This window comes from Leptodactylus fuscus, chromosome 1 (genome assembly GCF_031893055.1).
Source record: "Leptodactylus fuscus isolate aLepFus1 chromosome 1, aLepFus1.hap2, whole genome shotgun sequence".
NCBI lineage: Eukaryota > Metazoa > Chordata > Amphibia > Anura > Leptodactylidae > Leptodactylus > Leptodactylus fuscus.
Genome location: NC_134265.1, coordinates 2,388,004 through 2,532,182, shown reverse-complemented (window position 1 = coordinate 2,532,182; position 144,179 = coordinate 2,388,004). Strand labels below are relative to the sequence as shown.

Here is a 144,179-nt window from a genome sequence, read left to right as displayed (position 1 = left end):
ACTGTCAATATCCCATGTCTATAATGTGCCTATACTGTCTATACACCATGTCTATAATGTGTCTATACTGTCTATACACCATGTCTATAATGTGTCTATACTGTCTATATACCATGTCAATAATGTGCCTATACACCATGTCTATGTGCCTATACTGTCAATATCCCATGTCTATAATGTGCCTATACTGTCTATACACCATGTCTATAATGTGTCTATACTGTCTATATACCATGTCTATAATGTGCCTATACTGTCTATATACCATGTCTATAATGTGTCAATACTGTCTATATACCATGTCTATAATGTGTCTATACTGTCTATATACCATGTCTATGTGTCTATACTGTCTATACACCATGTCTATAATGTGTTTATACTGTCTATACACCATGTCTATAATGTGTCTATACTATCTATATACCATGTTTATGTGCATATACTGTCTATATACCATGTCTATGTGCCTATACTGTCTATATACCATGTCTATAATGTGTTTATACTGTCTATACACCATGTCTATAATGTGTCTATACTGTCTATACACCATGTCTATAATGTGTATATACTGTCTACATACCATGTCTATGTGTCTATACTGTCTATACACCATGTCTATAATGTGTCTATACAGTCTATATACCATGTCTATAATGTGTCTATACTGTCTATATACCATGTTTATGTGCCTATACTGTCTATATACCATGTCTATAATGTCTCTATACTGTCTATATACCATGTCTATAATGTGCCTATACTGTCCATATACCATGTCTATAATGTGTCTATACTGTCTATATACCATGTCTATAATGTGTCTATACTGTCTATATACCATGTCTATAATGTGTCTATACTGTCTATATACCATGTCTATAATGTGTCTATACTGTCTATGCACCATGTCTATGTGTCTATAATGTGTCTATATACCATGTCTATAATGTGTCTATACTGTCTATATACCATGTCTATAATGTGTCTATACTGCCTATATACCATCTCTATAATGTGTCTATACTGTCTATATACCATGTCTATAATGTGTCTATACTGTCTATACACCATGTCTATAATGTGTCTATACTGTCTATATACCATGTCTATAATGTGCCTATACTGTCTATATACCATGTCTATAATGTGTCTATACTGTCTATACACCATGTCTATAATGTGTCTATACTGTCTATATACCATGTCTATAATGTGTCTATACTGTCTATATACCATGTCTATGTGCCTATACTGTCTATATACTATGTCTATGTGCCTATACTGTCTATATACCATGTCTATAATGTGCCTATACTGTCTATATACCAGGTCTATAATGTGTCTATACTGTCTATACACCATGTCTATAATGTGTCTATACTGTCTATATACCATGTCTATAATGTGTCTATACTATCTATATACCATGTCTATAATGTGTCTATACTGTCTATATACCATGTCTATAATGTGTCTATACTATCTATATACCATGTCTATAATGTGTCTATACTGTCTATATACCATGTCTATAATGTGTCTATACTATCTATATACCATGTCTATAATGTGTCTATACTGTCTATATACCATGTCTATAATGTGTCTATACTGTCTATATACCATGTCTATAATGTGTCTATACTATCTATATACCATGTCTATAATGTGTCTATACTGTCTATATACCATGTCTATAATGTGTCTATACTATCTATACACCATGTCTATAATGTGTCTATACTGTCTATATACCATGTCTATAATGTGTCTATACTGTCTATACACCATGTCTATAATGTGTCTATACTGTCTATACACCATGTCTATAATGTGTCTATACTGTCTATATACCATGTCTATAATGTGTCTATACTGTCTATATACCATGTCTATGTGCCTATACTGTCTATATACCATGTCTATAATGTGTCTATACTGTCTATATACCATGTTTACAATGTGCCTATACTGCCTATATACCATGTCTATAATGTGTCTATACTGTCTATATACCATGTCTATAATGTGTCTATACTGTCTATATACCATGTCTATAATGTGCCTATACTGTCTATATACCATGACTATAATGTGTCTATACTGTCTATACACCATGTCTATAATGTGCCTATACTGTCTATACACCATGTCTATAATGTGTCTATACTGTCTATATACCATGTCTATAATGTATCTATACTGTCTATATACCATGTCTATAATGTGTCTATACTGTCTATATACCATGTCTATGTGCCTATACTGTCTATATACCATGTCTATAATGTGTCTATACTGTCTATACACCATGTTTATAATGTGTCTATACTGTCTATATACTATGTCTATGTGCCTATACTGTCTATATACCATGTCTATAATGTGTCTATACTGTCTATATACCATGTCTATAATGTGCCTATACTGTCTATATACCAGGTCTATAATGTGTCTATACTGTCTATACACCATGTCTATAATGTGTCTATACTGTCTATATACCATGTCTATAATGTGTCTATACTATCTATATACCATGTCTATAATGTGTCTATACTGTCTATATACCATGTCTATAATGTGTCTATACTATCTATATACCATGTCTATAATGTGTCTATACTGTCTATATACCATGTCTATAATGTGTCTATACTATCTATATACCATGTCTATAATGTGTCTATACTGTCTATATACCATGTCTATAATGTGTCTATACTGTCTATATACCATGTCTATAATGTGTCTATACTATCTATATACCATGTCTATAATGTGTCTATACTGTCTATATACCATGTCTATAATGTGTCTATACTATCTATACACCATGTCTATAATGTGTCTATACTGTCTATATACCATGTCTATAATGTGTCTATACTATCTATACACCATGTCTATAATGTGTCTATACTGTCTATATACCATGTCTATAATGTGTCTATACTGTCTATATACCATGTCTATAATGTGTCTATACTATCTATATACCATGTCTATAATGTGCCTATACTGTCTATATACCATGTCTATAATGTGTCTATACTGTCTATACACCATGTCTATAATGTGCCTATACTGTCTATATACCATGTCTATAATGTGTCTATACTGTCTATATACCATGTCTATGTGCCTATACTGTCTATATACCATGTCTATGTGTCTATACTGTCTATACACCATGTCTATAATGTGTTTATACTGTCTATATACCATGTCTATAATGTGCCTATACTGTCTATACACCATGTTTATAATGTGTCTATACTGTCTATATACCATGTCTATAATGTGTATACACTGTCTATATACCATGTCTATAATGTGTCTATACTGTCTATACACCATGTCTATAATGTGTCTATACTGTCTATATACCATGTCTATAATGTGTCTATACTGCCTATATACCATGTTTATAATGTGTCTATACTGTCTATATATCATGTCTATAATGTGTATACACTGTCTATATACCATGTCTATAATGTGTCTATACTGTCTATATACCATGTCTATAATGTGTCTATACTGTCTATATACCATGTCTATAATGTGTCTATACTATCTATACACCATGTCTATAATGTGTCTATACTGTCTATACACCATGTCTATAATGTGTCTATACTGTCTATATACCATGTCTATAATGTGTCTATACTATCTATACACCATGTCTATAATGTGTCTATACTGTCTATATACCATGTCTATAATGTGTCTATACTGTCTATATACCATGTCTATAATGTGTCTATACTATCTATATACCATGTCTATAATGTGCCTATACTGTCTATATACCATGTCTATAATGTGTCTATACTGTCTATACACCATGTCTATAATGTGCCTATACTGTCTATATACCATGTCTATAATGTGTCTATACTGTCTATATACCATGTCTATGTGCCTATACTGTCTATATACCATGTCTATGTGTCTATACTGTCTATACACCATGTCTATAATGTGTTTATACTGTCTATATACCATGTCTATAATGTGCCTATACTGTCTATACACCATGTTTATAATGTGTCTATACTGTCTATATACCATGTCTATAATGTGTATACACTGTCTATATACCATGTCTATAATGTGTCTATACTGTCTATACACCATGTCTATAATGTGTCTATACTGTCTATATACCATGTCTATAATGTGTCTATACTGCCTATATACCATGTTTATAATGTGTCTATACTGTCTATATATCATGTCTATAATGTGTATACACTGTCTATATACCATGTCTATAATGTGTCTATACTGTCTATATACCATGTCTATAATGTGTCTATACTGTCTATATACCATGTCTATAATGTGTCTATACTGTCTATACACCATGTCTATAATGTGTCTATACTGTCTATATACCATGTCTATGTGCCTATACTGTCTATATACCATGTCTATAATGTGTCTATACTGTCTATATACCATGTCTATAATGTGCCTATACTGTCTATATACCATGTCTATAATGTGTCTATACTGTCTATACACCATGTCTATAATGTGTCTATACTGTCTATACACCATGTCTATAATGTGCCTATACTGTCTATATACCATGTCTATAATGTGTCTATACTGTCTATACACCATGTCTATAATGTGTCTATACTGTCTATATACCATGTCTATAATGTGTCTATACTGTCTATACACCATGTCTATAATGTGCCTATACTGTCTATATACCATGTCTATAATGTGTCTATACTGTCTATACACCATGTCTATAATGTGTCTATACTGTCTATATACCATGTCTATGTGCCTATACTGTCTATATACCATGTCTATAATGTGTCTATACTGTCTATATACTATGTCTATAATGTGTCTATACTGTCTATACACCATGTCTATAATGTGTCAATACTGTCTATATACCATGTCTATAATGTGTCTATACTGTCTATACACCATGTCTATAATGTGTCTATACTGTCTATATACCATGTTTATGTGCCTATACTGTCTATATACCATGTCTATGTGCCTATACTGTCTATATACCATGTCTATAATGTGTCTATACTGTATATACCATGTCTATAATGTGCCTATACTGTCTATACACCATGTCTATAATGTGTCTATACTGTCTATATACTATGTCTATAATGTGTCTATACTGTCTATACACCATGTCTATAATGTGTCAATACTGTCTATATACCATGTCTATAATGTGTCTATACTGTCTATATACCATGTCTATGTGCCTATACTGTCTATATACCATGTCTATAATGTGTCTATACTGTCTATATACTATGTCTATAATGTGTCTATACTGTCTATACACCATGTCTATAATGTGTCAATACTGTCTATATACCATGTCTATAATGTGTCTATACTGTCTATACACCATGTCTATAATGTGTCTATACTGTCTATATACCATGTTTATGTGCCTATACTGTCTATATACCATGTCTATGTGCCTATACTGTCTATATACCATGTCTATAATGTGTCTATACTGTATATACCATGTCTATAATGTGCCTATACTGTCTATACACCATGTCTATAATGTGTCTATACTGTCTATATACTATGTCTATAATGTGTCTATACTGTCTATACACCATGTCTATAATGTGTCAATACTGTCTATATACCATGTCTATAATGTGTCTATACTGTCTATACACCATGTCTATAATGTGTCTATACTGTCTATATACCATGTTTATGTGCCTATACTGTCTATATACCATGTCTATGTGCCTATACTGTCTATATACCATGTCTATAATGTGTCTATACTGTATATACCATGTCTATAATGTGCCTATACTGTCTATACACCATGTCTATAATGTGTCTATACTGTCTATACACCATGTCTACAATGTGCCTATACTGTCTATATACCATGTCTATAATGTGTCTATACTGTCTATATACCATGTCTATGTGCCTATACTGTCTATATACCATGTCTATAATGTGTCTATACTGTCTATATACTATGTCTATAATGTGTCTATACTGTCTATACACCATGTCTATAATGTGTCAATACTGTCTATATACCATGTCTATAATGTGTCTATACTGTCTATATACCATGTCTATGTGTCTATACTGTCTATACACCATGTCTATAATGTGTTTATACTGTCTATACACCATGTCTATAATGTGTCTATACTATCTATATACCATGTTTATGTACATATACTGTCTATATACCATGTCTATGTGTCTATACTGTCTATACACCATGTCTATAATGTGTATATACTGTCTATATACCATGTGTATGTGTCTATACTGTCTATACACCATGTCTATAATGTGTTTATACTGTCTATACACCATGTCTATAATGTGTCTATACTGTCTATATACCATGTTTATGTGCCTATACTGTCTATATACCATGTCTATAATGTTTCTATACTGTCTATATACCATGTTTATGTGCCTATACTGTCTATATACCATGTCTATAATGTCTCTATAAAGTCTATATACCATGTCTATAATGTGCCTATACTGTCCATATACCATGTCTATAATGTGTCTATACTGTCTATATACCATGTCTATAATGTGTCTATACTGTCTATACACCATGTCTATAATGTGTCTATACTGTCTATATACCATGTCTATAATGTGTCTATACTGTATATATACCATGTCTATAATGTGTCTATACTGTCTATGCACCATGTCTATTTGTCTATAATGTGTCTATATACCATGTCTATAATGTGCCCATACTGTCTATATACCATGTCTATAATGTGTCTATACTGTCTATATACTATGTCTATAATGTGTCTATACTGTATATATACCATGTCTATAATGTGTCTATACTGTCTATGCACCATGTCTATGTGTCTATAATGTGTCTATATACCATGTCTATAATGTGCCTATACTGTCTATATACCATGTCTATAATGTGTCTATACTGCCTATATACCATCTCTATAATGTGTCTATACTGTCTATATACCATGTCTATAATGTGTCTATACCGTCTATACACCATGTCTATAATGTGTCTATACTGTCTATATACCATGTCTATAATGTGTCTATACTGTCTATACACCATGTCTATAATGTGTCTATACTGTCTATACACCATGTCTATAATGTGTCTATACTGTCTATACACCATGTCTATAATGTGTCTATACTGTCTATACACCATGTCTATAATGTGTCTATACTGTCTATATACCATGTCTATGTGCCTATACTGTCTATATACCATGTCTAAAATGTGTTTATACTGTCTATATACCATGTCTATAATGTGTCTATACTGTCTATATACCATGTCTATAATGTGTCTATACTGTCTATATACCATGTCTATAATGTGTCTATACTGTCTATATACCATGTCTATAATGTGCCTATACTGTCTATATACCATGTCTATAATGTGTCTATACTGTCTATACACCATGTCTATAATGTGTCTATACTGTCTATATACCATGTCTATAATGTGTCTATACTATCTATATACCATGTCTATAATGTGTCTATACTGTTTATATACCATGTCTATGTGCCTATACTATCTATATACCATGTCTATAATGTGTCTATACTGTTTATATACCATGTCTATGTGCCTATACTGTCTATATACCATGTCTATAATGTGTCTATACTGTCTATACACCATGTCTATAATGTGTCTATACTATCTATATACCATGTCTATAATGTGTCTATACTGTTTATATACCATGTCTATGTGCCTATACTGTCTATATACCATGTCTATAATGTGTCTATACTGTCTATACACCATGTCTATAATGTGTCTATACTGTCTATATACCATGTCTATAATGTGTCTATACTGTCTATACACCATGTCTATAATGTGTCTATACTGCCTATATACCATGTCTATAATGTGTCTATACTGTCTATATACCATGTCTATAATGTGTCTATACTGTCTATACACCATGTCTATAATGTGTCTATACTGTCTATATACCATGTCTATAATGTGTCTATACTGTCTATACACCATATCTATAATGTGTCTATACTGTCTATACACCATGTCTATAATGTGTCTATACTGTCTATATACCATGTCTATAATGTGTCTATACTGTCTATACACCATGTCTATAATGTGTCTATACTGTCTATACACCATGTCTATAATGTGTCTATACTGTCTATACACTATGTCTTTAATGTGTCTATACTGTCTATATACCATGTCTATGTGCCTATACTGTCTATATACCATGTCTATAATGTGTTTATACTGTCTATATACCATGTCTATAATGTGCCTATACTGTCTATACACCATGTTTATAATGTGTCTATACTGCCTATATACCATGTCTATAATGTGTCTATACTGTCTATATATCATGTCTATGTGTCTATACTGTCTATACACCATGTCTATAATGTGTTTATACTGTCTATATACCATGTCTATAATGTGTCTATACTGTCTATATACCATGTCTATGTGTCTATACTGTCTATACACGATGTCTATAATGTGTCTATACTGCCTATATACCATGTCTATAATGTGTCTATACTGTCTATATACCATGTCTATAATGTGTCTATACTGTCTATATACCATGTCTATAATGTGTCTATACTGTCTATATACCATGTCTATAATGTGCCTATACTGTCTATACACCATGTCTATAATGTGCCTATACTGTCTATATACCATGTCTATAATGTATCTATACTGTCTATATACCATGTCTATAATGTGTCTATACTGTCTATATACCATGTCTATGTGCCTATACTGTCTATATACCATGTCTATAATGTGTCTATACTGTCTATATACCACGTCTATAATGTGTCAACACTGTCTATATACAATGTCTATGTGCCTATACTGTCTATATACCATGTCTATAATGTGTCTATACTGTCTATATACCATGTCTATAATGTGTCTATACTGTCTATATACCATGTCTATAATGTGTCTATACTGTCTATATACCATGTCTATGTGCCTATACTGTCTATATACCATGTCTATAATGTGTCTATACTGTCTATATACCATGTCTATAATGTGTCTATACTGTCTATATACCATGTCTATAATGTGCCTATACTGTCTATACACCATGTCTATAATGTGTCTATACTGTCTATATACCATGTCTATGTGCCTATACTGTCTATATACCATGTCTATAATGTGTTTATACTGTCTATATACCATGTCTATAATGTGCCTATACTGTCTATACACCATGTTTATAATGTGTCTATACTGCCTATATACCATGTCTATAATGTGTCTATACTGTCTATATATCATGTCTATAATGTGTATACACTGTCTATATACCATGTCTATAATGTGTCTATACTGTCTATATACCATGTCTATAATGTGTCTATACTGTCTATACACCATGTAAATAATGTGTCTATACTGTCTATGTACCATGTCTATGTGCCTATACTGTCTATATACCATGTCTATAATGTGTCTATACTGTCTATATACCATGTCTATAATGTGCCTATACTGTCTATATACCATGTCTATAATGTGTCTATACTGTCTATACACCATGTCTATAATGTGTCTATACTGTCTATATACCATGTCAATAATGTGTCTATACACCATGTCTATGTGCCTATACTGTCAATATCCCATGTCTATAATGTGCCTATACTGTCTATACACCATGTCTATAATGTGTCTATACTGTCTATACACCATGTCTATAATGTGTCTATACTGTCTATATACCATGTCAATAATGTGTCTATACACCATGTCTATGTGCCTATACTGTCAATATCCCATGTCTATAATGTGCCTATACTGTCTATACACCATGTCTATAATGTGTCTATACTGTCTATATACCATGTCTATAATGTGCCTATACTGTCTATATACCATGTCTATAATGTGTCAATACTGTCTATATACCATGTCTATAATGTGTCTATACTGTCTATATACCATGTCTATGTGTCTATACTGTCTATACACCATGTCTATAATGTGTTTATACTGTCTATACACCATGTCTATAATGTGTCTATACTATCTATATACCATGTTTATGTGCATATACTGTCTATATACCATGTCTATAATGTGTCTATACTGTCTATACACCATGTCTATAATGTGTATATACTGTCTATATACCATGTCTATGTGTCTATACTGTCTATACACCATGTCTATAATGTGTTTATACTGTCTATACACCATGTCTATAATGTGTCTATACTGTCTATATACCATGTTTATGTGCCTATACTGTCTATATGCCATGTCTATAATGTGTCTATACTGTCTATATACCATGTTTATGTGCCTATACTGTCTATATACCATGTCTATAATGTCTCTATACTGTCTATATACCATGTCTATAATGTATCTATACTGTCTATATACCATGTCTATGTGCCTATACTGTCCATATACCATGTCTATAATGTGTCTATACTGTCTATATACCATGTCTATAATGTGTCTATACTGTCTATATACCATGTCTATAATGTGTCTATACTGTCTATATACCATGTCTATAATGTGTCTATACTGTCTATGCACCATGTCTATGTGTCTATAATGTGTCTATATACCATGTCTATAATGTGTCTATACTGTCTATATACCATGTCTATAATGTGTCTATACTGCCTATATACCATCTCTATAATGTGTCTATACTGTCTATATACCATGTCTATGTGCCTATACTGTCTATATACCATGTCTAAAATGTGTTTATACTGTCTATATACCATGTCTATAATGTGTCTATACTGTCTATATACCATGTCTATAATGTGTCTATACTGTCTATATACCATGTCTATAATGTGTCTATACTGTCTATATACCATGTCTATAATGTGCCTATACTGTCTATATACCATGTCTATAATGTGTCTATACTGTCTATACACCATGTCTATAATGTGTCTATACTGTCTATATACCATGTCTATAATGTGTCTATACTGTCTATATACCATGTCTATAATGTGTCTATACTGTCTATATACCATGTCTATAATGTGTCTATACTGTTTATATACCATGTCTATGTGCCTATACTGTCTATATGCCATGTCTATAATGTGTCTATACTGTCTATATACCATGTCTATGTGTCTATACTGTCTATACACCATGTCTATAATGTGTCTATACTGTCTATATACCATGTCTATAATGTGTCTGTACTGTCTATACACCATGTCTATAATGTGTCTATACTGTCTATACACCATGTCTATAATGTGTCTATACTGTCTATACACCATGTCTTTAATGTGTCTATACTGTCTATATACCATGTCTATGTGCCTATACTGTCTATATACCATGTCTATAATGTGTTTATACTGTCTATATACCATGTCTATAATGTGCCTATACTGTCTATACACCATGTTTATAATGTGTCTATACTGCCTATATACCATGTCTATAATGTGTCTATACTGTCTATATATCATGTCTATGTGTCTATACTGTCTATACACCATGTCTATAATGTGTTTATACTGTCTATATACCATGTCTATAATGTGTCTATACTGTCTATATACCATGTCTATGTGTCTATACTGTCTATACACCATGTCTATAATGTGTCTATACTGCCTATATACCATGTCTATAATGTGTCTATACTGTCTATATATCATGTCTATAATGTGTATACACTGTCTATATACCATGTCTATAATGTGTCTATACTGTCTATATACCATGTCTATAATGTGTCTATACTGTCTATATACCATGTCTATAATGTGCCTATACTGTCTATACACCATGTCTATAATGTGCCTATACTGTCTATATACCATGTCTATAATGTATCTATACTGTCTATATACCATGTCTATAATGTGTCTATACTGTCTATATACCATGTCTATGTGCCTATACTGTCTATATACCATGTCTATAATGTGTCTATACTGTCTATATACCATGTCTATAATGTGTCTATACTGTCTATATACCATGTCTATAATGTGTCTATACTGTCTATATACCATGTCTATAATGTGTGTATACTGTCTATATACCATGTCTATGTGCCTATACTGTCTATATACCATGTCTATAATGTGTCTATACTGTCTATATACCATATCTATAATGTGTCTATACTGTCTATATACCATGTCTATAATGTGCCTATACTGTCTATACACCATGTCTATAATGTGTCTATACTGTCTATATACCATGTCTATGTGCCTATACTGTCTATATACCATGTCTATAATGTGTTTATACTGTCTATATACCATGTCTATAATGTGCCTATACTGTCTATACACCATGTTTATAATGTGTCTATACTGCCTATATACCATGTCTATAATGTGTCTATACTGTCTATATATCATGTCTATAATGTGTATACACTGTCTATATACCATGTCTATAATGTGTCTATACTGTCTATATACCATGTCTATAATGTGTCTATACTGTCTATACACCATGTAAATAATGTGTCTATACTGTCTATGTACCATGTCTATGTGCCTATACTGTCTATATACCATGTCTATAATGTGTCTATACTGTCTATACACCATGTTTATAATGTGTCTATACTGTCTATATACCATGTCTATAATGTGTCTATACTGTCTATACACCATGTAAATAATGTGTCTATACTGTCTATGTACCATGTCTATGTGCCTATACTGTCTATATACCATGTCTATAATGTGTCTATACTGTCTATACACCATGTTTATAATGTGTCTATACTGTCTATATACCATGTCTATAATGTGTCGTATACTGTCTATATACCATGTCTATGTGCCTATACTGTCTATATACCATGTCTATAATGTGTCTATACTGTTTATATACCATGTCTATGTGCCTATACTGTCTATATACCATGTCTATAATGTGTCTATACTGTCTATATACCATGTCTATAATGTGTCTATACTGTCTATATACCATGTCTATAATGTGTCTATACTGTCTATACACCATGTCTATAATGTGTCTATACTGTCTATATACCATGTCTATAATGTGTCTATATACCATGTCTATAATGTGTCTATACTGCCTATATACCATGTCTATAATGTGTCTATACTGTCTATATACCATGTCTATAATGTGTCTATACTGTCTATACACCATGTCTATAATGTGTCTATACTGTCTATATACCATGTCTATAATGTGTCTATACTGTCTATATACCATGTCTATAATGTGTCTATACTGTCTATACACCATGTCTATAATGTGTCTATACTGTCTATATACCATGTCTATAATGTGTCTATACTGTCTATATACCATGTCTATAATGTGTCTATACTGTCTATATACCATGTCTATAATGTGTCTATACTGTCTATACACCATGTCTGTAATGTGTCTATACTTTCTATATACCATGTCTATGTGCCTATACTGTCTATATACCATGTCTATAATGTGTTTATACTGTCTATATACCATGTCTATAATGTGTCTATACTGTCTATATACCATGTCTATAATGTGCCTATACTGTCTATACACCATGTTTATAATGTGTCTATACTGTCTATATACCATGTCTATAATGTGTCTATACTGCCTATATACCATGTCTATAATGTGCCTATACTGCCTATATACCATGTCTATAATGTGTCTATACTGTCTATACACCATGTCTGTAATGTGTCTATACTTTCTATATACCATGTCTATGTGCCTATACTGTCTATATACCATGTCTATAATGTGTCTATACTGTCTATATACCATGTCTATAATGTGTCTATACTGTCTATACACCATGTCTATAATGTGTCTATACTGTCTATATACCATGTCTATAATGTGTCTATATACCATGTCTATAATGTGTCTATACTGCCTATATACCATGTCTATAATGTGTCTATACTGTCTATATACCATGTCTATAATGTGTCTATACTGTCTATACACCATGTCTATAATGTGTCTATACTGTCTATATACCATGTCTATAATGTGTCTGTACTGTCTATACACCATGTCTATAATGTGTCTATACTGTCTATATACCATGTCTATAATGTGTCTATACTGTCTATACACCATGTCTATAATGTGTCTATACTGTCTATATACCATGTCTATAATGTGTCTATACTGTCTATATACCATGTCTATAATGTGTCTATACTGTCTATATACCATGTCTATAATGTGTCTATACTGTCTATATACCATGTCTATAATGTGTCTATACTGTCTATATACCATGTCCATAATGTGTCTATACTGTCTATATACCATGTCCATAATGTGCCTATACTGTCTATATACCATGTCTATAATGTGTCTATACTGCCTATATACCATGTCTATAATGTGTCTATATACCATGTCCATAATGTGTCTATACTGTCTATTACACCATGTCTATAATGTGTCTAAGCTTAAACTTTGCACCTTTTTAAAAAATATATGTAAATAAAACAAATAAAACTCATCCGGTCACATCATTGTTTACATCAAAGCCGTAATTCTGTTTGGAGGATCAGGGTTTGACCCCTATACATGGTCACTGCCCTATACACGGCGCTCTCCTATACATGGCCGTACCCCTCTACATGGCCGCTCCCCTATACATGGTGCTCCCCTATACATGGACACTCCCCTATACATGGTCACTGCCCTATACATGGTCACTGCCCTATACATGGCGCTCCCCTATACATGGCCGCTCTCCTATACATGGTGCTCCCCTATACATGGCCACTCCCCTATACATGGCCGTACCCCTCTACATGGCCGCTCCCCTATACATTGCCTCTCTCCTGTACATGGAAGCTCCCCTATACATGGCACTCCTCTATGCATGGACACTCTCCTATACATGGACGCTCCCCTATACATGGACGCTCCCTTATACATGGCCGTACCCCTCTACATGGCCGCTCCCCTATACATGGCGCTCCCCTATACATGGCCACTCCCCTATACATGGCCCTCCCCTATACATGGCTGCTCCCCTATAAATGGTCACTCCCCTATACATGGCTGCTCCTCTATACATGACGCTCCCTTATACATGGCTGCTCCCCTATACATGGATGCTCCCCTATATATGGACACTCCCCTACACATGACCGTCCCCCTATACATGGCTGCTCTCCTATACATGGATGCTCCCCTATACATGGCCATTCCCCTGTACATGGATGCTCCCCTATACATGGCGCTCTCCTATACATGGCGCTCACCTATACATTGCCGCTCTCCTATACATGGAAGCTCCCCTATACATGGCTGTTCCCCTATACATGGTGCTCCCCTATGCATGGACACTCTCCTATACATGGCGCTCCCCTATATATGGCCCTTCCTCTATACATGGCTGCTCTCTTATATTGGTGCTCCCCTATACATGGCACTCTCCTATACATGGCTACTCCTCTATACATGGCCATTCCCCTATACATGGCCACTCTCCTATACATGGCTACTCCCCTATACATGGCTGCTCCCCTATAAATGGACACTCCCCTATACATGGCTGCTCCTCTATACATGGCGCTCCCTTATACATGGCCGCTCCCCTATACATGGACACTCCCATATGCTTGGCTAATCCCCTATACATGGACACTCCCCTATGCATGGCTAATCCCCTATACATGGACACTCCCCTACACATGGCCGCTCTCCTATAAATGGACGCTCCCCTATACATGGCCGTTCCCCTATACATGGATGTTCCCCTATACATGGACACTCCCCTATATATGGCCGCTCTCCTGTACATGGCGCTCCCCTATACATGGACACTCCCCTATACATGGTGCTCCCCTATACATTGAAGCTTCCCAATACATGGCTGTTCCCCTATACATGGCGCTCCCCTATACATGGTGCTCCCCTATACATGGACACTCTCCTATACATGGACGCTCCCCTATACATGGCGCTCTCCTATACATGGCTCTCCCCTATATATGGCCATTCCTCTATACATGGCTGCTCTCCTATATTGGTGCTCCCCTATACATGGCACTCCCCTATACATGGCACTCCCCTATACATGGCCATTCCCCTATACATGGCCACTCCCCTATACATGGCTACTCCCCTATACATGGCCACTCCCCTATACATGGCTACTCGCCTATACATGGCCATTCCCCTATACATGGCCACTCTCCTATACATGGCTGCTCCCCTATACATAGCCGATCCCCTATACATGGCCACTCCCCTATACATGGCTGCTCCCCTATACATGGCCAATCTCCTATACATGGCCACTCCCCTATACATGGCTACTCCCCTATACATGGCCACTCTCCTATACATGGCTGCTCCCCTATATATGGCCATTCCCCTATACATGGCCACTCTCCTATACATGGCCATTCCCCTATACAAGGCCAATCTCCTATACATGGCCACTCCCCTATATATGGCCATTCCCCTATACATGGCCACTCTCCTATACATGGCTGCTCCCCTATATATGGCCATTCCCCTATACATGGCCACTCTCCTATACATGGCTGCTCCCCTATACATGGCTGCTCTTCTATACATGGCCACTCCCCTATACATGGCCATTCCCCTATACATGGCCGCTCCCCTATACATGGCCACTCTCCTATACATGGCTACTCCCCTATACATGGCCATTCCCCTATACATGGCCACTCTCCTATACATGGCCACTCCCCTATACATGGCCATTCCCCTATACATGGCCACTCCCCTGTACATGACCACTCCCCTATACATGGCCACTCCCCTATACATGGCCGCTCCCCTATACATGGCTACTCTCCTATACATGGCTGCTCCCCTATACATGGCCGCTCCCCTATACATGGCCACTCTCCTATACATGGCTACTCCCCTATACACGGCCATTCCCCTATACATGGCCGCTCCCCTATACATGGCCGCTCCCCTATACATGGCTACTCTCCTATACATGGCTGCTCCCCTATACATGGCTGCTCTCCTATACATGGACACTCCCCTATACATGGCCACTCCCCTATACATGGCTGCTCCCCTATACATAGCTACTCTCCTATACATGGCTGCTCCCCTATACATAGCTACTCTCCTATACATGGCTGCTCCCCTATACATGGCTGCTCTCCTATACATGGACACTCCCCTATACATGGCCACTCCCCTATACATGGCTGCTCCCCTATACATAGCTACTCTCCTATACATGGCTGCTCCCCTATACATAGCTACTCTCCTATACATGGCTGCTCCCCTATACATGGACGCTCCCCTATACCATAGGGCCTTGGCTATGACTAAGAGACAACAGTATCGAAACGCGTCAGTTCTTCCACCATGTGAACGTGGACTTGGTTTGTTTTTCTTTTCACAGTCATGCTTGTTTTTGTCCATCCGCTTTTGCAGATTTATGGCTATATGACAAATTAGAAGACAGTATATAGTATATGGTTTTGTGTACCGTGTGTCTTCTGGAATGCTTTTACATTTTTTTATTTAATTAAAAGCTATGTTTAGCGCATTACATCATATGATGCTGGACTACAATCTCTATTTTCTTGTCAGTATATGCTATACTGATGTGTGATATCTGGCGGTATATGTTATACTGATGTGTGATATCTGGCGGTATATGCTATAGACTGATGGGTGATATCTGGCGGTATATGCTATAGACTGATGGGTGATATCTGGCGGTATATGTTATACTGATGGGTGATATCTGGCGGTATATGTTATACTGATGTGTGATATCTGGCGGTATATGTTATACTGATGGGTGATATCTGGCGGTATATGTTATACTGATGTGTGATATCTGGCGGTATATGTTATACTGATGTGTGATATCTGGCGGTATATGTTATACTGATGTGTGATATCTGGCGGTATATGTTATACTGATGGGTGATATCTGGCGGTATATGTTATACTGATGGGTATTATCTGGCGGTATATGTTATACTGATGGGTGATATCTGCCGGTATATGTTATACTGATGTGTGATATCTGGCGGTATATGTTATACTGATGTGTGATATCTGGCGGTATATGTTATACTGATGTGTGATATCTGGCGGTATATGTTATACTGATGGGTGATATCTGGCGGTATATGTTATACTGATGTGTGATATCTGGCGGTATATGTTATACTGATGGGTGATATCTGGCGGTATATGTTATACTGATGGGTATTATCTGGCGGTATATGTTATACTGATGGGTATTATCTGGCGGTATATGTTATACTGATGTGTGATATCTGGCGGTATATGTTATACTGATGTGTGATATCTGGCGGTATATGTTATACTGATGGGTATTATCTGGCGGTATATGTTATACTGATGGGTGATATCTGCCGGTATATGTTATACTGATGTGTGATATCTGGCGGTATATGCTATAGACTGATGGGTGATATCTGGCGGTATATGTTATACTGATGGGTGATATCTGGCGGTATATGTTATACTGATGGGTGATATCTGGCGGTATATGTTATACTGATGGGTATTATCTGGCGGTATATGTTATACTGATGGGTGATATCGGGCGGTATATGTTATACTGATGTGTGATATCTGGCGGTATATGCTATAGCCTGATGTGTGATATCTGGCGGTATATGTTATAGACTGATGTGTGATATCTGGCGGTATATGCTATAGCCTGATGGGTGATATCTGGCGGTATATGCTATAGCCTGATGTGTGATATCTGGCGGTATATGTTATAGACGGATGGGTGATATCTGGCGATATACTCTACAGACTGATAGGTGATATCTGGCGGTATATGCTATAGCCTGATGGGTGATATCTGGCGGTATATGCTATAGCCTGATGTGTGATATCTGGCGGTATATGCTATAGCCTGATGGGTGATATCTGGCGGTATATGCTATAGCCTGATGTGTGATATCTGGCGGTATATGTTATAGACTGATGTGTGATATCTGGCGGTATATGCTATAGACTGATGTGTGATATCTGGCGGTATATGTTATAGACTGATGTGTGATATCTGGCGGTATATGTTATAGACTGATGTGTGATATCTGGCGATATACTCTACAGACTGATGGGTGATATCTGGCGGTATATGCTATAGCCTGATGTGTGATATCTGGCGGTATATGTTATACTGATGTGTGATATCTGGCGGTATGTTATACTGATGGGTGATATCTGGCGGTATATGCTATAGCCTGATGTGTGATATCTGGCGGTATATGTTATACTGATGAGTGATATCTGGCGGTATATGTTATAGACTGATGTGTGATATCTGGCGATATACTCTATAGACTGATGGGTGATCTCTGGCGGTATATGCTATAGCCTGATGTCGATATCAGGCACCAGCTATATCAGACTATGGCAGCCCATATCAGGCACCAGCTATATAAGACTATGGCAGCCGATATCAGGCGCCAGCTATATAAGACTATGGCAGCCGATATCAGGCACCAGCTATATAAGACTATGGCAGCCGATATCAGGCACCAGCTATATCAGACTATGGCAGCCCATATCAGGCGCCAGCTATATAAGACTATGGGAGCCGATATCAGGCGACAGCTATATCAGACTATGGCAGCCGATATCAGGCACCAGCTATATAAGACTATGGCAGCCGATATCAGGCGCCAGCTATATAAGACTATGGCAGCCCATATCAGGCACCAGCTATATCAGACTATGGCAGCCCATATCAGGCACCAGCTATATAAGACTATGGCAGCCAATATCAGGCACCAGCTATATCAGACTATGGCAGCCCATATCAGGCACCAGCTATATCAGACTATGGCAGCCCATATCAGGCACCAGCTATATCAGACTATGGCAGCCGATATCAGGCACCAGCTATATAAGACTATGGCAGCCGATATCAGGCACCAGCTATATCAGACTATGGGAGCCGATATCAGGCGACAGCTATATTAGACTATGGCAGCCGATATCAGGCACCAGCTATATAAGACTATGGCAGCCGATATCAGGCGCCAGCTATATAAGACTATGGCAGCCCATATCAGGCGCCAGCTATATCAGACTATGGCAGCCGATATCAGGCACCAGCTATATAAGACTATGGCAGCCGATATCAGGCACCAGCTATATAAGACTATGGCAGCCCATATCAGGCGCCAGCTATATCAGACTATGGCAGCCGATATCAGGCACCAGCTATATCAGACTATGGCAGCCGATATCAGGCACCAGCTATATAAGACTATGGCAGCCGATATCAGGCACCAGCTATATCAGACTATGGCAGCCAATATCAGGCACCAGCTATATCAGACTATGGCAGCCCATATCAGGCACCAGCTATATCAGACTATGGCAGCCGATATCAGGCACCAGCTATATCAGACTATGGCAGCCCATATCAGGGACCAGCTATATAAGACTATGGCAGCCCATATCAGGCGCCAGCTATATAAGACTATGGCAGCCCATATCAGGCGCCAGCTATATCAGACTATGGCAGCCCATATCAGGCACCAGCTATATCAGACTATGGCAGCCGATATCAGGCACCAGCTATATAAGACTATGGCAGCCGATATCAGGCACCAGCTATATCAGACTATGGCAGCCAATATCAGGCACCAGCTATATCAGACTATGGCAGCCCATATCAGGCACCAGCTATATCAGACTATGGCAGCCGATATCAGGCACCAGCTATATCAGACTATGGCAGCCCATATCAGGCACCAGCTATATAAGACTATGGCAGCCCATATCAGGCACCAGCTATATCAGACTACGGCAGCCGATATCAGGCACCAGCTATATAAGACTACGGCAGCCGATGTCAGGCACCAGCTATATTAGACTACGGCAGCCGATATCAGGCACCAGCTATATAAGACTATGGCAGCCCATATCAGGCGCCAGCTATATCAGACTATGGCAGCCCATATCAGGCACCAGCTATATAAAGACTATGGCAGCCCATATCAGGCACCAGCTATATAAGACTATGGCAGCCCATATCAGGCGCCAGCTATATAAGACTATGGCAGCCCATATCAGGCGCCAGCTATATCAGACTATGGCAGCCCATATCAGGCACCAGCTATATCAGACTATGGCAGCCGATATCAGGCACCAGCTATATAAGACTATGGCAGCCGATATCAGGCACCAGCTATATCAGACTATGGCAGCCGATATCAGGCACCAGCTATATCAGACTATGGCAGCCCATATCAGGCACCAGCTATATAAGACTATGGCAGCCGATATCAGGCACCAGCTATATCAGACTATGGCAGCCCATATCAGGCACCAGCTATATAAGACTATGGCAGCCGATGTCAGGCACCAGCTATATCAGACTATGGCAGCCGATATCAGGCACCAGCTATATCAGACTATGGCAGCCGATATCAGGCACCAGCTATATAAGACTATGGCAGCCCATATCAGGCGCCAGCTATATAAAGACTATGGCAGCCCATATCAGGCACCAGCTATATAAAGACTATGGCAGCCCATATCAGGCACCAGCTATATCAGACTATGGCAGCCCATATCAGGCACCAGCTATATAAGACTATGGCAGCCCATATCAGGCACCAGCTATATAAGACTATGGCAGCCGATATCAGGCACCAGCTATATCAGACTATGGCAGCCGATATCAGGCACCAGCTATATAAGACTATGGCAGCCGATATCAGGCACCAGCTATATCAGACTATGGCAGCCCATATCAGGCACCAACTATATAAGACTATGGCAGCCCATATCAGGCACCAGCTATATAAGACTATGGCAGCCGATGTCAGGCACCAGCTATATAAGACTATGGCAGCCCATATCAGGCACCAACTATATAAGACTATGGCAGCCGATATCAGGCGCCAGCTATATAAGACTATGGCAGCCGATATCAGGCACCAGCTATATAAGACTATGGCAGCCCATATCAGGCACCAGCTATATAAGACTATGGCAGCCGATATCAGGCACCAGCTATATCAGACTATGGCAGCCCATGTCAGGCACCAGCTATATAAAGACTATGGCAGCCGATATCAGGCACCAGCTATATCAGACTATGGCAGCCGATATCAGGCGCCAGCTATATAAGACTATGGCAGCCCATATCAGGCACCAGCTATATAAGACTATGGCAGCCGATGTCAGGCACCAGCTATATCAGACTATGGCAGCCGATATCAGGCGCCAGCTATATAAGACTATGGCAGCCCATATCAGGCACCAGCTATATCAGACTATGGCAGCCGATATCAGGCACCAGCTATATAAGACTATGGCAGCCGATATCAGGCACCAGCTATATCAGACTATGGCAGCCGATATCAGGCACCAGCTATATAAGACTATGGCAGCCGATGTCAGGCACCAGCTATATAAGACTATGGCAGCCCATATCAGGCACCAACTATATAAGACTATGGCAGCCGATATCAGGCGCCAGCTATATCAGACTATGGCAGCCGATATCAGGCACCAGCTATATCAGACTATGGCAGCCCATATCAGGCACCAGCTATATCAGACTATGGCAGCCCATATCGGGCACCAGCTATATCAGACTATGGCAGCCCATATCGGGCACCAGCTATATAAGACTATGGCAGCCCATATCAGGCACCAGCTATATAAGACTATGGCAGCCGATATCAGGCACCAGCTATATCAGACTATGGCAGCCGATATCAGGCACCAGCTATATAAGACTATGGCAGCCGATATCAGGCACCAGCTATATCAGACTATGGCAGCCGATATCAGGCACCAGCTATATCAGACTATGGCAGCCCATATCAGGCACCAGCTATAAAAGACTATGGCAGCCGATGTCAGGCGCCAGCTATATCAGACTATGGCAGCCGATATCAGGCACCAGCTATATAAGACTATGGCAGCCGATATCAGGCGCCAGCTATATAAGACTATGGCAGCCCATATCAGGCGCCAGCTATATCAGACTATGGCAGCCCATATCAGGCGCCAGCTATATAAGACTATGGCAGCCGATATCAGGCGCCAGCTATATCAGACTATGGCAGCCGATATCAGGCGCCAGCTATATCAGACTATGGCAGCCGATATCAGGCGCCAGCTATATAAGACTATGGCAGCCGATATCAGGCGCCAGCTATATAAGACTATGGCAGCCCATATCAGGCACCAGCTTTATAAGACTATGGCAGCCCATATCAGGCGTCAGCTATATAAGACTATGGCAGCCCATATCAGGCGCCAGCTATATCAGACTATGGCAGCCGATATCAGGCGCCAGCTATATCAGACTATGGCAGCCGATATCAGGCGCCAGCTATATAAGACTATGGCAGCCGATATCAGGCGCCAGCTATATAAGACTATGGCAGCCCATATCAGGCGCCAGCTATATAAGACTATGGCAGCCCATATCAGGCGCCAGCTATATAAGACTATGGCAGCCGATATCAGGCACCAGCTATATAAGACTATGGCAGCCGATATCAGGCACCAGCTATATCAGACTATGGCAGCCGATATCAGGCACCAGCTATATCAGACTATGGCAGCCGATATCAGGCACCAGCTATATCAGACTATGGCAGCCGATATCAGGCACCAGCTATATCAGACTATGGCAGCCCATATCAGGCACCAGCTATATCAGACTACGGCAGCCGATATCAGGCACCAGCTATATCAGACTACGGCAGCCCATATCAGGCACCAGCTATATCAGACTACGGCAGCCGATATCAGGCACCAGCTATATCAGACTACGGCAGCCCATATCAGGCACCAGCTATATCAGACTATGGCAGCCCATATCAGGCACCAGCTATATCAGACTATGGCAGCCCATATCAGGCACCAGCTATATCAGACTATGGCAGCCGATATCAGGCACCAGCTATATCAGACTATGGCAGCCGATATCAGGCACCAGCTATATAAGACTATGGCAGCCGATATCAGGCACCAGCTATATCAGACTATGGCAGCCGATATCAGGCACCAGCTATATAAGACTATGGCAGCCGATATCAGGCACCAGCTATATCAGACTATGGCAGCCGATATCAGGCACCAGCTATATAAGACTATGGCAGCCAATATCAGGCACCAGCTATATCAGACTATGGCAGCCGATATCAGGCACCAGCTATATCAGACTATGGCAACCGATATCAGGCACCGGCTATATAAGACTATGGCAGCCCATATCAGGCACCAGCTATATAAGACTATGGCAGCCCATATCAGGCACCAGCTATATAAGACTATGGCAGCCCATATCAGGCACCAGCTATATCAGACTATGGCAGCCCATATCAGGCACCAGCTATATCAGACTATGGCAGCCGATATCAGGCACCAGCTATATAAGACTATGGCAGCCGATATCAGGCACCAACTATATAAGACTATGGCTGCCCATATCAGGCGCCAGCTACCATGGATCCGTATTCTCTCACTTGACACCAGTTATCTCGTCTGATTCTCAGGACTTGGCACCCGTCCTATCTGCGCCCACATACACAGTGACTAGACACGAGGCCAGACATTATAAACCCGGCACTTTTATTAATACTCCATCGATCGATACGACATAGACAGATATTTAAAGGCACGTCACACAATAACATGGAATGGGAAATTCCCTTTAAGAATAAAACCCCTCCGTTAATACTCGGATCGGCGGAGAGTTCGTTGTGCGTCTGTAATATACATTCTAGGTTTTCATGAGATGTAGATCTGTAAACACGTCATAGAAATCCACAGACCGGGGCGGAGAGCGCCGCGCGCCGTGTACACGAGACGAAATCCAGGAGACGATACAGGAGTTAATGGGTTAAAAAAATAGCAGTAGAAAAATGTCCGTAGCTTATTACATTCACGAGGATCGGCCTTTGGTCATTCACATTTATTATGGATTCCAGAGAAAAAAAAAAACAAAAACAAAAAAAAAAAAAAAACCCCGCCTTCCCGCTCCCCAACCAGCTCGTTCCCCATTCCCCACAGGGTAGGTGACAGTAGCCGTAGTATTAGATAGGCCGCAGCCTTAGGGGGACGCCTTTAATGCTAAAGCTCCAGACCGGGGAGACCATTAAGGGGGTCACCGGCTGCCGAATAAACGTCCTGCAGGAAGTAATAGCAAATATTACTACACGTGCCCCGTGAGCGGCCTGTTTGTCTACTACACGTGCCCCGTGAGCGGCCTGTCTGTCTATTACACGTGCCCCGTGAGCGGCCTGTCTGTCTACTACACGTGCCCCGTGAGCGGCCTGTCTGTCTACTACACGTGCCCCGTGAGCGGCCTGTCTGTCTACTACACGTGCCCCGTGAGCGGCCTGTCTGTCTACTACACGTGCCCCGTGAGCGGCCTGTCTGTCTACTACACGTGCCCCGTGAGCGGCCTGTCTGTCTACTACACGTGCCCCGTGAGCCGCCTGTCTGTCTACTACACGTGCCCCGTGAGCCGCCTGTCTGTGTACTACACGTGCCCCGTGAGCCGCCTGTCTGTGTACTACACGTGCCCCGTGAGCGGCCTGTCTGTGTACTACACGTGCCCCGTGAGCGGCCTGTCTACTACACGTGCCCCGTGAGCGGCCTGTCTGTCTACTACACGTGCCCCGTGAGCGGCCTGTCTGTCTACTACACGTGCCCCGTGAGCGGCCTGTCTGTGTACTACACGTGCCCCGTGACCTGCCTGTCTGTGTACTACACGTGCCCCGTGAGCGGCCTGTCTGTCTATTACACGTGCCCCGTGAGCGGCCTGTCTGTCTACTACACGTGCCCCGTGAGCGGCCTGTCTGTCTACTACACGTGCCCCGTGAGCGGCCTGTCTGTCTACTACACGTGCCCCGTGAGCGGCCTGTCTGTCTACTACACGTGCCCCGTGAGCGGCCTGTCTGTCTACTACACGTGCCCCGTGAGCGGCCTGTCTGTCTACTACACGTGCCCCGTGAGCCGCCTGTCTGTCTACTACACGTGCCCCGTGAGCCGCCTGTCTGTGTACTACACGTGCCCCGTGAGCCGCCTGTCTGTGTACTACACGTGCCCCGTGAGCGGCCTGTCTGTGTACTACACGTGCCCCGTGAGCGGCCTGTCTACTACACGTGCCCCGTGAGCGGCCTGTCTGTCTACTACACGTGCCCCGTGAGCGGCCTGTCTGTCTACTACACGTGCCCCGTGAGCGGCCTGTCTGTGTACTACACGTGCCCCGTGACCTGCCTGTCTGTGTACTACACGTGCCCCGTGAGCGGCCTGTCTGTGTACTACACGTGCCCCGTGAGCGGCCTGTCTGTGTACTACACGTGCCCCGTGAGCGGCCTGTCTGTGTACTGCATGTGCCCCGTGACCGGCCTGTCTGTGTACTGCATGTGCCCCATGATCGGCCTGTCTGTGTACTACATGGGCCGCCATCAATCTAGAGCTTCACCCCAATCATTTGTCAGGAACTTCCCCATAAAACCTGTTTGCCGAGTCTTAAAGGCGACAACTCTCCCCGCTGTGACAACCCCTTTAAGGCCACGCTGTGTCCAAGTCCTACATGTTACATCCAGGCCAGGAACAGGCCTCGGCGTGTACGTCAAACATGTCCATAGAGCTCCTGTGACCCAACGAGAACGAATGTGGCCCCCGCTGGCCCCGGATGATATTTTTTTACAATTGCAATCAATTTACCAATAAATTTGGCACAAATATAACAAATCTTGTCCGGTGGTGTAGGATGCATCACACGGCTACACGTCACCGCCACAAGACCTGGTAATCTCTCTATACCGCCATCGCCTCACATGAACATGAAGAGGGGTAAGGAGCTGTAAGTGCCCCAAACAACTAGAAATGAGAGATGGGATCTGATTGGTTGTGCAGGGGGCAGATCTAATCATCTACAGTAGGTGCAACGGGAGGGCGCGGGGTGCAACAGGAGGGCGCGGGGTGCAACGGGAAGCAACAAGGCACTTAGACGGGAAGCAGCGGCGGTGCGGAGAGCTGCAGACACAGGAGAGATCAGCGCCGGACCCAAGAGGTCACATGACTCAGCTGACTGTGCAGCAAAGCTCCTAGTGTAATATGTCAGGACAGCGCTCCTCACCAACCACCAGGGGGAGCAGCTGACGAGGGTTATTATACGGTTATATAGACTTGTATGGGTTATCTCCCACAATGCATTGCACATCACTATTATGGTGGCCAATCTCACCGAGATGTAGACACGTTTAGAACATATGTAGGTGGCTCTAATGTATTGTGACACGCTAAGGTCGGAGGACTCACGTCATGGCTGGAGATCTCCTTTAAGAGCTTATAATTAGAACATATATGGCGGTATCAGCAACATAAGGTCACACAGTGCTCCGAAACGTAAGGCCAATTACATCATCAGGTGTAGGACACGCAGCGTGAACGCTAAGGCGGTGATGTCATAATGTAGCGCCCCAAATCCCTCCCCCCAATGGTTAGTCTAGTGCCACGCAATGTCCTCCGGTGGATGTGCGAGACCCTGTATGCCGCTAGGTACCTGCTCACGTTCCCTTATTGCCTTGTAGTTCCACTGAATATTGGACAGCACCAAAGACCCCAGTGGGGAGGGGTCCCAGCTTATACGGGCAGGGGGAGCGGGGTTATTCCCTTTCAGTCCTGTTTTTTAGTATGGCAGAAGATAAAGTGCTCATAGTACCAGTCTCTAACCATCCCGAACATCGCCGGGACCGAAGCCAGAACGAGGAGGAGTGCAGACGGGAACGTCCTTCAAGGAAGACTTCGGAGGACACGTCTACAACATGGTATGCTCCAGTCACACCCAGAGCTGCGGCATCCATCCTGGGGGGAGCAGACTACAGACTCCATAAGCATCTGGCAGAATAGTGATTGCAGCTCTGGAGATGACTGGAGTGTAAGGTTGTGAAGTCATAAGTGCAGCCATATTGGAAGACACGGTGGCCGGTGAGTCTTCTCAGAGGATGAGTCTGGTTAATACTTAATGCCTGAAGATGACTTGCTGGTGCGAAGCTAAAATTATGTTACCATGACAGAACCTTAAGACACCCATGTGAAGTAGGCCACCTCGTCCAAGTCTACGGGGTAGTCCGTCAGCAGAATGGGAGTCCCCTGGTAAAGTTCTCCTTTGTAGCTGCGCCACTTTCCGGCAGGCAGGTAGACGTCGCGCTCCAGTTTTCCAGGTTCTAGCACCGGGGCCACCATTAAGGTGTCTCCTATCAAAAACTGAGAATCGATTTTATGTGCGGCTTCATCATTTGGAGAAATCCACCAAATCGGACGAATAATGGGATCTCCGGTGTTCGTGACTTCTCCAGCAAGTTCCAGTAGAAGAGGGGCCACTAAAGACTCGTGGATTCTGGTGAACTTCTGAGCAATTTCAATGACCTCTTTATCATAGAGCCATGGTGGGATGGAAAACTGCATGGTGGGCATGAAGGCCGAGAGCTCCAGCCAGCGGATGTAAAGCTCCTTCATATCCTTTGTAAAGTTGGTGTAGGCATTCCCACCGATCATATCTGGCAAGATGAAAGGGTAGCCCAACATACTGATGGTCAGGACGGTGGGGATCAGAGACTTTAGCCCCAACTCGTACCCCCAGTCAGAGTCCCGGTCAATGATTCTGAAGAAACACGATATGTTTTGAGACTGATAACCAACTCGGAGCTCAGCCAGGTCGTAAAACTGGTCGGCCATTTCCGTGTACCTTCTACTGAACATGTTGGGATCAGACAAGGACTGATAGGTGCTGAACTGGTGGGGAAGGTAACTGGTTTCACCGGCATCGAACTTAAACGAAGAAATGCCGTACCTTGTCCTAAGCTGTCTCAGGTTGGTCTGGAACCATTCTTTAGTCTGGGGATTTGTAAAATCCAGAAGAGCTCCAATCCCGTTCCACCACTGGACCATGGCCGGCAATCGACCACTGGGTTCCTTGACAAAGAGGCCCCGCTCTATGCCGATGCCAAAGTTGGAGGAGTTGTAGTTGACAAAAGGATGAATCCACAGGGTCACCTTAAAGCCGTCTTCCTTTAACTTTTTGAACATGGCTGGAGCATCCGGAAACTTGATGGGATCGAAGTCGAAGTCTCCGTAGTACTTGGAGTACATGTCGTCGATCTCTATGTGACTGTAATTGAACTGGTACTTCTTAATGTTCTCGGTAAAGTTCAGAAGTTTCTCTTGGTTGATGCTGGTTTTGTACAGGGCCCATGTGGACCAGATGGGGTACTTGAAGGCACTTTCTGAAGGAATCCTACTCGGTTTGTTAAAATATCTCCGCACCATGTACTTGTGGATGGAGGTGACGTCGGACCCCACACATACTCTATAGCTCAACTCGGGGAAGGGCTGTTTCCCGGGAGGAGGCTTATACGGGGAATCCTTATACCTGGCCTCAAAGAAGAACACCTTTTCTGTGCTGTTCCAGCCAAGATGGAAAGGGACGGACGCGTTAATTTTAATGGCTGTTGCGTTAGAGGAGAGCCAGTAGCTTTCTAAGATTCCACCAAACCCATCTTTAAAGGAGTAGACGTCACCCGTTATAAAGGGTCTGGGTTCTTGGTACCCCGATAACTTGATGGGCCAGTGCTGAGTGCGCATTTCAGCTCCCCCGTACCAATACGCGTTATCCCAGTACATGGTGTGCATGATGGACGTATCGGCCACAAACTCCTCCCACCGCACGCGGTAACACATGACGGTGGCCTTGTCCTTGATGACCGTCTGAACAAAGAATTTCAACGGTCCTTTGTCCGATTTGGTACAAGATAAGATGGCCCCATATTTCGCGCAGGAATCTAAATCGAGGACACCGGACTGGAAGGCCATTCTGAAGACCACCTTGCCTTGGTGGTTGTGTATGATGAAGCCATCTTTCTGCAGGAAGAGCAGCTCCGTCTTCAGACGATCAGCTTTGCGCAGGGAGACGGAGTAGTAGCACCAAGAGATCACGGCGCAGATGACCAGGATGATGCCCAACACGATGGCGCCAATCAACGGCTTCTGCTCCTTAGGAACCTTCTGCTTGACCGGAGTGATGTTCTCCGGCAGGAAGGTGTACATGGTGGACGGCCGTAAGGTCTATTCCCTCGGAGTCGGAGTTATGGACGCTCCTTCATATCTGGAAAAAATAAATAAAAAATTGTTAAAATTATGAAAAAAAATCCTTTATTTTTATCATTCATATTTTTTATGAATACAGTCATCCCATGCACATTAGATTTTCATCCGGCAAAATGGCCAACTGGGCCGCAGAACGGCCGGGTATCTGATGTGTAGACATGGAGGACATCTGGTACAGACTCACCGCACCCCTCCGCCCATAAGATGGCCACATGACCGTGGTATGAAACCTATTGTGTGAGGCCAGGGCAAGCAAACTGTGGTGGAGGGAAAGTCATCACAGACCCTACAAGAAGATCCCGGTAAGGCCAAGGAGGGATCGCCAATATCTGAGGACCAGACGTGACTCCATAAAGCCCTGAGCTGAGGGATGATTTTTGGACGTGGGGTCATCCTACTCAAACCTCCAGGTGATATTTTTGGCAATAAGTTCTGCGTCAGTGAGAGAGTCAAGGTTTTCATGCTAACTGGTTTACAATGAGTCAGTTTCGATACAAATTTTACATAAATTTGTCCAAGCTCAAAATTTTGGGGGTTCACCACCCACAAATCACTAATATACACTAGGGTATCATCGGACCTCAAAGTAAAATATGCGGAGGGCCAGAAACATAATCATGGACACTCCCCTTGCCTCACCCCTCCACGGCTTCCTTGGGGTGTCCAATAGTCCTCTTTTGGCCTCCTGGGTGACGTACAAAGCCCCGGGGGCTGCCAAGGCCCAACCACATGGGGTCCTCTGACTCAACCAAGAGGCTGGAAGAGGATCATGATAGAGCAACGGATGCCATAAGAGAAGGAAGGAGACTATCAGGGTTTTATGTTCTGCACCTCCCCGGGCCTCCCATTAGAGATCCCCCAGTAAAAGCCCTTTACAGGGAAACAAAGAACTTCTGCAAATGGATTTTGTTAGAAACCTCCTCGTATTTGCAGCTCTGACGTACCCCGGAGGGGCCACAGACCGGACCCCGGGAGGGAGGGGGGCACAGATAAGACCCCGGGGGGAGGGGGGGGGCCACAGATAAGTCCCCGGGAGGAGGAGGGGGGGCCACAGATAAGTCCCCGGGAGGAGGAGGGGGGGCCACAGATAAGTCCCCGGGAGGAGGAGGGGGGGCCACAGATAAGTCCCCGGGAGGAGGAGGGGGGGCCACAGATAAGTCCCCGGGAGGAGGAGGGGGGGCCACAGATAAGTCCCCGGGAGGAGGAGGGGGGGCCACAGATAAGTCCCCGGGAGGAGGAGGGGGGGCCACAGATAAGTCCCCGGGAGGAGGAGGGGGGGCCACAGATAAGTCCCCGGGAGGAGGAGGGGGGGCCACAGATAAGTCCCCGGGAGGAGGAGGGGGGGCCACAGATAAGTCCCCGGGAGGAGGAGGGGGGGCCACAGATAAGTCCCCGGGAGGAGGAGGGGGGGCCACAGATAAGTCCCCGGGAGGAGGAGGGGGGGCCACAGATAAGTCCCCGGGAGGAGGAGGGGGGGCCACAGATAAGTCCCCGGGAGGAGGAGGGGGGGCCACAGATAAGTCCCCGGGAGGAGGAGGGGGGGCCACAGATAAGTCCCCGGGAGGAGGAGGGGGGGCCACAGATAAGTCCCCGGGAGGAGGAGGGGGGGCCACAGATAAGTCCCCGGGAGGAGGGAGGGGCCACAGATAAGACCCCGGGAGGAGAGGGGCCACAGATAAGTCCCCGGGAGGAGGAGGGGGGGCCACAGATAAGACCCCGGGAGGAGGGAGGGGCCACAGATAAGACCCCGGGAGGAGGGGGGCCACAGATAAGACCCCGGGAGGAGGGGGGCCACAGATAAGACCCCGGAGGAGGGGGGGGGGCACAGATAAGACCCCGGGAGGAGGAGGGGGGGCCACAGATAAGACCCCGGGAGGAGGAGGGGGGGGGGGGCACAGATAAGACCCCGGGAGGAGGGGGGGGGCACAGATAAGACCCCGGGAGGAGGGGGGGGCCACAGATCGGACCCCGGGAGGAGGGGGGGGGGGCACAGATAAGACCCCGGGAGGAGGGGGGGGGGGCACAGATAAGACCCCGGGAGGAGGGGGGGGCACAGATAAGACCCCGGGAGGAGGGGGGGCCACAGATCGGACCCCGGGAGGAGGGGGGGCCACAGATCGGACCCCGGGTGGAGGGGGGGCCACAGATCGGACCACGGGAGGAGGGGGGGCGGGCCACAGACCGGACCCCAGGAGGGGGGGGGGGGCGGGTCACAGACCGGACCCCGGGAGGGGGCCACAGATAAGACCCCGGGAGGAGGGACCACAGATCGGACTCCGGGAGGGGGGGGGGGGGGGGGGGCACAGACCGGACCCAAGCATATCAGATCCAGAAGATGTAGACACAAATCGGAGGAGATTCTTCAAAACCATCTGCAAGATTCCTCCAAATATAAAGAAATGACAGAAACGCTACAAGATCTCTGAAGCCCATAAACACACTGACCTTGTCCTGCTGACACAGCTGAGGGTTTGTTACAATGATATCCCGTCCAGAAAGCCCTGGATAGTGACAATGTATCAGTATCATCCTGGTGACACCTCTGCATGTAACCTACAATGTCCGAGGCCAATTACATTGAGCAGAGATCCGACCCTGTGGCGGCCCATCGGGGGTTAATGGTGGCTCCTTACATCTTCTCCCCCAGTGAAGGACGTCTTGTAAGGATAACGGTCACCGCGCCAGCGCCGGGCGCGCAGCCTGGAGGGGAGGACGGGCACCTCTGCCAGGAAAGTCATTTGATTCTCAGTTCCCTGGGAGCTGCGAAAACCGTGACAATGTGCCAGTAAGTGGGGGCTATTTATACTGAGGCGGGGGAGGGGAGGGCGGCCTCAGCTCTGACTGCTTATTATAGGAAACTGCAGAATCATTTCCAAGACCTCGGCTTGCTGTCAGTGACCAGGAGACCCTGTCCAGCCCTCGGACGTCTCAGCCCCAGTTCACATCTGCATTCGGGTCACTCTAGTCCTCTCTCCTGTTTGCAGGACTTCTCTCCACCACACGGACCCCATTATCGTCTATGGCCCCCACGCGGACTCCCCGAACGGAAACCCTGCGCAAATGTGAACCGGGCCACATAGCTACAATTGTATCCAATCTAGGCAGCCCCATACTGATACATTGTAACAAAGCATCAGGCCAGGACACAGTTACAATGTATAACAGATCATTATCTAGAGTGACACAAAGTAACAAACCCTCAGCTGTGCGAGCAGAAGAAGTCATGTCAGTCACCTGTTATCCTGTCCACAGAATAGAAGAAATGGATAGAAAATATAGAGTGCGACTGTACACCAGAGCGGGGTATAAGACATATTATATACACCAGAGCGGGGTATAAGACATATCATATACACCAGAGCGGGGTATAAGACATATCATATACACCAGAGCGGGGTATAAGACATATCATATACACCAGAGCGGGGTATAAGACATATCATATACACCAGAGCGGGGTATAAGACATATCATATACACCAGAGCGGGGTATAAGACATATCATATACACCAGAGCGGGGTATAAGACATATCATATACACCAGAGCGGGGTATAAGACATATCATATACACCAGAGCGGGGTATAAGACATATCATATACACCAGAGCGGGGTATAAGACATATCATATACACCAGAGCGGGGTATAAGACATATCATATACACCAGAGCGGGGTATAAGACATATCATATACACCAGAGCGGGGTATAAGACATATCATATACACCAGAGCGGGGTATAAGACATATCATATACACCAGAGCGGGGTATAAGACATATCATATACACCAGAGCGGGGTATAAGACATATTATATACACCAGAGCGGGGTATAAGACATATTATATACACCAGAGCGGGGTATAAGACATATTATATACACCAGAGCGGGGTATAAGACATATTATATACACCAGAGCGGGGTATAAGACATATCATATACACCAGAGCGGGGTATAAGACATATTATATACACCAGAGCGGGTATAAGACATATTATATACACCAGAGCGGGGTATAAGACATATTATATACACCAGAGCGGGGTATAAGACATATTATATACACCAGAGCGGGGTATAAGACATATTATATACACCAGAGCGGGGTATAAGACATATTATATACACCAGAGCGGGGTATAAGACATATCATATACACCAGAGCGGGGTATAAGACATATCATACACACCAGAGCGGGGTATAAGACATATTATATACATGAGTTGCGGCCGATATCAGAGGTTATAGGGGCAGCTGCGGAGACCCCGGGGTAATACCCACAAGTGTCAGGCCGCGGCGCCATCAGGACAGCGAGGGGTTAATGTCAGGATGTTTTTCTATCTACAAAAAGTAACAAGTTTCTTAAAGTGACAGGACGGAAATATCCACAGACTGGGAAATATCCGTCACCTACAGCCCCATGTATATAAGAGGGAGCCTGCACTGACAGATAAGAGGGGGCGAGGCAGCGAAGACGCCCCAAATACCCCCCAAACCAGCCAAGATCCATGTTACTTACAGCGCACACCAGCAGCAGCTCCGGCCCAGCTGTTCCCAGACTAAAATAAACAGGGAGGGGTGCGGGGCCTGGGGGCACACACTGGGGGAGGGGAGAGATAAACACATGGCCATGTGACTGACAAGACACCCAGGTCACATGACTCCTGCTGACTCCAGTGCAAAGTCCCTGCACCCTGACCACAGAGAGAGGACACCGAGGAGCCCGGGGCGGGGGCAGAAATCTGCAGAACCGGCAGGACAGGGTGCACAAACTTATTACACAGGGAGGAATGTCATCGGGCAAAGTCCTCCCATATACTGCACTCAATAACACTCCACCTGTATACACCGCTGCACTCAATAACACTCCACCTGTATACACCGCTGCACTCAATAACACTCCACCTGTATACACCGCTGCACTCAATAACACTCCACCTGTATACACAGCTGCACTCAGTACCCCTCCTCCTGTATACACCGCTGCACTCAATAACACTCCACCTGTATACACAGCTGCACTCAGTACCCCTCCTCCTGTATACACTGTCCCCCCCCCCCCCCCCGCTGCACTCAGTACCCCTCCTCCTGTATACACCGCTGCACTCGGCACCCCTCCTCCTGTATACACCGCTGCACTCGGCACCCCTCCTCCTGTATACACCGCTGCACTCGGCACCCCTCCTCCTGTATACACCGCTGCACTCAGTAACACTCCTCCTGTATACACCGCTGCACTCAGTACCCCCCCCTCCTGTATACACCGCTGCACTCAGTAACACTCCTCCTGTATACACCGCTGCACTCAGTAACACTCCTCCTGTATACACCGCTGCACTCGGCACCCCTCCTCCTGTATACACCGCTGCACTCGGCACCCCCCCTCCTGTATACACCGCTGCACTCGGTACCCCCCCCTCCTGTATACACCGCTGCACTCGGTACCCCCCCTCCTGTATACACCGCTGCACTCGGTACCCCCCCCTCCTGTATACACCGCTGCACTCGGTACCCCCCCTCCTGTATACACCGCTGCACTCGGTACCCCTCCTCCTGTATACACCGCTGCACTCGGTACCCCTCCTCCTGTATACACCGCTGCACTCGGTACCCCTCCTCCTGTATACACCGCTGCACTCGGTACCCCCCCTCCTGTATACACCGCTGCACTCGGTACCCCCCCCTCCTGTATACACCGCTGCACTCGGTACCCCTCCTCCTGTATACACCGCTGCACTCGGTACCCCTCCTCCTGTATACACCGCTGCACTCGGCACCCCTCCTCCTGTATACACCGCTGCACTCGGCACCCCTCCTCCTGTATACACCGCTGCACTCAGTAACACTCCTCCTGTATACACCGCTGCACTCAGTACCCCCCCTCCTGTATACACCGCTGCACTCAGTAACACTCCTCCTGTATACACCGCTGCACTCAGTAACACTCCTCCTGTATACACCGCTGCACTCGGCACCCCTCCTCCTGTATACACCGCTGCACTCGGCACCCCCCCTCCTGTATACACCGCTGCACTCAGTACCCCTCCACCTGTATACACCTCTGCACTCAGTACCCCTCCACCTGTATACACCGCTGCACTCAGTACCCCTCCTCCTGTATACACCGCTGCACTCAGTACCCCTCCTCCTGTATACACCGCTGCACTCGGTACCCCTCCTCCTGTATACACCGCTGCACTCGGTACCCCTCCTCCTGTATACACCGCTGCACTCGGTACCCCTCCTCCTGTATACACCGCTGCACTCGGTACCCCTCCTCCTGTATACACCGCTGCACTCGGTACCCCTCCTCCTGTATACACCGCTGCACTCGGTACCCCTCCTCCTGTATACACTGCTGCACTCGGTACCCCTCCTCCTGTATACACTGCTGCACTCGGTACCCCTCCTCCTGTATACACTGCTGCACTCGGTACCCCTCCTCCTGTATACACTGCTGCACTCGGTACCCCTCCTCCTGTATACACTGCTGCACTCGGTACCCCTCCTCCTGTATACACTGCTGCACTCGGTACCCCTCCTCCTGTATACACTGCAGCACTCGGTACCCCCTCCTCCTGTATACACTGCTGCACTCGGTACCCCTCCTCCTGTATACACTGCTGCACTCGGTACCCCTCCTCCTGTATACACTGCTGCACTCGGTACCCCCTCCTCCTGTATACACTGCTGCACTCGGTACCCCTCCTCCTGTATACACTGCTGCACTCAGTACCCCTCCTCCTGTATACACCTCTGCACTCAGTACCCCTCCTCCTGTATACACTGCTGCACTCAGTACCCCTCCTCCTGTATACACTGCTGCACTCAGTACCCCTCCTCCTGTATACACCTCTGCACTCAGTACCCCTCCTCCTGTATACACCGCTGCACTCACCCTCCTCCAGGTCTCCCCAGTATTTTGCAGGAAATGTGGCCCAGTCCTGAAGTTACAGCCGCTCAGTGATTGGACAACTGGACTGTCAATCAGAGAGAAGGCGGGGCTAACAGCAAGGGATTCTGGGAGGTGTAGTTTATTAACATTACTGGAGGAGATACAGTCCTATGATAAAGTTAGTGCCCCCCCCCCTCCCCCTATTAATCCTTGTTAGGTGTAAATATTTTGGTGTTTGCCATGTCAGTCTGATCTCACTAATATCTGATGGACACAGAAATATCTCAGGATAGAAATGAGGTTTATTGTAGTAACAGAGAATGTGCGATATGCATTACACCAAAATGTGACCGATGCAAAAGTATGGGCACCCTTATCCTGTTATTGCTGTGACTCCTCCTCACTACTTGTCACTGACTTACTGACGCACAACATTGGTCCTGTGACCTCACTGAGCTTTACACTTCATAGCCGGGTGTATCCGATCAGGAGACAAGGGATTGCAGGTGGCCAATGGCAAGTTGTTCTCCTATCTGAGTCTCCTCTGAAGAGCGGCATCATGGGCTACTCAAAGCAACTCGCAAACGATCTGAAAACAAAGATTGTTCCACATAGTTGTTGAGGGGAAAGATACAAAACGTTGTCTCAGAGATTTAACCTGTCAGTTTCCACTGTGAGGAACATAGTAAGGAAATGGAAGAGCACAGGGACAGTTCTTGTTAAGCCCAGAAGTGGCAGGCCAAGAAAAATATCAGAAAGGCAGAGAAGAAGAATGGTGAGAAGAGTCAAGGACAATCCACAGACACCTCCAATTATAGTGTCGGCCATTATACTGGTGGGACACAGGAGATAGCCTGCAGCTGATGTGTCGGCCATTATACTGGTGGGGTACAGGAGATAGCCTGCGGCTGATGTGTCGGCCATTATACTGGTGGGATACAGGAGATAGCCTGCGGCTGATGTGTCGGCCATTATACTGGTGGGGTACAGGAGATAGCCTGCGGCTGATGTGTCGGCCATTATACTGGTGGGATATAGGAGATAGCCTGCGGCTGATGTGTCGGCCATTATACTGGTGGGGTACAGGAGATAGCCTGCAGCTGATGTGTCGGCCATTATACTGGTGGGATACAGGAGATAGCCTGCGGCTGATATGTCGGCCATTATACTGGTGGGATAGAGGAGATAGCCTGCGGCTGATGTGTCGGCCATTATACTGGTGGGGTACAGGAGATAGCCTGCGGCTGATGTGTCGGCCATTATACTGGTGGGATATAGGAGATAGCCTGCAGCTGATGTGTCGGCCATTATACTGGTGGGGTACAGGAGATAGCCTGCGGCTGATGTGTCGGCCATTATACTGGTGGGGTACAGGAGATAGCCTGCGGCTGATGTGTCGGCCATTATACTGGTGGGGTACAGGAGATAGCCTGCGGCTGATGTGTCGGCCATTATACTGGTGGGATACAGGAGATAGCCTGCGGCTGATGTGTCGGCCATTATACTGGTGGGATACAGGAGATAGCCTGCGGCTGATGTGTCGGCCATTATACTGGTGGGGTACAGGAGATAGCCTGCGGCTGATGTGTCGGCCATTATACTGGTGGGATATAGGAGATAGCCTGCGGCTGATGTGTCGGCCATTATACTGGTGGGATACAGGAGATAGCCTGCGGCTGATATGTCGGCCATTATACTGGTGGGATAGAGGAGATAGCCTGCGGCTGATGTGTCGGCCATTATACTGGTGGGATACAGGAGATAGCCTGCGGCTGATGTGTCGGCCATTATACTGGTGGGGTACAGGAGATAGCCTGCGGCTGATGTGTCGGCCATTATACTGGTGGGATATAGGAGATAGCCTGCGGCTGATGTGTCGGCCATTATACTGGTGGGGTACAGGAGATAGCCTGCAGCTGATGTGTCGGCCATTATACTGGTGGGATACAGGAGATAGCCTGCGGCTGATGTGTCGGCCATTATACTGGTGGGATACAGGAGATAGCCTGCGGCTGATGTGTCGGCCATTGTATTGGTGGGGTACAGGAGATAGCCTGCGGCTGATGTGTCGGCCATTATACTGGTGGGATACAGAAGATAGCCTGCGGCTGATGTGTCGGCCATTGTACTGGTGGGGTACAGGAGATAGCCTGCGGCTGATGTGTCGGCCATTATACTGGTGGAGTACAGGAGATAGCCTGCGGCTGATGTGTCGGCCATTATACTGGTGGGGTACAGGAGATAGCCTGCGGCTGATGTGTCGGCCATTATACTGGTGGGGTACAGGAGATACCCTGCAGCTGATGTGTCGGCCATTATACTGGTGGGATACAGGAGATAGCCTGCGGCTGATGTGTCGGCCATTGTACTGGTGGGGTACAGGAGATAGCCTGCGGCTGATGTGTCGGCCATTATACTGGTGGAGTACAGGAGATAGCCTGCGGCTGATGTGTCGGCCATTGTACTGGTGGGGTACAGGAGATAGCCTGCGGCTGATGTGTCGGCCATTATACTGGTGGAGTACAGGAGATAGCCTGCGGCTGATGTGTCGGCCATTATACTGGTGGGATACAGGAGATAGCCTGCAGCTGATGTGTCGGCCATTATACTGGTGGGGTACAGGAGATAGCCTGCGGCTGATGTGTCGGCCATTATACTGGTGGGGTACAGGAGATAGCCTGCGGCTGATATGTCGGCCATTATACTGGTGGGATAGAGGAGATAGCCTGCGGCTGATATGTCGGCCATTATACTGGTGGGGTACAGGAGATAGCCTGCGGCTGATGTGTCGGCCATTATACTGGTGGGGTACAGGAGATAGCCTGCGGCTGATGTGTCGGCCATTATACTGGTGGGATACAGGAGATAGCCTGCGGCTGATGTGTCGGCCATTATACTGGTGGGACACAGGAGATAGCCTGCGGCTGATGTGTCGGCCATTATACTGGTGGGGTACAGGAGATAGCCTGCGGCTGATGTGTCGGCCATTATACTGGTGGGGTACAGGAGATAGCCTGCGGCTGATGTGTCGGCCATTATACTGGTGGGGTACAGGAGATACATTATTATTATTATGGTGTCGGCCATTATACTGGTGGGATACAGAAGATAGCCTGCAGCTGATGTGTCGGCCATTATACTGGTGGGGTACAGGAGATAGCCTGCAGCTGATGTGTCGGCCATTATACTGGTGGGGTACAGGAGATAGCCTGCGGCTGATGTGTCAGCCATTATACTGGTGGGGTACAGGAGATAGCCTGCGGCTGATGTGTCGGCCATTATACTGGTGGGGTACAGGAGATAGCCTGCGGCTGATGTGTCGGCCATTATACTGGTGGGATACAGGAGATAGCCCGCAGCTGATATGTCGGCCATTATACTGGTGGGGTACAGGAGATAGCCTGCGGCTGATGTGTCGGCCATTATACTGGTGGGATACAGGAGATAGCCTGCGGCTGATGTGTCGGCCATTATACTGGTGGGGTACAGGAGATAGCCTGCGGCTGATGTGTCGGCCATTATACTGGTGGGATACAGGAGATAGCCTGCGGCTGATGTGTCGGCCATTATACTGGTGGGATACAGGAGATAGCCTGCGGCTGATGTGTCGGCCATTGTACTGGTGGGGTACAGGAGATAGCCTGCGGCTGATGTGTCAGCCATTATACTGGTGGGATACAGGAGATAGCCTGCGGCTGATGTGTCGGCCATTATACTGGTGGGATACAGGAGATAGCCTGCGGCTTATGTGTCGGCCATTATACTGGTGGGATACAGGAGATAGCCTGCGGCTGATGTGTCGGCCATTATACTGGTGGGGTACAGGAGATACCCTGCAGCTGATGTGTCGGCCATTGTACTGGTGGGGTACAGGAGATAGCCTGCGGCTGATGTGTCGGCCATTATACTGGTGGGATACAGGAGATAGCCTGCAGCTGATGTGTCGGCCATTATACTGGTGGGGTACAGGAGATAGCCTGCGGCTGATGTGTCGGCCATTATACTGGTGGGGTACAGGAGATAGCCTGCGGCTGATGTGTCGGCCATTATACTGGTGGGACACAGGAGATAGCCTGCGGCTGATGTGTCGGCCATTATACTGGTGGGGTACAGGAGATAGCCTGCGGCTGATGTGTCGGCCATTATACTGGTGGGGTACAGGAGATAGCCTGCGGCTGATGTGTCGGCCATTATACTGGTGGGGTACAGGAGATAGCCTGCGGCTGATGTGTCGGCCATTATACTGGTGGGGTACAGGAGATAGCCTGCAGCTGATGTGTCGGCCATTATACTGGTGGGATACAGGAGATAGCCTGCAGCTGATGTGTCGGCCATTATACTGGTGGGGTACAGGAGATAGCCTGCGGCTGATGTGTCGGCCATTATACTGGTGGAGTACAGGAGATAGCCTGCAGCTGATGTGTCGGCCATTATACTGGTGGGGTACAGGAGATAGCCTGCAGCTGATGTGTCGGCCATTATACTGGTGGGGTACAGGAGATAGCCTGCGGCTGATGTGTCGGCCATTATACTGGTGGGGTACAGGAGATAGCCTGCGGCTGATGTGTCGGCCATTATACTGGTGGGATACAGGAGATAGCCTGCGGCTGATGTGTCGGCCATTGTACTGGTGGGGTACAGGAGATAGCCTGCGGCTGATGTGTCGGCCATTATACTGGTGGGGTACAGGAGATAGCCTGCGGCTGATGTGTCGGCCATTATACTGGTGGGATATAGGAGATAGCCTGCGGCTGATGTGTCGGCCATTATACTGGTGGGATACAGGAGATAGCCTGCGGCTGATGTGTCGGCCATTATACTGGTGGGATACAGGAGATAGCCTGCGGCTGATGTGTCGGCCATTATACTGGTGGGGTACAGGAGATAGCCTGCGGCTGATGTGTCGGCCATTATACTGGTGGGATACAGGAGATAGCCTGCGGCTGATGTGTCGGCCATTATACTGGTGGGGTACAGGAGATAGCCTGCGGCTGATGTGTCGGCCATTATACTGGTGGGATACAGGAGATAGCCTGCGGCTGATGTGTCGGCCATTATACTGGTGGAGTACAGGAGATAGCCTGCGGCTGATGTGTCGGCCATTATACTGGTGGGGTACAGGAGATAGCCTGCGGCTGATGTGCCGGCCATTATACTGGTGGGGTACAGGAGATAGCCTGCGGCTGATGTGTCGGCCATTATACTGGTGGGGTACAGGAGATAGCCTGCGGCTGATGTGTCGGCCATTATACTGGTGGAGTACAGGAGATAGCCTGCGGCTGATGTGTCGGCCATTATACTGGTGGGGTACAGGAGATAGCCTGCGGCTGATGTGTCGGCCATTATACTGGTGGGATACAGGAGATAGCCTGCGGCTGATGTGTCGGCCATTATACTGGTGGGATACAGGAGATAGCCTGCGGCTGATGTGTCGGCCATTATACTGGTGGGGTACAGGAGATAGCCTGCGGCTGATGTGTCGGCCATTATACTGGTGGGGTACAGGAGATAGCCTGCGGCTGATGTGTCGGCCATTATACTGGTGGGGTACAGGAGATAGCCTGCGGCTGATGTGTCAGCCATTATACTGGTGGGGTACAGGAGATAGCCTGCGGCTGATGTGTCGGCCATTATACTGGTGGGATACAGGAGATAGCCTGCGGCTGATGTGTCGGCCATTATACTGGTGGGGTACAGGAGATAGCCTGCGGCTGATGTGTCGGCCATTGTACTGGTGGGATACAGGAGATAGCCTGCGGCTGATGTGTCGGCCATTGTACTGGTGGGGTACAGGAGATAGCCTGCGGCTGATGTGTCGGCCATTGTACTGGTGGGGTACAGGAGATAGCCTGCGGCTGATGTGTCGGCCATTGTACTGGTGGGATACAGGAGATAGCCTGCGGCTGATGTGTCGGCCATTATACTGGTGGGGTACAGGAGATAGCCTGCGGCTGATGTGTCGGCCATTATACTGGTGGGGTACAGGAGATAGCCTGCGGCTGATGTGTCGGCCATTATACTGGTGGGATACAGGAGATAGCCTGCGGCTGATGTGTCGGCCATTGTACTGGTGGGATACAGGAGATAGCCTGCGGCTGATGTGTCGGCCATTGTACTGGTGGGGTACAGGAGATAGCCTGCGGCTGATGTGTCGGCCATTATACTGGTGGGGTACAGGAGATAGCCTGCGGCTGATGTGTCGGCCATTATACTGGTGGGGTACAGGAGATATATTATTATTATTATTATTATGGTGTCGGCCATTGTACTTCCCAGCCCTGCTTATAACCACTGTCCTATCTGCCCAATGGCCTGAGGTGACCGCGCCGGTGACTACCTCACTCTAGGTCATATTATCACCATTCCTGGCTTTGAGTAAACTTGTGATATCCCTTTAACTAGGACAACCCCTTTAATGGGCAGTGCCATGAAGCAGGCGGATCAGGCTGAGCACTAGAGACTTCCTACCTGGCGACGTTCCCATACTTTCACAACTGTACTCGCTTCACGTGTGTTACGCATGCGCAGGTAGATCAGCCAATAGCGGCAGACATAGCCCGGCCAGTCAGCCAATAGGAGCTCAGCCGCGCCAGCCGGTTACAGCACGCTGCTCACGTGATTAGTGGTGCAGCCAATAGCAGCGCTCAGCATAGGCGGTTGCTCCGGCAATAGTAAGAGGCGCGCTGTGATTGGCTGTGGCTCCGCGCTGACTTCCTGTGACCGGCGCTGTGGGGTGTGGGCGCTGCTCCGGGCCTGATGCGCCGCCCGCTGCTCCTGCTGCTGTGCCCGGCCCTGCTCGGCCTCCTCCTGCAGCTCTGGCTCCGCTCCCCGCACCACCCGCTAGTCATCGGTGTCCTGTCCGCCCGCCAGCACCGCGCCCTGCGGGACAGCATCCGCGGCGGCTGGCTCCAGGCCCTGCCCCCCTCCCGGCGCCCGCTGCTGCGCTTCATCCTCGGCTCTCAGGCCTGCTCGGTGCCGCCCGAGGACCGGGAAGACCCGTACTCCTGCCGCCTGCTGAACATCAGCTCCCCCGTGCTACACCGGGAGATCGAGGCTTTCACCGGGCCGGAGCCCGCCCACTCCCCGCACCGCCAGCTCAGCGTCACCTTCCGGGTGTTACACCCGATCATCATCACCCGGCTGGGGGCGTGGTGTCCTGGCCTCACCCGGAATATCAGCGTGCGCCTGTTCCAGGCCGAGCATGAGGAGCCGCTGTTTGTCGCCCGCCTCACCCCGCTCAGCCCCGGCTCGCCCGTCACCGCCGCCGCCAGGCTCTGCTACAAGCCAGTGGAGCAATTCATCCTGCCGGAGGGCTTCCATGGCACGGTGCGCTGGGACAGCCATGACGCCGAGGGGTTACCCATGTGGGGCGTGCACCAGGTCACCCTGAACGATGGCGGGGGTGTGCTGCAGGTGACGGCGGCCGATGAAGGGCTGTTACCCTACGACTTCTCTCAGGGCGTGGAGGGCGTGGCCGGCGGCTTCACGTACACGCTCCACGATGGCGAACTCCTCCTCCAGAGACTCAGTGACCGCCCCCAGCGCTTCAGCCAGCACCGGGCTGCCCTAGAGGAGGAGGAGGCGGAGCTCCAGGCAGAGAGCTACGCCCACGGCGACATGGTCTTCGTAGATGTGGTGGACACTTACCGCAACGTCCCGCGCAAGCTGCTGCTCTTCTACCGCTGGCTGGAGGCCTCCACCACCTTCCACTTTCTGCTGAAGACGGATGACGACTGCTTCATCCACCTGGACAATGTGCTGCGGGCCCTGGAGGACAGGAAGGTGCAGGGGCCCAACGCCTGGTGGGGGAACTTCCGCCTGAACTGGGCTGTGGACCGGACCGGGAAGTGGCAGGAGCTGGAGTACATGAGCCCCGCCTACCCCGCCTTCGCCTGTGGCTCCGGATACGTCATCTCTCGCGACATTGTCCAATGGCTGGCGGCCAACGCCGACCGACTGAAGACCTACCAGGGTGAGGACGTCAGCATGGGCATCTGGATGGCAGCCATTGGCCCCCGCCGTTACCAGGATGACAGCTGGCTCTGTGAGAAGTCATGTGACCGAGCCATGCTCTCCGCCCCACAGTTCTCTGCGCAGGAATTGGCGGAGCTCTGGCAGCAGAAGCAGCGCTGCGGGAATCCGTGCGAATGTGCCAACACGTGACCACGCCCACTGCTTGCGACCAATGTCCTGGAAGGTTGTGACCCTCAGTATTATACACCCCTCCCCTATGCTGAGTATATCAGGGGTCACTATTAAGTGCCCGGTGGGCGGAGTTTGGGTCGTCCTGCTGCAGGTGACCAATTGGAGATGTCGATGTCAGGACGTAAAACTGGAGTTGCCAATAAAGTCCCAGTAACTGGATGGCCGCAATGTAGCTCCTCCCCAGAAGAGTCACCCAGCTCTCCCAGAGTCCTGACCGGCTGCTCTCTCCTCTCCGGAGATTTACTGTTCGACCATGAGATTGTCACTCAGCTTTCCGAGGAGCAGATGTACCAGGCTGTACAGAGCGCGACTGCTGGAGACGTCTTATTTATTATGCACCTTGCACTTGGAGAATGGCTGGCTGTGGAGTGGGTGGAGTCTGATAGCCCCTCCCCTCAGCTCTTATATAATATATTACAGGTCTCAGAGATTTATTTATTAAAGTCAGGCTGGGTTTTTTTCTTCTGTTTCAGGTTCATTCTTTGGGGGGATTCACTTACTTTAATGACGTATCACTGCTGAGGTAGTAAACAGGGAGATCATTAGGGCTGATGAGCGCCGATCTCCAGGGACAAGGAAACCCCTCTGGGGCACTGCAATGGGCGCGTGAGGTGGAGCCTGTACCCCAGAAACCTAAATACCATGACGGCCTTGTGTGTGGTATACGCTCCACGGTAGGTCCCCCATGGTATTATACGCTCCACGGTAGGTCCCCCATGGTATTATACGCTCCACGGTACGTCCCCCATGGTATTATACGCTCCACGGTAGGTCCCCCATGGTATTATACGCTCCACGGTAGGTGCCCCATAGTATTATATGCTCCACGGTAGGTCCCCCATAGTATTATACGCTCCACGGTAGGTCCGCCATAGTATTATACGCTCCACGGTAGGTCCGCCATAGTATTATACGCTCCACGGTAGGTCCCCCATAGTATTATACGCTCCACGGTAGGTCCCCCATAGTATTAAATGCTCCACGGTAGGTCCCCCATAGTATTATACGCTCCACGGTAGGTCTCCCATAGTATTATACGCTCCACGGTAGGTCTCCCATAGTATTATACGCTCCACGGTAGGTCTCCCATAGTATTATACGCTCCACGGTAGGTCTCCCATAGTATTATACGCTCCACGGTAGGTCCCCCATAGTATTATACGCTCCACGGTAGGTCCCCCATAGTATTATACGCTCCACGGTAGGTCTCCCATAGAATTACCGTATTTTTCGGACTATAAGACGCACTTTTTTTCCTCCCAATATGGGAGGAAAATGTGTGTGCGTCTTATAGTCCGAATGCAGCGTGCGCAGCGTCTGTGTCCCGTCTGTGCGAATGAAAAGAAGAGCAGCACGGTGTCTGCCTGCTCTGCCCCTCCTTCCCTGTCTGTGTCGCGTATTTGCAGGAGCGAGATCTGAGAGGCAGGGAAGTAGGGGCGGGCCAGACAGGTGAAGGAAGCGTGGTTTCAAGCTTGCCGAGAAAACCACGCCTCTTTCACCCGTCTGGCCCGTCCCTCCTTCACTGCCTCTCAGATCTGGCTCCGGCAATGAAACCACACAGACAGGGAAGGAGGGGCGGGCCAAACGGGAGGAGGCGTGGTTTTCTCGGCAAGCTTGAAACCACGCCTCCTTCACCCGTCTGGCCCGCCCCTATTTCCCTGCCTGTGTGGCATCATTGCAGAAGCGACATCTGAGAGGCAGTGAAGGAGGGACGAGCCAGACAGGTGAAAGAGGTGTGTTTTCAAGTTTGCTTAGAAAACCACACCTCCTTCACCCGTCTGGCCCGCCCCTTTTTCTCTTCTTACATAGCTTCACTGCAGGGTGTCTCTTTCCATCCATGGATGAGATTAGATAGATAGACATACAGATAGATAGATAGGAATTAGATAGATAGATATGTTCAAATCACCCCCATAGCCCTACAATACATATAAAACAAAAACATTACTGTGAAACACATACACATTTGGTATCCCTGTGTCCGAAAGCCCCCGGTTCTATTTACATTGGTGAAATATTATATTATTAGGTTATTAAATATTTCACCAATTTTTTTTCCTTAAAATTTTTTTTTTTCCCTATTTTCCTCCTCTAAAACCTTAGTGCGTCTTATGGTCCGGTGCGTCTTATAGTCCGAAAAATACGGTATACGCTCCACGGTAGGTCCCCCATAGTATTATACGCTCCACGGTAGGTCCCCCATAGTATTATACGCTCCACGGTAGGTCCCCCATAGTATTATACGCTCCACGGTAGGTCCCCCACAGTATTATACGCTCCATGGTAGGTCCCCCATAGTATTATACGCTGCACGGTAGGTCCCCCACAGTATTATACGCTCCACAGTGGCTACCCCACACAGTATTAAATGCTCCACGGTAGATCCCCCATAGTATTATACGCTCCACAGTAGGTCTCTCATAGTATTATATGCTCCAAGGTAGGTCCCCCATGGTATTATACGCTCCACGGTAGGTGCCCCATGGTATTATACGCTCCACGGTAGGTGCCCCATAGTATTATACGCTCCACGGTAGGTCTCCCATAGTATTATACGCTCCACAGTAGGTCTCCCATAGTATTATACGCTCCACGGTAGGTCCCCTATAGTATCATACGCTCCACGGTAGGTCCCCCATAGTATTATACGCTCCACGGTAGGTCCCCCATAGTATTATACGCTCCACGGTAGGTCCCCCATAGTATTATACGCTCCACGGTAGGTCCCCCATAGTATTATACGCTCCACGGTAGGTCCCCCATAGTATCCTACGCTCCACGTTAGGTCCCCCATAGTATCCTACGCTCCACGGTAGGTCCCCCATAGTATCATACGCTCCACGGTAGGTCTCCCATAGTATTATACGCTCCACGGTAGGTCCCCCATAGTATTATACGCTGCACAGTAGGTCCCCCATAGTATTATTATACGCTCCACAGTGGCTACCCCCCCACAGTATTAAATGCTCCACGGTAGGTCCCCCATAGTATTATACGCTCCATGGTAGGATCCCTCATAGTATTAAATGCTCCACGGTAGGTCCCCCATAGTATTACACGCTCCACTGTAGGTCCCCCATAGTATTATACGCTCCACGGTAGGTCTCCCATAGTATTATACGCTCCATGGTAGGTCCCCCATAGTATTATACGCTCCACGGTAGGTCCCCCATAGTATTATACGCTACACGGTAGGTGCCCCATAGTATTATACGCTCCACGGTAGGTCCCCCATAGTATTATACGCTCCACGGTAGGTCTCCCATAGTATACGCTCCACGGTAGGTGCCCCATAGTATTATACGCTCCACGGTAGGTGCCCCATAGTATTATACGCTCCACGGTAGGTCTCCCATAGTATTATACGCTCCACGGTAGGTCCCCCATAGTATTATACGCTCCACAGTAGGTCCCCCATAGTATTATACGCTACACGATAGGTCCCCCATAGTATTATACGCTCCACGGTAGGTCCCCCATAGTATTATACGCTCCACGGTAGGTCCCCCATAGTATTATACGCTCCACGGTAGGTCCCCCATAGTATTATACGCTCCACGGTAGGTCCCCCACAGTATTATACGCTCCATGGTAGGTCCCCCATAGTATTATACGCTGCACGGTAGGTCCCCCACAGTATTATACGCTCCACAGTGGCTACCCCACACAGTATTAAATGCTCCACGGTAGATCCCCCATAGTATTATACGCTCCACAGTAGGTCTCTCATAGTATTATATGCTCCAAGGTAGGTCCCCCATGGTATTATACGCTCCACGGTAGGTGCCCCATGGTATTATACGCTCCACGGTAGGTGCCCCATAGTATTATACGCTCCACGGTAGGTCTCCCATAGTATTATACGCTCCACAGTAGGTCTCCCATAGTATTATACGCTCCACGGTAGGTCCCCTATAGTATCATACGCTCCACGGTAGGTCCCCCATAGTATTATACGCTCCACGGTAGGTCCCCCATAGTATTATACGCTCCACGGTAGGTCCCCCATAGTATTATACGCTCCACGGTAGGTCCCCCATAGTATTATACGCTCCACGGTAGGTCCCCCATAGTATCCTACGCTCCACGTTAGGTCCCCCATAGTATCCTACGCTCCACGGTAGGTCCCCCATAGTATCATACGCTCCACGGTAGGTCTCCCATAGTATTATACGCTCCACGGTAGGTCCCCCATAGTATTATTATACGCTCCACAGTGGCTACCCCCCCACAGTATTAAATGCTCCACGGTAGGTCCCCCATAGTATTATACGCTCCATGGTAGGATCCCTCATAGTATTAAATGCTCCACGGTAGGTCCCCCATAGTATTACACGCTCCACTGTAGGTCCCCCATAGTATTATATGCTCCACGGTAGGTCTCCCATAGTATTATACGCTCCATGGTAGGTCCCCCATAGTATTATACGCTCCACGGTAGGTCCCCCATAGTATTATACGCTACACGGTAGGTGCCCCATAGTATTATACGCTCCACGGTAGGTCCCCCATAGTATTATACGCTCCACGGTAGGTCTCCCATAGTATACGCTCCACGGTAGGTGCCCCATAGTATTATACGCTCCACGGTAGGTGCCCCATAGTATTATACGCTCCACGGTAGGTCTCCCATAGTATTATACGCTCCACGGTAGGTCCCCCATAGTATTATACGCTCCACAGTAGGTCCCCCATAGTATTATACGCTACACGATAGGTCCCCCATAGTATTATACGCTCCACGGTAGGTCCCCCATAGTATTATACGCTCCACGGTAGGTCCCCCATAGTATTATACGCTCCACGGTAGGTGCCCCATAGTATTATACGCTACACGGTAGGTCCCCCATAGTATTATACGCTCCACGGTAGGTCTCCCATAGTATTATACGCTCCACGGTAGGTCCCTCACAGTATTATACGCTCCACGGTAGGTCCCCCATAGTATTATACGCTCCACGGTAGGTCCCCCATAGTATTATACGCTCCACGGTAGGTCCCCCATAGTATTATACGCTCCACAGTAGGTCCCCCATAGTATTATACGCTCCACGGTAGGTCCCCCATAGTATCATACGCTCCACGTTAGGTCCCCCATAGTATCCTACGCTCCACGGTAGGTCCCCCATAGTATCATACGCTCCACGGTAGGTCTCCCATAGTATTATACGCTCCACGGTAGGTCCCCCATAGTATTATACGCTGCACAGTAGGTCCCCCATAGTATTATTATACGCTCCACAGTGGCTACCCCCCCACAGTATTAAATGCTCCACGGTAGGTCCCCCATAGTATTATACGCTCCATGGTAGGATCCCTCATAGTATTAAATGCTCCACGGTAGGTCCCCCATAGTATTACATGCTCCACTGTAGGTCCCCCATAGTATTATACGCTCCACGGTAGGTCCCCCATAGTATTATACGCTCCACGGTAGGTCTCCCATAGTATTATACGCTCCACGGTAGGTCCCCCATAGTATTATACGCTCCACGGTAGGTCCCCCATAGTATTATACGCTACACGGTAGGTCCCCCATAGTATTATACGCTCCACGGTAGGTGCCCCATAGTATTATACGCTCCACGGTAGGTGCCCCATAGTATTATACGCTCCACGGTAGGTCCCCCATAGTATTATACGCTCCACGGTAGGTCTCCCATAGTATTATACGCTCCACGGTAGGTCCCCCCATAGTATTATACGCTCCACGGTAGATCTCCCATAGTATTATACGCTCCACGGTAGGTCCCCCATAGTATTATACGCTCCACGGTAGGTCCCCCATAGTATTATACGCTACACGGTAGGTCCCCCATAGTATTATACGCTCCACGGTAGGTGCCCCATAGTATTATACGCTCCACGGTAGGTCCCCCATAGTATTATACGCTCCACGGTAGGTCTCCCATAGTATACGCTCCACGGTAGGTGCCCCATAGTATTATACGCTCCACGGTAGGTGCCCCATAGTATTATACGCTCCACGGTAGGTCCCCCATAGTATTATACGCTCCACGGTAGGTGCCCCATAGTATTACACGCTACACGGTAGGTCCCCCATAGTATTATACGCTCCACGGTAGGTCTCCCATAGTATTATACGCTCCACGGTAGGTCCCCCATAGTATTATACGCTCCACGGTAGGTCCCCCATAGTATTATACGCTCCACGGTAGGTCTCCCATAGTATACGCTCCACGGTAGGTCTCCCATAGTATATGCTCCATGGTAGGTCCCCCATAGTATTATACGCTCCACGGTAGGTCTCCCATAGTATTATACGCTCCACGGTAGGTCTCCCATAAATCAAATCAAATAGGCTTTATTGGAACATCCGAATGGATATTTGGCATTGCCAAAGCTAGTAAAGTGGGGGGGGAGTTGGAGTCGAGGGGGAGAGTAAGGGTTTGGGGGGGGGGGGGGGGGCTGATTTGGGGTATAACAGTCGGTGGAGTCTCATCTTCCTCTTAGTTGGTGACTGCTATATGTGGGGCGGGGCAGTTTGGGGTATAACAGTCCGTGGAGTCTCATCTTCCTCTTAGTTGGTGGCAGCTGGACACGTATTGGGCAGTGATCTCCACAGTGGCCTCTTCTTCTGCCAGTCAGGAATGATGATCCGAGCAGCAGGAGATGGATCCGCCCGGGTTACGGCATTGTCCCTGCGCTGCGCCCCATACCGCACTCTCACAAACATGAACATGCTGTCACTGTGCCTTGGTGGCCAGCAGATAGATTGCCCCTGCGCTCATATATCTTGATGTTTGGCCATATCTCTCGCTCAGTAGCCATCCGGTGCAGACTCGCTGATCGGACAGTTTAGCTGAGAGTGTGATCTGTTGTATGAACAATCCCGTCACTGCTGTACAGTAATCGCCTCATCTAGTATATAGGACGGGTCCTGATCTGCTCTGTGTAGTCACTGTCCATATACGTGGCCTCTGTATACTGCTCCAGACATCACACGCAGTATACACACGGCCGGACGCCTTCCACATACCATCTGGATGCAGCTCTAGCGCCCTCTATTGTGCATGAGAGGTGACGCCATGTTTTTACAAATTACCAATCCAGATATAATCCAGATATAATGCATCAAAGGGATGACACCACAAACAGTAGGATCAAACACCCCCAGTATACAGTCCTATGTATAAGTTTGTGCCCCCCTATTAATCATTGTTAGTTGTAAATGTTTTGGTGTTTGCCATGTCAGTCCGATCTCTCTAATACCTGATGGACACAGTAATATTTCAGGATAGAAATGAGGTTTATTGTACTAACAGAAAATGTGCGATATGGGATTATACCAAAATGTGACCGGTGCAAAAGTCTGGGCGCCCCAACAGAACAGTGCCAGTAATATTTAGTAGCTCCTCCTCCTTCTGCCTCCAGTCGCTTCCTGCTGCTTGGTGTAATCCCATATCACACATTCTCTGTTACTACAAGAAACCTCATTCCCATCCTGAGATATTCCTGTGTCCATCAGTTATTAGAGAGATCAGACTGACATGGCAAACACCAAACTAATAATGATTAATAGGGGGGCACGAACTTACACATAGGACTGTATTACATATGGCATCACCCAACATACCGACCTCACCTCCCCCTCACATACAGTCCCATGTAAATACATCCCCCTCCTCCTCACATACAGTCCCATGTAAATACATCCTCCTCCTCACATACAGTCCCATGTAAATACATCCTCCTCACATACAGTCCCATGTAAATACATCCCCCTCCCCCTCACATACAGTCCCATGTAAATACATTCTCCTCCTCCTCACATACAGTCCCATGTAAATACACCCCCCTCCTCCTCACATACAGTCCCATGTAAATACATCCTCCTCCTCACATACAGTCCCATGTAAATACATCCCCCTCCTCACATACAGTCCCATGTAAATACATCCCCTCCCCCTCACATACAGTCCCATGTAAATACATCCCCTCCCCCTCACATACAGTCCCATGTAAATACATCCCCTCCCCTCACATACAGTCCCATGTAAATACATCCCCTCCCCCTCACATACAGTCCCATGTAACTACATTCCTCCTCCCCCTCACATACAGTCCCATGTAAATACATCCCCCTCACATACAGTCCCATGTAAATACATCATGTATGTGAGGGGGAGGAGTCACATATTTACCCCCCCTCACATACAGTCCCATGTAAATACACCCCCTCCCCCTCACATACAGTCCCACGTAAATACATCCCCCTCACATACAGTCCCATGTAAATACACCCCCTCCCCCTCACATACAGTCCCATGTAAATACATCCCCTCCTCCTCACATACAGTCCCATGTAAATACATCCCTCCTCCCCCTCACATACAGTCCCATGTAAATACATCCCCCTCACATACAGTCTCATGTAAATACATCCCCCTCCCCTCACATACAGTCCCATGTAAATACATCCCCCTCCTCCCCCTCACATACAGTCCCATGTAAATACACCCCCTCCCCCTCACATACAGTCCCATGTAAATACATCCCCTCCTCCTCACATACAGTCCCATGTAAATACATCCCTCCTCCCCCTCACATACAGTCCCATGTAAATACATCCCCCTCCCCTCACATACAGTCCCATGTAAATACATCCCCCTCCCCTCACATACAGTCCCATGTAAATACATCCCCCTCCCCTCACATACAGTCCCACGTAAATACATCCCCCTCCTCCTCACATACAGTCCCATGTAAATACATATCCCTCCCCCTCACATACAGTCCCATGTAAATACACCCTCCCCCCTCACATACAGTCCCATGTAAATATGTCACTCCTCCCCCTCACATACAGTCCCATGTAAATACATCCCCCTCCTCCCCCTCACATACAGTCCCATGTAAATACATCCCCTCCACGGTAGGTCCCCCATGGTATTATACACTCCACGGTAGGCCCCCCATGGTATGATACGCTCCACGGTAGGTCCCACATGGTATTATACGCTCCACGGTAGGTCTCCCATGGTATGATACGCTCCACGGTAGGTCCCACATGGTATTATACGCTCCACGGTAGGTCCCCCATGGTATTATACGCTCCACGGTAGGTCTCCCATGGTATTATACGCTCCACGGTAGGTCCCCCATAGTATTATATGCTCCACAGTGGCTGCTCCACACAGTATTAAATGCTCCACGGTAGGTCCCCCATAGTATTATACGCTCCACGGTAGGTCTCCCATAGTATTATACGCTCCACGGTAGGTCCCCCATAGTATTATACTCTCTACGGTAGGTCCCCCATAGTATTATACGCTCCACGGTAGGTCCCCCATAGTATTATACGCGCCACGGTAGGTCTCCCATAGTATTATACGCTCCACGGTAGGTCTCCCATAGTATTATACGCTCCACGGTAGGTCTCCCATAGTATTATACGCTGCACGGCAGGTCTCCCATAGTATTATACGCTCCACGGTAAGTCTCCCATAGTATTATACGCTCCACGGTAGGTCTCCCATAGTATTATACGCTCCACGGTAGGTCCCCCATAGTATTACACGCTCCACGGTAGGTCTCCCATAGTATTATACGCTCCACGGTAGGTCTCCCATAGTATTATATGCTCCACGGTAGTTCCCCATAGTATTATACGCTCCACGGTGGGTCTCCCATAGTATATGCTCCACGGTAGGTCCCCCATAGTATTATACGCTCCACGGTAGGTCCCCCATAGTATTATACGCTCCACGGTAGGTCCCCCATAGTATTATACGCTCCACGGTAGGTCCCCCATAGTATTATACGCTCCACGGTAGGTGCCCCATATTATTATACGCTCCACGGTAGGTCCCCCATAGTATTATACGCTCCACGGTAGGTCCCCCATAGTATTATACGCTCCACGGTAGGTCCCCCATAGTATTATACGCTCCACGGTAGGTCCCCCATAGTATTATACGCTCCACGGTAGGTCCCCCATAGTATTATATGCTCCACGGTAGGTCCCCCATAGTATTATACGCTCCACGGTAGGTCCCCCATAGTATTATACGCTACACGGTAGGTCCCCCATAGTATTATACGCTCCACGGTAGGTCCGCCATAGTATTATACGCTCCACGGTAGGTCTCCCATAGTATTATACGCTCCACGGTAGGTCTCCCATAGTATTATACGCTCCACGGTAGGTCCCCCATAGTATTATACGCTCCACGGTAGGTCTCCCATAGTATTATACGCTCCACGGTAGGTCTCCCATAGTATTATACGCTCCACGGTAGGTCCCCCATAGTATTATACGCTCCACGGTAGGTCCCCCATAGTATTATACGCTCCACGGTAAGTCCCCCATAGCATTATACGCTCCACGGTAGGTCTCCCATAGTATGATACGCTCCACGGTAGGTCCCCCATAGTATTATACGCTCCACGGTAGGTCCCCCATAGTATTATACGCTCCACGGTAGGTCCCCCATAGTATTATACGCTCCACGGTAGGTCTCCCATGGTATTATACGCTCCACGGTAGGTCCCCCATAGCATTATATGCTCCACGGTAAGTCCCCCATAGCATTATACGCTCCACGGTAGGTCCCCCATAGTATTATACGCTACACGGTAGGTCCCCCATAGTATTATACGCTCCACGGCAGGTCCGCCATAGTATTATACGCTCCACGGTAGGTGCCCCATAGTATTATACGCTCCACGGTAGGTCCGCCATAGTATTATACGCTCCACGGTAGGTGCCCCATAGTATTATACGCTCCACGGTGGGTCTCCCATAGTATTATACGCTCCACGGTAGGTCTCCCATAGTATTATACGCTCCACGGTAGGTCTCCCATAGTATTATACGCTCCACGGTGGGTCCCCCATAGTATTGTAGGCTCCACGGTAGGTCCCACATGGTATTATACGCTGCACGGTAGGTCCCCCATGGTATTATACGCTCCACGGTAGGTCTCCCATAGTATTATACGCTCCACGGTAGGTCCCCCATAGTATTATACTCTCTACGGTAGGTCCCCCATAGTATTATACGCTCCACGGTAGGTCTCCCATAGTATTATACGCTCCACGGTAGGTCCCCCATAGTATTATACTCTCTACGGTAGGTCCCCCATAGTATTATACGCTCCACGGTAGGTCCCCCATAGTATTATACGCTCCACGGTGGGTCCCCCATAGTATTGTAGGCTCCACGGTAGGTCCCCCATAGTATTATACGCTCCACGGTAGGTCCCCCATAGTATTATACGCTCCACGGTAGGTGCCCCATAGTATTATACGCTCCACGGTAGGTCCGCCATAGTATTATACGCTCCACGGTAGGTGCCCCATAGTATTATACGCTCCATGGTGGGTCTCCCATAGTATTATACGCTCCACGGTAGGTCTCCCATAGTATTATACGCTCCACGGTAGGTCTCCCATAGTATTATACGCTCCACGGTGGGTCCCCCATAGTATTGTAGGCTCCACGGTAGGTCCCACATGGTATTATACGCTGCACGGTAGGTCCCCCATGGTATTATACGCTCCACGGTAGGTCTCCCATGGTATTATACGCTCCACGGTAGGTCCCCCATAGTATTATATGCTCCACAGTGGCTGCTCCACACAGTATTAAATGCTCCACGGTAGGTCCCCCATAGTATTATACGCTCCACGGTAGGTCTCCCATAGTATTATACTCTCTACGGTAGGTCCCCCATAGTATTATACGCTCCACGGTAGGTCCCCCATAGTATTATACGCTCCACGGTGGGTCCCCCATAGTATTGTAGGCTCCACGGTAGGTCCGCCATAGTATTATACGCTCCACGGTAGGTCCCCCATAGTATTATACGCTCCACGGTAGGTCCCCCATAAATCAAATCAAATAGGCTTTATTGGCACGTCCAAAGCTAGTAAAGTGGAGGGGGAGTCGAGGGGGAGAGTAAGGGGTTGGGGGGGTGGCTGATTTGGGGTATAACAGTCCGTGGAGTCTCATCTTCCTCTTGTTTGGTGACCGCTATGTGGAGGTGGGGCGGGGCGGTTTGGGGTATAACAGTAGGTGGAGTCTCATCTTCCTCTTGCTTGGTGACCGCTATGTGGAGGTGGGGTGGGGCGGTTTGGGGTATAACAGTCCGTGGAGTCTCATCTTCCTCTTGTTTGGTGACCGCTATGTGGAGGTGGGGCGGTTTGGGGTATAACAGTCGGTGGAGTCTCATCTTCCTCTTAGTTGGTGACTGCTATATGTGGGGCGGGGCAGTTTGGGGTATAACAGTCCGTGGAGTCTCATCTTCCTCTTAGTTGGTGGCAGCTGGACACGTATTGGGCAGTGATCTCCACAGTGGCCTCTTCTTCTGCCAGTCAGGAATGATGATCCGAGCAGCAGGAGATGGATCCGCCCGGGTTACGGCATTGTCCCTGCGCTGCGCCCCATACCGCACTCTCACAAACATGAACATGCTGTCACTGTGCCTTGGTGGCCAGCAGATAGATTGCCCCTGCGCTCATATATCTTGATGTTTGGCCATATCTCTCGCTCAGTAGCCATCCGGTGCAGACTCGCTGATCGGACAGTTTAGCTGAGAGTGTGATCTGTTGTATGAACAATCCCGTCACTGCTGTACAGTAATCGCCTCATCTAGTATATAGGACGGGTCCTGATCTGCTCTGTGTAGTCACTGTCCATATACGTGGCCTCTGTATACTGCTCCAGACATCACACGCAGTATACACACGGCCGGACGCCTTCCACATACCATCTGGATGCAGCTCTAGCGCCCTCTATTGTGCATGAGAGGTGACGCCATGTTTTTACAAATTACCAATCCAGATATAATGCACTCCAGGATGTGTTAGAGCGCCCCCTGCATCAAAGGGATGACACCACAAACAGTAGGATCAAACACCCCCAGTATACAGTCCTATGTATAAGTTTGTGCCCCCCTATTAATCATTGTTAGTTGTAAATGTTTTGGTGTTTGCCATGTCAGTCCGATCTCTCTAATACCTGATGGACACAGAAATATCTCAGGATTGGAATGAGGTTTATTGTACTAACAGAGAATGTGCGATATGAGATTATACCAAAATGTGACCGGTGCAAAAGTCTGGGCGCCCCAACAGAACAGTGCCAGTAATATTTAGTAGCTCCTCCTCCTTCTGCCTCCAGTCGCTTCCTGCTGCTTGGTGTAATCCCATATCACACATTCTCTGTTACTACAAGAAACCTCATTCCCATCCTGAGATATTCCTGTGTCCATCAGTTATTAGAGAGATCAGACTGACATGGCAAACACCAAACTAATAATGATTAATAGGGGGGCACGAACTTACACATAGGACTGTATTACATATGGCATCACCCCAACATACCGACCTCACCTCCCCCTCACATACAGTCCCATGTAAATACATCCCCCTCCTCCTCACATACAGTCCCATGTAAATACATCCTCCTCACATACAGTCCCATGTAAATACATCCTCCTCACATACAGTCCCATGTAAATACATCCCCCTCCCCCTCACATACAGTCCCATGTAAATACATTCTCCTCCTCCTCACATACAGTCCCATGTAAATACATTCTCCTCCTCCTCACATACAGTCCCATGTAAATACATCCTCCTCACATACAGTCCCATGTAAATACATCCCCCTCCCCCTCACATACAGTCCCATGTAAATACATCCTCCTCACATACAGTCCCATGTAAATACATCCCCCTCCTCCTCACATACAGTCCCATGTAAATACACCCCCTCCCCCTCACATACAGTCCCATGTAAATACATTCTCCTCCTCCTCACATACAGTCCCATGTAAATACATCCTCCTCCTCCTCACATACAGTCCCATGTAAATACACCCCCTCACATACAGTCCCATGTAAATACAACTTTCTCTTCCTCACATACAGTCCCATGTAAATACATCCTCTTCCCATACAGTCCCATGTAAATACATCCCCTCACATACAGTCCCATGTAAATACATCCTCCTCCCCCTCACATCCAGTCCCATGTAAATACACCCCTCCCCCCTCACATACAGTCCCATGTAAACACATCCCTCCCCCTCACATACAGTCCCATGTAAATACACCCCCTCTCGTACATCCCCATGTAAATACATCCCCTCCTCCTCACATACAGTCCCATGTAAATACATCCCCCTCCTCCTCACATACACTCCCATGTAAATACATCCCCTCACATACAGTCCCATGTAAATACATTCCCCTCCTCCTCACACACAGTCCCATGTAAATACATCCTCCTCCTCACATACAGTCCCATGTAAATACATCCCCTCCTCCTCCTCACATACAGTCCCATGTAAATACATCCCCCTCCTCCTCACACACAGTCCCATGTAAATACATCCCCCTCCCCTCACATACAGTCCCATGTAAATACATCCCCTCCTCCTCCTCACATACAGTCCCATGTAAATACATCCCCTCCTCATCATCACATACAGTCCCATGTAAATACATCCTCCTCACATACAGTCCCATGTAAATACATCCCCTCCTCATCATCACATACAGTCCCATGTAAATACATCCTCCTCACATACAGTCCCATGTAAATACATCCCCTCCTCCTCCTCACATACAGTCCCATGTAAATACATCCCCTCCTCCTCCTCACATACAGACCCATGTAAATACATCCCTCCTCCCCCTCACATACAGTCTCATGTAAATACATCCCTCCTCCCCCTCACATACAGTCTCATGTAAATACATCCCTCCTCCCCCTCACATACAGTCCCATGTAAATACGTCACTCCCCATTTCCTCCCCCTCCCTGCAGCTACTTCCGGATCTATGTCCCGCCCTTTCACATGACGTCACGGCTCCTCCCCCACATGCTCTCGGCTCTGTGTCACGTGTTCCTGTCTCTCTTCGGTTCTTGCTCTTCTGCCGGTACCGGCTCCGCTGCCCCCGGTGAGATTTCTTCACTTCAGGACACAAACTCCTCAGACAGGTGTGAGCACGGTGCTGTATGTGACTATAGTATGTAATATGTGTAGTGAGGAGATCATCCGTATACCGTGTGCTTACATATGTGCTCTATAGGGGTCTGTATATTATATATACCGCCAGTTACTGTATATCCCCCTGTCATGTATAGTATAGTATATATACCGCCAGTTACTGTATATCCCCCTGTCATGTATAGTATAGTATAGATACTACCAGTTACTGTATATCCTCCTGTCATGTATAGTATAGTATAGATACTGCCAGTTACTGTATATCCCCTGTCATGTATAGTATAGTATAGATACCGCCAGTTACTGTATATCCCTCTGTCATGTATAGTATAGTATAGATACTGCCAGTTACTGTATATCCCCCTGTCATGTATAGTATAGTATAGATACTGCCAGTTACTGTATATCCCCTGTCATGTATAGTATAGTATAGATACCGCCAGTTACTGTATATCCCTCTGTCATGTATAGTATAGTATAGATACTGCCAGTTACTGTATATCCCCCTGTCATGTATAGTATAGTATAGATACTACCAGTTACTGTATATCCCCCTGTCATGTATAGTATAGTATAGATACTGCCAGTTACTGTATATCCCCTGTCATGTATAGTATAGTATAGATACCGCCAGTTACTGTATATCCCTCTGTCATGTATAGTATAGTATAGATACTGCCAGTTACTGTATATCCCCCTGTCATGTATAGTATAGTATAGATACTGCCAGTTACTGTATATCCCCCTGTCATGTATAGTATAGATACTGCCAGTTACTGTATATCCTCCTGTCATGTATAGTATAGTATAGATACTACCAGTTACTGTATATCCCCCTGTCATGTATAGTATAGTATAGATACTGCCAGTTACTGTATATCCCCCTGTCATGTATAGTATAGTATAGATACTGCCAGTTACTGTATATCCCCCTGTCATGTATAGTATAGTATAGATACTGCCAGTTACTGTATATCCCCCTGTCATGTATAGTATAGTATAGTATATATACTGCCAGTTACTGTATATCCCCCTGTCATGTATAGTATAGTATAGATACTACCAGTTACTGTATATCCCCCTGTCATGTATAGTATAGTATAGATACTACCAGTTACTGTATATCCCCCTGTCATGTATAGTATAGTATAGATACTGCCAGTTACTGTATATCCCCTGTCATGTATAGTATAGTATAGATACCGCCAGTTACTGTATATCCCTCTGTCATGTATAGTATAGTATAGATACTGCCAGTTACTGTATATCCCCCTGTCATGTATAGTATAGTATAGATACTGCCAGTTACTGTATATCCCCCTGTCATGTATAGTATAGTATAGATACTACCAGTTACTGTATATCCCCCTGTCATGTATAGTATAGTATAGATACCGCCAGTTACTGTATATCCCCCTGTCATGTATAGTATAGTATAGATACCGCCAGTTACTGTATATCCCCCTGTCATGTATAGTATAGTATAGATACTGCCAGTTACTGTATATCCCCCTGTCATGTATAGTATAGATACTGCCAGTTACTGTATATCCCCTGTCATGTATAGTATAGTATAGATACTGCCAGTTACTATATATCCTCCTGTCATGTATAGTATAGTATAGATACTACCAGTTACTGTATATCCTCCTGTCATGTATAGTATAGTATAGATGCTACCAGTTACTGTATATCCCCTGTCATGTATAGTATAGTATAGATACTGCCAGTTACTGTATATCCCCCTGTCATGTATAGTATAGTATAGTATAGATACCGCCAGTTACTGTATATCCTCCTGTCATGTATAGTATAGTATAGATACTGCCAGTTACTGTATATCCCCCTGTCATGTATAGTATAGTATAGATACTACCAGTTACTGTATATCCCCCTGTCATGTATAGTATAGATGCTACCAGTTACTGTATATCCCCTGTCATGTATAGTATAGTATAGATACTGCCAGTTACTGTATATCCCCCTGTCATGTATAGTATAGTATAGATACTGCCAGTTACTGTATATCCCCCTGTCATGTATAGTATAGTATAGATACTGCCAGTTACTGTATATCCCCCTGTCATGTATAGTATAGTATAGATACTGCCAGTTACTGTATATCCCCCTGTCATGTATAGTATAGTATAGTATAGATACCGCCAGTTACTGTATATCCTCCTGTCATGTATAGTATAGTATAGATACTACCAGTTACTGTATATCCCCCTGTCATGTATAGTATAGTATAGATACTACCAGTTACTGTATATCCCCTGTCATGTATAGTATAGTATAGATACTACCAGTTACTGTATATCCCCCTGTCATGTATAGTATAGTATAGATACTGCCAGTTACTGTATATCCCCCTGTCATGTATAGTATAGTATATATACTACCAGTTACTGTATATCCCCCTGTCATGTATAGTATAGTATAGACACTGCCAGTTACTGTATATCCCCTGTCATGTATAGTATAGTATAGATACTGCCAGTTACTGTATATCCCCCTGTCATGTATAGTATAGTATAGATACTGCCAGTTACTGTATATCCCCCTGTCATGTATAGTATAGTATAGTATAGATACCGCCAGTTACTGTATATCCTCCTGTCATGTATAGTATAGTATAGATACTACCAGTTACTGTATATCCCCCTGTCATGTATAGTATAGTATAGATACTACCAGTTACTGTATATCCCCTGTCATGTATAGTATAGTATAGATACTACCAGTTACTGTATATCCCCCTGTCATGTATAGTATAGTATAGATACTGCCAGTTACTGTATATCCCCCTGTCATGTATAGTATAGTATATATACTACCAGTTACTGTATATCCCCCTGTCATGTATAGTATAGTATAGACACTGCCAGTTACTGTATATCCCCTGTCATGTATAGTATAGTATAGATACTACCAGTTACTGTATATCCCCCTGTCATGTATAGTATAGTATAGATACTGCCAGTTACTGTATATCCTCTTGTCATGTATAGTATAGTATAGATACTGCCAGTTACTGTATATCCTCCTGTCATGTATATTATAGTATAGATACTGCCAGTTACTGTATATCCCCCTGTCATGTATAGTATAGTATAGATACTACCAGTTACTGTATATCCCCCTGTCATGTATAGTATAGTATAGATACTGCCAGTTACTGTATATCCTCCTGTCATGTATAGTATAGATACTGCCAGTTACTGTATATCCCCCTGTCATGTATAGTATAGTATAGATACTACCAGTTACTGTATATCCTCCTGTCATGTATAGTATAGTATAGATACCGCTAGTTACTGTATATCCTCCTGTCATGTATAGTATAGTATAGATACTGTCAGTTACTGTATATCCTCCTGTCATGTATAGTATAGTATAGATACTACCAGTTACTGTATATCCCCCTGTCATGTATAGTATAGTATAGATACTACCAGTTACTGTATATCCTCCTGTCATGTATAGTATAGTATAGATACTGCCAGTTACTGTATATCCCCTGTCATGTATAGTATAGTATAGATACCGCCAGTTACTGTATATCCCCCTGTCATGTATAGTATAGTATAGATACTGCCAGTTACTGTATATCCCCCTGTCATGTATAGTATAGTATAGATACTGCCAGTTACTGTATATCCTCCTGTCATGTATAGTATAGTATAGATACTGCCAGTTACTGTATATCCCCCTGTCATGTATAGTATAGTATAGATACTGCCAGTTACTGTATATCCCCCTGTCATGTATAGTATAGTATAGATACTGCCAGTTACTGTATATCCCCCTGTCATGTATAGTATAGTATAGATACTGCCAGTTACTGTATATCCCCCTGTCATGTATAGTATAGTATAGATACTGCCAGTTACTGTATATCCCCCTGTCATGTATAGTATAGATACCGCCAGTTACTGTATATCCCCCTGTCATGTATAGTATAGTATAGATACTGCCAGTTACTGTATATCCTCCTGTCATGTATAGTATAGTATAGATACTACCAGTTACTGTATATCCCCCTGTCATGTATAGTATAGTATAGATACTGCCAGTTACTGTATATCCCCTGTCATGTATAGTATAGTATAGATACTGCCAGTTACTGTATATCCCCTGTCATGTATAGTATAGTATAGATACTGCCAGTTACTGTATATCCCCTGTCATGTATAGTATAGTATAGATACTACCAGTTACTGTATATCCTCCTGTCATGTATAGTATAGTATAGATACCGCCAGTTACTGTATATCCTCCTGTCATGTATAGTATAGTATAGATACTACCAGTTACTGTATATCTTCCTGTCATGTATAGTATAGATACTGCCAGTTACTGTATATCCCCTGTCATGTATAGTATAGTATAGATACCGCCAGTTACTGTATATCCCCCTGTCATGTATAGTATAGTATAGATACTGCCAGTTACTGTATATCCCCCTGTCATGTATAGTATAGTATAGATACTACCAGTTACTGTATATCCTCCTGTCATGTATAGTATAGATACTACCAGTTACTGTATATCCCCCTGTCATGTATAGTATAGTATAGATACTGCCAGTTACTGTATATCCCCCTGTCATGTATAGTATAGTATAGATACTACCAGTTACTGTATATCCCCCTGTCATGTATAGTATAGTATAGATACTACCAGTTACTGTATATCCTCCTGTCATGTATAGTATAGTATAGATACTACCAGTTACTGTATATCTTCCTGTCATGTATAGTATAGTATAGATACTGCCAGTTACTGTATATCCCCTGTCATGTATAGTATAGTATAGATACCGCCAGTTACTGTATATCCCCCTGTCATGTATAGTATAGTATAGATACTGCCAGTTACTGTATATCCCCCTGTCATGTATAGTATAGTATAGATACTGCCAGTTACTGTATATCCCCCTGTCATGTATAGTATAGTATAGATACTGCCAGTTACTGTATATCCCCCTGTCATGTATAGTATAGTATAGATACTGCCAGTTACTGTATATCCCCTGTCATGTATAGTATAGTATAGATACTGCCAGTTACTGTATATCCCGCTGTCATGTATAGTATAGTATAGATACTGCCAGTTACTGTATATCCCCTGTCATGTATAGTATAGTATAGATACCGCCAGTTACTGTATATCCCCCTGTCATGTATAGTATAGTATAGATACTGCCAGTTACTGTATATCCTCCTGTCATGTATAGTATAGTATAGATACTGCCAGTTACTGTATATCCCCCTGTCATGTATAGTATAGTATAGATACCGCCAGTTACTGTATATCCCCTGTCATGTATAGTATAGTATAGATACTACCAGTTACTGTATATCCCCTGTCATGTATAGTATAGTATAGATACCGCCAGTTACTGTATATCCTCCTGTCATGTATAGTATAGTATAGATACTACCAGTTACTGTATATCTTCCTGTCATGTATAGTATAGATACTGCCAGTTACTGTATATCCCCTGTCATGTATAGTATAGTATAGATACCGCCAGTTACTGTATATCCCCCTGTCATGTATAGTATAGTATAGATACTGCCAGTTACTGTATATCCCCCTGTCATGTATAGTATAGTATAGATACTGCCAGTTACTGTATATCCCCCTGTCATGTATAGTATAGTATAGATACTACCAGTTACTGTATATCCCCCTGTCATGTATAGTATAGTATAGATACTACCAGTTACTGTATATCCTCCTGTCATGTATAGTATAGTATAGATACTACCAGTTACTGTATATCCTCCTGTCATGTATAGTATAGTATAGATACTGCCAGTTACTGTATATCCCCTGTCATGTATAGTATAGTATAGATACTGCCAGTTACTGTATATCCCCTGTCATGTATAGTATAGTATAGATACCGCCAGTTACTGTATATCCCCCTGTCATGTATAGTATAGTATAGATACTGCCAGTTACTGTATATCCCCCTGTCATGTATAGTATAGTATAGATACTGCCAGTTACTGTATATCCCCCTGTCATGTATAGTATAGTATAGATACTGCCAGTTACTGTATATCCCCTGTCATGTATAGTATAGTATAGATACTGCCAGTTACTGTATATCCCCCTGTCATGTATAGTATAGTATAGATACCGCCAGTTACTGTATATCCCCCTGTCATGTATAGTATAGTATAGATACTGCCAGTTACTGTATATCCTCCTGTCATGTATAGTATAGTATAGATACTACCAGTTACTGTATATCCCCCTGTCATGTATAGTATAGTATAGATACTGCCAGTTACTGTATATCCCCTGTCATGTATAGTATAGTATAGATACTGCCAGTTACTGTATATCCCCTGTCATGTATAGTATAGATACTACCAGTTACTGTATATCCTCCTGTCATGTATAGTATAGTATAGATACCGCCAGTTACTGTATATCCTCCTGTCATGTATAGTATAGTATAGATACTACCAGTTACTGTATATCTTCCTGTCATGTATAGTATAGATACTGCCAGTTACTGTATATCCCCTGTCATGTATAGTATAGTATAGATACCGCCAGTTACTGTATATCCCCCTGTCATGTATAGTATAGTATAGATACTGCCAGTTACTGTATATCCCCCTGTCATGTATAGTATAGATACTGCCAGTTACTGTATATCCCCCTGTCATGTATAGTATAGTATAGATACTACCAGTTACTGTATATCCTCCTGTCATGTATAGTATAGATACTACCAGTTACTGTATATCCCCCTGTCATGTATAGTATAGTATAGATACTACCAGTTACTGTATATCCTCCTGTCATGTATAGTATAGTATAGATACTACCAGTTACTGTATATCTTCCTGTCATGTATAGTATAGTATAGATACTGCCAGTTACTGTATATCCCCTGTCATGTATAGTATAGTATAGATACCGCCAGTTACTGTATATCCCCCTGTCATGTATAGTATAGTATAGATACTGCCAGTTACTGTATATCCCCTGTCATGTATAGTATAGTATAGATACTGCCAGTTACTGTATATCCTCCTGTCATGTATAGTATAGTATAGATACTGCCAGTTACTGTATATCCCCTGTCATGTATAGTATAGTATAGATACCGCCAGTTACTGTATATCCCCCTGTCATGTATAGTATAGTATAGATACCGCCAGTTACTGTATATCCCCCTGTCATGTATAGTATAGTATAGATACCGCCAGTTACTGTATATCCCCCTGTCATGTATAGTATAGTATAGATACCGCCAGTTACTGTATATCCCTCTGTCATGTATAGTATAGTATAGATACTGCCAGTTACTGTATATCCCCCTGTCATGTATAGTATAGTATAGATACCGCCAGTTACTGTATATCCCCCTGTCATGTATAGTATAGTATAGATACTGCCAGTTACTGTATATCCTCCTGTCATGTATAGTATAGTATAGATACTGCCAGTTACTGTATATCCCCCTGTCATGTATAGTATAGTATAGATACTACCAGTTACTGTATATCCCCCTGTCATGTATAGTATAGTATAGATACTGCCAGTTACTGTATATCCCCCTGTCATGTATAGTATAGTATAGATACCGCCAGTTACTGTATATCCTCCTGTCATGTATAGTATAGATACTACCAGTTACTGTATATCCCCCTGTCATGTATAGTATAGTATAGTATAGATACTACCAGTTACTGTATATCCCCCTGTCATGTATAGTATAGATACCGCCAGTTACTGTATATCCTCCTGTCATGTATAGTATAGATACTGCCAGTTACTGTATATCCTCCTGTCATGTATAGTATAGTATAGATACTGCCAGTTACTGTATATCCCCCTGTCATGTATAGTATAGATACTGCCAGTTACTGTATATCCTCCTGTCATGTATAGTATAGTATAGTATAGATACCGCCAGTTACTGTATATCCCCTGTCATGTATAGTATAGATACTGCCAGTTACTGTATATCCCCCTGTCATGTATAGTATAGTATAGATACTGCCAGTTACTGTATATCCCCCTGTCATGTATAGTATAGTATAGATACTGCCAGTTACTGTATATCCCCCTGTCATATATAGTATAGTATAGATACTGCCAGTTACTGTATATCCTCCTGTCATGTATAGTATAGATACTGCCAGTTACTGTATATCCCCCTGTCATGTATAGTATAGTATAGATACTACCAGTTACCGTATATCCTCCTGTCATGTATAGTATAGTATAGATACTGCCAGTTACTGTATATCCCCCTGTCATGTATAGTATAGTATAGATACCGCCAGTTACTGTATATCCTCCTGTCATGTATAGTATAGATACTACCAGTTACTGTATATCCCCCTGTCATGTATAGTATAGTATAGTATAGATACTGCCAGTTACTGTATATCCTCCTGTCATGTATAGTATAGATACTACCAGTTACTGTATATCCCCGTCATGTATAGTATAGTATAGATACTGCCAGTTACTGTATATCCCCCTGTCATGTATAGTATAGTATAGATACTGCCAGTTACTGTATATCCTCCTGTCATGTATAGTATAGTATAGATACTACCAGTTACTGTATATCTTCCTGTCATGTATAGTATAGATACTGCCAGTTACTGTATATCCCCTGTCATGTATAGTATAGTATAGATACCGCCAGTTACTGTATATCCCCCTGTCATGTATAGTATAGTATAGATACTGCCAGTTACTGTATATCCCCTGTCATGTATAGTATAGTATAGATACTGCCAGTTACTGTATATCCCCTGTCATGTATAGTATAGTATAGATACCGCCAGTTACTGTATATCCCGCTGTCATGTATAGTATAGATACCGCCAGTTACTGTATATCCCGCTGTCATGTATAGTATAGTATAGATACTGCCAGTTACTGTATATCCTCCTGTCATGTATAGTATAGTATAGATACTGCCAGTTACTGTATATCCCCCTGTCATGTATAGTATAGTATAGATACTGCCAGTTACTGTATATCCCCCTGTCATGTATAGTATAGTATAGATACTGCCAGTTACTGTATATCCCCCTGTCATGTATAGTATAGTATAGATACTGCCAGTTACTGTATATCCCCCTTTCATGTATAGTATAGATACTGCCAGTTACTGTATATCCCCCTGTCATGTATAGTATAGTATAGATACTACCAGTTACTGTATATCCTCCTGTCATGTATAGTATAGATACTACCAGTTACTGTATATCCCCCTGTCATGTATAGTATAGTATAGATACTACCAGTTACTGTATATCCTCCTGTCATGTATAGTATAGTATAGATACTACCAGTTACTGTATATCTTCCTGTCATGTATAGTATAGTATAGATACTGCCAGTTACTGTATATCCCCTGTCATGTATAGTATAGTATAGATACCGCCAGTTACTGTATATCCCCCTGTCATGTATAGTATAGTATAGATACTGCCAGTTACTGTATATCCCCTGTCATGTATAGTATAGTATAGATACTGCCAGTTACTGTATATCCTCCTGTCATGTATAGTATAGTATAGATACTGCCAGTTACTGTATATCCCCTGTCATGTATAGTATAGTATAGATACCGCCAGTTACTGTATATCCCCCTGTCATGTATAGTATAGTATAGATACCGCCAGTTACTGTATATCCCCCTGTCATGTATAGTATAGTATAGATACCGCCAGTTACTGTATATCCCCCTGTCATGTATAGTATAGTATAGATACCGCCAGTTACTGTATATCCCTCTGTCATGTATAGTATAGTATAGATACTGCCAGTTACTGTATATCCCCCTGTCATGTATAGTATAGTATAGATACCGCCAGTTACTGTATATCCCCCTGTCATGTATAGTATAGTATAGATACCGCCAGTTACTGTATATCCCCCTGTCATGTATAGTATAGTATAGATACTGCCAGTTACTGTATATCCTCCTGTCATGTATAGTATAGTATAGATACTGCCAGTTACTGTATATCCCCCTGTCATGTATAGTATAGTATAGATACTACCAGTTACTGTATATCCCCCTGTCATGTATAGTATAGTATAGATACTGCCAGTTACTGTATATCCCCCTGTCATGTATAGTATAGTATAGATACCGCCAGTTACTGTATATCCTCCTGTCATGTATAGTATAGATACTACCAGTTACTGTATATCCCCCTGTCATGTATAGTATAGTATAGTATAGATACTACCAGTTACTGTATATCCCCCTGTCATGTATAGTATAGATACCGCCAGTTACTGTATATCCTCCTGTCATGTATAGTATAGTATAGATACTGCCAGTTACTGTATATCCCCCTGTCATGTATAGTATAGATACTGCCAGTTACTGTATATCCTCCTGTCATGTATAGTATAGTATAGATACTGCCAGTTACTGTATATCCCCCTGTCATGTATAGTATAGTATAGATACCGCCAGTTACTGTATATCCTCCTGTCATGTATAGTATAGATACTACCAGTTACTGTATATCCCCCTGTCATGTATAGTATAGATACCGCCAGTTACTGTATATCCTCCTGTCATGTATAGTATAGTATAGATACTGCCAGTTACTGTATATCCCCTGTCATGTATAGTATAGATACTGCCAGTTACTGTATATCCCCCTGTCATGTATAGTATAGTATAGATACTGCCAGTTACTGTATATCCCCCTGTCATATATAGTATATGTAACGGAGCAAAAGTATACGTCTTCCTCCGGATGGTCTTTTGAATCAACACGGACGCAAGAGGTCGGGAGACAACAGCAATTTATTGTAATCCACAAAGTTAGTAGCCGGCGGCGGTCACATCAACCGTAATAACAATAAGTCCACAGAAGTCACAATCCAATGATAACTTTGGGTTCTTGGTCCTGTAACTAAGTCCTGGCTCTCTGCAGAGCTGTGCACAGGCCGGCTAACTCATACTAACTGCTAGCTATATCTATATACTAAACTGTTACTTCCTCTATCTGTGGGTGGGAAGGGCTGAGTCACAGATCCTTCCCCCCTCACCTATACCAAGGAGAGCAGACTCCCTGTCTCTTTTGAACAATGCACAGTCCAACATCTTCTTGGAGACACTGATCAGATTATCTCCACCCATTGTCCTCACTGGTCCTCACTAGTTAGAGGGATTTGCATACAATGTGCTAACACACTAGACCCGAATCAGCCAACTACACACTGATGTTTACAACAGGTTAGAGAATACATTCCACATGAAATATATATTACACATGGCCTATAGTATAGACTCTAACCATCCCGTGACAGTATAGTATAGATACTGCCAGTTACTGTATATCCTCCTGTCATGTATAGTATAGATACTGCTAGTTACTGTATATCCCCCTGTCATGTATAGTATAGTATAGATACTACCAGTTACCGTATATCCTCCTGTCATGTATAGTATAGTATAGATACTGCCAGTTACTGTATATCCCCCTGTCATGTATAGTATAGTATAGATACCGCCAGTTACTGTATATCCTCCTGTCATGTATAGTATAGATACTACCAGTTACTGTATATCCCCCTGTCATGTATAGTATAGTATAGATACTGCCAGTTACTGTATATCCTCCTGTCATGTATAGTATAGATACTACCAGTTACTGTATATCCCCGTCATGTATAGTATAGTATAGATACTGCCAGTTACTGTATATCCCCCTGTCATGTATAGTATAGTATAGATACTGCCAGTTACTGTATATCCCCCTGTCATGTATAGTATAGTATAGATACTGCCAGTTACTGTATATCCCCCTGTCATGTATAGTATAGTATAGATACTGCCAGTTACTGTATATCCCCCTGTCATGTATAGTATAGTATAGATACTGCCAGTTACTGTATATCCCCCTGTCATGTATAGTATAGTATAGATACTGCCAGTTACTGTATATCCCCCTGTCATGTATAGTATAGTATAGATACTGCCAGTTACTGTATATCCCCCTGTCATGTATAGTATAGTATAGATACTGCCAGTTACTGTATATCCCCCTGTCATGTATAGTATAGTATAGATACCGCCAGTTACTGTATATCCCCTGTCATGTATAGTATAGTATAGATACTGCCAGTTACTGTATATCTCCGTCATGTATAGTATAGATACTGCCAGTTACTGTATATCCTCCTGTCATGTATAGTATAGTATAGATACCGCCAGTTACTGTATATCCCCTGTCATGTATAGTATAGTATAGATACTGTCAGTTACTGTATATGCCCCTGTCATGTATAGTATAGATACTGTCAGTTACTGTATATCCCCCTGTCATGTATAGTATAGTATAGATACCGCCAGTTACTGTATATCCCCTGTCATGTATAGTATAGATACTGCCAGTTACTGTATATCCCCCTGTCATGTATAGTATAGTATAGATACTGCCAGTTACTGTATATCCCCCTGTCATGTATAGTATAGATACTGCCAGTTACTGTATATCCTCCTGTCATGTATAGTATAGTATATATACCGCCAGTTACTGTATATCCCCCTGTCATGTATAGTATAGATACTGCCAGTTACTGTATATCCCCTGTCATGTATAGTATAGATACTGCCAGTTACTGTATATCCCCCTGTCATGTATACTATAGTATAGAGACTGCCAGTTACTGTATATCCCCCTGTCATGTATAGTATAGTATAGATACCGCCAGTTACTGTATATCCCCCTGTCATGTATAGTATAGATACTGCCAGTTACTGTATATCCCCCTGTCATGTATAGTATAGTATAGATACTACCAGTTACTGTATATCCCCCTGTCATGTATAGTATAGTATAGATACTACCAGTTACTGTATATCCCTCTGTCATGTATAGTATAGTATAGATACTGCCAGTTACTGTATATCCCCCTGTCATGTATAGTATAGTATAGATACTGCCAGTTACTGTATATCCCCCTGTCATGTATAGTATAGTATAGATACCGCCAGTTACTGTATATCCCCCTGTCATGTATAGTATAGTATAGATACTGCCAGTTACTGTATATCCCCCTGTCATGTATAGTATAGTATAGATACTGCCAGTTACTGTATATCCCCCTGTCATGTATAGTATAGTATAGATACCGCCAGTTACTGTATATCCCCCTGTCATGTATAGTATAGATACTGCCAGTTACTGTATATCCTCCTGTCATGTATAGTATAGTATAGATACCGCCAGTTACTGTATATCCCTCTGTCATGTATAGTATAGTATAGATACTGCCAGTTACTGTATATCCCCCTGTCATGTATAGTATAGTATAGATACTGCCAGTTACTGTATATCCCTCTGTCATGTATAGTATAGTATAGATACTGCCAGTTACTGTATATCCCCCTGTCATGTATAGTATAGTATAGATACTACCAGTTACTGTATATCCCCCTGTCATGTATAGTATAGTATAGATACTGCCAGTTACTGTATATCCTCCTGTCATGTATAGTATAGTATAGATACTACCAGTTACTGTATATCCCTCTGTCATGTATAGTATAGTATAGATACTGCCAGTTACTGTATATCCCCCTGTCATGTATAGTATAGTATAGATACTGCCACTTACTGTATATCCCCTGTCATGTATAGTATAATATAGATACCGCCAGTTACTGTATATCCTCCTGTCATGTATAGTATATTATATATACCGCCAGTTACTGTATATCCCCCTGTCATGTATAGTATAGTATAGATACTGCCAGTTACTGTATATCCCCCTGTCATGTATAGTATAGTATAGATACTGCCAGTTACTGTATATCCCCCTGTCATGTATAGTATAGTATAGATACCGCCAGTTACTGTATATCCCCCTGTCATGTATAGTATAGTATAGATACCGCCAGTTACTGTATATCCCCCTGTCATGTATAGTATAGTATATATACCGCCAGTTACTGTATATCCCCCTGTCATGTATAGTATAGTATAGATACCGCCAGTTACTGTATATCCCCCTGTCATGTATAGTATAGTATAGATACTGCCAGTTACCGTATATCCTCCTGTCATGTATAGTATAGTATAGACACTGCCAGTTACTGTATATCCCCCTGTCATGTATAGTAAAGATACTGCCAGTTACTGTATATCCCCCTGTCATGTATAGTATAGTATAGTATAGATACTGCCAGTTACTGTATATCCTCCTCTCATGTATAGTATAGTATAGATACTGCCAGTTACTGTATATCCCCTGTCATGTATAGTATAGTATAGATACTGCCAGTTACTGTATATCCTCCTGTCATGTATAGTATAGTATAGTATAGATACTGCCAGTTACTGTATATCCTCCTCTCATGTATAGTATAGTATAGATACTGCCAGTTACTGTATATCCCCTGTCATGTATAGTATAGTATACATACTGCCAGTTACTGTATATCCCCTGTCATGTATAGTATAGTATAGATACTGCCAGTTACTGTATATCCTCCTGTCATGTATAGTATAGTATAGATACTGCCAGTTACTGTATATCCCCTTGTCATGTATAGTATAGTATAGATACTGCCAGTTACTGTATATCCTCCTGTCATGTATAGTATAGTATAGATACTGCCAGTTACTGTATATCCTCCTGTCATGTATAGTATAGTATAGATACTGCCAGTTACTGTATATCCCCCTGTCATGTATAGTATAGTATAGATACTACCAGTTACTGTATATCCTCCTGTCATGTATAGTATAGTATAGATACTGCCAGTTACAGTATATCCTTCTGTCATGTATAGTATAGTATAGATACTGCCAGTTACTGTATATCCCCCTGTCATGTATAGTATAGTATAGATACTGCCAGTTACTGTATATCCCCGTCATGTATAGTATAGTATATATACTGCCAGTTACTGTATATCCCCCTGTCATGTATAGTATAGTATAGATACTGCCAGTTACTGTATATCCCCCTGTCATGTATAGTATAGATACTGCCAGTTACTGTATATCCCCCTGTCATGTATAGTATAGATACTACCAGTTACTGTATATCCCCCTGTCATGTATAGTATAGTATAGATACTGCCAGTTACTGTATATCCCCCTGTCATGTATAGTATAGTATAGATACTGCCAGTTACTGTATATCCCCCTGTCATGTATAGTATAGATACTGCCAGTTACTGTATATCCCCCTGTCATGTATAGTATAGTATAGATACTGCCAGTTACTGTATATCCCGCTGTCATGTATAGTATAGTATAGATACTGCCAGTTACTGTATATCCCCCTGTCATGTATAGTATAGTATAGATACCGCCAGTTACTGTATATCCCCCTGTCATGTATAGTATAGTATAGATACCGCCAGTTACTGTATATCCCCCTGTCATGTATAGTATAGTATAGATACTGCCAGTTACTGTATATCCCCTGTCATGTATAGTATAGTATAGATACTACCAGTTACTGTATATCCCCCTGTCATGTATAGTATAGTATAGATACTACCAGTTACTGTATATCCCCCTGTCATGTATAGTATAGTATAGATACTGCCAGTTACTGTATATCCCCTGTCATGTATAGTATAGTATAGATACTACCAGTTACTGTATATCCCCCTGTCATGTATAGTATAGTATAGATACTGCCAGTTACTGTATATCCCCCTGTCATGTATAGTATAGTATAGATACTGCCAGTTACTGTATATCCCGCTGTCATGTATAGTATAGTATAGATACTGCCAGTTACTGTATATCCCCCTGTCATGTATAGTATAGTATAGATACCGCCAGTTACTGTATATCCCCCTGTCATGTATAGTATAGTATAGATACCGCCAGTTACTGTATATCCTCCTGTCATGTATAGTATAGTATAGATACTACCAGTTACTGTATATCCCCCTGTCATGTATAGTATAGTATAGATACTACCAGTTACTGTATATCCCCCTGTCATGTATAGTATAGTATAGATACTGCCAGTTACTGTATATCCCCTGTCATGTATAGTATAGTATAGATACTACCAGTTACTGTATATCCCCCTGTCATGTATAGTATAGTATAGATACTGCCAGTTACTGTATATCCCCTGTCATGTATAGTATAGTATAGATACTACCAGTTACTGTATATCCTCCTGTCATGTATAGTATAGTATAGATACTGCTAGTTACTGTATATCCCCTGTCATGTATAGTATAGTATAGATACTGCCAGTTACTGTATATCCCCGTCATGTATAGTATAGTATAGATACTGCCAGTTACTGTATATCCCCTGTCATATATAGTATAGTATAGATACCGCTAGTTACTGTATATCCTCCTGTCATGTATAGTATAGATACTGCCAGTTACTGTATATCCCTCTGTCATGTATAGTATAGTATAGATACTGCCAGTTACTGTATATCCTCCTGTCATGTATAGTATAGTATAGATACTGCCACTTACTGTATATCTCCCTGTCATGTATAGTATAGATACTGCCAGTTACTGTATATCCCCCTGTCATGTATAGTATAGTATAGATACTGCCAGTTACTGTATATCCCCCTGTCATGTATAGTATAGTATAGTATAGATACTGCCAGTTACTGTATATCCCCCTGTCATGTATAGTATAGTATAGATACTGCCAGTTACTGTATATCCCCTGTCATGTATAGTATAGATACTGCCAGTTACTGTATATCCCCCTGTCATGTATAGTATAGTATAGATACTACCAGTTACTGTATATCCCCCTGTCATGTATAGTATAGTATAGATACTACCAGTTACTGTATATCCTCCTGTCATGTATAGTATAGATACTGCCAGTTACTGTATATCCCTCTGTCATGTATAGTATAGATACTGCCAGTTACTGTATATCCTCCTGTCATGTATAGTATAGTATAGATACTGCCAGTTACTGTATATCCTCCTGTCATGTATAGTATAGTTTAGATACTGCCAGTTACTGTATATCCCCCTGTCATGTATAGTATAGTATAGATACTGCCAGTTACTGTATATCCTCCTGTCATGTATAGTATAGTATAGATACTGCCAGTTACTGTATATCCTCCTGTCATGTATAGTATAGTATAGATACTGCCAGTTACTGTATATCCCTCTGTCATGTATAGTATAGTATAGATACTACCAGTTACTGTATATCCCCCTGTCATGTATAGTATAGTATAGTATAGATACTACCAGTTACTGTATATCCTCCTGTCATGTATAGTATAGTATAGATACTGCCAGTTACTGTATATCCCCTGTCATGTATAGTATAGTATAGATACTGCCAGTTACTGTATATCCCCTGTCATGTATAGTATAGTATAGATACTGCCAGTTACTGTATATCCCCCTGTCATGTATAGTATAGTATAGATACTGCCAGTTACTGTATATCCCCTGTCATGTATAGTATAGATACTGCCAGTTACTGTATATCCCCCTGTCATGTATAGTATAGTATAGTATAGATACCGCCAGTTACTGTATATCCCCTGTCATGTATAGTATAGATACTGCCAGTTACTGTATATCCCCCTGTCATGTATAGTATAGTATAGATACTGCCAGTTACTGTATATCCTCCTGTCATGTATAGTATAGTATAGATACTGCCAGTTACTGTATATCCCCTGTCATGTATAGTATAGTATAGATACTGCCAGTTACTGTATATCCCCCTGTCATGTATAGTATAGTATAGATACTACCAGTTACTGTATATCCCCCTGTCATGTATAGTATAGTATAGATACTGCCAGTTACTGTATATCCCCCTGTCATGTATAGTATAGTATAGATACTACCGGTTACTGTATATCCTCCTGTCATGTATAGTATAGTATAGATACCGCCAGTTACTGTATATCCCCCTGTCATGTATAGTAAAGTATAGATACTGCCAGTTACTGTATATCCCCCTGTCATGTATAGTATAGTATAGATACCGCCAGTTACTGTATACCCTCCTGTCATGTATAGTATAGTATAGATACTGCCAGTTACTGTATATCCTCCTGTCATGTATAGTATAGTATAGATACTACCAGTTACTGTATATCCTCCTGTCATGTATAGTATAGTATAGATACTGCCAGTTACTGTATATCCTCTTGTCATGTATAGTATAGTATAGATACTACCAGTTACTGTATATCCCCTGTCATGTATAGTATAGTATAGATACTCCAGTTACTGTATATCCCCCTGTCATGTATAGTATAGTATAGATACCGCCAGTTACTGTATATCCCCCTGTCATGTATAGTATAGTATAGATACCGCCAGTTACTGTATATCCCCTGTCATGTATAGTATAGTATAGATACTACCAGTTACTGTATATCCCGCTGTCATGTATAGTATAGTATAGATACTACCAGTTACTGTATATCCCCCTGTCATGTATAGTATAGTATAGATACTGCCAGTTACTGTATATCCCCCTGTCATGTATAGTATAGTATAGACACTGCCAGTTACTGTATATCCCCCTGTCATGTATAGTATAGTATAGTATAGATACTACCAGTTACTGTATATCCCCCTGTCATGTATAGTATAGTATAGATACTGCCAGTTACTGTATATCCCCCTGTCATGTATAGTATAGTATAGATACTGCCAGTTACTGTATATCCCCCTGTCATGTATAGTATAGTATAGATACTGCCAGTTACTGTATATCCCCCTGTCATGTATAGTATAGTATAGATACTGCCAGTTACTGTATATCCTCCTGTCATGTATAGTATAGTATAGATACTGCCAGTTACTGTATATCCCCCTGTCATGTATAGTATAGTATAGATACTGCCAGTTACTGTATATCCTCCTGTCATGTATAGTATAGTATAGATACTACCAGTTACTGTATATCCCCCTGTCATGTATAGTATAGATACTACCAGTTACTGTATATCCCCCTGTCATGTATAGTATAGTATAGATACTACCAGTTACTGTATATCCCCCTGTCATGTATAGTATAGTATAGATACTGCCAGTTACTGTATATCCCCCTGTCATGTATAGTATAGTATAGATACTGCCAGTTACTGTATATCCTCCTGTCATGTATAGTGTAGTATAGATACTGCCAGTTACTGTATATCCTGCTGTCATGTATAGTATAGTATAGATACCGCCAGTTACTGTATATCCTCCTGTCATATATAGTATAGTATAGATACTGCCAGTTACTGTAAATCCTCCTGTCATGTATAGTATAGTATAGATACTGCCAGTTACTGTATATCCCCTGTCATGTATAGTATAGTATAGACACTGCCAGTTACTGTATATCCCCTGTCATGTATAGTATAGTATAGTATAGATACTACCAGTTACTGTATATCCCCCTGTCATGTATAGTATAGTATAGTATAGATACTGCCAGTTACTGTATATCCCCCTGTCATGTATAGTATAGTATAGTATAGATACTGCCAGTTACTGTATATCCCCTGTCATGTATAGTATAGTATAGACACTGCCAGTTACTGTATATCCCCTGTCATGTATAGTATAGTATAGTATAGATACTACCAGTTACTGTATATCCCCCTGTCATGTATAGTATAGTATAGATACTACCAGTTACTGTATATCCCCCTGTCATGTATAGTATAGTATAGATACTGCCAGTTACTGTATATCCCCCTGTCATGTATAGTATATTATAGATACTGCCAGTTACTGTATATCCTCCTGTCATGTATAGTGTAGTATAGATACTGCCAGTTACTGTATATCCTGCTGTCATGTATAGTATAGTATAGATACCGCCAGTTACTGTATATCCTCCTGTCATATATAGTATAGTATAGATACTGCCAGTTACTGTAAATCCTCCTGTCATGTATAGTATAGTATAGATACTGCCAGTTACTGTATATCCCCTGTCATGTATAGTATAGTATAGACACTGCCAGTTACTGTATATCCCCCTGTCATGTATAGTATAGTATAGATACTGCCAGTTACTGTATATCCTCCTGTCATGTATAGTATAGTATAGATACTGCCAGTTACTGTATATCCTCCTGTCATGTATAGTATAGTATAGATACTGCCAGTTACTGTATATCCCCTGTCATGTATAGTATAGTATAGACACTGCCAGTTACTGTATATCCTCCTGTCATGTATAGTATAGTATAGATACTGCCAGTTACTGTATATCCCCTGTCATGTATAGTATAGTATAGATACTGCCAGTTACTGTATATCCCCCTGTCATGTATAGTATAGTATAGATACTGCCAGTTACTGTATATCCCCTGTCATGTATAGTATAGTATAGACACTGCCAGTTACTGTATATCCCCCTGTCATGTATAGTATAGATACTGCCAGTTACTGTATATCCCCCTGTCATGTATAGTATAGTATAGATACTGCCAATTACTGTATATCCCCCTGTCATGTATAGTATAGTATAGATACTGCCAGTTACTGTATATCCCCCTGTCATGTATAGTATAGTATAGATACTGCCAGTTACTGTATATCCCCCTGTCATGTATAGTATAGTATAGATACTGCCAGTTACTGTATATCCCCCTGTCATGTATAGTATAGTATAGATACTACCAGTTACTGTATATCCTCCTGTCATGTATAGTATAGTATAGATACTACCAGTTACTGTATATCCCCCTGTCATGTATAGTATAGTATAGATACTGCCAGTTACTGTATATCCTCCTGTCATGTATAGTATAGTATAGATACTGCCAGTTACTGTATATCCCCCTGTCATGTATAGTATAGTATAGATACTGCCAGTTACTGTATATCCTCCTGTCATGTATAGTATAGTATAGATACTGCCAGTTACTGTATATCCTCCTGTCATGTATAGTATAGTATAGATACTGCCAGTTACTGTATATCCTCCTGTCATGTATAGTATAGTATAGTATAGATACTGCCAGTTACTGTATATCCTCCTGTCATGTATAGTATAGTATAGATACTGCCAGTTACTGTATATCCTCCTGTCATGTATAGTATAGTATAGATACCGCCAGTTACTGTATATCCCCCTGTCATGTATAGTATAGTATAGATACTGTCAGTTACTGTATATCCCTCTGTCATGTATAGTATAGTATAGATACTGCCAGTTACTGTATATCCCCCTGTCATGTATAGTATAGTATAGATACTGCCAGTTACTGTATATCCCGCTGTCATGTATAGTATAGTATAGATACCGCCAGTTACTGTATATCCTCCTGTCATGTATAGTATAGTATAGATACTGCCAGTTACTGTATATCCTCCTGTCATGTATAGTATAGTATAGATACTGCCAGTTACTGTATATCCCTCTGTCATGTATAGTATAGTATAGATACTACCAGTTACTGTATATCCTCCTGTCATGTATAGTATAGTATAGATACTGCCAGTTACTGTATATCCCCCTGTCATGTATAGTATAGTATAGATACTGCCAGTTACTGTATATCCCCTGTCATGTATAGTATAGTATAGATACTACCAGTTACTGTATATCCTCCTGTCATGTATAGTATAGTATAGATACTGCCAGTTACTGTATATCCCTCTGTCATGTATAGTATAGTATAGATACTGCCAGTTACTGTATATCCCCCTGTCATGTATAGTATAGTATAGATACCGCCAGTTACTGTATATCCTCCTGTCATGTATAGTATAGTATAGATACTGCCAGTTACTGTATATCCCTCTGTCATGTATAGTATAGTATAGATACTGCCAGTTACTGTATATCCCCCTGTCATGTATAGTATAGTATAGATACCGCCAGTTACTGTATATCCTCCTGTCATGTATAGTATAGTATAGATACTACCAGTTACTGTATATCCCGCTGTCATGTATAGTATAGTATATATACTGCCAGTTACTGTATATCCCCTGTCATGTATAGTATAGTATAGATACCGCCGGTTACTGTATATCCCCTGTCATGTATAGTATAGTATAGATACTGTCAGTTATTGTATATCCCCCTGTCATGTATAGTATAGTATATATACTGCCAGTTACTGTATATCCCCTGTCATGTATAGTATAGTATAGACACCGCCAGTTACTGTATATCCCCGTCATGTATAGTATAGTATAGATACTGCCAGTTACTGTATATCCCCCTGTCATGTATAGTATAGTATAGATACTGTCAGTTACTGTATATCCTCCTGTCATGTATAGTATAGATACTGCCAGTTACTGTATATCCCCCTGTCATGTATAGTATAGTATAGATACTGTCAGTTACTGTATATTCCCCTGTCATGTATAGTATAGTATAGATACTGCCAGTTACTGTATATCCTCCTGTCATGTATAGTATAGATACTACCAGTTACTGTATATCCCCCTGTCATGTATAGTATTGTATAGATACTGCCAGTTACTGTATATCCCCCTGTCATGTATAGTATAGTATAGATACTGCCAGTTACTGTATATCCCCCTGTCATGTATAGTATAGTATAGATACTGCCAGTTACTGTATATCCCCCTGTCATGTATAGTATAGATACTGCCAGTTACTGTATATCCCCCTGTCATGTATAGTATAGTATAGATACCACCAGTTACTGTATATCCCCCTGTCATGTATAGTATAGATACTGTCAGTTACTGTATATCCCCCTGTCATGTATAGTATAGTATAGATACTGCCAGTTACTGTATATCCTCCTGTCATGTATAGTATAGTATAGATACTGCCAGTTACTGTATATCCCCCTGTCATGTATAGTATAGATACTGCCAGTTACTGTATATCCCCCTGTCATATATAGTATAGTATAGATACTACCAGTTACTGTATATCCCCCTGTCATGTATAGTATAGATACTGTCAGTTACTGTATATCCCCCTGTCATGTATAGTATAGTATAGATACTTCCAGTTACTGTATATCCTCCTGTCATGTATAGTATAGTATAGATACTGCCAGTTACTGTATATCCCCCTGTCATGTATAGTATAGATACTGCCAGTTACTGTATATCCCCCTGTCATGTATAGTATAGTATAGATACCACCAGTTACTGTATATCCCCCTGTCATGTATAGTATAGTATAGACACTGCCAGTTACTGTATATCCTCCTGTCATGTATAGTATAGTATAGATACTGTCAGTTACTGTATATCCCCCTGTCATGTATAGTATAGTATAGATACCGCCAGTTACTGTATATCCCCCTGTCATGTATAGTATAGTATAGATACTGCCAGTTACTGTATATCCCGTCATGTATAGTATAGTATAGATACTACCAGTTACTGTATATCCTCCTGTCATGTATAGTATAGTATAGATACTGCCAGTTACTGTATATCCCCCTGTCATGTATAGTATAGTATAGATACTGCCAGTTACTGTATATCCCCCTGTCATGTATAGTATAGTATAGATACTGCCAGTTACTGTATATCCTCCTGTCATGTATAGTATAGTATAGATACTGCCAGTTACTGTATATCCCCCTGTCATGTATAGTATAGTATAGATACTGCCAGTTACTGTATATCCCCCTGTCATGTATAGTATAGTATAGATACTACCAGTTACTGTATATCCTCCTGTCATGTATAGTATAGTATAGATACTGCCAGTTACTGTATATCCCCCTGTCATGTATAGTATAGTATAGATACTGCCAGTTACTGTATATCCCCCTGTCATGTATAGTATAGTATAGATACTGCCAGTTACTGTATATCCCCTGTCATGTATAGTATAGTATAGATACCGCCAGTTACTGTATATCCCCCTGTCATGTATAGTATAGTATATATACCGCCAGTTACTGTATATCCTCCTGTCATGTATAGTATAGTATAGATACCGCCAGTTACTGTATATCCCCTGTCATGTATAGTATAGTATAGATACTACCAGTTACTGTATATCCCGCTGTCATGTATAGTATAGTATAGATACTACTAGTTACTGTATATCCTCCTGTCATGTATAGTATAGTATAGATACTGCCAGTTACTGTATATCCCCCTGTCATGTATAGTATAGTATAGATACTGCCAGTTACTGTATATCCCCCTGTCATGTATAGTATAGTATAGATACTGCCAGTTACTGTATATCCTCCTGTCATGTATAGTATAGTATAGTATATATACCGCCAGTTACTGTATATCCCCCTGTCATGTATAGTATAGTATAGTATATATACCGCCAGTTACTGTATATCCCCCTGTCATGTATAGTATAGATACTGCCAGTTACTGTATATCCCCGTCATGTATAGTATAGTATAGACACCGCCAGTTACTGTATATCCCCGTCATGTATAGTATAGTATAGATACTGTCAGTTACTGTATATCCCCCTGTCATGTATAGTATAGTATAGATACTACCAGTTACTGTATATCCCCCTGTCATGTATAGTATAGTATAGATACTGCCAGTTACTGTATATCCCCTGTCATGTATAGTATAGTATAGATACTGCCAGTTACTGTATATCCCCTGTCATGTATAGTATAGTATAGATACTACCAGTTACTGTATATCCCCCTGTCATGTATAGTATAGTATAGATACTGCCAGTTACTGTATATCCCCTGTCATGTATAGTATAGTATAGATACTACCAGTTACTGTATATCCCCCTGTCATGTATAGTATAGTATAGATACTGCCAGTTACTGTATATCCCCCTGTCATGTATAGTATAGTATAGTATAGACACCGCCAGTTACTGTATATCCCCCTGTCATGTATAGTATAGTATAGATACTGTCAGTTACTGTATATCCCCCTGTCATGTATAGTATAGTATAGATACCGCCAGTTACTGTATATCCTCCTGTCATGTATAGTATAGTATAGATACTACCAGTTACTGTATATCCTCCTGTCATGTATAGTATAGTATAGACACTGCCAGTTACTGTATATCCCCCTGTCATGTATAGTATAGTATAGATACTGCCAGTTACTGTATATCCTCCTGTCATGTATAGTATAGTATAGATACTACCAGTTACTGTATATCCTCCTGTCATGTATAGTATAGTATAGATACTGCCAGTTACTGTATATCCTCCTGTCATGTATAGTATAGTATATATACCGCCAGTTACTGTATATCTCCCTGTCATGTATAGTTTAGATACTGCCAGTTACTGTATATCCCCTGTCATGTGTAGTATAGTATAGATACCGCCAGTTACTGTATATCCCCTGTCATGTATAGTATAGTATAGATACCGCCAGTTACTGTATATCCCCTGTCATGTATAGTATAGTATAGATACTGCCAGTTACTGTATATCCCTCTGTCATGTATAGTATAGTTTAGATACTGCCAGTTACTGTATATCCCCTGTCATGTGTAGTATAGTATAGATACCGCCAGTTACTGTATATCCCCTGTCATGTATAGTATAGTATAGATACCGCCAGTTACTGTATATCCCCTGTCATGTATAGTATAGTATAGATACTGCCAGTTACTGTATATCCCCTGTCATGTATAGTATAGTATAGATACTACCAATTACTGTATATCCCCCTGTCATGTATAGTATAGTATAGATACTGCCAGTTACTGTATATCCCCATCATGTATAGTATAGTATAGATACTGCCAGTTACTGTATATCCCCCTGTCATGTATAGTATAGTATATATACTGCCAGTTACTGTATATCCCCTGTCATGTATAGTATAGTATAGATACTGCCAGTTACTGTATATCCCCCTGTCATGTATAGTATAGTATAGATACTGCCAGTTACTGTATATCCTCCTGTCATGTATAGTATAGTATAGATACTGCCAGTTACTGTATATCCCCCTGTCATGTATCGTATAGTATATATACCGCCAGTTACTGTATATCCCCCTGTCATGTATAATATAGTATAGATACCGCCAGTTACTGTATATCCCCCTGTCATGTATAGTATAGTATAGATACTGCCAGTTACTGTATATCCTCCTGTCATGTATAGTATAGTATAGATACTGCCAGTTACTGTATATCCCCCTGTCATGTATAGTATAGTATAGATACTACCAGTTACTGTATATCCCCCTGTCATGTATAGTATACTATAGATACCGCCAGTTACTGTATATCCCCCTGTCATGTATAATATAGTATAGATACTGCCAGTTACTGTATATCCCCCTGTCATGTATAGTATAGATACTGCCAGTTACTGTATATCCCCCTGTCATGTATAGTATAGTATAGATACTGCCAGTTACTGTATATCCCCCTGTCATGTATAGTATAGTATAGATAATGCCAGTTACTGTATATCCTCCTGTCATGTATAGTATAGTATAGATACTGCCAGTTACTGTATATCCTCCTGTCATGTATAGTATAGTATAGATACTGCCAGTTACTGTATATCCCCCTGTCATGTATAGTATAGTATAGATACTGCCAGTTACTGTATATCCTCCTGTCATGTATAGTATAGTATAGATACTGCCAGTTACTGTATATCCTCCTGTCATGTATAGTATAGTATAGATACTGCCAGTTACTGTATATCCCCCTGTCATGTATAGTATAGTATAGATACTACCAGTTACTGTATATCCCCCTGTCATGTATAGTATAGTATAGATACCGCCAGTTGCTGTATATCCCCCTGTCATGTATAGTATAGTATAGATACTGCCAGTTACTGTATATCCCCCTGTCATGTATAGTATAGTATAGATACTGCCAGTTACTGTATATCCTCCTGTCATGTATAGTATAGTATAGATACTACCAGTTACTGTATATCCCCCTGTCATGTATAGTATAGTATATATACCGCCAGTTACTGTATATCCCCCTGTCATGTATAGTATAGTATAGATACTGCCAGTTACTGTATATCCTCCTGTCATGTATAGTATAGTATAGATACTGCCAGTTACTGTATATCCTCCTGTCATGTATAGTATAGTATAGATACTGCCAGTTACTGTATATCCTCCTGTCATGTATAGTATAGTATAGATACTGCCAGTTACTGTATATCCTCCTGTCATGTATAGTATAGTATAGATACTGCCAGTTACTGTATATCCCCCTGTCATGTATAGTATAGTATAGATACTGCCAGTTACTGTATATCCTCCTGTCATGTATAGTATAGTATAGATACTGCCAGTTACTGTATATCCTCCTGTCATGTATAGTATAGTATAGATACTGCCAGTTACTGTATATCCCCCTGTCATGTATAGTATAGTATAGATACTACCAGTTACTGTATATCCCCCTGTCATGTATAGTATAGTATAGATACCGCCAGTTACTGTATATCCCCCTGTCATGTATAGTATAGTATAGTATATATACTGCCAGTTACTGTATATCCCCCTGTCATGTATAGTATAGTATAGATACTGCCAGTTACTGTATATCCCCCTGTCATGTATAGTATAGTATAGATACTGCCAGTTACTGTATATCCCCCTGTCATGTATAGTATAGTATAGATACTGCCAGTTACTGTATATCCCCCTGTCATGTATAGTATAGTATAGATACCGCCAGTTACTGTATATCCCCTGTCATGTATAGTATAGTATAGATACTACCAGTTACTGTATATCCCGCTGTCATGTATAGTATAGTATAGATACTGCCAGTTACTGTATATCCTCCTGTCATGTATAGTATAGTATAGATACTACCAGTTACTGTATATCCCCCTGTCATGTATAGTATAGTATAGATACCGCCAGTTACTGTATATCCCCCTGTCATGTATAGTATAGTATAGATACTGCCAGTTACTGTATATCCCCCTGTCATGTATAGTATAGTATAGATACTGCCAGTTACTGTATATCCCGCTGTCATGTATAGTATAGATACTGCCAGTTACTGTATATCCCCCTGTCATGTATAGTATAGTATAGATACCGCCAGTTACTGTATATCCTCCTGTCATGTATAGTATAGTATAGATACCGCCAGTTACTGTATATCCTCCTGTCATGTATAGTATAGTATAGATACTGCCAGTTACTGTATATCCCCCTGTCATGTATAGTATAGTAAAGATACTGCCAGTTACTGTATATCCCCCTGTCATGTATAGTATAGTATAGATACTGCCAGTTACTGTATATCCTCCTGTCATGTATAGTATAGTATAGATACTGCCAGTTACTGTATATCCTCCTGTCATGTATAGTATAGTATAGATACTGCCAGTTACTGTATATCCCCCTGTCATGTATAGTATAGTAAAGATACTGCCAGTTACTGTATATCCCCCTGTCATGTATAGTATAGTATAGATACTGCCAGTTACTGTATATCCTCCTGTCATGTATAGTATAGTATAGATACTGCCAGTTACTGTATATCCCCCTGTCATGTATAGTATAGTATAGATACTGCCAGTTACTGTATATCCCGCTGTCATGTATAGTATAGTATAGATACTGCCAGTTTCTGTATATCCCCCTGTCATGTATAGTATAGTATAGATACTGCCAGTTACTGTATATCCTCCTGTCATGTATAGTATAGTATAGATACTGCCAGTTACTGTATATCCCCCTGTCATGTATAGTATAGATACTGCCAGTTACTGTATATCCCCCTGTCATGTATAGTATAGTATAGTATAGATACTGCCAGTTACTGTATATCCTCCTGTCATGTATAGTATAGTATAGATACTGCCAGTTACTGTATATCCCCTGTCATGTATAGTATAGTATAGATACCGCCAGTTACTGTATATCCCGCTGTCATGTATAGTATAGATACCGCCAGTTACTGTATATCCCGCTGTCATGTATAGTATAGTATAGATACTGCCAGTTACTGTATATCCTCCTGTCATGTATAGTATAGTATAGATACTGCCAGTTACTGTATATCCCCCTGTCATGTATAGTATAGTATAGATACTGCCAGTTACTGTATATCCTCCTGTCATGTATAGTATAGTATAGATACTGCCAGTTACTGTATATCCTCCTGTCATGTATAGTATAGTATATATACTGCCAGTTACTGTATATCCCCCTGTCATGTATAGTATAGTATAGATACTGCCAGTTACTGTATATCCTCCTGTCATGTATAGTATAGTATAGATACCGCCAGTTACTGTATATCCCGCTGTCATGTATAGTATAGATACTGCCAGTTACTGTATATCCCCCTGTCATGTATAGTATAGTATAGATACCGCCAGTTACTGTATATCCCGCTGTCATGTATAGTATAGATACTGCCAGTTACTGTATATCCCCCTGTCATGTATAGTATAGTATAGATACTACCAGTTACTGTATATCCCCTGTCATGTATAGTATAGTATAGATACTACCAGTTACTGTATATCCCCTGTCATGTATAGTATAGTATAGATACCGCCAGTTACTGTATATCCCCCTGTCATGTATAGTATAGTAATCAAATCAAATCAAAAAATGCTTTATTGGCACGTCCGAATAGGTATTTGGCATTGCCAAAGCTAGTAAAGTGTGTGTGGGGGGGGAGTTGGGTTGGGTGGGTGGTGGGTATGGGGGGGGGTTTGGGTTATAACAGTCCATGGAGTCTCATCTTCCTCTTCGTTGGTGACTGCTATATGGGGGGGGGGGTTGGAGGTTGGGTGGGGCAGGGCGGTTGGTTTGGGGTATAACAGTCCGTGGAGTCTCGTCTTCCTCTTCGTTGGTGACTGCTATATGGGGAGGTGGGGGCGGGGCGGGTGTTTTGGGATAAATATAACAGTCCATGGAGTCTCATCTTCCTCTGGTTTGGTGACAGCTGGACACGTATTGGGCAGCGATCTCCACAGTGGCCTCTTCTTCTCCCAGTAGGATGTAGAGTTTCCTCTTCTCCCAGTCTGGGATGTGGGCAGAGAGTCTTTGGTAGTAGACGGCCCTCATAGCTGAGTATTTGGTGCAGTGTAGCAGGAAGTGGGTCTGGTCTTCTAGGGCCCCCTGGTCACAGTGCTGGCACAGTCTCTTCTCCCGTGGCTTGTACGTCTGCCTGTATCGCCCCGTCTCTATCTCTAGGTTGTGGGCGCTCAGTCTGTACCAGCTCAGGGTCTGTCTGTGCTTGGGGTGGCGTATTCTCTCCAGGTAGGTGGCCATGGTGTAGTCCCTTTGTAGGGATTGGTACACATTGGTGAGTTTCTTGGAGTTATTTATTTCATTTCTCCATTCTTCAATGTACCGCTCTCTGTTTGCCTCTGTGGTCGCCTTTATTTCGGCCTTGGTTATCATCTGTTGGTGTTTTTGGTTTGGTGGTTGGCTGCTGTTTGGTTGGTGATTGTCTGGTTTGCTCAGGTGGCTTAGCCATGCTTGGTGGTGGTAGGAGTCGCTCCCCTGGATGTGTGCCTGGAAAGCTAGCGCCCTCTTCTGTATGGTGAGCCATAGGGGGAGTCTGCCTAGCTCTGCCCTGCAGGCCATGTTGGAGGTGTTGCGATGGACATGGAGCAGGTATTTGCAGAACTCCAGGTGGAAGTTCTCTGTTGGGCTGGAATCCCACTTTGACTGGTCTGGGTAGGTGGCTGGGCCCCAAACTTCACTGCCATAGAGAAGGATCGGGGTGATGACTGCGTCAAATATCTTCAGCCAGACCCTCACCGGTGGTTTGAGGTGGTACAGTTGTCTTCTGATGGCGTAGAAGGTTCTGCAGGCTTTTGCTTTCAGGGTTTCTATTGCTGCTTTGAAGCTTCCTGATTGGCTGAGCTCCAGCCCCAGGTAGGTGTAGTTGTTGGTTTTCTCCAGTGTGGAGCCGTTCAGTGTGAATTGTGAGGTGGTGGAGGCTTTATTGTGGCCCTTCTTCTGGAATACCATGATTTTGGTCTTCTTCTGGTTGATGGGTAGGGCCCATGTGGTGCTGAATTTTTCCAGCACTGACAGGCTTTCTTGGAGGTCTTTCTCGGTGGGGGCCAGGAGTAGGAGGTCATCGGCATACAGCAGGAACTTCACCTCTCGATTGTTCAGGGTGAGGCCTGGGGTTGGTGAGGCCTCCAGGGCTGTAGCCAGTTCATTGATATAGATGTTGAAGAGCGTTGGGCTCAGGCTACAGCCTTGTCTGACCCCTCGGGCCTGTTGGAAGTATGCGGTCCTTTTCCCATTCACCTTCACACTGCACTGGTTTCCGGTGTAGGAGCTCTTGATGACGTCGTACGTTCTTCCTCCTATTCCACTCTCTAGGAGTTTTAGAAGTAGGCCTGGGTGCCATACTGAGTCAAACGCCTTCTTAAAGTCCACGAAGCAGGCGAATATCTTGCCTCTTCTGGTGTTGTGGACGTGCGTCTTGATGAGGCTGTGCAGGGTGTAGATATGGTCTGTGGTGCGGTGGTTTGGCATGAACCCTGCTTGGCTCTTGCTGAGGACCCCGTGTTGTGTGAGGAAGGTGAGGATTCTGTTATTGATGATGCTGTTGAACAGTTTCCCCAGCTATGTGCTGCTGACGCAGATCCCTCTGTAGTTGTTGGGGTCATATTGGTCTCCATTCTTGTAGATGGGGGTTATGAGCCCTTTGTTCCAGTCTTCGGGGAAGTGTCCAGCATTGAGCACGAGGGTGAATAGCTTTGCCAGTGCCGCGTGTATTGCTGGAGGGCTGTATTTGATCATCTCTGGTAGGATGCCGTCAGGGCCACTGGCCTTTTTGCCTTTCAGCAGGACAATTCTTTCCTGTATATCTTTTATGGTGATTGGCGAGTCCAGAGGGTTCTGGTAGTCTTTGATGACTTTCTCCATGTCCCTCAGTTTGGTGATTATCTGTTGCTGTTCTGGAGTTAGTTCTTCTTCTGGGATGTTTTTGTAGAGACCTCTGAAGTAGTTGAGCCAGATATTGCCATTTTGGATGTGGAGAGAGTTTTTCTTGGGCTTTGTGCCCATGTGGTGCCAGGTCTCCCAGAATGAGCTGTCCTGGAGGGAGTCCTCTAGTTGCTGTATTTTGTGGGAGAGGTACCTCTGTTTCTTCTCTCTGAGGGTGCCCTTGTATTGCTTGCATAGATTGTTATAGGCTTCCCTCACCTCCTTGTTGTTGGGGTCCCTGTGTTTTTGGTTGGAGGCTGTTCTTAGGGTATGGCGTAGTGCTTTGCAGTCGCTGTGGAACCATTTGTGGGACTGTTTGTTGGTTTGTCTTATGGGTTTGGTTGGTTTCAGGCCTGCTAGTTCTGCTGTGGTCTGTAGGATGTACTTGAGATCCTTCACAGCTCTGGTGACTCCCTGTTGGTCTGGCTGATAGGTGTTTGTATGGAAGTTTGTGAGCAGTGTCTTGATTTCGGGTCGGTTGGTTGCGTTGGTATATTCTATGGCCTGGTGGTTGGCCCATTTGAAATGTCTTGGTAGGTTGTAGAGGCCGGACTGTTGGGGCTCATGTGCGGGTGTTTTGTTCATGGTTCTCATGTATAGTAGGATCTGGTTGTGGTCTGATAGATGGGAGTCAGGTGCGATTGTGAAGTTTTCAATGTGTGACAGGTCTGCGTCTGTAATGGCATAGTCCACCACGCTGTTGCCCACTTGAGAGTTTAGTGTGAAGCGTCCTCTGGGATCGCCTGTGGTACGTCCGTTTATTATGTACAGTCCTAGGCTTCGGCACATGTTCAGGAGTTGTCTCCCACTCTTGTTGACAATTCTGTCTTGGCTGTTTCTTCTTGTCTGTGTGGGTTCTGGGTGGTGGATCTCACTACCGTGCGTATGTGGGTTGTCGTCCGGGGGCAGGTAGTCTAACTCTGTGCCTGTCCTTGCATTCAGGTCTCCGCATATTAGTACTCTGCCTTTGGGTTGGAAGTGGACAGCTTCCCTTTGTAGGACCTCGTAAGTGTCGGGGTGGTGGTAGGGGGACCCTGGTGGGGGCATATATACTGCACAGAGATAGTATAGATACTGCCAGTTACTGTATATCCCCCTGTCATGTATAGTATAGTATAGATACCGCCAGTTACTGTATATCCCCCTGTCATGTATAGTATAGTATAGATACCGCCAGTTACTGTATATCCTCCTGTCATGTATAGTATAGTATAGATACTGCCAGTTACAGTATATCCTTCTGTCATGTATAGTATAGTATAGATACTGCCAGTTACAGTATATCCTTCTGTCATGTATAGTATAGTATAGATACTGTCAGTTACTGTATATCCCCCTGTCATGTATAGTATAGTATAGATACTGCCAGTTACTGTATATCCCCCTGTCATGTATAGTATAGTATATATACTGCCAGTTACTGTATATCCTCCTGTCATGTATAGTATAGATACTGCCAGTTACTGTATATCCTCCTGTCATGTATAGTATAGATACTGCCAGTTACTGTATATCCCCTGTCATGTATAGTATAGTATAGATACTGCCAGTTACTGTATATCCTCCTGTCATGTATAGTATAGTATAGATACTACCAGTTACTGTATATCCCGCTGTCATGTATAGTATAGTATAGTATAGTATATATACTACCAGTTACTGTATATCCTCCTGTCATGTATAGTATAGTATAGATACTACCAGTTACTGTATATCCCCCTGTCATGTATAGTATAGATACTGCCAGTTACTGTATATCCCCTGTCATGTATAGTATAGTATAGATACTGCCAGTTACTGTATATCCCCTGTCATGTATAGTATAGTATAGATACTGCCAGTTACTGTATATCCTCCTGTCATGTATAGTATAGAATAGATACTGCCAGTTACTGTATATCCCCTGTCATGTATAGTATAGATACTGCCAGTTACTGTATATCCCCTGTCATGTATAGTATAGTATATATACCGCCAGTTACTGTATATCCCCCTGTCATGTATAGTATAGTATAGATACTGCCAGTTACTGTATATCCCCCTGTCATGTATAGTATAGTATAGATACTACCAGTTACTGTATATCCCCCTGTCATGTATAGTATAGTATAGATACTGTCAGTTACTGTATATCCCCCTGTCATGTATAGTATAGTATAGATACTGCCAGTTACTGTATATCCCCCTGTCATGTATAGTATAGTATAGATACTACCAGTTACTGTATATCCCCTGTCATGTATAGTATAGTATAGATACTGCCAGTTACTGTATATCCCCTGTCATGTATAGTATAGTATATATACTGCCAGTTACTGTATATCCCCCTGTCATGTATAGTATAGTATAGATACTGCCAGTTACTGTATATCCTCCTGTCATGTATAGTATAGTATAGATACCGCCAGTTACTGTATATCCCCCTGTCATGTATAATATAGTATAGATACTGCCAGTTACTGTATATCCCCCTGTCATGTATAGTATAGATACTGCCAGTTACTGTATATCCCCCTGTCATGTATAGTATAGATACTGCCAGTTACTGTATATCCCCCTGTCATGTATAGTATAGTATAGATACTGCCAGTTACTGTATATCCTCCTGTCATGTATAGTATATATACTGCCAGTTACTGTATATCCCCCTGTCATGTATAGTATAGTATAGATACTGCCAGTTACTGTATATCCCCCTGTCATGTATAGTATAGTATAGATACTACCAGTTACTGTATATCCCCTGTCATGTATAGTATAGTATAGTATGGATACTGCCAGTTACTGTATATCCCCTGTCATGTATAGTATAGTATATATACCGCCAGTTACTGTATATCCCCCTGTCATGTATAGTATAGTATAGATACTGCCAGTTACTGTATATCCCCCTGTCATGTATAGTATAGTATAGATACTGCCAGTTACTGTATATCCCCTGTCATGTATAGTATAGTATAGATACTGCCAGTTACTGTATATCCCCCTGTCATGTATAGTATAGTATAGATACTGCCAGTTACTGTATATCCCCCTGTCATGTATAGTATAGTATAGATACTGCCAGTTACTGTATATCCCCGTCATGTATAGTATAGTATAGATACTACCAGTTACTGTATATCCCCCTGTCATGTATAGTATAGTATAGATACTACCAGTTACTGTATATCCCCCTGTCATGTATAGTATAGTATAGATACTGCCAGTTACTGTATATCCCCTGTCATGTATAGTATAGTATAGATACTGCCAGTTACTGTATATCCTCCTGTCATGTATAGTATAGAATAGATACTGCCAGTTACTGTATATCCCCTGTCATGTATAGTATAGTATAGATACTGCCAGTTACTGTATATCCCCTGTCGTGTATAGTATAGTATATATACCGCCAGTTACTGTATATCCCCCTGTCATGTATAGTATAGTATAGATACTGCCAGTTACTGTATATCCCCCTGTCATGTATAGTATAGTATAGTATAGATACTGCCAGTTACTGTATATCCCCTGTCATGTATAGTATAGTATAGATACCGCCAGTTACTGTATATCCCCCTGTCATGTATAGTATAGTATATATACTGCCAGTTACTGTATATCCCCCTGTCATGTATAGTATAGTATAGATACTGCCAGTTACTGTATATCCCCCTGTCATGTATAGTATAGTATATATACTGCCAGTTACTGTATATCCCCTGTCATGTATAGTATAGTATAGATACTGCCAGTTACTGTATATCCCCTGTCATGTATAGTATAGTATAGATACTGCCAGTTACTGTATATCCCCCTGTCGTGTATAGTATAGTATAGATACTGCCAGTTACTGTATATCCCCCTGTCATGTATAGTATAGTATAGATACTGCCAGTTACTGTATATCCCCCTGTCATGTATAGTATAGTATAGATACTACCAGTTACTGTATATCCCCCTGTCATGTATAGTATAGTATAGATACTGCCAGTTACTGTATATCCTCCTGTCATGTATAGTATAGTATAGATACTGCCAGTTACTGTATATCCCCGTCATGTATAGTATAGTATAGATACTACCAGTTACTGTATATCCCCCTGTCATGTATAGTATAGTATAGATACTACCAGTTACTGTATATCCCCTGTCATGTATAGTATAGTATAGATACTGCCAGTTACTGTATATCCCCCTGTCGTGTATAGTATAGATACTGCCAGTTACTGTATATCCCCCTGTCATGTATAGTATAGTATAGATACTACCAGTTACTGTATATCCCCCTGTCATGTATAGTATAGTATAGATACTACCAGTTACTGTATATCCCCTGTCATGTATAGTATAGTATAGATACTGCCAGTTACTGTATATCCTCCTGTCATGTATAGTATAGTATAGATACCGCCAGTTACTGTATATCCCCTGTCATGTATAGTATAGTATAGATACTCCAGTTACTGTATATCCCCCTGTCATGTATAGTATAGTATATATACTGCCAGTTACTGTATATCCCCCTGTCATGTATAGTATAGTATAGATACTGCCAGTTACTGTATATCCCCTGTCATGTATAGTATAGTATAGATACTGCCAGTTACTGTATATCCCCTGTCATGTATAGTATAGTATAGATACTGCCAGTTACTGTATATCCTCCTGTCATGTATAGTATAGTATAGATACTGCCAGTTACTGTATATCCCCTGTCATGTATAGTATAGTATAGATACTGCCAGTTACTGTATATCCCCCTGTCGTGTATAGTATAGATACTGCCAGTTACTGTATATCCCCCTGTCATGTATAGTATAGTATAGATACTGCCAGTTACTGTATATCCCCCTGTCATGTATAGTATAGTATAGATACTACCAGTTACTGTATATCCCCCTGTCATGTATAGTATAGTATATATACCGCCAGTTACTGTATATCCCCCTGTCATGTATAGTATAGTATAGATACTGCCAGTTACTGTATATCCCCCTGTCATGTATAGTATAGTATATATACCGCCAGTTACTGTATATCCTCCTGTCATGTATAGTATAGTATATATACCGCCAGTTACTGTATATCCTCCTGTCATGTATAGTATAGTATAGATACTGCCAGTTACTGTATATCCCCTGTCATGTATAGTATAGTATAGATACTGCCAGTTACTGTATATCCCCTGTCATGTATAGTATAGTATAGATACTACCAGTTACTGTATATCCCCTGTCATGTATAGTATAGTATAGATACTGCCAGTTACTGTATATCCCCCTGTCATGTATAGTATAGTATAGATACTGCCAGTTACTGTATATCCCCCTGTCATGTATAGTATAGTATAGATACTACCAGTTACTGTATATCCCACTGTCATGTATAGTATAGTATAGATACTACCAGTTACTGTATATCCTCCTGTCATGTATAGTATAGTATAGATACTACCAGTTACTGTATATCCCCCTGTCATGTATAGTATAGTATAGATACTGCCAGTTACTGTATATCCTCCTGTCATGTATAGTATAGATACTACCAGTTACTGTATATCCCCTGTCATGTATAGTATAGTATAGATACTGCCAGTTACTGTATATCCCCCTGTCATGTATAGTATAGTATAGATACTGCCAGTTACTGTATATCCCCCTGTCATGTATAGTATAGTATAGATACTACCAGTTACTGTATATCCCCTGTCATGTATAGTATAGTATAGATACTGCCAGTTACTGTATATCCCCTGTCATGTATAGTATAGTATAGATACTGCCAGTTACTGTATATCCCCCTGTCATGTATAGTATAGTATAGATACTGCCAGTTACTGTATATCCCCCTGTCATGTATAGTATAGTATAGATACTGCCAGTTACTGTATATCCCCCTGTCATGTATAGTATAGTATAGATACTGCCAGTTACTGTATATCCTCCTGTCATGTATAGTATAGATACTGTCAGTTACTGTATATCCCCCTGTCATGTATAGTATAGTATAGATACTGCCAGTTACTGTATATCCCCCTGTCATGTATAGTATAGTATAGATACTGCCAGTTACTGTATATCCCCCTGTCATGTATAGTATAGTATAGTATAGATACTGCCAGTTACTGTATATCCTCCTGTCATGTATAGTATAGTATAGATACTACCAGTTACTGTATATCCCCCTGTCATGTATAGTATAGTATAGATACTGCCAGTTACTGTATATCCCCCTGTCATGTATAGTATAGTATAGATACTGCCAGTTACTGTATATCCTCCTGTCATGTATAGTATAGATACTACCAGTTACTGTATATCCCCTGTCATGTATAGTATAGTATAGATACTGCCAGTTACTGTATATCCCCCTGTCATGTATAGTATAGTATAGATACTGCCAGTTACTGTATATCCCCCTGTCATGTATAGTATAGTATAGATACTACCAGTTACTGTATATCCCCTGTCATGTATAGTATAGTATAGATACTGCCAGTTACTGTATATCCCCTGTCATGTATAGTATAGTATAGATACTGCCAGTTACTGTATATCCCCCTGTCATGTATAGTATAGTATAGATACTGCCAGTTACTGTATATCCCCCTGTCATGTATAGTATAGTATAGATACTGCCAGTTACTGTATATCCCCCTGTCATGTATAGTATAGTATAGATACTGCCAGTTACTGTATATCCTCCTGTCATGTATAGTATAGATACTGTCAGTTACTGTATATCCCCCTGTCATGTATAGTATAGTATAGATACTGCCAGTTACTGTATATCCCCCTGTCATGTATAGTATAGTATAGATACTGCCAGTTACTGTATATCCCCCTGTCATGTATAGTATAGTATAGTATAGATACTGCCAGTTACTGTATATCCTCCTGTCATGTATAGTATAGTATAGATACTACCAGTTACTGTATATCCCCCTGTCATGTATAGTATAGTATAGATACTGCCAGTTACTGTATATCCCCGTCATGTATAGTATAGTATAGATACTGCCAGTTACTGTATATCCCCTGTCATGTATAGTATAGTATAGATACTGCCAGTTACTGTATATCCCCCTGTCATGTATAGTATAGTATAGATACTACCAGTTACTGTATATCCCCTGTCATGTATAGTATAGTATAGATACTACCAGTTACTGTATATCCCGCTGTCATGTATAGTATAGTATAGATACTGCCAGTTACTGTATATCCTCCTGTCATGTATAGTATAGTATAGATACTACCAGTTACTGTATATCCTCTTGTCATGTATAGTATAGTATAGATACTACCAGTTACTGTATATCCTCTTGTCATGTATAGTATAGTATAGATACTGCCAGTTACTGTATATCCCCTGTCATGTATAGTATAGTATAGATACTGCCAGTTACTGTATATCCTCCTGTCATGTATAGTATAGATACTGCCAGTTACTGTATATCCTCTTGTCATGTATAGTATAGTATAGATACTACCAGTTACTGTATATCCCCTGTCATGTATAGTATAGTATAGATACTGCCAGTTACTGTATATCCCCCTGTCATGTATAGTATAGTATAGATACTGCCAGTTACTGTATATCCCCGTCATGTATAGTATAGTATAGATACTGCCAGTTACTGTATATCCCCTGTCATGTATAGTATAGTATAGATACTGCCAGTTACTGTATATCCCCCTGTCATGTATAGTATAGTATAGATACTACCAGTTACTGTATATCCCCTGTCATGTATAGTATAGTATAGATACTACCAGTTACTGTATATCCCGCTGTCATGTATAGTATAGTATAGATACTGCCAGTTACTGTATATCCTCTTGTCATGTATAGTATAGTATAGATACTGCCAGTTACTGTATATCCTCCTGTCATGTATAGTATAGTATAGATACTACCAGTTACTGTATATCCTCTTGTCATGTATAGTATAGTATAGATACTACCAGTTACTGTATATCCTCTTGTCATGTATAGTATAGTATAGATACTGCCAGTTACTGTATATCCCCTGTCATGTATAGTATAGTATAGATACTGCCAGTTACTGTATATCCTCCTGTCATGTATAGTATAGTATAGATACTGCCAGTTACTGTATATCCCCCTGTCATGTATAGTATAGTATAGATACTGCCAGTTACTGTATATCCCCTGTCATGTATAGTATAGTATAGATACTGCCAGTTACTGTATATCCTCTTGTCATGTATAGTATAGTATAGATACCACCAGTTACTGTATATCCCCTGTCATGTATAGTATAGTATAGATACCGCCAGTTACTGTATATCCCCCTGTCATGTATAGTATAGTATAGATACCGCCAGTTACTGTATATCCCGCTGTCATGTATAGTATAGTATAGATACTGCCAGTTACTGTATATCCTCCTGTCATGTATAGTATAGATACTACCAGTTACTGTATATCCCACTGTCATGTATAGTATAGTATAGATACTGCCAGTTACTGTATATCCCCTGTCATGTATAGTATAGTATAGATACTGCCAGTTACTGTATATCCCCCTGTCATGTATAGTATAGTATAGATACTACCAGTTACTGTATATCCCCTGTCATGTATAGTATAGTATAGATACCGCCAGTTACTGTATATCCCCCTGTCATGTATAGTATAGTATAGATACTGCCAGTTACTGTATATCCCCCTGTCATGTATAGTATAGTATAGATACTACCAGTTACTGTATATCCCCCTGTCATGTATAGTATAGTATAGATACTGCCAGTTACTGTATATCCCCGTCATGTATAGTATAGTATAGATACAGCTTGTTACTGTATATCCCCGTCATGTATAGTATAGATACAGCTTGTTACTGTATATCCCCCTGTCATGTATAGTATAGTATAGATACTGCCAGTTACTGTATATCCTCCTGTCATGTATAGTATAGTATAGATACTGCCAGTTACTGTATATCCCCCTGTCATGTATAGTATAGATACTGCCAGTTACTGTATATCCCCGTCATGTATAGTATAGTATAGATACTGCCAGTTACTGTATATCCCCCTGTCATGTATAGTATAGTATAGATACTGCCAGTTACTGTATATCCTCCTGTCATGTATAGTATAGTATAGTATAGATACTGCCAGTTACTGTATATCCCCCTGTCATGTATAGTATAGTATAGATACTGCCAGTTACTGTATATCCCCCTGTCATGTATAGTATAGTATAGATACAGCTTGTTACTGTATATCCCCGTCATGTATAGTATAGTATAGATACTGCCAGTTACTGTATATCCCCCTGTCATGTATAGTATAGTATAGATACTGCCAGTTACTGTATATCCTCCTGTCATGTATAGTATAGTATAGTATAGATACTGCCAGTTACTGTATATCCCCCTGTCATGTATAGTATAGTATAGATACTGCCAGTTACTGTATATCCCCCTGTCATGTATAGTATAGTATAGATACAGCTTGTTACTGTATATCCCCGTCATGTATAGTATAGTATAGATACTGCCAGTTACTGTATATCCCCCTGTCATGTATAGTATAGTATAGATACTGCCAGTTACTGTATATCCCCCTGTCATGTATAGTATAGTATAGATACAGCTTGTTACTGTATATCCCCGTCATGTATAGTATAGTATAGTATAGATACTGCCAGTTACTGTATATCCCCCTGTCATGTATAGTATAGTATAGATACTGCCAGTTACTGTATATACCCTGTCATGTATAGTATAGATACAGCTTGTTACTGTATATCCCCGTCATGTATAGTATAGTATAGATACTGCCAGTTACTGTATATCCTCCTGTCATGTATAGTATAGTATAGACACTGCCAGTTACTGTATATCCCCCTGTCATGTATAGTATAGTATAGATACTGCCAGTTACTGTATATCCCCCTGTCATGTATAGTATAGTATAGATACTGCCAGTTACTGTATATACCCTGTCATGTATAGTATAGATACTACCAGTTACTGTATATCCCCTGTCATGTATAGTATAGTATAGATACTGCCAGTTACTGTATATCCCCCTGTCTTGTATATTATAGTATAGATACAGCTTGTTACTGTATATCCCCGTCATGTATAGTATAGTATAGATACTACCAGTTACTGTATATCCTCCTGTCATGTATAGTATAGTATAGATACTACCAGTTACTGTATATCCCCCTGTCATGTATAGTATAGTATAGATACCGCCAGTTACTGTATATCCCCTGTCATGTATAGTATAGTATAGATACTGTCAGTTACTGTATATCCCCGTCATGTATAGTATAGTATAGATACTACCAGTTACTGTATATCCTCCTGTCATGTATAGTATAGTATAGATACTGCCAGTTACTGTATATCCTCCTGTCATGTATAGTATAGTATAGATACTACCAGTTACTGTATATCCCCCTGTCATGTATAGTATAGTATAGATTCTACCAGTTACTGTATATCCCCCTGTCATGTATAGTATAGTATAGTATAGTATATATACTACCAGTTACTGTATATCCCCCTGTCATGTATAGTATATATACCACCAGTTACTGTATATCCCCCTGTCATGTATAGTATAGTATAGTATATATACTACCAGTTACTGTATATCCCCCTGTCATGTATAGTATATATACCACCAGTTACTGTATATACCCCTGTCATGTATACTATAGTATAGATACAGCTGGTTACTGTATATCCCGCTATCAGGGCAGGTGTTGCGTTATGTATCCTGTGGCCTCAGCCTCTGGCGTCTTGTCATTGAGGACACGTTCCATCCGGGTTGTATTTTGGCTCCGCTTTCTACCTTGCCAATACTTTTCTGTATTTCTGGAGACTCTTCTTGCAGGATTTGGCTTCTAACACGTTCTCTTTTTTCTTTTTTTAGCCCAGTATCTCATCGCTGCAGATTTTTATGTTCGGGATCTCCAGACGGACCATGTGCGAGACCCTGAAGAGGAGATTCCTGCTCCTATACGGCACCCAGCAAGGACAATCCAAAGCCATCGCTGAGGAGATCTGCCAGCAGGCCGAGCAGCGCGGCCTTGTGGCCGACGTCTTCTCTCTGAAGGATACCAATGAGTTCAGTCTGGAGAAGGAAAAGGCCCCTGTGGTCATCGTCATCTCCACCACCGGGACCGGAGATCCTCCAGACGATGCTCAAAAATTTGTGAAGAAAATTAAAGACAAGGATCTTCCCGAGGACTACTTTGCACATCTACGATACGGATTGTTGGCCCTCGGTGACTCTGAATACACTTACTTTTGCAATGGTGGGAAAGTCGTTGACCGAAGACTGGAGGAGCTTGGCGCCAGGCGATTTTATGACACTGGATATGCAGATGATTGTGTCGGCTTGGAGCTGGTTGTAGAGCCATGGATTAAAGACTTGTGGTCGGCCTTGGAGAGAGAATTCTCTTCTAGGGTAGAAAATGAGAAGATCATCAGGGAAATGAACAATGTCACCAATGCCAACCATAATATGGTGGAAATCCCAGGAAATCTGGACGTTCACATTCAGACTATTAGCTTGGAACGTCAGCCGGTCTCAGATGGACCTCCACCAAACAAAGCCACGCCAGATGCCGGCCAAGAAGCTGAGCCCTCGCTTGTCCACTCAGTGCCTCCTCTGTCTTCTTGCAGCCTTAATATCCCCGCTCTTCCTGCTCCGTATCTGGATGTTCAGATTCTTGACTGTGCTGCAAAGGAAAGTGACCTAAGTTCTCTCTACCCCGAAAAGGAGATTTTTACTGTTCCCATCAGACAAGCGAAGACCCTCACCACGCAAGATGCTGTGAAAACCACCTTAATGCTGGAGCTTGACATTTCAGACACTACGATTGACTTCCAGCCTGGGGATTCTTTTGCTGTGCTTTGTCCTAATCCTCCCGGTGAAGTGGCCGACCTCCTTAACAAGCTTGGGTTGTCGGATAAGAAAGACGGCCAGGTCTGCCTGAGTGTTAAACCCCAGGCCAAAAAAAGAGGGACGCTCGCCACGGATTATATCCCTGAGAAATGTTCTCTGCTATATCTGCTGACCTGGTGCCTTGAAATCCGGGCACTGCCCAAGAAGGCCTTCCTGCGTGCCCTGGCGGAGCAGACCTCCGATGTCGCCGAGAGGCGGAGGTTGCAGGAGCTCTGCAGTAAACAGGGCAACTCTGACTATAACAGTTTCATTAGAGACCAGGCCATCAGCGTCTTGGACCTTCTCAACGCCTTCCCGAGCTGCCGGCCACCGTTAGGTCTATTATTGGAGCATCTTCCGAGGTTACAGCCCAGGTCGTACTCCGCCGCCAGCTCCAGGCTGTTTCATCCAGGAAAGCTTTGCTTTATCTTTAATGTTGTGAACTTTGCACCTTGCTGTGGACGAAGAGCGGCCAGGAAAGGCGTGTGCACCGGCTGGCTCTCTGACCTTGTGAGGGGCAGCACGGACACATCTGACAATATAAACACCTTTGCCGCAGAACCGCAGATCTCGATATTCCTCCGACCATCGACTCTGTTCCATTTGCCTTTGGATTCCTCTGTCCCTATTATAATGGTGGGGGCAGGGACAGGAATTTCACCCTTCATGGGTTTCCTACAGCACCGAGAGATGCAGCGTCAGCAGCAGAGGGGATGCGTTTTTGGAGATACCTGGTTGTTTTTTGGTTGCCGCAGCCATGAGAAGGATTATTTATTTGGGGATGAGCTGAGAAGGTTCGTTGCGAATGGCACATTGACTCATGTAAAGGTGAGCTTCTCCAGGGAGCCGCCCTGCACCGACGACAAAGAGCCACCCAAATACGTCCAGGATTACCTCAAAGTGTTCTCTCGAGACGTCTTCCGAATATTAACCCAAGAGAACGGGTACTTTTATGTCTGTGGCGATGCCAAAAACATGGCCAAGGACGTACATGCGGCTCTGACTGAGATCTTCTGTGCAGAACTAGGTGTGGACAAGCTGGAGGCCATGAAGAGAGTGACCTCGCTGAGGGACGAGAGGAGATACATACAGGACGTCTGGGGCTGATCCTCAGGGTGACCGCTTACTATATGGTGGGGGAATGCTCAGGGCCCGAAGTTACACAATGATGGAGTGAAAACGGTCTAGCTTATTTGCACAAAACATTTTGCAATTGACCCCGATCCTTGCACTTTCTAATGTGGGGGAGGTTTGGCCCGGTAACTTTTTAAGGCTCCGTTCACACCTGTGTCCATCAGAAATTAATAGATGGGAAAAGTCCTAAAAGTCTATGGGGAAGCCGCCGGCGTTTCCATACATATAATTGACATGCTGTGATTTCCAAAACTGTCCCGATTTTGGAAATGACAGAGGGTCCGCCCAGCAGTTTTTATTGCAAAGTAGGCGAAGGGATTTTCTAGAACTCCATCCACTTTGCCCTAACTGTAAAACGCCGCCATATTTCCTGCAGCGCTTGCACCCCGTGGGGCCTGGCAGGACTTTTCACTTCACCAATTTTCATCGGACATTGCAGCAGAGTCTACAGTGGGGGGGGGATGAGGGTGGGATTTGGTGCAGACAAAGACATGACATGGACGATGTTCAAACTACACCCGAGTGCCTTCTGTCCTCCATTGACTTCAGTGGAGGGTTCCATTGTTATCAAGCTGCATTGGACTTCCTGTGTATTGCAAAGAACGGAGCTTCGGCGCCCCCCCTCAGGCTGCGCACTCCACTGTGTACATGAGGCCTTATCAGTTAAAGATTGGGGGAATTTATTAAGACTGGCATCTCTTATTCTAGTCTCGTTCCATCCCCCGCTGGCACAATATACACCAGAATTATTAGGCTGGCACAGCTACCCCAAAATCTAATCTACCCCAGTCCGGAACTGCCCTAGCATCCAGGTATGACCCTCGCGAGGGATTATAGACGTTCCCATCTTCACCTCTGCCTAATTGCTCTGGAGTAGATGGAAGAGTAAATCCAACATTATGTAAGATTCGGAAATTACACAAATCCAAACCCATCGGGTGAGACCGAGGCAAACGGCCGACTAACGGAGGCCACGACGTGATGAGAGCCTGCGCTTAATAAAGACAAAGATTATACTAGACATGGAGACTAGGCCTGGGGTGTGTATAGTGTGTGTACATGTATGGTGTGTGTACATGTGTGTGTGTGTGTATGGTGTATGTATAGTGTGTGGTGTATGTATAATGTTTGTACATGTATAGTGTGTGTGTATGGTGTATGTATAGTGTGTATGGTATATGTATAGTGTGTGGTGTATGTATAATGTTTGTACATGTATGGTGTATGTATAGTGTGTGTGGCACATGTGTGATGTGTATGTGTGTACTTGTATGTGTGTGTGTCTCTGGTGTATGTATAATGGGTGTAGGTCAATGCTGATCAATTAATCAAATCCTAACCACACCGCTCACCCACCGTGATAACCGATCCGATTCTGTTCACATTGTTGTTACATTATTTGTGACGTTTCTCCCAGCAGTTTTGTTTAGTGTGAACACGTCCGAATTACAACAGCTATTATTATAGTGTGAGGTCTCTTTAGACCACAGAGTATAGTAATGGGGGGTCCCGGGGAGGGGACAAACATAACATATAGTGTTACTCACCTCTCCTGGGCTCTGGCGTGACTCTGCTGTCTTCAGGTCTTTGTACTGACGTCATGTAACACTTGCCTCCCTGCATCGTCACGCCCCCTAGTGGTCATTTACAAGAGGTATGCTGGGGGGTCTCGCCACACTTAGGGCCATCCCAGTAACCTCTAGAACAGGATTACGTCCTGGCGGTTTCTTTGGACGATTCTCCATTGATCAGTGTCCTGGCGCAGTGCTGGATGGGTCCGGCCTTTACAGAGGGGGCTGGAGATTTCTTCTATTGGACTCCACATCAATATGAAATACATCATGGCCGCGCCATCAGTGTGCATGGATATAAAAGATCTATATACATGAGGCCACACAAGGGCCCCCGGTGTGGCCCCAGACCCGCCATGTGCAGGACCCGACATCAGATAAGTCCATGTAATCCTACAGAGACGAGATAATGCTGAACATATCATATAAGTAATATGGCCGCCTATAGAAAGGCACCAGCCCAGCAACCTGGGGGCTCATGGAGGGCGTGAAGGTCATTCGACCATTAATATATCACAGAGTAGATCGCACCTCCAGGGGGTTGTGGTAAGAGAACATGGCCGCGTGCTAAATGCCCTCTTAGGGGGGGTGACATGAAATTCGGACTGTATTGGAAGTCGCGCCCGGGATTCGTAGTCGGGTTGTTTACTATATCTGTCCCAGGGGATCTGAGGGTTGAGACGTGGACCATGGGGGGCTCAAAGGAGATATTAGCGGCAGCTAAAAACATTTATTACACCCAAAATAAGTGGCTGAGTATTGAATGCCGGAAACCCAGGGAATGGTGATGTCTACTGGTATCATACACGGGTGGCAGGAGACCCAGGGTGTGCCTAAAAACACCTCCCCCACCATTAGACCTTCCTGACAGGAAAGGCTCCGTCCATCATCACAACAGAAATCTGCCCCCATCTGTATGTACAACATGATGTCTCTTTAGTTCCCACCAAATACTAGAATGTCCCCCTGGAGGCCCCATTCAGGAAAATCCCCCCTCAATGACCCATCACAAGGTAAGTGGCCGATCACACAACATAATACATGGAGTAATAAAATACCCATCTGGCCCGTTCTTTAGGAGCCATCTCCAGGCTGCACCTATAGTACTGCACCCGCCTGAGCAGTGGAGCTCGGAGATGACTGTACTCCGCTCTATATGCATTCTGATGGGTGAAAATCTGGACCGTCCTCACTGCCAAAAAGGCCGATGCAGGTGCCCTATGGCTGAAGCAGGTCTATCACCAAACCCCTGCTCTCCGCTCACTCAATGACCTAAGACTTACATCCTCTATTAGCAGAACCTCCCCCGCTCATCTACAAGACTTCTCCCGAGCTGCACCACTTCTCTGGAATGTTCTACCCCGGACAATCAGACTCTCAATTTCTACAGCTTTAAGAGCAAACTAAAGACATCCCTTCTACATCCGATGTCACCCCCCCCACACACTACCTCCTCTATCACCCCCTGCTACCTCCTATGTCACCCCCTGCTACCTCCTATATCACCCCCGCTACCTCCTATGTCACCGCCTGCTACCTTCTATATCACTCCGCTACCTCCTATGTCACCCCCTGCTACCTTCTATATCACCCCCGCTACCTCCTATGTCACCCCCTGCTACCTCCTATATCACCCCCGCTACCTCCTATGTCACCCCCTGCTACCTCCTATATCACCCCCGCTACCTCCTATGTCACCGCCTGCTACCTCCTATGTCACCCCCCTGCTACCTCCTATGTCACCCCCTGCTACCTCCTATGTCACCCCCTGCAACCTCCTATGTCACCCCCCTGCTACCTCCTGTCACCCCCCTGCTACCTCCTGTCACCCCCCTGCTACCTCCTATGTCACCCCCCTGCTACCTCCTATGTCACCCCCTGCAACCTCCTATGTCACCCCCCTGCTACCTCCTGTCACCCCCCTGCTACCTCCTGTCACCCCCCTGCTACCTCCTATGTCACCCCCCTGCTACCTCCTATGTCACCCCCTGCAACCTCCTATATCACCCCCCTGCTACCTCCTGTCACCCCCCTGCTACCTCCTATGTCACCCCCCTGCTACCTCCTATGTCACCCCCCTGCTACCTCCTATGTCACCCCCCTGCTACCTCCTGTCACCCCCCTGCTACCTCCTATGTCACCCCCCTGCTACCTCCTATGTCACCCCCCGCTAAATCCTATGTCACCCCCCGCTAAATCCTATGTCACTCCCTGCTACCTCCTATGTCACCCCCTGCTAACTCCTACAGTGTTGGCCAAAAGTATTGGCCCCCCTGCAATTCTGTCAGATAATCCTCGTGTTCTTCCAGATAATGATTGCAGTCACAAATTCTTTGGTATTTTCTTCATTTAATTTGTCTTCAATGGAAAACCACAAACAGAATTGTCAAAAAGCCAAATTGGATATAATTCCTCACCAAACATAAAAAAGGGGGAGGACAAAAGTATTGGCGCTGTTTGATAAATCATGTGATGCTTCTGTAATTTGTGTAATGATCAGCACCTGTTACTTACCTGAGGCACCTAACAGGTGGTGGCAATAACTAAATCACACTTGCAGCCAGTTGAAATGGATTAAAGTTGACTCCACCTCTGTCCTGTGTCCTTGTGTGACCACATTGAGCATGGAGAAAAGAAAGAAGACCAAAGAACTGTATGAGGACTTGAGAAGCAAAATTGTGAGGAAGCCTGAGCAATCTCAAGGCTACAAGTCCATCTCCAAAGCCCTGAATGTTCCTGTGTCTACCGTGCGCAGTGTCAGTAAGAAGTGTAAAGCCCATGGCCCTGTGGCTAACCTCCCTAGATGTGGACGCAAAAGAAACATTGACCAGAGATTTCACCGCAAGATTGTGCGGATGGCGGATAAAGAACCTCGACTAACATCCAAACAAGTCCAAGCTGCCCTGCAGTCCGAGGGTACAACAGTGTCACCCCGTACTATCCAGTGTCGGCGTCTGAATGAGAAGGGACTGTATGGTAGGAGACCCAGGAAGACCCCACTTCTTACCCACAGACAGAAGCCAGGCTGGAGTTTGCCAAAACTTCCAGCATGAGAGGAGAGGACTACAACTCCCAGCATAAGAGGAGAGGACTACGACTCCCAGCGTAAGGCTGGGTTCACATGATGTCTTTTGGCTCGTAATTTGGCACGTAGACGCCGCGGGAGCTTTTGCGGGCTGTATACGCTCCCATTGATTTCAAAATAGCGCTGCGAATACGGTCCCGGCTCCCATTGAAATAAATGGTAGTGTATACGGCCCGCAAAAGTTCCCACGGCGTCTATGTGCCAAATTACGAGCCAAAAGACATTGTGTGAATCCGGCCTAAGAGGAGAGGACTACGACTCCCAGCGTAAGAGGAGAGGACCACGACTCCCAGCGTAAGAGGAGAGGACCACGACTCCCAGCGTAAGAGGAGAGAACTACGACTCCCAGCATAAGAGGAGAGGACCACGACTCCCAGCGTAAGAGGAGAGAACTACGACTCCCAGCATAAGAGGAGAGAACTACGACTCCCAGCATAAGAGGAGAGAACTACGACTCCCAGCATAAGAGGAGAGGACCACGACTTCCAGCGTAAGAGGAGAGAACTACGACTCCCGGCGTAAGAGGAGAGAACTACGACTCCCGGCGTAAGAGGAGAGGACTACGACTCCCGGCGTGAGAGGAGAGGACCACGACTCCCGGCGTGAGAGGAGAGGACCACGACTCCCGGCGTGAGAGGAGAGGACCACGACTCCCGGCGTGAGAGGAGAGGACCACGACTCCCGGCGTGAGAGGAGAGGACCACGACTCCCGGCGTGAGAGGAGAGGACCACGACTCCCAGCGTGAGAGGAGAGGACCACGACTCCCAGCGTGAGAGGAGAGAACCACGACTCCCAGCGTGAGAGGAGAGGACCACGACTCCCAGCGTGAGAGGAGAGGACCACGACTCCCAGCGTGAGAGGAGAGAACCACGACTCCCAGCGTGAGAGGAGAGGACTACGACTCCCGACGTGAGAGGAGAGGACTACGACTCCCGGCGTGAGAGGAGAGGACTACGACTCCCGGCGTGAGAGGAGAGGACTACGACTCCCGGCGTAAGAGGAGAGGACTACGACTCCCAGCACGTCCAGGCTTTAACCTCTTCACTTATAGATCCTATTTATACTGCACAAGAGCCCCACCCCCTCATGTCACATGACCATTCGGTTATGAAAAACCCCGCCCCTAATACGTCCCAGGTCCTTTGCTGACTGCTTGTAATCCTCTCAATAAGGCCCCGCCCCTTATGTGACTGATCACATGACAGTGACATCATCACAGGTCCTGCAGCTCTCTCCGTGTACAGATACAGAGCAGCTCCTGGTCTCGGTCACTGCTGTGTTGTGTCTGACTCTCTGCTCTGCTCTCTGTTATCAGCCAACAGCCTCAGGTAAGTGCAAGAGAGGGAATTACTAAACTTTACTGAATTTTTACACTTTTCTGTGGCACAATATTCAAAAACTTGAGATAACAAAGAGACGGCGCGGTGTCGGTGAGCTCGGACGTGTCACATGTATATAGACAACGCGGTATCGGTGAGCTCGGACGTGTCGTGTATATAGACGGTGGTGTCGGTGAGCTCGGACGTGTACATGTATATATAGACGGCGCGGTGTCGGTGAGCTCAGACATGTCACATGTATATATAGACGGCGCGGTGTCGGTGAGCTCGGACGTGTCGTGTATATAGACGGTGGTGTCGGTGAGCTCGGACGTGTACATGTATATATAGACGGCGCGGTGTCAGTGAGCTCAGACGTGTACATGTATATATAGATGGCGCGGTGTCGGTGAGCTCGGACGTGTCACATATATATATAGACGGCGCGGTGTCGGTGAGCTCGGACGTGTACATGTATATATAGACGGCGCGGTGTCGGTGAGCTCGGACGTGTCACATATATATATAGACGGCGCGGTGTCGGTGAGCTCGGACGTGTACATGTATATATAGACGGCGCGGTGTCGGTGAGCTCGGACGTGTCACGTATATATAGACGGCGCGGTGTCGGTGAGCTCGGACGTGTCACGTATATATAGACGGCGCGGTGTCGGTGAGCTCGGACGTGTCACATGTATATATAGATGGCGCGGTGTCGGTGAGCTCGGACGTGTCACATGTATATATAGATGGTGCGGTGTCGGTGAGCTCGGACGTGTCACATGTATATATAGATGGTGCGGTGTCGGTGAGCTCGGACGTGTCACATGTATATATAGATGGCACGGTGTCGGTGAGCTCAGACGTGTCACATGTATATATAGACGGCGCGGTGTCGGTGAGCTCAGACGTGTCACGTGTATATATAGACGTCGGTGAGCTCGGACGTGTCGTGTATATAGACGGTGGTGTCGGTGAGCTCGGACGTGTCGTGTGTGTGTATATATATATATATATATATATATATATATATATATATATACACTCACCGGCCACTTTATTAGGTCCACCATGCTAGTAACGGGTTGGACCCCCTTTTGCCTTCAGAACTGCCTCAATTCTTCGTGGCATAGATACAACAAGGTGCTGGAAGCATTCCTCAGAGATTTTGCTCCATATTGACATGATGGCATCACACAGTTGCAGTCGCAGATTTGTCGGCTGCACATCCATGATGCGAATCTCCCGTTCCACCACATCCCAAAGATGCTCCTCTATTGGATTGAGATCTGGTGACTGTGGAGGCCATTGGAGTACAGTGAACTCATTGTCATGTTCAAGAAACCAGTCTGAGATGATTCCAGCTTTATGACATGGCATTGCATTATCCTGCTGAAAGTAGCCATCAGATGTTGGGTACATTGTGGTCATAAAGGGATGGACATGGTCAGCAACGATACTCAGGTAGGCTTTGGCGTTGCAACGATGCTCAATTGGTACCAAGGGGCCCAAAGAGTGCCAAGAAAATATTCCCCACACCATGACACCACCACCACCAGCCTGAACCGTTACCGATACAAGGCAGGATGGATCCATGCTTTCATGTTGTTGACGCCAAATTCTGACCCTACCATCCGAATGTCGCAGCAGAAATCGAGACTCATCAGACCAGGCAACGTTTTTCCAATCTTCAATTGTCCAATTTCGATGAGCTTGTGCAAATTGTAGCCTCAGTTTCCTGTTCTTAGCTGAAAGGAGTGGCACCCGGTGTGGTCTTCTGCTGCTGTAGCCCATCTGTAGCCTCAAAGTAGGACGTACTGTGCGGCGTTCAGAGATGCTCTTCTGGCTACCTTGGTTGTAACGGGTGGCTATTTGAGTCACTGTTGCCTTTCTATCAGCTCGAACCAGTCTGGCCATTCTCCTCTGACCTCTGGCATCACAACGCATTTCCGCCCCCCACAGAACTGCCGCTCACTGGATGTTTTTTCTTTTTCGGACCATTCTCTGTAAACCCTAGAGATGGTTGTGCGTGAAAATCCCAGTAGATCAGCAGTTTCTGAAATACTCAGACCAGCCCTTCTGGCACCAACAACCATGCCACGTTCAAAGGCACTCAAATCACCTTTCTTCCCCATACTGATGCTCGGTTTGAACTGCAGGAGATTGTCTTGACCATGTCTACATGCCTAAATGCACTGAGTTGCCGCCATGTGATTGGCTGATTAGAAATTAAGTGTTAACGAGCAGTTGGACAGGTGTACCTTATAAAGTGGCCGGTGAGTGTATATATACGGCACGGTGTCGGTGAGCTCAGATGTGTTACATGTATATATAGACGGCGCTGTGTTGGTGAGCTCGGACGTGTCACATGTGAGTCAGTTTCCTCCTCTTCTCCTCCAGACGCTCCTTCTCCTGAATGACCCACCAAGGATGGACAAGGACAGGAATGAGATGACCAGAAGATTATTAGACTTCACCTTGGAGATCATCTCCCTGCTGAGCGGAGAGGTATCTGTACTACATTTCTATCATGTATCTGCTGAGCGGAGAGGTAATTGTGCGCTGTGCTGTTTACAATAACATTTCAGTGAATCTCCAATTGTCATCCTTTGATCCGAGGGCGCGGTCCACCATTGCCTTGGTTTGGGGTTATACCCCTGTCCTCTTCCAGTAACAAGACGTCAGCAGAGTACACAAGGATCAGGCACGAGAATAGTTGACAGTCCAGTTGGCAGCAAGAGGTCGGCGTCTTACAAAGTTGCTGCAGTGGAGAGAAGTTTTGGAGGCCACCAGGGGTCGAAACAGCCAGGAACGTAGGAGCAGACTCAGAAGGCAGGAGCGTAGTCAGGAAAGAAGGCCAGGGGTCAGATACAAACGGAGAACAGGAACAAGTACAAACAGCTAAACTGCAGGAATACTGAATAGCCGGCAGTGAGGGCAAGACGGAGGTGGACTAATAAAGAGTCAGGAAGACAGACGAGCAGTTACTAAAGGGGAACACTCCTACAAACTGAAAGAGCTGGCAGCCACTCAGGAGTAACAGTAAAGGTCACAGGTCCCTAACATTCTCTCTCCAAACACAGGATTACACAGTCGTGAAAAAGACGTCAGGGGACAGTGTGACTCCCAGCAGCCATCTCCAGGAGTCAGGGAAATGGAGCCGGGGCCCCAACACAGGGCCAGGAGGAGGAGGAGGCAGCAGGAGTCGGGGCCCCACCATAGATCCAGGAGGAGGAGGCAGCAGGAATCGGGGCCCCACCATAGATCCAGGAGGAGGAGGCAGCAGGAATCGGGGCCCTACCATAGATCCAGCAGGAGGATGGAGCAGGAGTCGGGGCCCCACCATAGAGCCTCCCCCTCTCTCCCTATTACATGGACAGAAGATCCTAGAGATCACCCACAAGATGCTGGAGCTGCTGACTGGAGAGGTGACAGTGCTGGGAATGCTGGGACATTATACAGTAACTGGAGGGGGCGGGGTGATGACTGTATCATTGTGTTGTCAGGTTCCTATAAGGTGTCAGGATGTCGCTGTCTATTTCTCCATGGAGGAGTGGGAGTATTTAGGAGGACACGAGGATGGGTACAAGGAGGTGATGATGGAGGACCCCCGGCCCCAAATATCAGCAGGTAAGGAGAGACAGTTGTGTGTGTATATGTATATATATATATATATATATATACAAAGTGTTGGCCAAAAGTATTGGCCCCCCTGCAATTCTGTCAGATAATACTCGTGTTCCCACAGATATTGGTAAGGTACTATGGGCAGGCACCATTTTCTCATGTACGCCATATCAAGCCTGTGGTAGTGCCAGCCCTAGCCAGGTCTACAGCAGCTCAGGGGTCCCATCACTGTGTGTTTATGTCCCCATAGGTGGATCCAGGAGGAGAAATCCCCCCAAGAGAAGTCCCCGACCTCCGTATACCCAGGACTGCCCAGAGGAGAATGTCCCAGAGGATCACCAGGTAGAGGACAATAAAGTCTCTCCAAAATCTGGCCATAAAGTCATCGCCCCCAAGAACATTGTTAGATGTGTAACTTGAATCAGGGCCCCAGAGTAAAACACGTAACTTACCTTGAGCACTGTATAACTTTGTATATAGACCTTTGGGCCCCCAGAGGCTCCAGGGCCTTTAGTGATCGCTACCCCTACACCCCCTGATCATTGTACGTCTTCTTGTCTGTTTAGGGTATAAATCTGATTGTTATGAAGACTGAAGAGAACCACAAAGAAGAGACTGAACATCATCAGGTAGGTGGCGCCGCTGAGCCCTGGGGCACATCTATACAGGGGGTCACTGATTCCGGAGGTCTCTTATGTTGATGTGTTAGATTCTCCAGTGAATTGTTCTGTCTGTCACATCAGGGAGAAGATCTGACTAATAGTAAGGAGGAGGAAGAAGAGGAGAGGATGAGGAGCCATCACCTGTGTAAGAGGGAGGAGGAGGAGGAGATTCGCGGAGGTGTTATCTCAGGTAAGGTGGCGGTATATCCGAGGAAAATCAGAGAGTTGGAATCGTAATCCGCCTCAAAATCCACCTGCAAAAATGGCAAATCCCATTGAAGTCTAGTAGAGGAAAAAAGAAGCGTCTACACCTATCTTGCCGTGTATTCCGTGGCTGAGTCAGCCGTGGCGTCCGTAGTGCGAACAACGCTCCTGTTTAGGCCCATTCATTCGGGTCGAATCAGAAACGGGATGCCACGACGGAATACTGATGCACTGCATCGGCGTCAGGGCTAGTCGCGCACAGGTTCACACGGCGGAACACGCAACGTGTTCTAGGTACCATGTATCTCCAAATGTTTTGTAGAAAACCCCCCACGTGAGAAGGAAATGTAAAAAACCCAAATTGAATTGTTTTTTTATCTCAACAGAAGATCCCAGTAAGAATTCTGACGGGAACGTCCACTTATCGATAAAGTGTAAAGTAGAAGATGACGATATGGCGGAAGACGCCTCAGGAGCGGACATCATCACCTGCATTGTGTATCCAGATCTGCCCATAGACACATCAGATCACCCCCCGATTCACAAGGGTCCTTCTCAGGCTGCGACCACAAGGACCGGCCAGAAAGGAGAGAACAGGTCTCAGTGTGATGAATGTGGGAACCAGTTCACAAAGTGCTCAGGTTGTTTCACGCACCGAAGAGTTCGCAAAGTGGAGAAGTCCTACCCGTGTCCTGAGTGCGGCAAGTGCTTCAGAGATAAGTCCTACCTGGTGACGCACGAAAGGATTCACAAAGGAGAGAAGCCATTCTCATGTACAATGTGCGAGAAATGCTTCGCGGACAAGTCAAGTCTGGTCAGACATGTGAGAATTCACACGGGAGAGAAGCCCTACTCATGTACACTGTGCGGGAAGTCCTTCACCGATAAGTCCGGCCTTATTATACATCAGAGAAGCCACACAGGGGAGAAGCCATTCTCATGTTCAGAATGCGGGAAATGTTTTATAAGCAGATCAAACCTCGGTACACATAAGAGGAGTCACATGGGAGAGAAGCCATATTCATGTGCAATATGTGGGAAATCTTTTACAGATAAATCCAGCCTTGGTAGACATGAGAGAATTCACACAGGATAACAATGCTGCAAATGATTTAGGGCTAAAACCAAATTCTTCAGAGAACTCACACAGGACAGAAGATGTTTTCTGTAGGAGGAAAATGTTTAAAGGGGTTTTCTGGGACTCTTTTTAATTGGTGACCTATCCTTAGTTTACCATCTGAAGATTCATGGTGGTCCGACACCCAGAACACTTTCAGATCAGCTGCTTTCACTTTGCAGGCCATGTGGTGTTGCATTTATCTACCACATGGCCAGATCCATTCAAGTGAATGGGGCTGAGCTGCAATACCAAGAACAGCCACTATCCAATGTCCGGCGCTGTGCTTGGTAAGTAGTGAAGAGGCTGTAGCATGCTGCAGTCAAACCGCGGATGATTGGCTGGGACCTGAGAAGCAGAGTCCTGATGGACTTTAAATCGGCATTTCTCAAAATTTTTTAAAGGGATCCTATCATACAAACGTTTTCTTTTCTGAGTAACCCGTCTGAATTGCCTTAGGAAAGGCTATTATTCTCCTACCTTTCGTTGTCTTCTCTGCGCCGCTGTTCCGTAGGAATCCCGGTTTTTGTCGGTATGCAATTGAGTTCTCTCGCAGCACTGGGGGCGGTCCTCAGCGCTCAAACAGCACTGAACTCTCTCCAGCAACGCCTCCACCTTCTTCAGGAGCGTCCTCTTCTTCTGGTGCAGGTTTCAGACTTCTAGGCCTCGGGCAGAGCAGACTGGACATGCGCACAGGCCACGAGAAAATGGCTGCTTACAATACTGGGGAAGAGTAGTCTTTCTTAAAGCTATTCCTATGTGTTACTCAGAAAAAAAGTGTTTGAAAGATGGGATCCCTTTAAGTGAAGTGCCCCCTAATGAAAAAATACCCCAGCGAAGTGCCCCCCAAAGCAGCGGTCCATTATAATGTTAATAAAAATAAGGCTTTGTTTAGAGCCTTCTTTAACAGTTATGTACTAGCCCCCACATGTAGTATAATAGCCCCACGTGTAGCCCCCACATGTAGTACAATTGCCCCCACATGTAGTATAATAGCCCCCACATGTAGTACAATAGCCGCCACATGTAGTATAATAGCCCCCACATGTAGTACAATGGCCCTCACACTCATTAGAATGGCATCTATAGTATCCCCGCACATAATATAATGCCCCCCACAGTGTGCGCCCCCACACATAATGTAATGCCCCCCGCAGTGTGCGCCCCCCACATAATATAATGCCCCTCACATTAGAGATGAGGGAATCGGTTCTTGTTTTGCATTATACAACAATTTGTGTTTCGTTGCTTCCCCTGCACCTCTGCGGAGATCCTCCAGTATAATAGCAGTGTGCTGAGCCCCACAAACAGTGGCCTCCCCAGGGGTACCTGTCCTGAATCGCTGACTGATCCTAAGGAGAGGTCCTCAGATATTTCGCCTGGAAAACCCTTTAACAAGAAAGTCAGATTTTGAAATATTCAGAAAATTTGCAAAAAAAAAAGAAACCGAATTCTGGAATGTGGCAAATAAAAAAATTCTGAAAGTTTTGTAACCCCTTGTTTACAGACATTATGGGGGGGGGGGCTGAGATGATGCGGCCCTCTGGGCCTGGCCGGGGGAGGGGGAGGGGTCTGCTGTAGATCCTTCCTGCAAATCTCCCGTTTATTTTGGATCCACTTACGGCCATGAGAACGACAATCCGACCTGTCTGTATCTGAGCTGGGCCTTGTGTTTCTGAGACGCTTTGTATCTTTCTTTGTGATGGGGCCGATCTCTGAGGAGCCACGTTATGCCCATTATACCCGTCTACACTCACAGATTTTTCATGTCTTTGGTTTTTTTTCCCGGTATGTCCGTTTAGTCAGGAGCCAGCCTAAATCCATTTTGTAGAAAATTTGACAGGAATAAGTGTCATAACTGGGTATTGAGGAATCTGATTTGGGGGTCTCTGTGTTGTGGGGGAATCCTGATGCGGACCAGCACCGGGCCCTATTACCGATCTATGTGCAGAAAAGTAGTGACATACCGCCACTGGGTAACGCTGGTGTCCGAGGATCTGAGAGTCCTTCAACGGGATCACGTCAATAATAACATGAACCCATACCTCCCAACTTTTGAAGAGCTGAAAGAGGGACCAAATATGCGGCACGCGTGAGCGCCGTGGTAATCTTAGCTCTGCCCACTTTTATGTTGACTCCCCCCATTCTCATTCATTTTTCATTTGCCCCCACACAGTATAATCTTCTTACAGTCAACTGTAAATTATATTCCCCCCCTCCATCTCTCCCAGTTTCATATAACCTATCTGCCCCCAGTTTCATGTCCCCCCCATCTCTGACCCCAAATTCATGTCTCCCCCCTTCATCTGCCCCAGTGCCATGCCATTCTCCGCCCTTCATCTGCCCCAGTGCCATGCCATTCTCTCCCTTTCATCTGCCCCAGTGTCATGCCGTTCTCCCCCCCTTCATCTGCCCCAGTGCCATGCCATTCTCTCCCTTTCATCTGCCCCCAGTCTCATGCCGTTCTCCCCCCCTTCATCTGCCCCAGTGCCATGCCGTTCTCTCCCCCTTCATCTGCCCCAGTGCCATGCCATTCTCCCCCCCTTCATCTGCCTCAATGCCATGCCGTGCTCCCCCCCCTTTTCTGCCCCAAGTTTCATAGGCCCCCTACATTACGTTCCCCTCAATGTTTAACACAAAAAAATACTTATACTCACCTTCCCTCGCTCCCTCATCGCTCTCTCACTCCACTCACATAGTTGTAGGCGTGATGTGACATCATCACATTGCGCCCACACACGCCGGAGTGCAGCGGTAAGGCGGACGCCGATGAGTAGAAATCGGGACATACCTCCCACCGACTGGGACCGCGGGAAAGGACACCGAATTCATGAATGTCCTGCGGAAATCGGGACGGTTGGGAGGTATGTGAACCTGAGTTACGTGCTTGATCTAGATGTAGTCATCAGATATAGACGACGTGCTGGAACTGACCGAGTCCCCGGGAGACACAGACCACAAGTCATTGCTACTTTGGATTCTGAACATCGATCACTTTCGGGAGCTTTTATATGAACGTCAGCACTTATTGCTCCGGGATCCGGACATTACTGACAGACTCCCTTACAAAGAGTACAAACAAGAAGGGGTACAAATATGGGGGATCGTCTGCTCCGCAGGTTCTTGGAGCTGCAGTCAGGCCTGGTCACGTGGCTGCACGGGCAACCTGTTGGACTTTTTGTTACCTGATCACGTGCCCATGCCCTATAAACAACACCAATTTAGGAGGAGGATCAGAGACCGTGTGTGATATCCAAAATTCACAGAACACACCTATGGCGTATCATTTCATTTTTAGACTATAATGGTGAGACTGCTGGCATAGAGAAAACGGGGAGGGGGTGGGGACAATTTGATCTGGACTTCACTTGTCTTATGTCGTTGCCATTGCTCTTTTAGCCCCTCCTCCATCTTGGTGACATTAGATGCTTTACCCCATTGCTGTTTTGGGTGTCTTTAGAAATATTTGTCATGCACTGTCAGGGTTACGAGTGGGGGCCCTTCTTCTCTGGGGCCCCTGCACATCCTCCGGGGTGGCCTTAGTGGTGCATGGCTGCATTGTGTTTTTTGCCTCGTTGTCAGAGCCGTTTTCTGATGCTACGTGCCCTTTTAAGTGTTAGTGAGGGGTCTCGGAGATGTTTTGTGATACCGCGCTTTATGCCATATCTTCTCCCTGTCTGTAAATACGCGGCTTTCCGCCATTTTCTTGTGGCCTGTGATCATGCGCAGTCAGCGCTGCCCAAGGCCTAGAAGTTTGAACCCGGCTCCGGAAGAAGACGTGCAGAGAGGCCGTTCCTGAAGAAGATGGAGGCGGCGCTGGGGCTTTCTCTACCGAACGGCAGCGCAGAGAAGACATCTAAAGGTAGGAGAAGAATAGCCTCAATGGCCTGTATGACCTCCCTACAACGTCCGGCCATGCTCCTGATGAGGTTGTGGATGGTCTCCTGAGGGATCTCCTCCCAGACCTGGACTGAAGCATCTGCCAACTCCTGGACAGTCTGTGGATGGAGGAGACATGATGTCCCAGATGTGCTCCATCGGATTCAGGTCTGTGGAACGGGTGGCCAGTCCAGAGCTTCAATGTCTTCATCTTGTAGGATCTGCTGACACTCCGGCCACATGAGACCTGGCATTGACCTGCATTAGGAGGAACCCCGGGCCAACTGCACCAGCCTATGGTCTCACAAGGGATCTGAGGAGACGAGTCTGGAGACGCCGTGGAGAGCGATCTGCTGCCTGCAACATCCTTCAGCATGAGCGGCAGTGGCTCAGTAATGGTGTGGGGCCTCCATGTGCTGGCCTGAGGTCTCCTGACTGCCATTAGGTACCGAGATGAGACCCTCAGACCCCTGTGAGACCAGAGGCCGGTGCGGAGGGATTTTATCATCACATTCAACTTCATACAGAACAAAGTATTCACTGAGAGGATTACATTCACTCAGATCTAGGATGTGATAGTTCCGTATTCCCTTTATGTCTGTATATATAGTGTGCCTGTTGTGTTCCCTGTATATAGATGTATACACTGTATATAGACAGGGCGAGGCCGCGAGAGCGCACAGATAACACCAGGCAGCGCCCCCTGCTGCTTCCTCCTCACAGCCGCAGCCTCGTCTATATACCGTCCTGTAACCTCCAGGATGGCCCCGCCCACACTGTGGTCACATGTTTGTGATGTCATCGCAGGTCCTTCAGCAAACTAAGAAGAAACATCTCCAGTGTCTGCAGCCATTAGTCTGAGGTAAGAGAGAGGACCGGCTTATTCTTCTGTGTGATAGCAGGTTATTGTGATAATACGTGTCACATGTATATATAGACGGCGCGGTGTCGGTGAGCTCGGACGTGTCACATGTATATATAGATGGCGCGGTGTCGGTGAGCTCGGACGTGTCACATGTATATATAGACGGTACGGTGTCGGTGAGCTCGGACGTGTCACATGTGTATATATAGACGGCGTGGTGTCGGTGAGCTCGGACGTGTCACGTGTATATATAGACGGCGTGGTGTCGGTGAGCTCGGACGTGTCACATGTATATATAGATGGCGCGGTGTCGGTGAGCTCGGACGTGTCACGTATATATATAGACGGCGTGGTGTCGGTGAGCTCGGACGTGTCACATGTATATATAGACGGCGCGGTGTCGGTGAGCTCGGACGTGTCATGTGTATATATAGACGGCGCGGTGTCGGTGAGCTCGGACGTGTCACGTATATATATAGACAGCGCGGTGTTGGTGAGCTCGGACGTGTCACATGTATATATAGACGGCGCGGTGTCGGTGAGCTCGGACGTGTCACATGTATATATAGACGGCGCGGTGTCGGTGAGCTCGGACGTGTCACATGTATATATAGACGGCGCGGTGTCGGTGAGCTCGGACGTGTCACATGTATATATAGACGGCGCGGTGTCGGTGAGCTCGGACGTGTCACATGTATATATAGACGGCGCGGTGTCGGTGAGCTCGGACGTGTCGCATGTATATATAGACGGCGCGGTGTCGGTGAGCTCGGACGTGTCACATGTATATATAGACGGCGCGGTGTCGGTGAGCTCTGACGTGTCACATGTATATATAGACGGCGCGGTGTCGGTGAGCTCGGACGTGTCACGTGTATATATAGACGGCGCGGTGCGGTGAGTAGTAGGGGTGTAGTAGTAGTAGCGGGGTCTATATGGTTTGTTGTGAATGAGAAGACGCTCCAATAGATTAATAAACGGAACAGATTTTTCGATGTATTGTCTATGGAGAATCTTCAGGGACGTTCCGTATTTGGTGTCCCCTACTTGGCTCCGCATCAGAGGAACCTTCAGATCTATATAAGAAATCAGACCGTGAAGTAAGCACTCCTGAGCTTTTGCCATCCTAATAATGTCACATTAAGCATCTTGGGGCTGGTTCGGCCGACAAGTCTCATAAGTGTGTGGTGTGGGAAAGGGTTAAATGAGTAAAAGCCAAGTCTGTACAGAGTCTACTCCACAGACCATAAAGCCGTCTGCTCAGCTCCTCCTGCTCTACCATGTGCTGCTGACCGGTCAGGGGGGCAGGGTCCCTTTACATATAATGTAAACCTCACCTGCTGCAAAACCTCTTTGATGCAGCAAGTTTATAGCAAACACTGATTGAATACTCCTCTTACTCTAGTACCCCTATATAGTATAATGCTACCCCATTTTCCCCACACCATATAATGTGCCCCCGTGCCGGTAAGTACTCACCTCACCCCTTTTCCCACAGGTAGGTCTCTGCTGCGAGTAGGTCGGAGCATCAGACATAATGACATCAACAGCACTGACCACAGCAGCACAAGCTGAATGATGGGGCCAATGTCCCCCAACTTCACCATGAGGTTCAGCTCTGCCTGAGGATGGAGCTAGAGGTGTAGTCAGGACATGACGCCCATCATCCAGCACAGCCCATAGACAGCGAACCTGACAACACAATGACACAGTCATCACCCCGAGCCCTCCACTTACTGTATGACAAACCTTCCCACTATTATAAGGTGTTTCTGCTGTAGTTATGGGATGATCCCGCTGAGGATATGGAAGAATGTGACCCACACGTGAATCTGGAGGTCCACGATCTGAGAAGACCGCTACGTCTAGGTGGAGAATACATCCATGTACACGGCTCTCTCATCCTATAAGGGTCTAAGGAAAAAATATGCAAATGTCCTCCAAGGTGGTAAAAGGAGAACTAGCGTCACCTCTGGAAGGAAATAGGGGTGACCAAACCAGACGAGCACTCCGATCGGTCAGACATTGGTTTATTGTTCTATTTGGAATCCCCCTTTAATCCATGTGTTGGGGGCTTTTAGGAGCTTTATTTCACTACTGATGTGGCTTCTGTATGATGTAGAGCCCGTCCTCTCTCTATAAAGCTCCTCCAGTTTCCTCCTCTTTTTTTTCCAGAATTCTCCTTCACCTGAATGACTCACCGAAGATGGACAGGAATGAGATGACCAGAAGAATATTAGACTTCACCTTGGAGATCATCTACCTGCTGAGCGGAGAGGTATCTGTACTACATTTCTATCATCTATCTGCTGAGCGGAGAGGTATCTGTACTACATTTCTATCATCTATCTGCTGAGCGGAGAGGTATCTGTACTACATTTCTATCATCTATCTGCTGAGCGGAGAGGTATCTGTACTACATTTCTATCATCTCCCTGCTGAGCGGAGAGGTATCTGTACTACATTTCTATCATCTCCCTGCTGAGCGGAGAGGTATCTGTACTACATTTCTATCATCTATCTGCTGAGCGGAGAGGTATCTGTACTACATTTCTATCATCTACCTGCTGAGTGGAGAGGTATCTGTACTACATTTCTATCATCTATCTGCTGAGCGGAGAGGTATCTGTACTACATTTCTATCATCTCCCTTCTGAGCGGAGAGGTAACTGTACTACATTTCTATCATCTATCTGCTGAGCGGAGAGGTATCTGTACTACATTTCTATCATCTACCTGCTGAGCGGAGAGGTAACTGTACTACATTTCTATCATCTATCTGCTGAGCGGAGAGGTATCTGTACTACATTTCTATCATCTATCTGCTGAGCGGAGAGGTATCTGTACTACATTTCTATCATCTATCTGCTGAGCGGAGAGGTATCTGTACTACATTTCTATCATCTCCCTGCTGAGCGGAGGGGTATCTGTACTACATTTCTATCATCTCCCTGCTGAGAGGAGGGGTATCTGTACTACATTTCTATCATCTATCTGCTGAGCGGAGAGGTATCTGTACTACATTTCTATCATCTATCTGCTGAGCGGAGAGGTATCTGTACTACATTTCTATCATCATCATCCCAGGTGGCATTGATCCCACCACCTACCATAGTACTGATCCCCTCACCAACCGCACTTCAGCCTGTCCATTCTCATCTTTTGAACATGTTACAGAAGAGGAAGTCTCCCAGCTACTTTCTTCATCTCGCCCTACAACCTGCAGTAGTGACCCCTTCCCCTCACACCTTCTCCAATCTCTGTCCCCTGCTGTCACTACTTACCTTACTAAAATATTTAACCTCTCTCTCTCTTCTGGAATCTTCCCATCCTCCTTCATGCTGTTATAACTCCGCTATTGATAAAACCCTCCCTGGACCCATCCTGTGCTGCTAACTATCGACCCGTCTCTAACCTCCCCTTCATCTCTAAACTCTTGGAACGCCTGGTTTATTCTCGTGTAATCCGTTATCTCTCTGCTAACTCTCTACTTGACCGCTTACAATCTGGTTTCCGTGCTCTGCACTCTACTGAAACGGCTCTCACAAAAGTCTCCAATGATCTCCTGACGGCTAAATCCAATGGTGACTTCTCTCTTCTTATTCTTCTGGACCTCTCTGCAGCTTTTGACACTGTTGACCATCATCTCCTCCTCACTCTGCTCCGCTCAGTCGGCCTCATGGACACTGCGCTCTCCTGGTTCTCCTCTTATCTCTCAGACCGCACTTTCAGTCTATCATTTGCGGGCTCTGTTTCCTCCCCTCTTTCCCTTGCTGTTGGGGTTCCTCAGGGCTCGGTCCTCGGCCCCCTGCTCTTTTCTCTCTACACAGCCCCCATTGGACAAACCATTGCCAGATTTGGCTTCAGGTCCCATCTTTATGCTGATGACACCCAATTATACACATCTTCCCGTGACATCACCCCTGCACTCATACAGAACACCAGTGACTGTCTCTCTGCTGTCTCTAATATCATGTCCTCGCTCTATCTGACACTAAATCTCTCTAAGACTGAACTACTACTGTTTCCACCATCTAATAGATCTGTCCCTGATATATCCATTGCAGTCTCAGGCCTTACTATAACTCCTAGGCAGTAGGCCCGCTGCCTTGGGGTCATATTTGACGCAGACCTTTCCTTCACCCCTCATATTGAATCACTCGCATGTTCATGTCACCTCCACCTCAAAAACATCTCCAGAATACACCCTTTCCTTACCAGAGATACACTAAAGACACTTATTGTCTCTCTGATTCATTCTCGCCTTGACTACTGTAACTCCTTACTAATCCGTCTTCCCCTCACTAAACTCTCCCCTCTACAATCTATTCTGAATGCACTGGCCAGGCTCATCTATCAGGCTAGACGCTACAGCGAGGCCTCCGGTCTGTGCCGGTCACTACAGCGAGGCCTCCGGTCTGTGCCGGTCACTACAGCGAGGCCTCCGGTCTGTGCCGATCACTCCAGCGAGGCCTCCGGTCTGTGCCGGTCACTCCAGCGAGGCCTCCGGTCTGTGCCGGTCACTACAGCGAGGCCTCCGGTCTGTGCCGGTCACTACGGCGAGGCCTCCGGTCTGCCGGTCACTACGGCGAGGCCTCCGGTCTGTGCCGGTCACTACGGCGAGGCCTCCGGTCTGTGCCGGTCACTACGGCGAGGCCTCCGGTCTGTGCCGGTCACTACGGCGAGGCCTCCGGTCTGTGCCGGTCACTACGGCGAGGCCTCCGGTCTGTGCCGGTCACTACGGCGAGGCCTCCGGTCTGTGCCGGTCACTACGGCGAGGCCTCCGGTCTGTGCCGGTTACTACAGCGAGGCCTCGGGTCTGTGCCGGTCACTACAGCGAGGCCTCGGGTCTGTGCCAGTCACTACACTGGCTCCTATTCATTATAGAATAAAATATAAAGTTCTCCCCCTCCCCCACAAGGCTCTCCATAATGCCGCACCTCCCTACATCTCCTCCCTCATCTCTGTCTACCGCCCACTCCGTGCTCTCCGCTCACTCAATGACCTAACACTTCCAACCTCTATTATCAGAACCTCCCCCGCTCGTATACAAGACTTCTCCCGAGCTGCACCACTTCTCTGGAATGCTCTACCCCGGACAATCAGATAACTCCCAATTTCTACAGTTTCAGACGCAAACTAAAGACGCATCTTATCAGACCGGCCGATCACAATGTCTAACGTAAACCCTTCCCCTCCTCTGTCCCCGCCCCCACATTACCCCACATGATATGATGTCATCTCAGGATAACTTTATAGGTCCAAGCTCCATCCACATGTTACAGGACACGACTGGTGACGGCTCATAAAGTCTTATGTTTGTGTAATGACAGTCACCTCTATTACAGAAGTGTCTGACCCCTGTATAAGCAATGCCGCCCCTGCTACCTCCTGTGTCACCCCCTCTACCTCATAGATTGTAAGCTCTTGTGTCACCCCCTCTACCTCATAGATTGTAAGCTCTTGTGAGCAGGGCCCTCAGTCCCATTGTGTGAAATGACTTTCTCTGTAATGTATCTTTCTGTCTGTATTTGAACCCTACACATTGTACAGCGCTGCGGAATATGTTGGCGCTATAGAAATAACATTTATTATTATTATTATTATTATTATTATTATTATTATTATCTCCCTGCTGAGCGGAGAGGTAACTGATAGAGATGAGCGAACAGTAAAATATTTGATGTTCGTTATTCGTTATGAATATCATCTCAATATGTGACTATTGGAAGGAATCTGGAACCCCATTATAGTCTATGGGAGAAGATGCTTCGTTTCAGGGGATCCCACCATTCACCTCAGGAGAGTCACCAAGTCCACTATGACACCCCAGGAAATGATGCCAACACCTCTGCAATGTAACTGGGACAGCAGGGGGAGCATGTCTGGGGGCATCTAACACACCAAAGTCCCTTTATTACCCCACTATCACAGCCTAACAACTACACACTATACACACTCACTACAACCTCTATCACAGTGGGGGGAAATACCTGGAAACCTTCTTTCCTCTACATTAATATGGACAGAAACATAACTTTAAACTGAATGAAACATTAGCATGCGCTCATCACAATTGCCGATATGACAGCTGTGTTAAGCAGGGTGCAGGGTACAACGCAGACCAGGCCCGAGCACCAGGAACAGGTGTTACAATGGCTAGCGGATAACGCTTCCAGCTCTGTATCCACCAGCCAGTCAGCCACTACCTGCAGTTGTGTTCATACCCAAGAGTCTGTCCCTCCTTCCTCCCAACATGCCCAATCTTCCCAACAGAGTCATCCCACCCTTTCCTCCCTCCCAGGAGCTGTTTTCAGGTCCTTTTACCCTCTTGCACTCTGTTTAACCACTTCCCGAATCCAAGGAGCTAACAGACAAATTTCTCTGCCCTGATGCCTAAACACTGGAGCATCCGCCGTTGGAAGAGTTGGTGGTGGATGACGAGGCCACCGACCCAACCTGGACAGGGGTGATGTCTAGTGAGGAAAGCAGTGTAGATGTGGAGGCAAGCACAGCACCAAAAAAAGGTGGCTAGAGGCAGAGTCATGTCCAGAGGCAGAGGACAGCTGCTTCACAGAAGCCAGGCCAGAGCTAGCAAGGCCCGAGATGTTCCCTCTTCTAGCCACTCACCCAAAAGTCACCCATCGAGGCCACGTCTCTCAATGGTGTGTAGATTTTTCAACGTGTGCGCAGAGGACAAACTGAGTGCAGTTTGCACACTATACAACTCAAAACTGGATAGGGGCTCTGAAAAAAGCAACCTTACCACCTCAGCCATGCGCCCTCATTTGGAAGGCAAGCCCTGGGCTCAGTGGGAGAGAGCAAACGCAGGAGAATCATCGGCCGGCGTTGTCGACACTGCCTCTCCCACTGTTTCCAGTGCTGGCGCTGCAGTCCAGACCACCAGCCTGGACACTTCCACATCCGTCTCTGACACTTTGGGGACTTCACCCTCATCCTCCCCTTTTCCTGTCTCTGCTCCTTGCCTGCACCATCATGTACCTCTTCCCAGCAAATCTCCATCTCCCAGACATTTGAGCGCAGGCAGAAGTACAGCGCTATCCACCCACATGCACAAGCCTTAAATGGCCACATCTCAAAACTGCTGACCCTGGAGATGTTGCCGTTTATGCTTGTGGAGACTCAGGCCTGATGGCAGCTGCGGCACCTCACTATGCCGTCCCTAGCCATCACTACTTCTCCTGGTGAGCCGCCCTGCCTTGCACCAGCATGTGTCACATAACATCAGTCGGGCCCGGAGTTCCACGCATTGCTCTAAGGTCCACTTGACCACCAATGCCTGGAGAAGCGCATGCGGACAGGAACGGTACATCTCACTCACAGCACACTGGGTGAATGTAGTGGAAGCTGGGTCGCAAGCTGAGCGGGCCTACATCCTCTCCCCGCCCAAGATCCTGGCAGAGGTTCTCACAAACCCTCCTCCTCTGTAATCGACCCCAGCTCCAAGCTGGAAACGCTGCAGCACTGGCGTGGGGAGACGTCAGCAGGCCTTGCTGAAGCTCATCAACTTGGGTGCACAAAAACACACTGCCCCCGAGGTGAGGGATGCCATCCTAGAGGAGACAGCAATGTGGTTTTCGCCGCTGCACCTGGGCCCAGACATGGTCGTGTGTGATAATGGCCGGAACCTGGTAGCGGCTCTGGAGCTTGCCAGACTCAAAACACTTTCCATGTCCAGCCCAAGTTTTCAACTTGGTGGTGCAAAGGTTTTAAAAATCTACCCCAATGTGCCTGATATACTGGTGAAAGTGCGGGGCTTGTGCACCCACTTTTGTAAGTCTACATTTGCCGCTGCTAGCATGAAAACCCTCCAGCTACGCCTCCATCTACCAGAACACCGGCTGATGTGCGACGTCCCCACACGCTGGAACTCGATGTACCACATGTTGAGCAGAGTGTGTGAGCAGCAGAGACCCTTGATGGAGTACCATCTCCAAAACCCAAGGGTTCCTCAGAGTCAACTCCCGCAGTTTCTGCACCATGAGTGGCCATGGATGGCAGACTTATGTGAGATCTTACGCGTCTTTGAGGAGTCCACCATGAGGGTCAGTTGTGATGATGCACTAGTGAGTGTAACAACCCCGCTCCTGTGTGTGATGTGAGAATCTCTCATCGCCATCAGGGATGACACATTGGACGCTGAGGATTCGGGCATAGGAGCAGAAACATCCCAGCAGGATAGTCAGGACACTCCTGTCCCCTTCACAGCGCACATTGATGGAGGAGGAGGAGGACGAAGTGGCAGATCTCATTGTCACACACGAGGCTACCGGGGAAGTTCATTGCATCCCATTGCTTCACCGTGGATTGGGCGAAGGGGAGGAACCAATTGAGAGTGACCCGGTGGGGGCAGCCAAGTCATGCCGAGTAACACTCTGGCACACATGGCTGACTTCATGTTGGGCTGCTTTTCCAGTGACAAACGCATTGTACACATCAGGGAGAGCAAACAATACTGGATATTTGCAATCCTGGACCCCCGGTATAAAAATAACATCTCCTCTTTTATTCCGGTAGAGGGGAGGGCCAATCGCATTAATGATTGCCACAAGCAACTGGTGCAGAATATGATGGAGATGTTTCCAGCATGTGATGTTGGCGGCAGAGAGGAGAGTTCCTCCAACAGGCTAACAACTGTCATCCGGTGCACACCCGGCAGGGGCAGACTCTCCAAGGTGCGGGACATGTTAATGGCACCTGCTCGCCAAAGTACCGCCACTGAGGGGCCTAGTGTCACCAGGAGGGATAAGTATAGGCACATGTTGCGGGAGTACCTGGCTGACACCAGCCCTGTCCTCTCCGATCCCTCTGCGGCCTACACGTATTTGGTGTCGAAGTTGGATCTGTGGCCCTTAAAGTTTCGCCTTTTTGGTGGGACAAAGAGCCACCTCTGTCACCTGCTGAGCGACTCTCCTACCTGGAACTCCTTAATAGAACTGGCGTGTCTGGGGTTTCTTTTGAGTACAAGTCTGATTTCTGTTTCTTGTCACAATTTTTGATAAATGAAACCTGGTGATGGATCTCCTGTATTCTGTTCTCTCCTGGCCTGTGAGATTATCAATAGACTAGGAAGAGATTAGAGACAGAATATCTATACATTTGTATTTGGTTTATTGAGAGTTGCTGAGGAATGGCACGAAGAAAAGCTTTTCTTCAAAGATAATTTTGGAATTTTTAAGGAGTTTTATAGTAAGTCTTCTCTTCTCGGAGGCCTTAGGCCCTTGGGGTGAGTTCAGCCTTGCACTGGCAGATATATACGGTAGTAGATAAACACCATATATACCAGATGACAGTATACAGGAATGAAGGAGTTCACAAACTGATGTATACAAATGTATGTTTTTGAGGGTATATACTTCCATATAAAGCTTTCTTCTCACCCAATGGGACAGTTATAATGAGTGAGTGCAAAAACTGATGTATACAAGTGTATGGTTTTTTTGTATACACAGTGGGTAGATATATTGAGTGTATCTACTGCCATATATACCAGATGACAGTATACAGGTTTCTTCTCACCCAATGGGACAGGTACAATGTGAGTGAACAAAAACACTTGTATACATCAGTTTGTTTGTAGTATACACGGAGAGTAGATAGATATAGCGTTTATCTACTACTGTATATACCGGGTGCAAGGTATACAGCTTACTTCTCACCCCAATGGGACAGGTATATACTGTATACCAGTGGTAGGGAATTGGAGCCCTAAAAAGGACTTTTTGACGAAATTAGCTGCAGGATGAGTGTATATTCTAGTGGTGTATATACTGGGGGTGTATATACTAGTTGTGTATATACTGAGGGTGTATATACTAGTGGTGTATATACTGGGGGTGTATATACTAGTGGTGTATATACTGAGGGTCTATATACTAGTGGTGTATATACTGAGGGTGTATATACTGGTGGTGTATATACTGAGGGTGTATATACTAGTGGTGTATATACTGGGGGTGTATATACTAGTGGTGTATATACTGAGGGTCTATATACTAGTGGTGTATATACTGAGGGTGTATATACTGGTGGTGTATATACTGAGGGTGTATATACTAGTGGTGTATATACTGGGGGTGTATATACTAGTGGTGTATATACTGAGGGTCTATATACTAGTGGTGTATATACTGAGGGTGTATATACTGGTGGTGTATATACACTTATCAAGCAGTGTAGCTCTGAGACTCTCTCCTCCCTAGCAGTAGCTCATCCCTCTCTCGCTCTCAGCATTGTCTCTCCCTATCTCTCCAAGCCGCAAATGAGACAAATATGGCGGCCACTATTCTTATAAATCCGAGGTCACCTGATTTCGGCAGCCAATGACTTTTTCCAATTTTTTTCGATGCCTCCGTTGTCGTAGTTCCTGTCTCACCTTCCCTGTACAGTTATTGGTGCAAAAAAAGCGGCAGGGAAGGTGGGAGGGGATACAAATTTTTACTGTGTTTACCGTGTGGTATTCGATTGGAATCGTATATGTGGAATAGCCTGATATTCGATTGAATAGCTAATGGATGGAACGGTATTCGCTCATCTCTAGTAACTGATGATGGGTTCTGTTGTGTGATGTTACTGGGTGACATTCTCACCACTTTATTGTACAGTTATGTGCTCCTCTCTGGAGCGCTAGCCTTCTCTCTGCTTCTCTGATGCGCACAGTGTCACAATAGGAGACAAAAATATTATTTCCAGGAGAGTTTTTTGAAAAATTCAGTTTGTATAGCCAAGGAAGACATGGCTGTAACAAGGAGGCGACCTCTACATCTAGAGGAAAGAAGGTTTATACACAACATAGAAGGGATTCTTTACTGTAAGAGCAGGGAGACTATGGAGCTCTGTGCCCAAGGAAGTCGTCATTATGAAGTCACTAATATAACTCGCTAGGATCCCCGGAGTAATAATACTGCTCCAGTGACTTCTGGGGGAGGGGAGATGTTCATCCAGGGATTTACTCTGGGTGTCGGGATAGAATTTTATCCCTATATGTGTCTCTCCATATACAGGAGTATACAATAGTGAGGAAAACATCGGGGGAAGGTGTGACTCCCATCATCCATCTCCAGGAGTCAGGAAGATGGAGCAGGAGTCGGGGCCCCACCATAGATCCAGGAGGAGGTTGGAGCAGGAGCCGGGGCCCCACCATAGATCCAGGAGGAGGAGGCAGCAGGAGCTGGGGCCCCACCATAGATCCAGGAGGAGGATGGAGCAGGAGTCGGGGCCCCACCATAGATCCAGGAGGAGGATGGAGCAGGAGCCAGGGCCCCACCATAGAGCCAGGAGGAGGATGGAGCAGGAGCCGGGGCCCCACCATGGAGCCTCCCCCTCTCTCCCTGATACATGAGCAGAAGATCCTAGAGATCATCTACAAGATGCTGGAGCTGCTGACTGGAGAGGTGACAGTGCTGGGAATGCTGGGACATTATACAGTAACTGGAGGGGGCGGGGTGATGACTGTATCATTGTGTTGTCAGGTTCCTATAAGGTGTCAGGATGTCGCTGTCTATTTCTCCATGGAGGAGTGGGAGTATTTAGAAGGACACCAGGATCGGTACGAGGAGGTGATGATGGAGGACCCCCGGCCCCCCTGGACATCACATGGTAAGAGGAGATATATATATTATATACAGACCCCCGGCCCCCCCGGACATCACATGGTAAGAGGAGACACTTCCAGATATTTCTTTGATGTCTTCTCCATTGCTGTGGGCACAGGCTGGCTCTTTATACGGTCATGTGTGCGGTATAATGTATGATACAGTTTGGCCACTTATGCACCAAAATTTGCACTTCCATCCCAATGAATAATGGGCATGTCTGGGTGGGAATTTGCAGGAGGAGGGCGTGGCCGTCCACGTTCCAGCAGATTTATTATAGTTGACGGCAGAGTCGGGCATATATTTTAGCTCCTGTCTACACCAGGTCTTGGGCGCATCATTCTTTTTTTTTTTTCCTTTATTTATATATAAACAACAACAAAATACAAAAGAGAAGCAAGGCAGGACCAGAATACACGGCCCAGCATGCCCCGAACGTAACAGGAACACGTCCACACGGACAAAACAAATCCTAACAATCAGAAACACAAAAAAAAGACAATAACAATCAAAAAGGGTGAAAAAACTAAGAAAAAAAAACACAAGACCAGAGCCCCAATGCAAGACCCCTTGACCAGCCAGGGCCTCAACCAATCAGGTCTCTGTATGTCTGGGTACCCTGGAAAAGAAGCCAAGGCATCCAGGCATCCACATAGGCCACATGAGCGTCTGTAAGAGAGGCAGTGAGGTCCTCCATAGCCCTGACAAGTGGGCGAACTCGTGCGCTGCGGAGTGAAGGTGTTATGATCTGCAGCTTACTAATATAAATAATAACCTGCAGAGCCCAACTTGTCTCTGAGCCGTAGAACTACTCCGGTGTGAATGGGACAGTTTGCGTCACTGCCAGGCTACTCCACATCAGGGGGTCTCTATTAACCTTACAGAGACGGCCTGCACAGCTAAGAGCAGCCGCTAAACAAATACAGTCAGAACCTCTGAGCTACAACAGACCAAAGTGCAATACTGAAAACAAGGCCACTACTGCCAGAGAACTAATAGTCAGACTCCTAACTAAGGGGCGATTCTAACTACGGCCAACTACAGAGCAACAGCACAGGATCCTGCACACAACCGGGAAGAGGCTAGGGCGGCGGGCTGAGCCACCCGTCTTCTTAAATAGGGAAAGGGCAGTCCCAACAAACCAGCCCACGCCGGGCGCACATTGCGGACACCCTTGTCAGTCACACAACCAATCACGCCCAGCTGCTGCTTGGCAGTTAACCCCTGCTAAGCAGGGCTGTTTGCAACAGGGAAAGGGTGACAGCCAGCAAGAAGCCACAACAGAGGAACGGGCCGCGACCCGACCTCTATGCCACACTGTCCTAACAGAGGGTCAGTCAGGCGCCTTCCCGCCGCATCGCAGACCAAGGGGACATAGTTGCAAAACTTTTGCTCCCTGAGACATCTCACCAGAGTGCGACTGCACTTATTCACAAATTCATAGAAATGCCTGCGGCCCCTAGCCATAAGGGATTTGGGGTGAATGTCGAGACGGTCCCGTAACTTTTTATGATCCGAGAGAAGAGCTGCCTGGGTGTCGGGGGCCATGAGATAGTTTGTGCGTTTGCTCCAGGGAAACCACATCTGCTACCGCCTTGGACCTATCTTTCGTAACCTGGGAACCTTGCTGAATGACCATCCCCCGCACTGGACCTGTACGTGGCTCCCGAGTCCAGAATGAGCTGTAGAACTGGTTTCATGGCCAGGGTGCGGCGGGAGACATCAGGAAGAAGAGACAACTAGTTGTTCAGCAAGGGAACCGGGCCATGTCACCAAGTCGCTTGAAGAATATCCTCCTTCTCCTTATAGAAGTGGAGTCTGCAAAGAATTGCGGGGTTCCATGGAGGTAGCACGTCTGGGGCTAAGCACACAATATTTATTTCCGTGTCTAGCAGACGAGAGAAGACAGTGTGAAAGATGGAGGTAGCAATAAAGCGGAGCTCGGCAGAGGGAACAGCGTCAGGGATGCTGCGGAGCTTGATATTATTCCGGCGGCCTCTATTTTCCTGGTCATTAATTTGCAGCAGGATATGTTGGTTGAATGAGCGTTGAGTAGACAAGGATTGTCCAACAGCCACCAGACATTGATCAATGGAGACCAGTATATTGCTGCTGGACTGTGACTTGCTCCGATAGTCACTGGAGTTCAGATTTAAACCCCGACAGGATCTTTTCCTTTCTCTCGCAACTCTATGAACCATTACCTCCAAGTCCCTCTTGGTGGGCATAGTGTGGAGGAGTTGCCATATATCCTCCAGCGTAGGACGTTTAGAGTGGTGAGAAGCTGAGGAGGCTCCTGCTGAGAAGAATCGGATGAGTCAGAGGCAGGTGGGGCGTGAACGAGCACAGGAGAAGAAGAGAAGTCCATACCTGACTAGTAGCCAGGGCAACAATAAAGGCAGAGCCCCTTGGAGGGAGGGATTGAGGGCGCTCAAGGTGAGACGGAAAGTCCAGGCCCCAAGGGCCGGGTCAGACACCCCAGAGAGAATAGATGAAGAGCCAGTCCGAGGGTCGGGGGACATCACAGTCCAAAGCAGCCAGCATAGACATTTCCCCCGTAAGGGAGTGGGTAACCTGCGTTCGCTACAGCAGGGGTGCCCCTATAGAGGGGGCCACAGGGAAGAGGAAGCAGCAAGAGCTGCATAGGCACCAGGAGGAGTGAAGGTCAGTGTGGCAGAGGGGAGTTGGATTAAGGGAGGGGGAAGGCAGAGGTGGAACAGCCGCCATCTTGGGCGCATCATTCTTTTCCATAGAGGCGTAGGACTCCCGAGTCATGATGAATCTCCTCCTTTGTCTTTATACAGTATATAGAGGGCCTTATCTGGACTTGCACATGGGATCACTTTTAGAGAACAGCACAATCCTTCTGTATTTCAGTGTGTTGTGCCCATGGTGTCTTTCTGTTATCCCTTCGGGTAGGATGTAATGGGTGCACTAAGATGGAAGGGTTGTGGACAAAAGAGGGATATCGGGCAACAGAGCGAGCAGCCAGGGATCCCGTCATTGTGTGTTTGTGTCCCTACAGATGGATCCAGTAGGAGAAATCCCCCCAAGCGATGCCCTCTGTATTCCCAGGACTGGCCTGAGGAGAATGTCCCAGACAATCATCAAGTAGGTGGCGCTGCTGAACCCTGGGGCACATCTATACAGGGGGGTCATAGATTCCAGGGGTCTCTTTTGTTGATGTGTTAGATTTTCCACTGAATTGTTCCATCGGTCACATAAGGGAGAAGATCTGACTAATATTAAAGAGGAAGAAGAAGAGGAGGAGAGGATGAGGAGCCATCACCTGTGTAAGAGGGAAGAGGAGGAGGAAATTCCAGGAGGTGTTACCACAGGTACGGGCTCATGGATGTAGGAGGTGACTAGGCCACGGCCCCAGTCTGATATAGAGAGAGAGCAGGAGAGAGACTGACACATGGAATAATAGAATGAAGCACACAGGAAGTTTAGTTCTGAGTCAGTCTCATATGGTATGGCAATACTGGTTGGAAGCAACACTTAAAGAATCATTCCCATTGGATAGACCCGAGGGCCAAGTCTTTGGGGCTGTTTTTAAGACTGGTCGTTGTTCATCCTTTTATGAAAATGTTGAAAATATTTTGTGGTTTATTAATTTTTAAATCCTTTTTTTTTTTTTTTTTTTTAAGAAAATCTCGATAATTCTGAGGAGATCTTAAGGTTGACGCTAAATTATCTAGAAGATGAAGATATGATGGAGCGCTCCTCAGGAGCAAACCTCATTACACCTAATGTACATCCAGGACATCACAGTACAGATCCATCGTATAATCTCCTGAATCACGAGGAACCTTCTCACCAATCACAGATTGTAAGGATACGAACCATCCAGGAAGGAGGTAACAGGACCCAATGTGCAAAAGAGTTCACAAAAAGCCCAGGACTTTTTCCACACAAGAGAATTCACACAGGAGAAAAGCCATACTCCTGTTCAGAATGTGGCAAGTGCTTTCGAGATAAGTCAAGTCTTGTAATACATGTGAGAATTCACACAGGAGAGAAGCCTTATTCATGTTCACTATGTGGGAAATGCTTTACAGATAAATCAAGTCTTGTGATACATGAGAGAATCCACAAAGGAGAGAAACCATATTCGTGTTCAGTGTGCGGGAGATGCTTCACAGACAAATCCACTCTTGTAAGACATAAGCGTGTTCACACAGGGGAGAAGCCATATTCATGTTCACTTTGTGGGAAATGTTTTACAAATAGATCACATCTTGTTAAACACGAAAGAACTCACACAGGAGAGAAGCCGTATGCATGTTCGCAATGTCTGTGCTGCTTTACAGATAAATCACATCTTGTCAAACATGAGAGAATTCACACAGGAGAGAAGCCATTTACATGTTCAGTTTGTAAAAAGGTCTTCACAGATAAATCAAGTCTTGTTAGACATGAGAGAATTCACACAGGGGAGAAGCAATATTCATGTTCGGTATGTGGGAAAGGCTTTTCACAAAAATCAAATCTTGTTACACATGAAAGAAGTCACACAGGAGAGAAGCCATATTCATGTTCAGAATGTGGGAAATGCTTTATAAGTAAATCAAAACTGGTTATACATGAAAGGAGTCACACAGGAGAGAAGCCATATTCATGTTCAGAATGTGGAAAAGGTTTTACAGATAGATCAAATCTTGTTAAACATGAGAGAATTCACACAGGAGAGAAGCCGTATTCATGTGCAGAATGTGGGAGGTGCTTTATAACAAAAGCCAGACTTAGGGGACATCAGAGAAGTCACACAGGAGAGAAGCCATATTCATGTTCAGAATGTGACAAGTGTTTTACAAATAAATCTAGTCTTGTTAAACATGAGAGAATTCACACAGGAGAGAAGCCGTATCCATGTGCAGAATGTGGGAAATTTTTTATTACTAAGGCCAGACTTGGTGAACATCAGAGAACTCACACCGAGGAGAAGCCATATCCATGTTCAGAATGCGGAAATTGTTTTAGTACTAAAGCTGAACTTGGCGATCACCAGAGAACTCACACAGAGGAGAAGTCGTATCCATGTCTGGAAAGTGAGAAATGTTTTAGTACGAAAGCTGAACTTATGGATGATTGGAGGAATCAGACCGAGGAGAAGCCATTTTGAAGTTCTAGACATCAATTCTGTCCTGGAGAATGAAATGAGAATTAGTTCACTGAAGTCACCTGAATATTTCCCTCTTTTCTCTATTTTTGTACCTGAATCTGTAACATAATAAAATTAGATGGCCTATTGATATTTGTAATTCTAAGTAACGTGACATGTGCGATATATCAGGAGGACTCACGTGTGACATGGGGTATATCAGGAGGACTCACGTGTGACATGGGATATATCAGGAGGACTCACGTGTGACATATGCAATATATAAGGAGGATTTACATGTGACATGGCGTATATCAGGGGTACTCACGTGTGACATGGGGTATATCAGGAGGGCTCACGTGTGACATGGGGTATATCAGGAGGACTCACGTGTGACATGGGGTATATCAGGAGGGCTCACGTGTGACATGGGGTATATCAGGAGGGCTCACGTGTGACATGGGGTATATCAGGAGGACTCACGTGTGACATGGGGTATATCAGGAGGGCTCACGTGTGACATGGGGTATATCAGGAGGACTCACGTGTGACATGGGGTATATCAGGAGGGCTCACGTGTGACATGGGGTATATCAGGAGGACTCACGTGTGACATGGAGTATATCAGGAGGATTCACGTGTGACATGGGGTATATCAGGAGGACTCACGTGTGACATGGGGTATATCAGGAGGGCTCACGTGTGACATGGGGTATATCAGGAGGACTCACGTGTGACATGGGGTATATCAGGAGGACTCACGTGTGACATGGGGTATATCAGGAGGGCTCACGTGTGACATGGGGTATATCAGGAGGACTCACGTGTGACATGGGGTATATCAGGAGGGCTCACGTGTGACATGGGGTATATCAGGAGGACTCACGTGTGACATGGGGTATATCAGGAGGACTCACGTGTGACATGGAGTATATCAGGAGGATTCACGTGTGACATGGGGTATATCAGGAGGACTCACATGTGACATGGGGTATATCAGGAGGACTCACATGTGACATGGGGTGTATCAGGAGGACTCACATGTGACACGGTATATCAGGAGGACTCACATGGGAAATGGGGTATATCAGGAGGACTCACATGTGACACGGTATATCAGGAGGACTCACATGGGACATGGGGTATATCAGGAGGACTCACGTGTGACACGGTATAGCAGGAGGACTCACGTGTGACATGGGGTATAGCAGGAGGACTCACGTGTGACATGGGGTATATCAGGAGGACTCACATGTGACATGGGGTATATCAGGAGGACTCACATGTGACATGGGGTATATCAGGAGGACTCACATGTGACATGGGGTATATCAGGAGGACTCGCATGTGACATATGCGATATATCAGGAGGACTCACATGTGACATGGGGTATATCAGGAGGACTCACATGTGACATGGAGTATATCATCGTCTTCAGTAGAAGGAGTAAAGCTGTTGTAGATTTCCATGTGTAGATACACAGTGCAGTCACATTAGTGTCACCACCGGTCACAATCCAGAATAATCCCCTTTGGCAGAGCGGACGCTGCGAGACCTGCAGGACGAGAGGGAGATGGAGGACCAGCCTCCAGGGAGGACAGGAAAGGAACAGCGCTCACCCGTACTGATACGCGAAATATGACTTTACTGCACGACGCGTTTCAGGCCGTAAGGCCCTTTCCCAAGTGCACATAAATCCTGCCACGGTGAGTCACAACATACGTAAGCCAGTGTGACCTGCCGTGGCAGGATGAGTGCTGTTCCTTTCCTGTCCTCCCTGGAGGCTGGCCACCATCTCCCTTGTCCACCATCTCCCTGGCCACCATCTCCTTTGTCCACCATCTCCCTTGTCCTGACGTCCATGTGACGGAGATCAGCTGCTGCCCGCTATATCCACAACGGTTGTCATGTCCTTACAGTTGTTGTGTCTTACACATCCCAATCAGGTCAGCAGTCACCTGTTACGTTTATTATCCTTTTAAACATCAAGGCTATTACACCAGGATCGGCTCGGGACTTTTTTGTGCAGGTAGAGAGGAGATGTTGTGATGATGTCACTGGGATGTTGTGATGATGTCACTGGGATGTTGAGCCGACTCCAGTGCCGTGTCCAGCAGCGCTAGGTTACGCGGTTGAGGATCCATGGCATGAACAACCCGATCAAGGTGGTCCCACAGATTCTCGATTGGGTTCAAGTCCGGGGAATTTGCTGGCCAAGGAAGTACAGTAAACTCATCCTAGTGCTCCTCGACCCACGCCCGTACACTGTGAACTTTATGACGCGTCGCATTGTCCTGCTGGTAGACGCCATCATCCTGAGGGAAAACAATTCGCATGTAGGGGTGAACATGGTCCGCAAGGTTAGAGGCATACGTGTGCTGATCCATCGTGTCTTCCACAATGATGAGTGCACCCAGATGGCTGATGACACGCGCCTTCTGCCATTGGTTATTTAATGTAGGCGCTGGTCACATTATTAGGACTGGACTGTGTATAATAGCATAGTCTAAACCAAATCCATGTAATCACTCCTAACCCCTGTGACGCAGTATACAGCTCCACCGCACAGATACAACTTGCAATGCGTCTTCCTCAGGAATCATCATGATGACCACACGTCACTGTGGACCAGTTGAGACATCTCTGGAAAGCGCAGTAAGGGTTAACATGGCCACTGGTCTTTGAACTTTGATGAAAAGAAAAACTTTCTAATAATTCAGTCCCATCAGCTCTTATGTATGTATATAGAGAGTATATATATGAGTTTCTGTCTGTCTGTTCTTTATGCGCGACCAAACGACTGGAACGATCTTTACCAAATTTTGTAGACAGGTACTTTAGATGTCCGGGAAGGTTTTAGACCAGGCCTCAGCTCTCTCAGACGTACCATTCCTGAGATACAGTATCCCCAAAAAATAACCAGCATTAGCCGATACAAACCTGCAAGTCTTTCACTCATATTCCAACTGCCATACACACGGTCACATGTCTCTTATCAGCCAATAGAAGCTTGCAGGCGCTTAGTCTCCACATGCACACAGCTTTACTCCAGGTTTCCATAACAATCCAGCCATTTGTCTTCACTGCTGTAGGTCAGATTTAAAGGGGCATGTCACTGTGTATGACACTGTTACACAAAGTTACATACACACAGCTTTACTCCAGGTTTCTCAAACAACCAATCGCAGGTTACTGATATCCAAACTGAAATACACACGATCACATGATGCTTATAGACCAATGGAAACTTGTACGTTCTTCAGTCTTCACATACACACAGCTTTACACCAGGTTTCCACAGCAAGCAAGCTATTTAGGTTCTGTATTAGTCGACAGCAGTTCAGAGATCCTTAAGTATTCAGTCGTATGATGTGTATTAGCCAAAATAACTTCACATTTCATTTACCAGCTTTCCATAACAACACAGCCATAAATGCTGCACCTATACTGGACGGCCATACTGGATGTCAGCATTCTTAGACCAAAGCTAATCCTATGGGGCCACTGCACAAACAAAACATGGAATATACCCGTGTGAAGCAGAGTCCTTCTACTAGTCATCTTATAAATGTTTCCAAACATCCAATATGCAAATCACTGAACACAGCCCTTGGAAGAAGCCGAAGTACATTGCTTTGTTACCGTAACACGTTGTGCCTTTGGGCCTTCTGCACATCAGTTTTTCTCCTGCTGGTTGAGTATTTCATGTTCATTATCTTTAATTAACATTACATATTAGTCTTTACTGGAAATAATAATAATACATTTTATTTATATAGCGCCAACATATTCCGCAGCGCTGTACAATTTGTAGAGTACAAATACAGACAGATACATTACAAAGAAAGTCATTTCACACAACGGGACTGAGGGCCCTGCTCACAAGAGCTTACAATCTATGAGGTAGAGGGGGGGACACAAGAGATAGCAGGGGCGGCATTACTTATACAGGGGTCAGACACTTCTGTAATAGAGGTGACTGTCATTACACAAACATAAGACTTTATGAGCCGTCACCAGTCGTGTCCTGTAACATGTGGATGGAGATTGAACAAATAAGTTAGGCTGGAAAGGCATCATATCAAGTGGGGTAATGTGGAAGCGGGGACAGAGGAGGGTTAAAATGTAGGGATTCTAATTGTAGTACGGAGGGGTTGACATTAGGAATTGTGATCGGCCTGTCTGAAGAGATGTGTCTTTAGTTTGCACTTGAAGTTGTAGAAATTGGGAGTTATCTGATTGTCCGGGGTAGAGCATTCCAGAGAAGTGGTGCAGCTCGGGAGAAGTCTTGTATACGAGCGGGGGAGGGTCTGATAATAGAGGATGGAAGTGTTAGGTCATTGAGTGAGCAGAGAGCGGGGGTTGGGCGGTAGACAGAGATGAGGGAGGAGATGTATGGAGGTGCGGCATTATGGAGAGCCTTTTGGGGGAGGGGGAGAACTTTATATTTTATTCTATAATGAATAGGCAGCCAATGTAGTGACCGGCACAGACCCGAGGCCTCGCTGTAGTGACCGGCACAGACCGGAGGCCTCGCTGTAGTGACCGGCACAGACCGGAGGCCTCGCTGTAGTGACCGGCACAGACCGGAGGCCTCGCTGTAGTGACCGGCACAGACCGGAGGCCTCGCTGTAGTGACCGGCACAGACCGGAGACCTCGCTGTAGTGACCGGCACAGACCGGAGGCCTCGCTGTAGTGACCGGCACAGACCGGAGACCTCGCTGTAGTGACCGGCACAGACCGGAGGCCTCGCTGTAGTGACCGGCACAGACCGGAGACCTCGCTGTAGTGACCGGCACAGACCGGAGGCCTCGCTGTAGTGTCTAGACTGATAGATGAGCCGCTGCATTCAGAATAGATTGTAGAGGGGAGAGTTTAGTGAGGGGAAGACCGATTAGTAAGGAGTTACAGTAGTCAAGGCGAGAATGAATCAGAGAGACAATAAGTGTCTTTAGTGTATCTCTGGTAAGGAAAGGGCGTATTCTGGAGATGTTTTTGAGGTGGAGGTGACATGAACGTGCGAGTGATTCAATATGAGGGGTGAAGGAAAGGTCTGCGTCAAATATGACCCCGAGGCAGCGGGCTTACTGCCTAGGAGTTATAGTAAGGCCTGAGACTGCAATGGATATATCAGGGACAGATCTATTAGATGGTGGAAACAGTAGTAGTTCAGTCTTAGAGAGATTTAGTTTCAGATAGAGCGAGGACATGATATTAGAGACAGCAGAGAGACAGTCACTGGTGTTCTGTAGGGCAGGGCTGATGTCACGGGAAGATGTGTATAATTGGGTGTCATCAGCATAAAGATGGGACCTGAAGCCAAATCTGGCGATGGTTTGTCCAATGGGGGCTGTGTAGAGAGAAAAGAGCAGGGGGCCGAGGACCGAGCCCTAAGGAACCCCAACAGCAAGGGAAAGAGGAGAGGAAACAGAGCCCGCAAATGATAGACTGAAAGTGCGGTCTGAGAGATAAGAGGAGAACCAGGAGAGCGCAGTGTCCATGAGGCCGACTGAGCGGAGCAGAGTGAGGAGGAGATGATGGTCAACAGTGTCACAAGCTGCAGAGAGGTCCAGAAGAATAAGAAGAGAGAAGTCACCATTGGATTTAGCCATTAGGAGATCATTAGAGACTTTTGTGAGAGCCGTTTCAGTAGAGTGCAGAGCGCGGAAACCAGATTGTAAGGGGTCAAGCAGAGAGTTAGCAGAGAGATAGCGGATTAAAGGAGAATAGACCAGGCGTTCCAAAAGTTTAGAGATGAAGGGGAGGTTAGAGACGGGTCGATAGTTAGCAGCACAGGATGGGTCCAGGGAGGGTTTTATCAATAGCGGAGTTATAACAGCATGAAGGAGGATGGGAAGATTCCAGAAGAGAGAGAAAGGTTAAATATTTTAGTAAGGAAATA

At 44.9% G+C, this 144,179-nt stretch overlaps 4 protein-coding genes across 8 annotated transcripts; 3 read left to right on the top strand and 1 right to left on the bottom strand.

The window, feature by feature from the left end:
• Nucleotides 1-24,660: 24,660 nt before the first annotated feature.
• On the bottom strand, nucleotides 24,661-34,808 carry MYORG (myogenesis regulating glycosidase). 2 transcript variants are annotated; one of them, XM_075267191.1, is made up of 2 exons: nucleotides 34,752-34,808; nucleotides 24,661-30,227 (listed from the first exon to the last, which is right to left on the bottom strand). In XM_075267191.1, the coding sequence occupies exon 2, from the start codon at nucleotides 30,167-30,169 to the stop codon at nucleotides 28,145-28,147; it is 2,025 nt and encodes a 674-aa protein (XP_075123292.1). In that variant the 5' UTR covers nucleotides 30,170-30,227; nucleotides 34,752-34,808; the 3' UTR covers nucleotides 24,661-28,144. The 2 variants fall into 2 exon arrangements, with proteins under 2 accessions (XP_075123292.1, XP_075123301.1); XM_075267200.1 differs by lacking the exon at nucleotides 34,752-34,808 and adding an exon at nucleotides 32,675-32,858.
• Nucleotides 34,809-43,851: 9,043 nt separating this feature from the next.
• Nucleotides 43,852-45,779, top strand: LOC142191436 (UDP-GalNAc:beta-1,3-N-acetylgalactosaminyltransferase 2-like). The gene has a single exon (XM_075262350.1). It carries the CDS (start codon nucleotides 43,884-43,886, stop codon nucleotides 45,288-45,290), a length of 1,407 nt encoding a protein of 468 aa, XP_075118451.1. The 5' UTR covers nucleotides 43,852-43,883; the 3' UTR covers nucleotides 45,291-45,779.
• Nucleotides 45,780-60,216: 14,437 nt separating this feature from the next.
• On the top strand, nucleotides 60,217-105,672 carry LOC142197102 (methionine synthase reductase-like). Of its 2 annotated transcripts, none has more exons than XM_075267172.1 (2): nucleotides 60,217-60,306; nucleotides 103,076-105,672. In XM_075267172.1, the coding sequence occupies exon 2, from the start codon at nucleotides 103,103-103,105 to the stop codon at nucleotides 105,197-105,199; it is 2,097 nt and encodes a 698-aa protein (XP_075123273.1). In that variant the 5' UTR covers nucleotides 60,217-60,306; nucleotides 103,076-103,102; the 3' UTR covers nucleotides 105,200-105,672. The 2 variants fall into 2 exon arrangements, with proteins under 2 accessions (XP_075123273.1, XP_075123281.1); XM_075267180.1 differs by having other exon boundaries at nucleotides 60,217-60,335.
• Nucleotides 105,673-111,116: 5,444 nt separating this feature from the next.
• Nucleotides 111,117-138,386, top strand: LOC142197084 (uncharacterized). Of its 3 annotated transcripts, XM_075267160.1 has the most exons (8): nucleotides 113,606-113,710; nucleotides 114,286-114,630; nucleotides 114,709-114,832; nucleotides 115,080-115,171; nucleotides 115,396-115,458; nucleotides 115,573-115,681; nucleotides 116,082-116,768; nucleotides 137,086-138,386. In XM_075267160.1, exons 1-8 carry the CDS (start codon nucleotides 113,633-113,635, stop codon nucleotides 138,294-138,296), a joined length of 2,709 nt encoding a protein of 902 aa, XP_075123261.1. In that variant the 5' UTR covers nucleotides 113,606-113,632; the 3' UTR covers nucleotides 138,297-138,386. The 3 variants fall into 3 exon arrangements, with proteins under 3 accessions (XP_075123244.1, XP_075123261.1, XP_075123253.1); XM_075267143.1 differs by lacking the exons at nucleotides 114,286-114,630; nucleotides 114,709-114,832; nucleotides 115,080-115,171; ... (1 more) ...; nucleotides 115,573-115,681; nucleotides 116,082-116,768 and adding exons at nucleotides 111,117-111,211; nucleotides 132,581-132,970; nucleotides 133,049-133,175; nucleotides 136,197-136,282; nucleotides 136,398-136,509 and having other exon boundaries at nucleotides 113,603-113,710; nucleotides 136,822-138,386; XM_075267152.1 differs by lacking the exons at nucleotides 113,606-113,710; nucleotides 114,286-114,630; nucleotides 114,709-114,832; ... (2 more) ...; nucleotides 115,573-115,681; nucleotides 116,082-116,768 and adding exons at nucleotides 121,488-121,553; nucleotides 123,732-123,834; nucleotides 132,581-132,970; ... (1 more) ...; nucleotides 136,197-136,282; nucleotides 136,398-136,509 and having other exon boundaries at nucleotides 136,822-138,386.
• Nucleotides 138,387-144,179: the final 5,793 nt, after the last annotated feature.

Bases quoted from the DNA above. Each gene is read 5' to 3' on its own strand.
- MYORG (XM_075267191.1), bottom strand. From the start codon at position 30,169: ATGTACACCTTCCTGCCGGAGAACATCACTCCGGTCAAGCAGAAGGTT.
- LOC142191436 (XM_075262350.1), top strand. From the start codon at position 43,884: ATGCGCCGCCCGCTGCTCCTGCTGCTGTGCCCGGCCCTGCTCGGCCTC.
- LOC142197102 (XM_075267172.1), top strand. From the start codon at position 103,103: ATGTTCGGGATCTCCAGACGGACCATGTGCGAGACCCTGAAGAGGAGA.
- LOC142197084 (XM_075267160.1), top strand. From the start codon at position 113,633: ATGGACAAGGACAGGAATGAGATGACCAGAAGATTATTAGACTTCACC. The intron at 115,459-115,572 runs GTAGGTGGCGCC...CTGTCACATCAG, and splicing joins AAGAGACTGAACATCATCAG to GGAGAAGATCTGACTAATAG. The intron at 116,769-137,085 runs ATGAGAGAATTC...GACTTTTTCCAC, and splicing joins TAAATCCAGCCTTGGTAGAC to ACAAGAGAATTCACACAGGA.